Consider the following 141,572-nt stretch of genomic DNA (forward strand, 5'->3'; position numbering starts at 1 on the left):
TTTGTTCTTTAAGAGACAGAATAAGGCCAGGTATGGTGGCCCACGATCTTAATCCTAGCAATAGGGAGGCAGCGGCAGATTCTACAAACTGCATAGTGCCATCCTATATATTAAAAAAAAAGTAAAAATTAATATAATGAATGAGTGAAAAGAATTTCTTTAAAGCAGGGTCTTCCTATGCAGCCCTGGCTGGCCTGGAACTGGCTTTCTAGAGCAGGCTGGTCTCAAACTTTCAGAGATTCACCTGCCACGGCCTATGCCTCCTGAGTGCTGGGATAAAAGGTAGGGCCCACAACATTCAGTTTGAAAATATAATTTAAAGGTCCCAATTTAATTTTATTGGTTTTTAACACAATCATTTAAAAATGTCATTTGGGCAGGGTAGAGCTTTCGAATCATCGTAGCTACTGTGGTAGCCGTCGACGAGTAGGAAGGTTTGAGGCCAGGTTGAGCTTTTGTCTCAAAAAGGGGCGGGGCTTAGCTTCAGGTCTTTGTTAGAATTTCCCTAGCATGCACGAGGCCTCGCGCTTGACCTCTAGTACCGCCAAAGGAAAAAATGCAATATGACCTATTTTCAAATATATTCAATTTATATGAATGCACGTGCAGCCTGCTCCCTTTGTCGCTGACCGCAAGCATTGCGTCTTCCTTTTTACCGGATCCCTGTCCACGTCGACTAGGAACCTGTTCACCTTGGTTGAGCGTTTCTGTAGGGAACGATTTCTGGTAACACCACGTTTTCCCCACCCCCTTCTGGATATTTTGATTGGCTGTCAGTCTACTTTCTGGTCTCTGATTGGTCGAAGGCCTCCCGGGCCCAGAGCACCACTTCTGCGGGGAACAGTCCGGGGCGGGCGAGGTGCCGGGCGGGTGCAGCCATGGCGTAAGGCGGCTCGTGGGCGCGGCGCGCGGCAGGCCTTGAAGGCCTGTCATTGCCAGCGTCCACGAGAGCCACTACTTCGGACCGATGATGACCAACGGGGTAGTGCACGCCAACTTGTTTGGCATTAAGGACTGGGTGACGCCCTATAAGATCGCGGTCCTGGTGCTGCTGAACGAGATGAGCCGCACGGGAGAAGGCGCCGTCAGCCTCGTGGAGCGGCGGAAGCTCAACCAGCTGCTCCTGCCACTGCTGCAGGTGAGAGGCGTCCATCCTCTCCCGCCCGCCGTTTCCACGCGCCGACTGTCGACCCCGCCCTGGGCCTGGGGGCGGGGAAGGTGCAGTCGTGGGCCTTCCTTCGGGCGGGGGTTCACCTGCAGCTCTGCTCTAGGGGAACCTGGAAACGTTACGTGGATGCTTCTAGCTAACGCTAATTGAGCACCTGCTATGGGCAGGCGCTTCCATGCATTCTTTTTGCAGGCCTCATTGGCCCCTGTGTTACCCGAGTGACTAGGGGGAGGCCTTCTGGAAAGCGGGGTACACATAATCTTGAGCTCTGGAGAACAAGGATAGGAATTGCATATGCTCTTCCCTCTAAAGGACTGTAATAAATAGAATCATGACATATCAGTGTTGCTCAAACTTATATGTGGTGGGTACTGGAGATGGTTTTATTTTATTTTGCAGACTTAGATTGTAGCTCCACTGACTGGAGCGAGTTCATTAAACCCTTTTGAGGCTCGACTTTCTCTCTGTAATGTGAAAAAGATGGTAGACACAATTGGCATTCATTTTTTTAAAGACTTACTTATTTTATATGTATGAATGTTTTGCCTGCCTGTATGTATAGTGTGCTGCATGCCCATATAGAAATCAGAAGGTGTGGTTTTTCTTGGAATTGAAGTTGCAGATGGTTGTGAGCCACCATGTGGGTGCTGGGAATTGAACTAAGGTCCTCTGTAAGATCAGTCAGTACTCCTAACCACTGAGCCATCTCTTCAGACCTAATTGGCATTTATAAGGGTTTCCATAATTTGTAACTCTCAGCTGTATTCATATTTCTAGTATTATAAATGCGTATTATCTCAAAAGCCATAATACTAAAATATAGTAACCAAAAAAGAAATAGTGGTTTTAATAGCTTAACTCTCACCTGCCTGCCAGTTTAAAAAAAAAAAAAGGGTGTTTTTTGTTTTTGTTTTTGTTTTTTGCCATTTGAAATTCTTTTTGATTCTTTGCCCAGATACCTACTAGTTTTAAAGTTTATACAGAATTAATCTAATAACATTCCAGTAGACTTTAACGCCTTTACTTACCACTTGACTTTCCCAATTCGTGTTTAATCTTTCCACTAATCCACACAGTTTGTTGTAAAAACATCCAAATAAAAATTAATGGAGTTGCCAGGCGTGATGGTGCAGGTCATTAATCCCAGCACTCAGGAGGCAGAGGCAGGCTGATCTCTGTGAGTTCAAGGCTGGCCTGGTCTACAAAGTAAATTCTAGGGATGTTAAACAGAGAAACTCTTGTCTTCAAAACAAAACAAAAACAAAACAAAATGGAAAAACCCAAAGGCAACTAATGGAGTGAAAGGCAGCCCCCATGCTGTCCAGTTCTCTTTCTTTCTTTCTTTCTTTCTTTCTTTCTTTCTTTTTTTTTTTCCCCAGAGTTTCAGTATTAATCCATGTTATTGTTGAGTAGCAGTTTGAAAAGGGCCTAAACACTGCTAACTTTCTAACACGGCTGCAGTGTGTCATGGTTCGAGCTCGTCTGGGTTATAATCATGATAGCTGAGGTTGCTGTTTAACTAATGAAGGAAACGGGCTCAGAGGAGCCACGGTGTTGCGTGTTTCCAGAGTGCTGAAGGAAGGAGAGCCATGTCCTGTAAATCCTGTTCATTACAAAAACAGTCCACAAATGTGAAGTAGTTCTTGGTGTTGTAGGTCGTCAGGAAAACCCTGATTCTGTATTTCTTGTTTGGAATGATCCATGAATGACTGTTTGCAGTTCTTTGGACATTATCTCTAACCTTCTTGTTTCTCCTTTATGCAGGGCCCAGATATTACACTGTCAAAGTTGTACAAGCTGATTGAAGAATCGTGTCCTCAGCTGGCAAATTCCGTGCAGATCAGGTAAACTGTCTTTCTGCAAGGGGGTGGTGAACATTGTAAAGGAGTGGGTGGAAGTTAGGACTTTTAACAAGTTAGAGTTAGGGGCTGGGGGTGTGGCTTCGTCAGTAAAGTGCTTCCCTCCCATGCACAAAACCTGGTTCTAGCCCCAGCAGTAAACTAGGCGAGCGGCATGAGGCTGTGCCCAGCAATGGGAGGTAGAGGCAGGAAGAACAGAAGTTCAAAGTTTTCCTTGGCTGTAAAGCAAATTGGAAGCCAGCGGGATCCATGGCGAACTAAAGTTATACTTATTTGAGGGATTGTTTTCCTTAGTACCTTTATTTAAATTTTTTTTAAATGGATAGCATTAGACATAAAGTTTATATATTCTTTCCCTCCAGATGTATTATTTTCTATGGAATTTCCTCCTTTTGTTTTAGATAATTTCATTTTTACTTTGACAAATGTTATGACCAGGAAGGGAGCAATGTATGATACTCCTGAGAAATATGGGAGTGACATTTTAAGTGGAATATAAAGTTTGTTTTACAAGCCACAGCTTTATACAAACCTTGAAATAACTTTGAAATCAGAACTGTTATTGGTAATTCAGGAATATGAAACATGGAAGATGTTCAACGGGCCTTCCTAAAACATGCATCCCAATTTTCTCATTCAGAATCAAACTGATGGCTGAAGGCGAATTGAAGGATATGGAACAATTTTTTGATGACCTTTCAGATTCTTTTTCTGGAACTGAACCAGAGGTTCACAAAACAAGTGTAGTAGGTATGAAACTTCTCAGAGGAGCAGAGAGCGCTGTCGTTGAAGTGAGCAGCTTTCTGAGGGGCTTCTGTCATTCCTTTGGTGTACATGAACAAGCAGAATAGGGTATTGCTATGTTGTCGTTTGTATTTGCTGCCTTACTGTTTTGATCCATATTTAACCATAATTTATGGAGAAGCTCCTCTGTTTTATCTGTAATAGTTAGTCTGGTTCTGGGGTCTTTAGGGTTTCCCAGCTCTTTCCACAGTCCTGCGGACCACTTGCCTGTGTGGTGCAACCGTAAGTGAGGGTCACCAGCCAAACTTAGGAAGCGAGGTAAGTAAAAATACACTCTTACTTTAGTATCTGCAGTACGTGCATACATGGCATTTCTTTGATGCTTTTTCTACTAACTGTACCCGTGTCCCTCCCCTCTGGCTCCGTTGCATGGTTGTTTTTATGTTACTCGAATCAGTTGTTTATTGATCTCCTGTTTCCCAGGTCCTGGATGTACGAGGTAGATATAGATTTTTGTCTCACCAAGACTACGTTATGCTGGGAGGAGGGGTGGCAGATGGTAAAAAGTTAATCAGTAAATAAGCTAATTTAAACACTTCTTGGCTTTCGATTAGAATCAAATATAGTAAATATCATGGCTTTAGAGAGTTCGAATAGCTGTGAAGAAAATAGAGGCCTGAAAGGATGGAGATGGGAGAGGCCTGAGCTCTGAACGTAAAGCATGAGGGAGGAATACTCCAGGAGGAGGGGCAGCATCTGCAGGCGCCTGCGATTCTTCCGAGGAAGAATTGGGCCCATAGTCGTTGCCTTGTCCTAGGATGTCAGCTAACGCCGTTATCTTGTCTGTGGTCTTCTTTTGTAGGTCTGTTTCTGCGTCACATGATCTTGGCCTACAGTAAGCTTTCTTTCAGTCAAGTGTTTAAGCTGTACACTGCCCTTCAACAATACTTCCAGAATGGAGAGAAGAAGACAGTGGAAGATGCTGAGATGGACAGGGAGGATGCGGAGCGACAGATGGAAAAGGAGGAGCTCGATGTGTCTGTAAGGTAGGTCGGGTTTTCCTGTTGTGGCACAGCTTCACTGAAAGGGCTCCGTCTGCTTTGCTTCAGGCTGTGTGAGCTGGCTGCCCTTTCCGTCCCTGGGGATCCAGGTTGACTCACAGACTGCATCCAAGGCTTCATACCCTATGGCTTGGAGTTGGCTGGTGGGAGACCCAAGTGGGCAGTCCACGGGTAGAAAGAGTGAGGTCAAGGTGTGGTTTCAGAGGCTCCCTTCCTTTGGGCTTATGGCAGTGACTATAGGGGCACAGTTTCTGTCCGGTGATCCTCTTTACTTTTAGAATGTGGTGACTAGGAGGAGGTATTAGCAGGCATGGTGTAAAGGTGGCCCATTGTGATCTGCCCTGGGAATTGTCTTTCTTTTCCAGCTTCTCTGAGCCCTGGTTCTCAGATTTCTAAGTTTGAGCATGCAGTTCTTTCCTGTGGGGACAGCTACACTAATAAGCAATAGCATCAATCTTCAGAATGAGGGAACTTTTGACTGTTCATGAGAATCTCCTGAGGGCTGCCGAAAACACAGGCATTCTCCACACATACACATCTCTGTATAAAATGTTTTAAAATTAGCTTACAGTCCAGTGGCTTTCCATAAGTTTGCCTATTCTTTGGACATCTGCTCTACCCTGGGCTTAGATTCATCCCTGTCTGTCCTCAAACAGGAACACATATATACATATCACATATACACACTCACACATACAGTTTCAGGTCGGGTATGATGGTGTAAGACTTTTTATCCCAAAGCTCAGGAGGCAGAGGCAGGAAGATCTCTATTAGAGGCCAGCCTGATCTACAGAGTAAGTTTTAAGACAGACAGGACTACATAGAGAGACTCTCTCAAAGGAAAAAGAAGGAAATTTAAAAAAAAAAAATACATTTATACATACATACACACACACGCGTGTGTGTGTGGTTTTGTGTATTTCTTGACTCATTTGATTATTTGAAGCTTTTTGTTCTGTTTTTGTTGGGGATTGGGTCCAGGGCCTGTACGTGCTCTTTGGGTGCTCCATCATTGAGCTTTTTCTTCAGTTACTGTTTTAGAATGGTTAATTGAAGCCCTTTCTTGACTTTTAAAAAGGAAAATTTTAATTTTGTGTGTGTGTTGTGTGTGCAGTTTCTTTTTTCTTTCAGGGGGTGGCTAGAATCCACAATCTCATGCATGCTAGACCAGTAGCTACCCGACCCTTTTTTTAAAAAAAAATAATAATTTATTTAGCTTTTATTTTATGTGCATTGGTGTGAAGGTGTCAGGTCTCCTGGAACTGGAGTTACAGACTGTTAGGAGCTGCCATTTGGGTGCTGGGAATTGAACCTGGGTCCCCTGGAAGAGTAGACAGTGCTTTTAGCTGCTGAGTCATATCTCCAACCCCTGCCCCTGCCCCTTTTATGATTTTATTTTATTACATTTCAAGAAAAACTCCCCTTTCTTGTAGTTATTGGGGTGCTTTTAGCTTTCTACAGGGAAATTATTTTTCTTGTAAATTAGTATTAAAGCTAAAAAGGGGGAAACGAGCACATGAGGTCATTGTGTGCTTTGTAAGTCCCCACCTGACAGCCGGGTTTAACCCCACTGATAGTCCAGACTGTCTGTCCTTAAACTCCAGACAATCCTGCGTCAGCCTTCAGCTGTGGGTAACCCCACTGATAGTCCAGACTGTCCTTAAACTCCAGACAATCCTGCGTCAGCCTTCAGCTGTGGGTAACCCCACTGATAGTCCAGACTGTCTGTCCTTAAACTCCAGACAATCCTGCGTCAGCCTTCAGCTGTGGGTAACCCCACTGATAGTCCAGACTGTCCTTAAACTCCAGACAATCCTGCGTCAGCCTTCAGGTGTGGGTAACCCCACTGATAGTCCAGACTGTCTGTCCTTAAACTCCAGACAATCCTGCGTCAGCCTTCAGCTGTGGGTAACCCCACTGATAGTCCAGACTGTCTGTCCTTAAACTCCAGACAATCCTGCGTCAGCCTTCAGCTGTGGGTAACCCCACTGATAGTTCAGACTGTCTGTCCTTAAACTCCAGACAATCCTGCGTCAGCCTTCAGCTGTGGGTAACCCCATTGATAGTCCAGACTGTCTGTCCTTAAACTCCAGACAATCCTGCGTCAGCCTTCAGCTGTGGGTAACCCCACTGATAGTCCAGACTGTCCTTAAAATCCAGACAGTCCTGCATCAGCCTTCAGGTGTGGAGATTGCAAGTGTGGGCCAGTGCTGCCCGCTCCAGTTAACTTAGGAAAGAGATGGCTGAGGATGTAACCCGGTGGAACAGAACTTGCCTTCTGAGACTTCAGGTTTAACCTTCTGTGCCTAAGAAACAAACACATTTGGAAGTTGAACTGTTCAGTTATTAAATGTTTCTCAAATGTTTTAAGACTCCAGTTGCAGAACAGGCAGCTGAAATTTAGCTTGGCGTTTGGTTCATCTTTTGTCTCAGCAGCAGCATTCATGCTGTGCAGAAGGAATGCTGACCTGGAGAATTATACCATGTGAGCTTCCTCTGGAGAGCCTTGGGCCGCAAGATACTTGTATTGTTTCTTTCCTGGGTTTGTGGGAGGCCCTAACATCTGAGGAAATTCTCATGTTTCTTTTCTTGGTGGTAACTTAATACCAATTTCCCAAATGCACTTATTCCATAAGAGTTTACTGAGTGTTTCCTGCATGCCAGGCACTATGCTTGGTGCTGTTCATTTTCAAAGAGAAGAAAATCCCCATGTTCCTGTCATTAGGTAGGGATGGACAGATGATGGAGAGGTGACTAAAGTTAAACTAACTTTGATAAATTTTCAAGAGAGTCACTGTGGTAAAAAATGAAACAGACACCATGTTTGGTGGTGTGTATAATGCTTACTGGGGAGAGAATAGGAATGGATCAAGGAGGCAGGATTATGAGTTCCAGATCTGCCTACACTGAGTTCCAGGATAGCTTAGGCTATTTAGTATGACCCTGTGTGCTTTTGGTTGTGTTTATTTTTCTTTTTTGAGACAGTGTTTCTCTGTGTGGTCCTGGCTGCCCTGGAGCTCACTGTGTAGACTAGGCTAGCCTTGATATCAGAGATCCACCTGTTTCTGCCTCACGAGTGCTGGGATTAAAGGCATGTGCCACCATCGCCTGGCAAGGCTCTGTTTTAAAGAAAGAAAGACTGGGACATAAAATAGAGAGTCCTAGGAGTAGGGGAGCTGTGGTATTCCGAAGGCTCACTCATGTTGTGTATATATGCCGGCAGAGTCTGGAAGAGAGCCCCTGAAACTGAGGCTTCAGATAGTTGTGAGCTGCCATGTAGGTGCTGGAAATCAAACTTGGATCTTCTGCAGAACAATACTTGCTCCAAACACTAATCAATCGCTGCAGCCTGAGAATCTCCTGTTTTTAAAAGGCTGAATAATAATTGTATGCGTACACCCCATGTTGCTCATCTAACGTTTGTCAGTGGATAATTGAGTCGCTTTTATGTTTCAGCTGTTGTAATGCAATATGAACATGGGTCTGTAGGTGTGTGTGAGTCCCTGCTTTTCATTACGTTCTGATGTTTGATTTTTTTTTTTAATATATATTCCACTGAACTTGAACTTGCCACTTCCTGTCTCAGCCTCATAAGTAGTTGAATTATAGGAGTGCATTGCCATAACTGACTTTGTACTTTTAAAGAATTTATATGATTTGTAAATGTTATCTCTTTTACTCGTATGTGATTCTTTGCTATTATTTTATTTATTTATTTCATTTATTTATTTCATTTATTTATTTCATTTATTTATTTATTTATTTATTTGCTTTCATTTTCCAGAGAAGAGGAAGTATCTTGCAGTGGTCCTCTGTCCCAAAAACAAGCAGAATTTTTTCTTTCTCAGCAGGTATGTTAATTATGTAACTTAGGAGCTTTGTTCCTTTTAGTCCTATGGTGTCCTGTCCATGTGAAGTTAGGAGTTTATTTGCAGGAGTTTAGTGCCTGCTCCTCTTGTCTGTCTTACTGGTGACGTCCGTGTGCTATGTCACTCTGTTTTTTTTTTTTTCAGATTTATTTATTTCTTGAACACTGGTGTTTTGCCTGTATATACTCTGTGTGAGGGTGTCGGATCCTCTAGAACTAGAATTACAGACAGTTGTGAGCTGCCATGTGGGTGATAGGAATTGAACCCAGGTCCCCTGGAAGAACAGCCAATGCTCTTAAACCCCTGAGCCATCTCTCCAGCTCCACTCTGTTCTTCTTTTAATGTTATAATGCAGGCTCATTTGATGACGGTGTGTGACCAACAACCCATACCCTAGCAATTTAGTTTGGCTTTTTTCTTTTTGCAGTTATGTATTTACTTGTAGTATTGAGGGGATGGAACCCAGTGTCCTGTGCTCACTAGGCAAGCACTAAAGCAATCTGTTATATCCCCACTTAACATGTTTTCCCCATGTACACGTCTGCTGTGTTGGTACATGTATGGGTCCGCATGTGCACGTGCATCTCCCTCAGTTGTTCTCTGCCCTATTCATTGAGGCAGGAGTTCCCAGTTGAATCCACACTTGCCAGCTCACTCTGAGAATCCCTCACTGCCCGTCTCGCACTGGGATTATAGAGAGCTGCGCACAACCCCCCACCTTGTCTTTTTGACATTTTCAAACGTAAATGTAAAGAGAAGTGCAGGGACAGACAAAGTAGCTCAGTGTGTAAAGGTGCCTGTCACCAAGGTCTGGAACTTAGCATGGCAGAGAGAAGCAGCCTCCCACACGTTGTCACCTGACCTCCACACACACCCCACCGTTTGCTTTTTGTTAGTTTGAGATGGGATTTCATGTTGTAGCACAGGCTGACCTCAAACTGTTGACAGTCTTCCTGCTTTGGCCTTCAAGTAGTCGGATTGTAAGCTTGAGCCACCCCGCCCAGCAAAAGTGTTGTATATAGTAAATGCCCATACAACTACTCTCTGGATTCTACAATTACATGGTGCTCTGTAAAATGTTTAATACATGCTCTATCCAGATAAAATGGGATTTATGTTTTGGAGCAGGACTAGGCTTTAACTATGTAGCCTAGACTATTTTCTGTCTTAAGCTCCTAAATGCTGGGATTAAGGCGTGCACCACCACTACCCAGCCATCATCTTTTTAAAATTAAAAACATAATCAAGTGTATACTTGTGTCTATGTGTGGGTATGTGCACATGGATGTAGTGCCCTCAGAGGCCAGAAGGAAGCAGGTGGATGGGAGCTGCCTGATGTGGGTGTTGGTCTTCTGGAAGAGCAGCTAGCGCTCTTAACAACTTAACCATCTCTTCAGGCAATTGTTTTATTTCTTAATGTATTTCAAGTTCCAGATCTTGGTATATGTTGTCCAGATATGCCTTACTGCAGCTTTGAGCCACAGATTTTCATTACTGTGCTAACATAAACTAAATATTTTCTCCTGTGTTATTTTTAATGCAAAATAGAATTTTAATTTTCTTTGTCCTGTTTTTCTTTGTTTTGTTCATAATTTCTTGCCTGCAAAAAAGATGTAGTCTTTGAATTTTGGCCAAATGTGGTGGTATATGCCTTCAGTCCCACCACTGTAGAGACAGAGGCAGGCAGATCTCTGTCAATTCCAGGATAGCCTGGTCTGAAATAATTGAGTTAGCCCTGCAGGTGACTTTCACGTAGAATTCCTTAGCTACGGAGCGTGGGTTTCATAAGTACCAGTATTTGTCTCCTCGCACCCGGTGCCCTACAGATGAATTAAAGGGTTAAATGTAAATGGGTAGCGCTATAATTGGACTAGAGGGAGCTACATGTTAAGTTTTAACTGTCTCTGGGTGGGGAAGCCTTTATGAACATAAAAGCTCTGGAAGAAACCATGTAGGAGATACTTGGTTTTTCAGCATAGAACTTAAGGTCTGTATGTCATCATCACATTCTCTACCTTAATTAGAAGGCAAACAACAAGACGGGCAGTATTTGTAATAAATGTGAGTGAAAGAGTTAACAATGTTACAGTAGAAATTCTTTTCAAAGACCTTTTGATGATGAGACAAAGTTTATGATATATTATTATGTGGAAAGAAGAAATGGACGGGGCTGGAGAGACGGTGGTGAAGAGCACTGGCTGCTCCTCCAGAGTCTAGACCCAGGTTGGGTTCCTAACACACCCACAGGGAGGCTCAAAACTGGCTTTAACTCCCGTTCCAGGGGATCTGTTGCCCTCTTCTGGCCTGCGTGGGCACTGCGTATATGTAGTATACAAACATACCTCTAGGCAAAATACCCAAACACATAGAATAAAAATAAATAAAAACCTCTTTTTTAAGAAAAAAAAATTATTATTTTATCTTCTTAAATTTTTTGTTTTATTATTGTGTGGATGTTTTGCTTGCATGCATGTATGTAAACTGCATGCATGCAGTGCCTGTGAAGGCCAGAAGAGGATGGCAGATTTCCCTGGAACTCTAATTTATGGGTGATTGTGAGCTGACTGATGGGTGCTGAAAATTAAACCTGGCTCCTGGAAAAGCAGTCAGTGCTCTTAACCACTGAGCAACATTCCTCCTGTCCCTGCCCTTTTATTTATTTTTCCCTCTGAGATAAGGTCTCAGTGTGTAGGTCTGACTGGCCTCAAACTAGCAAGGATTCTCCTGCGTCTTGAATATTGTGATTATAGGTGTGAACCACTGTGATTTTCTTACCTCAGTGTGTGACCCAGAAACTCTTGATCCTTCTGTAACTGCCGCCCAGGCGCTAAGAGTGCATGGCTAGGCCATTATACCCAACTTCATACACATATGTGGAGAGAAAAAATAGGAGGGTAAAATACCTTGCTATAGCCAGGTATGGTGATACTCCAGTAATCTCAGCAGTTCTGAGGCAAGAGGATTGAAAGGTTAAGGCCAAATCCGGTCAAGAAAAAAAATAAGCTAAACTATTCATAGTCTTCTAGCTGATAGTATTACTAGCTTCTTATTTCTTTCGTAGCCATTTCATATTCTATGGCAGTTTTTGTAATGATTAAAAAGAATTAAAAATGGAATGTCCATGAGTTTGAGGCCAGCCTGATCTACATAGTTAAGTCAACCAGGGGACACAGAGGCCATCTCAAGAAAAGGGAGTTTAATTGGAAATTATTGTTGCTTTCCTATGGCCACAGAAGGATCGCTGGTTAGAGGTCAGCATGGACAACACAGCATGTTCCCAAAAAAAGAACCAAAATAACTACTACGAGAAAAAGTTGCCTATATAAAATTTGAATGTACTGCCTGTATAAACTGTTGAGTATAAACATTTAATAGGGCTTTATTATTTAATATAAATAGTTAAGTATAAAACATTTAATAGTGCATTGATGCTCTCCTCTAATCCCAGCACTTAACAGGCAAATGAGGTAGATCTCTTGAGTTGAAACCAGTATGGTCTACATATTAGTCTGGCCAGAGATGGGTACATAGCAAAATTGTCTTTAAAAAATTAAATTGTAGCCGGGTGGTGGTGGCACATACCTTTAATCCCAGCACTCGGGAGGCAGAGGCAGGTGGATCTCTGGGAGTTCGAGGCCAGCCTGGTCTACAAGAGCTAGTTCCAGGACAGGAACCAAAACCACAGAGAAACCCTGTCTCGAAAAACAAAACAAAACAAAAAACAAAAAAAAATTGTAGCTGTTTTTTGACATTATATACTAGTCAGTTTTGTGCTACTCCAAAGAAATATGCAGCATAGTCTACTATCAGCTAAAGAGGGGTTTGTTTTAGCTCATAGATCAAGATATATTTAAGTCCAAGATTGATTGGCCCTGTTGTGTGTGGGGGCTGTTTTGTTTTGTTTTGAATATTTATTTATTTATTTATTATGTATACAATATTCTGTCTGTGTGTATGCCTGAAGGCCAGAAGAGGGCACCAGACCTCATTATAGATGGTTGTGAGCCACCATGTGGTTGCTGGGAATTGAACTCAGGACCTTTGGAAGAGCAGGCAGTGCTCTTACCCTCTGAGCCACCTCTCCAGCCCTTGTTTTGTTTTTTTGTTTTCCACTATAGGCTTTCTCTGTAGCTTTGGTTTTTGGGCCTGTCTTGGAACTCACTATGTAGACCAAGCTGGGCTCGAACTCACAGAGATCTGCCTAATTCTCCCTCCCAAGTGCTGGGATTAAAGGTGTGCTCCACCTCTGCCTGGCTTGGTTTGGGCTTCTGAGAGTCATACATCATAGTGGGAATGCTTGTCAAAACAAATGGACCCATCTCTAGCTGTGCCGCAGTGAGACTGAGGGATGTGCGTCCTAGGGGTACCTTTGAGGCCATAGCCCTACTGGCCTAATTCCTACCACTAGGTGCTGTTTTTGTTGTTGATGTTTTGTTTTGTTTTGTTTTAGGAATCCTTAAATAACTCTTTGAGAATCCCTTTAATGATTTTCCAGTGATTTTGGAAGAACGCTCAAATTCCCGTAGGGCGCTTCATGATCTGAGTGGTTATTATAATCTGTTTTGATTGTTTTGGGATGCGTGTGTGTTTAAGACTCTACCTCTTAAAGGTCCCCAGCACTTCTCAGTACTGCCAAATTAGGGGCCAGTATGGGTTCTTGAGGGGCATCCATGCCGCAGTGTAATTGCTGAGTCTACCCATGTGAAATAGCTAGGTGCAGGGCGGTGCAGCGGACACTGTAAGGTGCTTTCCATGCCCTAGAGAGAAGGGTAAACACACAGTCTGTCTGGAAAGAGTTCACGGCCTTGGGAGGGCTCAAGGGACATTTACACATAGTCTGGCAGCTGCCACGGGAAGGGGGAGTGCGAAGGACTCATGGGAGCATGTGCAGCTATCGAGCTCTTGCCTAGCCTAGGTGATAGAAAGTGGTTAGTTTGCTGGGTCTGGAAGGAGCACGTGGGTGAGGAGTGCTGGCCAGAGGCTTGTGTCCACGGGAGGGAATAGTGGTGTGTGCTGGGGCGGTCAGTGCGTTTAGAGAGAGGCCGTGCTGAGGCTGAGGGAGCGAACTTACTCTGTGATTTCCAGTGTGCCGTTCTTCTCTTTCTAACCTGTTGTCGTTTTGATTTTCAGGCTGCTTTGTTGAAGAATGATGAGACTAAAGCCCTCACCCCAGCTTCCCTGCAGAAAGAATTGAACAACTTGTTAAAATTTAATCCTGACTTTGCTGAAGCAGTGAGTTTTTTTCCAGAATTTGTTGTTGGGTTGCAAAGAAAGGCCACTGCTGTTCAATATATCAGATAGGCACACAAATTCTAGGCTCTAAAAGAAATCATATTGTTGGTTGGCATGGTTAACAACAGCAGGCCAGGCTGCTGGGCTCCTCGCCGTCTCTGGGTCATCTTGGGTGTGGCTTTGGACGGGAGATTGTAGACTGATTATTAAAAACATTTTGGGACTGAAAAAAATCTTTTTCTTTCTCCCTTTCGTGAGTATCTTTAAAAATTAAATATCCAGTAATTTAATTCTCTATCAGATCTGTTACTCTGACCTTTTTTTTTTTTTTTGGTTTTTCGAGACAGGGTTTCTCTGTGGTTTTGGAGCCTGTCCTGGAACTAGCTCTTGTAGACCAGGCTGGTCTCGAACTCACAGAGATCCGCCTGCCTCTGCCTCCCAAGTGCTGGGATTAAAGGCGTGCGCCACCACTCTGACCTTCTTAATGATATTCGATTTGATATCAGATTTTATTCTCATGTCAGAACAGCTACGTTTTGTTTTTCAGTAACTGAGAAAGTGATTTAATTCTGTGATTCAAAGCAAAAGGACAAGAAAACTCGGTAGCTAATTTTTACTAGTTTTACTCTGTCTTAAGTTAGAAGAATTAGCTTATAATTTGTACATGAATTAGGTTTTCATTACTTCAGTAATTCTTAATACCTTAGCTTGGGGAGGTGTGCTACCCTTGTGTATTACTCGTGGGTCTAACATAGCCAGTGACATTGTAGGCCATATATTTATGATAAACCTGAGCAAACACCTGATGGGACTGCTGTTTGTCATCTGTGGTCTGTTACAACCCCATCATCTTGAATCCCTCGTTTTTCCTATGAAGAAAAGGTTAAACTGAACTCTGGCTTCCATGAGACTGTTAATTCTTTCTTCTTTTAGCATTATCTCAGCTACTTAAACAACCTCCGTGTTCAAGATGTTTTCAGTTCAACACACAGCCTCCTTCATTATTTTGACCGCCTGATTCTCACTGGAGCCGAGGGCAAAAGTAATGGGGACGAGGGCTATGGCCGGAGCCTGAGATACGCTGCTCTGAACCTGGCTGCCCTGCACTGCCGCTTTGGTCACTAGTAAGTTCATAGACTTCTGTCCATGCGGACGTGGAAGACAAGCTCCTCAGTGTTAACTGAAATGTGTTTTAAAAAACAATCCACCTTTCGCCAGGTTTGGTGGTGATGCACCCCTTTAATCCCGGCACCCCAGAGCAGAGGCACTTACATTTCTGAGTTTGAGACTAGCCTGGTCTACATAGTGAGTTCCATGCCAGCTAGAGCTATGTAGTGAGACCCTATCTCAAAAATGAACAAAACCACTCTTAAGGCATGGTGGCACATGCCTGTAATCCCAGCATTCAGGAGTTTGAGGTAAGAAGACAGCTGCAAGATCAAGGACAGCCTGGACTGCATAGAAGACCCTGTCACAAAACAAGCAATTTTATTTTTCAAATGTAGAAAGAACCTAATTTGAGATTTTTCTAGATTTGTTTCTAGCTTCCAGAGTGAACAAGTTAATGAAAATTTTCCTTAGTGCGCCCCCTGGCGTCACTTTCTAGTGCTGCATGTTTTAATGCCTGGGCCTAGTTTGTCTTTTTACTTCGAAGAACAACACAGCCATTTAGGGATGAGGAAATTGGGTTATTAGGCCAAAGGTTCCCAAAAGGATTTTTGGATGCAATGACAGTGCTGCAGAAGCTATTTTCAGTACTTAAAAAGCTAAAGGAAAGTTGTGTCTTCTGGTAGAAGCCTGCATAGCTTGCTGAAGTTCTATGTGCTTTTGCATGAGTTCAGATAGCCATGAGGTAAAACTGGTTGATTTTGTTATGGTATATACCTGGCTTTATTGTTTATTTTGTTTTGTGGAAAATACATGAGAACTTGTAGTCAGGGCAAGTGTGTGGCATTTTCCTGTTAGAAAAGGTCATGTAAGAGGGGCTTACGTTGATGGCACGTGTGGCTGCTGAGACAGTGGAAGCCGGTGGGTGCAAGTTACCAGACAGTCTGAGAAGAACACACTCTGAACACTCTCAGAAACATTGTGGTGCGCAGGTCCAGAGCAGGATGTCCTCAAGGAGATTCAGTGGTTATGTGAGACTCCATAATATCTTATGGTAATTAACTCCTTTTTCTGCTTTAATAACTTCTGCATCGAGCGTGTTTTTTGTTTGTGTGATGGGTTGATTTTTTTTTTTTTTTACTCCTCTTGGGGTGCTGGATATGGGACCCGACTCTGTAACTGTTTACCACTGAGCAACAGCTTCAGCCCCAAAGACCTTTCTTTTTTTTAATAGGGTTTCATGTTTTTCAGCTGCCCTCCAACTTGCTACATAGCTAAGAGTGCCATTGAACTTTAATCCTCCTGCCTCTCCTCTGCCGGGATTTATAGCAGCGCACCTGCTTATGTGATGGTAGAGACTGAACCCTGAATTAGGCACACACTTTGATCATACACTTCATACTAGGCACCATGTGTGTGTCAGGAATAGAGAAGTGAAAATAGGAAACACTAATGTGAATCTTCCCGTGGAGAGGGAGATGGGGGTATGGAATGTAACAGTAGTGTTTTTGGCTAGCACTAGACCAGGATGGGAGCTGTGGTGATGGAGTTGCCATTGCTGGAAGAAGGAACATTCTTACTCCAGGTGTGTGCATTTGCACACATGCCAAGGTCACAGGTTAGTCCTGCGTGCAGCCTGCTGACCTGAGATTGGAGCACAGATTTAGGGCAGCCAAGCGGCCAGTGCCTGTGTTTGGAGGAAACGGTCCACGACTTATGGTCTGTCTGAGCGATATGATCTGTGCATTAGGAGAAATAGAAGGTGACAGAGATCAGCACTGGGTCGTGGAAACTCAAGCATTCACTGAGTAGTGGAGGAGGCCATTGCTTCTGTCTTAGAAAACTAAGGTGTGGAACCCGCTTGCCTCTTGCTAGATTTTAGACTTTTTGAAACAATCTCATGTAGCCTAGCCTGGTCACAGGCCTGGGCCACTGTCAGGTTCTTTTACTGAAAATGTTTCTGTGTTGGAAGTTGCTAGTCCTGCTGTATAGTTCTTTCAAGCTTGTGTTTCCTAAGCTTAGCATTGTGTGACCAATCTGCTGTTGTTTAATGGAATGATATTAACTGAGAACCCATGTGTGAGTGTGTGTTTCCTGTTCTCAAGTAACTCACGATCTACATTCTGCTCAGCGTGGAAAGTAGTTTGAAAGAAATGCAAAACGGGTTAAAAAAAACCCGTCTGGCTTCTCTTTTTGGATAGGCATTCAAGAAAAAAACCCAGGACCACTTAGTTAAATCTCACCCATGCAGCTGTTACTAGTGTTGGAAGAAAATTCACCGTGTACCTTTTCCTTAAACAAGTGGCTTCCAAGAATTTTTGGTTCTCACATTGAGGTGCCAGTGGCTGCATTAGTGAGTTTTTCATCCTGTCCTTTGCTGTTGGGAAATTCAGAGTGGAAGGCGTGGCCTGTGCCATTAGGAGGTTTGTGTAGTGGTTAATAAAATTAACACAGATTAAGAAAGCAACACGCAGTAGTATTTAATGGAGCAACGCAAAATGTGATGTTTTTTAGAGGGTGTTTGTTTTATTTTTTTAAACAGTGCAGAAAAGAACTTTTCATTAAGTAAAATATTGGTCTTTTCCTTGCTGTTCTTTGGCAGTGAACAACTGGAACAAACATTTTAGAAGCAGCAAGGAAAGCCATCCCCTTTACTAGCCATTCTCTCAGGAAGGACCTGCCTGCCTCCACAGTGGATGTTTCCTGCTGCTGGGGCTGGGGCAGCCACTGAGAAAACAGGCCATAAATAGCTAGAGCCTGCTCACGGACAGACTGCGTGCAGATGACTTCCTGCTACCGACGCTTGCATGTTTGTGATTGCTAATGGGATATTAATGTTTAGTCTGTCGTTAGTCAACAGGCAGAGCTCGCCCTGCAGGAGGCAATTAGGATTGCCCAGGAGTCCAACGATCACGTGTGTCTGCAGCACTGTTTGGTGAGGCCGTCCTCTGGTCTTGGGATTTTGCTCACGGGTTGAGTTGGCCTCCTGAAGGCCCAGTTTTAATCGGGTTGTTTTACAGTGGAGCAAAGGTCCTTAGCACTGAGGGGAAACTACATAGGTGGACACAGACTTCACAAAGGGCCCCCATAGTCATTTGCCTTTCTTAATTCATGGCATTCGTTCTGCTTTGAGTGCTTTTTATCTGTAAACTCACCATGAAAAAACGAGTTAAGTATTGCATAGATATTGGCATTAGTGAAACAAGATACTATACCTAATAACTTGGTGAAATATTGCTGTATTAAAGCATAATTGCCAAGTATATAGAGTCCTGAGACACTTAACGATCACCTGTGACTCTCATCTCAATTAAATGCCAAATGGGAGCTTTGTGCTTCTTTCTGAAATGCCTACCTCTTGCTGGAGAGATACAGTGGGTCACTGGCTTGTTTATCTCAGTCTGGCTTTGGTAAAGGTTTTAATGTTCCTGACAGGTTTCTTTAACACTCAGACAAATTCACAAGAGGCAGTATTTTAGGGGGTTCATTTTGTCCCTTTTAAATGCCTTATGTCCACATTGATGTTCACTGGAACATCCACCATTGCCATTGTTATGACACATTTTGATGGTTATCTCTTGCCAGAGCTGGCTTTATGTGCTGGGGCAGAAGAGAGCCGATAGCTATGTTCTGCTGGAACATTCTGTGAAGAAAGCAGTACATTTTGGGTTACCGGTAAGGCTCATCTTTCTGTGAGATTGTTAGAATAATGGTGTGGAGTCTCCTCTTGCGCCCACCTTTGTCGTGGCCCAGCGTAGACTTAGAGTGGGTATCTCAACGTGTGGTCTCGTTCTTGGTCGCTTCCTATGACTTTAATTATTAATCACACCACTAAATTCTTTTGGGCAGGTTTCTCTCTATTCCCTTTGTCCTAACAACATCTGTGAGAGCTCCACTTACTGATTTGATAAGAGATCTTTGTTTAGTTTTAGTTTATTGAGCAACAGAAAAATTATAGGAAAGTCTTCTTTCTTAGTGCTGGGAATAGAACCCATGACCTCACGCATGCTAGGCTAGGCAAGCGCTTTACCACTGAGCTACATCCCCAGCTCTGGGAAGGCTTAATTTTAAGCCAGGGACTGGCAAACTACAGCCTGTGTTTCAAATCTGGTGCTCTGTCTGCCTGTGCATGAACTTCGAGCAAAGAAAGGTTTACATGTTTAGATGGATGGGTCAGGAGAACAGCCACAGTAAGCAGAGACCAAATGTGGCCTGGAAACTGGAATCTGCTCTGACCCTTGTCAGAACGTTTGCTGGTCCTTGTTTTAAACAATAAGCAAAGCCTGCTGGGAAGATATTTTCATTGTAGCCTTGGTGACACAGACTAGGCAGAGGGCGGGGTCTATGTGCAGAGAATAGGAATGACGTTGGGGTCCAGACCGCCGGATGGAGGAGCGTTGTTCTGTCTGGGCATCTGCTGGATCCGTGACCATAGACCATGAGATTGGGAGCAGTTTAATGTACACCTGTTCCGTCTGTGCGCTACCTGTGTGATCTCTCTGGGGAAAGGAAACATGCATGGGCAGAATTGAAGTGGCTCTTTAGAGACGACTTAATATATTCTTGTTACAGATTTAGCCTTTTTTAGTTAAACTTTGCCCTTGAAGATTATTCCAGAAGAAGATAACTTGTTGCTCATGACAGGCATCCTTTTTATTTTTGATCTCCTGTTATCTAATGTGCCTGGCACTGTTTGATCTATTATCTCATTGTAATCCTTACCACAATTCTTTATGATAGGTTTGATGCCCATTTTACAGATGAGGAAGCTGAGGCTTAGCTAAGAAGCTAAGTGACTGGCCCTAAGTCAACAGTAAGTAGCAGAGGCAGTGTCTAAGTCCAGGTTACCTAATGCCGAAGCCCTGGCTCTTTGCCACGTACCCTCTGCTTCTCTTTCAGCCCTAGAGTTTCAGGAACACATCTCACGGGTCAGGGTTCAGGTCAGGCCGCAGGAGCTTTCCTTTAAGTAGATCTGTCACTGTGCATGTGCTGAAATGTGAAATCCACCGCATTTCTGAAGAGCAAAACAAATTCTGCCATGTAATCTCTATCTTGGGTCGTGGGTATATCTGTCCCCTTAGTACCTCGCCTCCCTGGGAATACAGTCCCTTGTTCAACAGAGAGCTTTTGCTGGGAAGACGGCCAACAAACTGATGGATGCCCTAAAGGACTCCGACCTCCTGCACTGGAAACACAGCCTGTCGGAGCTTATCGATATCAGCATTGCCCAGAAAACGGCCATCTGGAGGCTGTACGGCCGCAGGTAGGTCTCCAGGCAGACTGCCAGAGCCGCGGAGGTGTGGAACCTGTAGAGATAAGCAGGGGCTGTCAGACTGGGCCTGTGCAAGGTTGTCCCCGTCGGAAGTTGTTCGCGGAGGGGATTAGAGAAAATGCTTCGTCATCTGGAGACATTTTGTAGTCTGCACGAACTTGGCAAAGTCTTCCCCATGTACACGGTTTACTCTTCCCGGCTGCTCTGTGTATAACCGGTGGGTGATCTCTCATCTGGTTTGCACATTTGATCTCAAAATCCTGAGTGTAATTGACCAGTGACCAGCTGGGGCTCAAACCTAGATCACCTGACCTGGAGCTGAGCCTCCCCCTCCCCCTGTTCGCATGCTGCATGGCCTCCTTGTGCAAGTTCAGCATCCCTTCCCATAACTGCTTGTGTAGACAAGATTGCTTCTCTGTTGAGGTGTTTTCTCTGGGATATCTCCAGCCTCTCTGTTTTCCACGTAGCCACCTGTAGTTTGGAAGTAAACTTCTGAACCAGAGTTTCTCTGGAGCCCTGTCTCAATCTCGTGCATCCCCTAGACATTCTGTTGTTTCTAGGAATTCAGTAATGAAAGGAAGCGCCTCTTTACCAGTCTTGTTTTTGTATTTCAGATAATTTTTTGGCACGGTGTGCTCTGAAACAGCTGCCGACACTGGCCACTGCCTGCATTGCCAGAGCAGCCGGTGCCAGGATGGCATCGGGTCTGAATTTACCCGTGAAACCTAATTAACATCCTGTGACCTCAGGGAACATCGTGGATGGGGAGGTGGGGGCGGGGATCTGGGTGCTGAGTGCTCCCAGGTGTGCTGACCTACTCTGCGTCTCCTTGGGGACTGCATACCCAGGATACTTCTGCTCTCCTCGGTCTGAAGGCTGGAGAGCTGGCATGGGGAAGAATTGCTTCCACACATCCAGAGCCGCAAGAGTTAACTTTCTTGTGTCTCCACTGAGGATAACTGTAGAGTATGGCTCAGGGGCAGCCTGGGTCTGCTGCCTAAAGGGAAACTTGTCCCCTCTCCTCACCCAGCACCATGGCACTACAGCAAGCCCAGATGTTGCTGAGCATGAATAGTCTGGAGTCGGTGAATGCGGGCGTGCAGCAGAACAACACTGAGTCCTTTGCCGTCGCTCTCTGCCACCTTGCAGAGCTACATGCAGAACAGGTGGGTCTGCTGTGTTAGTTTGTGCTTTGTTGCTATGGCAAAATTCCTGAGAAAACCAACTTGAAAGGAGGCACAGTCCATTATATCAGGTGCATGTGGTAATAAAGATCTGTTTACCTCTTCGTCCCAACATTGCCTCCAAGGATGTGGCCCAAATGTTAATTGCAAGGGTGGCACCATCTCCTAGTGGGCTTTTGAAGAACATTTCAAATCCAGCTGCAGCACAGGTGGACTGACTGGTTTTGCTCTAGGGCACTTCTTTCCTTTAGTGCTTGAGAAAAGCACTGGCTGTGTGTTGGATGAGTCTGTTTGGTGCAGTTGTTGAAGAGTGAAGTTCCCTGCGGAGATGGTCTGAATGTGGAATGTGCAAAAATTTGTCAAAGGTTTTGACATCAGTGAAGGGAATATGAGGTTGGCTACTTGTATTTAAGAATAGGCTGGGTGTGGTGGCCCATGCCTTTATTCTTATCACTGGACAGGCAGAGGCAGGCGGATCTCTGTGAATTTGAGGCCTACCTGGTCTGCATAGTAAGTTCCAGGGCAACCAGGGCTATGTAGAGACCCTGTCTCTAAAACAAGAACAACAACAAAAACAAAAAAGAAACAATAAAAGAAGAGATGGAAGCTGAATGCAGCAGAGGGGTGTGTGTGTGTGTGTGTGTGTGTGTGTGTGTGTGTGTGTGTGTAGGGGAGAGAAAGAGGAGTATGGTAATGCAGCTAGAACAGTAATCAATGTCACTCTCTTATTCTGTGCCAACAAGCCTGTGTTCAGTGTTGTCTGTGTGTTATCTTGCAAAATCCTTTGAGAGCCTCAAGAATATGAGGTCCAGGCAATTTAACTATCTACCCACCAGTACATGTCAGTTCTGTTTCCAACCCATGTTTGGCTGACCCAAAGTACAGCAGGAGTTGCTTGTGACCTTGGCTTGTGTGGTGCATAATTGTACATAATTCTCTTTGTAGGAGGTTAAATCAAGTCCTAATGCTTCAGGAGGAGATTGCAGCCCCGGGCCTTACAAAGCAAGCTGCAGTTTGAGTAGGCCTCCTTTATGTCATTATTCCTCTTCAGCCTTTGTGGTCTCCATCGCTGTGATGTAGTCCCAACGTATACAGTAGAGATCTCTCCAACTTTAGTTTAGCATCTTCTAGCCCTTCCTTAAACACAAGTTTGAGGTTATGCTGTGATGGGTTGTCTGTCCCCGTTGGTTTTTTTCTTCCTGTGCTGCCTGGGAAGTTCCAGTCACCGTTTCCCAGGCCAAAGGGTAAACCATCTGTGTTTACTCTCTGCTTTCTTCCAGGAATTTGATATGTTTAATCTTCCTACGTTTCTTCTTCCCTTTTACTGGTGCCAGAGCTTCGTCTCATTCCTCGGGTGCTGTCTCTACATTGTCTTTTGAGACAGGGTTTCTCACTGGCCTGGGCCAGCAAGGCCTGAGAATCTGCCTGATTTGTTTCTCTAGTGCTGGGACTACAAATTTATACCACCACACCCAGTTTTCTAATTTTCTTAATTTTGGGGGACTAAACTCAGGTACTTATGCTTTAGTGTAAGCATTCAATCCCTGGCCTATCTCCCAGCCCTGCTTATGTAGTTCAGAGCTAACTTTAAATTGTTCTCTCGCCTTTGCCTCCTGGGCTTGCATCCAAGACTGCAGGAACTGCCTAGCATCTTTCTTTCCTCCTGACCCCATGGTTAAGTGGCGAGTAAAGAATGAGCTCGAGGAACCTGTGCGACTTTTTTGTCGTTGGTTTTGCTGGTTTTCTGTTTTTTGAGACAGGTTACTCTGTGTAGCCCTGGCTGTCCTGGAACTCACTCTGTAGACCAGGCTGGTCTCGAATTCAGAGATCCACCTGCTTCTGCCTCCCAAGTGCTGGGATCAGAGGTGTGCGCTACCACTGCCCAGCTCTGTGGGACTTTTTGAAGTGACAGTGTTGCCACTGAGCTTAACCTTAGATGGTTTACTTTCTCCCTCTCTCTCCCTTCCTCTCATGCTGCTCCAGAACTTGAGGTTCTCCTGTCTCATCTTGAGTTGCTGGAGTCACAGGTGTCCACCACCATGCTCAGCTGCTGTGGATGTGTAGACTAGTTCTTTCTCATTCTACTGAATTTGGATGCTGCTTTACAGAAAGTGTAGTCCTGGTTTGATTCTTCTCACCATTGGACTTTCTGCATGGCCTTTGTTGGAGTTTTGTGACTCCCCCTCCCCATAAAGCTTTGAAAAGTCTTGATAATCCTGCCCCTTGGATTTGTATAATAGTTTTACCTTCCTTCCGTTTTCCTTTTTAGTCTTTTGTGACCCCACCATTATTTGCCAAGATGTGTTGGAAGCTTTTAATGACTGCTAGAACGATAGCAGCTTACTGGTTCTGTAACTGCTTTAGCAAGACCTTTGATTTTAGAGTATCTGCCTCATGTGTTTTCTGTGCTGAGAACTGCCGGGTGTTTAATGGCACCGGTTGGGCTGGCCACCTGTGGAAAGGCAGGCTTGTCTCAGCCTTGGTTGATTCTTTTACTCCCTTTGTCTCTGCTTCTGGAACTGGTTTCCAAACAAACTGGCTGTTTGTTGCACTGTGCTTGCTGGGTGGCAGGACTGGGTGAGCATGGGGAGGCCTTTGTGACCTCCTGCAATCCAGAGGGACAGACTAAACTCCTTCTCAAGGCATCTGCACCTTTCTCTTCCCGAGTGACCTGGGTCATCATGTACTGTTCCTTTCTGAGCCTCAGAAATGGTACATGCATCTGAGCTATTTCTTTTTTCTTTCTTTTTTTTTTTTAAATATTTATTTATTTATTATGTATACAATATTCTGTCTGTGTGTATGCCTGCAGGCCAGAAGAGGGCACCAGACCTCATTAGAGATGGTTGTGAGCCACCATGTGGTTGCTGGGAATTGAACTCAGGACCTTTGGAAGAGCAGGCAATGCTCTTAACCACTGAGCCATCTCTCCAGCCCCCTGAGCTATTTCTTAGAGGGAGAATGACCGCAGTGTGTACAAAGTTCTCTTTACTTGAAGGTTGGACAGCCCATCTCAATACCAGCCCAGCTCTCTGCGGCATTCATGAAAACAGTAGGCAGGATTGGCCTGTAAAAATCTTGAAAGAAAAATGATTGTTGTTATAGTTCATTGTGGGTTTCACTTCAAATTAAAGCTCAGTTGTGTGATAGCTCTACCCAGTGCACCCTTTGGTGGAAAGATAAGAGCAACTTGAAAATTCATGACTATAAAAGACAGCACCCTACAGTATACATGTCTGTAAGAACGGTGTGAGTGGGTTCATAGAAGAACATGGATGTCAAAATAAGAGAAAACTCAGTTTTGTTGAAATTAAATTTAAGACCACTGTAGCTCATTGAAGTAGCTCAGTGGGTAAAGGCCTTGCTGCCACGCCTGCCAACCTGAGCTTGATCCTTGGAGCTCACGTGGTGGAAAAAGAGGACCAACTTCTCCTGGTTTTCCTCTGACCTGCACACTAAATAAATAATGTCAAATAGCTGGGCAGTGGTGGCGCACACCTTTAATCACAGTACTCAGGAGGCAAAAGCAGGCGGATCTCTGTGAATTTGAGACCACTATGGTCTACAGAGCAAGTTCCAGGACATGCTCCAAAAACTACAGAGAAACTCTGTCTTGAAAAACCATTAAAAGAAGGAGAAGGAGAAAGAAAGAAAAATGCTAATATAGATTTAATATGTATTATCACTGGAAAGATCTGGAACTCAAAAAATATTTGTTTTGCCAGATGTGGAGGAAGGAGCACACCTTTAATTCCAGCACTTGGGAGGTGAAGCAGTAGGCAGACGTAGACAGATCTCTGTTCTTCTAAGGCCAGCCTACATACTGTGTTCCAGGCTAACCAGGGCTATATAGTGAGATCCCATTAAAAAAAAAAACAAAAACAAAAAAAACCTAAACCCCACAACATAGGGATTTCTAACCATGCAGTTAGTATTGTACATATTTGACAAATTTATTATGCATAGTTATTTTGGGTTCTTGTATTTTTTTTTATATTTAGGTATAAAAGAGACTTGGAAGGAAATATGCCAAGCAGGTCTGTGATTGTCTTTGAGATGGATTATAAGTAACTGGGTTTTGGGGCTGGAGGAAGTGACTCAGCTGTTAAGAGCACTGACTGCTCTTCCAGAGGGCCCAGGTTCAATTCCCAGCACTCACATGGCAGCTCACAACGATCTGTAAATCCAGGATCCAACACCCTTGCAACGACATACATGCAGGAAAAGCACTAATGTGTACAAAATAAAAATAAATTATTAAAAAAGAACTCTAAAAAAAATAAGTAACTGGGTTTTTTGAGATGAATACTACTTCTTGTGACCCTGGCTGCCCTGGAGCTCACCAGGTAGGAAAACCTGGCCTGGAACTCAAAACTGTTGTTTTGACTCTGCCTCCTAAGTTCTGGCATTGCAGCCATGAGCCTCCAGGCCCACTGTGATTTATCTCACTTTAAGTTTTTGTTTTTCCTCCTAGAAAGAGCTTTCCTTGCCTGTCTTCAAAATAGCTTTTAAGTTTAAACCATAGCTCCTATAGTTTCGGCGCTTGGGAGGTGGAGGCAGGAAGAACAGTTATGGCTTAACAGCATATCGCCTTTAGGCCAGTCTAAATCACAGTGAGACCATGTCTTTTTTTGTTTTTGTTTTGTTAAGACAGAATTTCTCTGTATAACAGCTCTGACTGCCCTAGAACTCAATTTGTATCTGAACCCAGTTGAGTGCAGAGTTTGATAATAATTATATTTACAGAAAGCAGTTTTTACAATTAAAGTTCACATTTTAACAAGGAAAAAAAGATTTAAGAGAAAGTGTGAAATTCATTAGAATGTATAGAAAAGAGATAACGTACTGTGACACTCAGCCCTCTGAGTATTCTAGCGCTGCTGAAGATCAGGTAGGTCACGTGAACCTGGTGTGTGAGCAGGTATAACTTCGGTTCTGGTATGTCAGTCAATCACGCTTTTCTATTGTAGGGTTGTTTCGCTGCTGCTGCTGAAGTATTAAAGCACTTGAGGGAGCGATTTCCACCCAACAGTCAGCATGCCCAGGTAATCTGCCTTTTGTGCCAATGGGTTTACTTCTGAAAAGAATGCTTTTCCATTCAGTGGTGGCGCACGCCTTCAATTCCAACACTCAGGAGGCAGAGGCAGGTGGATCTCTATGAGTTGGAGGGCAGCCTGGTCTAAAGCAATTCTGGGGACAGGCTCCAAAGCTACAACCCTGTCTTGAAAAAAACAAACAAACAAACAAACAAAAGCGGGGAGGGGGCATTTTAGAGTCTTCCCTCAGAAAAACATTAAGCTACAAAGGAAGTTGTTGATCTAGATACGTGCTTTAACGGTAGAGCACCTGCCAGGCATCCACAAGGTCCTAGTTCTCTTCTTAGCACTGCAGAGAAGTAGGTAGAAAGCATGCGTACAGGTGATGTTACTCATCTGTACTAAGCTTACGCAGCTCATTGGGCTGGAAAGGTTCCTCTGGCTACTGTACTGTTCTTGCACAGGACCTGAGTTTAGTTTCCAGCTCCCAAGTCAGGCAGCTCACAATCACTTATAACTACAGCTCTAGGGGATCTGATAGCCTCTTCAATACTCTGCAGGCACTATCTACACACAGACACATAAATGAGTTAAAAAAGAAAACAAAACAAGTGGGGAGTGGATGTTATCATTGGTTGTTATTTACTCTTTATTCTTTGGGGGACCCGCCACCCAACTCCCAAGTAAATCACACTCGGAGGCTTATTCTTCCTTATAAATGCCCATCCTTAGCTTTTCTTAACTTCAATTATCCCTTCTATCTTTTTCCTCTGGGATTTTGCCTTTTTCTTTTTCTGTATACTCTTCTTTATTTCTCTGTGTCTTGCTGGGTGGCTGGCCCCTAAAGTCTTCTTCCTTTTGCTTCTCCATCCTCTTTTCTCTCTTCTACTTCTGTTTATTCTCTGTGCCTGCCAACTGCCCCCTCCCATTCCTTCTCCTGCCTTGCTGTTGACTGTTGAGCTCTTTATTAGCCCTATCAGGTGTTTTAGACAGGTGAAGTAAATGCAGTTCACGGAGCTAAACAAATGTAACATAAAGAATGCAGCACATCTTTGCATCACTAAACACTTAAACACTTACAGCATAAACAAATGAAACCCATCTTCAAATAATATTCCACAACAGGATGTATTTTCTCACACTTAATGGGAGGCAGAGACAGGCAGATCTCTGATAATGAAGCCAGCCTGGTCCATGTAATGAGTTCCGTGTCATCCAGGGATACATAGTGAGCCCTGCCTCAAAAAACAAAGCAAACCAAGCTCAGGCCAGGGATGTGGCTCAGTTGGTAGCGTGCTTGCCTAGCTCACACAAAGCTTGAGTTCTATCCCTGGCACCACATAAATTGGATGGGATGGTAGATGCCTATAAGTCCAATATTCAGGAACTGGAGGCAGGATGGACAATCAGAAGTTTAAAATCATGGGCTGGGGACGTAAGCTCAGTGACAGAACCCTTGCTTGGCATCCTCAGTGCCCTGGTTCAATCACCAGTACCAAACAGACACACACAGAGACTCACATGTTCACAACCAGGTTCTAGCAAGATATCTCAGTGGTTATAAGAACACTTACTTGTGTTGTAAAAGACCTGGGTTTAGTTCCCATCATCTATATGGCAGCTCACAACTTCTAAGACTATAGCTCCAGAGGATTCAGCACCCTCTTCTGGCCTCCAAGGGTGCTAGCTATGCAAGTGGGGCACTTACATATGTAAAGGCAAAACTCTCATACACAAACTAAAAATAAATATTTTAAAAGTTCAAAGTCATCCAGGACTGTATGTACATTTTGAGGCTAGCCTGCAATACATGAGACTCTGTCTCAAAATTAGAAACCAAACAACCCTATTCTGTATATTGTTTAAGGGTATTATAAAAGTATAGGAAACATGAATGGGAATGGCAGACAACAGATCAAGTGCCTAGTATGGAAAACAGGAGGGAAATAGAATTTGCTGAGAACTTCAGTAGAATTTAAGACCATTAAGACCATTGTGCCTTTATAAAGCACAATATGAGCTGATAAAATGGACATGTATCTGTTTTGTGTGTGTTTGTTCTTCACAGCAACATCTGCACAGTTCAGGCTGCCTTGGACTCTTGATCCCCTGCCTGCTTCCACAAGTGCTGGAATTGCCAGTGTTTCCCACCACTGAATGTGGGCTTCTCTTTGCTTTTTTTTACTTGCTTGTAACATTAGATAGATAGATAGATAGATAGATAGATAGATAGATAGATAGATAGATAACCTCAAATGAAAATGCATGTATGTGAATTGTTAGGATGTTTGCTAAACAAACCAATATACTTTGATATTGCCATTGAACAATAATGTGAATACTTTTCTTTTTGTCTTTCTTTTTTTCTTATTAGTTATGGATGCTGTGTGATCAAAAAATACAGTTTGACAGGGCAATGAATGATGGCAAATTCCACTTGGCTGATTCACTCGTTACAGGAATCACAGCGCTTAATGGCATAGAAGGTGTATACAGGTAAGAAAGCTGTCACCACAAAACCCGGAGCGGATTCCAGGTCTTCTGCAAGAGAAACAAGTGCTTTTCAATGCCGAGCCTCTCCAGAATGTTTTAATAGCTTTATATTCACTGTGCACATTAATTTGCTTTCAGCTTAAACTGAAAAAGTCAAGGCTTTTTTTTCTGTTTCATTTAGGAAATAAGAAAATAGATAATCAGTAGCTAGGTCTGTTAGCACATGCCTTTAATCCCAGTGCTAAGGAGGCAGAGGCAGATGGATCCCTGTGAGTTCTAGGTCAATCTGGTTTATATAATGAGTTTCAGGATAGCCAGAGTGCACACATGAAGATCATAGAACACATTTTAGGAGTTAGTTCTTTTCTTCCACTATGTGGGTCCCAGGGATTGAACTCAGATCACCGGGCTTGAAGAGAAGTGCCTTTGCCTCTTCAACTTCCTTGCTGGTCCAGTTAGACTTCTCTTCTGTGCATGTGTATATCCATGCATCAACTGGTTTTCTGAGGCAGGGTCTCTTGCTGGCCTCGGATTTGCTGAATAGCTGAGGATGTCTTTGAGTTCATCCTCTTGTCTCTGATCTGTTAAGATCGCAGTCGGTGGTAGCAGCTACTGTTGCTCCTTTTCAGTTTCTCCCTCCTCCTCTTCCTTTTCTTTTAACAAAAATTAAATCAGGCAGTTTTCCCCTTTAGAGGTTAGCAGTCTTGCTGAGGAAATAGAGCCTTGATCCCAAAGTGGGCATACTTGAAGCGCTTACAGACATCTGCATAACCACCCTGTTCGTTTGGTTGTTTCAGAAAAGCTGTTGTAATGCAGGCTCAGAACCAGATGACAGAGGCACACAAACTTCTACAGAAGCTGCTGACATACTGTCAGAAACTAAAGAACACAGAGATGGTGATCAGGTAAGTAGTCTCTCAGGTGTCTTACTGGTGGGGTGTGTGGCGGTGGATCTTCTCATCCCGTCCTTTCTGTGGTCAGCGTCCTCCTGTCAGTGGCAGAGCTGTATTGGCGATCTTCCTCTCCGACCATCGCCATGCCTGTGCTCCTGGAGGCTCTAGCCCTCTCCAAAGAGTACCGGTTGCAGTACTTGGCCTCTGAGACTGTGCTCAACTTGGCTTATGCCCAGGTAAGCCAGTTTGGTTTTTCCTGTGGGGGACTGTGGGATGAGGGTGTGTTATGTTTATGTGTATTTATATATGTTTATGTATATGGGGTGTGTGTGTGTGTACATGTGAGTGCCAAAGTCAGTCTTAAATGTCATTTATTAAGAGCTGTCCACCTGTGGGGGGAGGGGTGACAATGTTTAGCTTTATATTAGTAGTGCAACATTATATTACTTTTTTTTTTTTGGTTTTTCGAGACAGGGTTTTTCTGCATAGCTCTGCCTGTCCTCAAACTCACTCTGTAGACCAGGCTGGCCTGGAACTCACAGAGATCTGCCTGCCTCTGCCTTCCAAATGTTAGGATTAAAGGCATGTGCCGCTGCTGCCCAGTTTATATGTATGTTATTTTTTAAGATCCGGTCTCTGTAACCCAGGCAAGCCTCAAACATATGGCACTCCTGCCTTGGTCTCGCTAGTATGGGGACTAGGTATCCATCGCCAAGTCCTTCTCTATGATGTTTAGATTATTCTGAATGTACAGTTCCTTCCCTCTCTGGTGCTGGGGATCAAATTAGGAAGTAACAGTCCTCACAGGCTTCTCCCAACATATCTGTCATTACTAAGTCTTTTTGTAAAGACAAAACTTTAAACCCGAGCTAGGTGGTACCTGCCTATAATCTCATCACTTAGAGACAGGTTGGAGAACTACTGCGTTTATGAAGCCTGCCCAGGCTACACAGGAAGTTGCAGTCCAGCCTTGTCTACAATAGTGAGATTCTTATCATAAACAAAAGAAACCCAAATAAAGCAGTACAAAAAAGAAGGAATAGGACAAAGCTTTCTATAATATGAATGACCACTGCCTGCTGGATTTCTTGTAGAAATATGTTGTTGTGTGCCTATATTCTCTAGTAATGTGTTGTTTAGGATGAGATAGCCTGTGTCGTGGAGAAGATAAGCCAGAGATAACCATCCGGGAGAACACACCCAGAACCTAGCCCTTCTTGGTAGTGGACACAGCACATTTCTCTTCCAGCTCATCCTTGGAATCCCAGAACAAGCTTTAACCCTTCTCCACATGGCCATTGAGCCCATCCTGGCCGATGGGGCTATCCTGGATAAAGGCCGTGCCATGTTCTTAGTGTCCAAGTGCCAAGTGGCTTCAGCAGCTTCCTATGATCCAGTGAAGAGAGCAGAAGGTAGGAGCTGTATGAAGGTTGTTGGGTTGGCCAGCAGTTGCACCTGCCTGCTGCCATTTCACCAGCCCTGGCATTTTAATTATTGTAAAATTTGTTTATTCTATGTGTACATATATTTATGTGTATGTACCACATGTATTCCTGGTACCTGCCATGAATCCCCTGGAACTGGAGTTACAAACAGGTGTGAGCTGCCATGTGGGTTCTAGGGATTGAACCTGGGTCCTTTGAACCATCTCTCCAGTCCCAGTATGCTAATTTTTAATTTTAAAAGAAATGAAACAAAACTTTCCATAGTATGGTGTTTTTCCATATTTTAATGAGTGGAACTTTTAAGAATACCTACTATATGGTGACTCTAAATAGCAAATTTTGAAAATTGAAGTGTTAAATGTTGCTTTCCCTCCCATTCTCTTCCCCCACCCCCACCCCACCCCAATTATCAGCTCTGGAGGCTGCAATCGAGAACCTCAATGAAGCCAAGAACTACTTCGCAAAGGTCGACTGTAGAGAGCGAATCAGGGATGTTGCTTACTTCCAGGCCAGACTGTACCATGCCCTGGGCAAGACCCAGGAGAGGAACCGGTGTGCCATGATCTTCCGGCAGCTGCATCAGGAGTTGCCCTCCCATGGGGTGCCCTTGATTAACCATCTCTAGAAATGACTCCCTGCTGGCTGTTGTGTGGCTATCGTCACACTCTGGGCTTATTCATGTCCTTCCCTGTCTTTAAGCGGTGATCGTCACATGTTATCTTGCCAATAAACTGTTTTTGTCCGTTTGTCTGAAGTGTTTTTCTGGGTTGAATTGCCAGTATCTTTGTAAGAACTGTGTGTATCCTCTCAAGAAATCTGCTTATATGGGGCTTGGTGGCACAGGCTTTGATCCCAGCACTTGGGAGGTAGAGGCAGGCTGATCTACATGGTCTGCATAGGGTGGTCAAGGCTAGCCAGTGCTACAGAGAAAGATGGCAAGTGTGAGGACCTAAGTTTGGAGTCCAGACGCACATAAAAGTGGGGGAGGCAGCCGGGGGAGGCTTGGCTGCTGTCTGCTGTCCCAGCACTCGGGAGATGGGATTGCCCAAGCAGGCTGGTTAGTGAGAATAGCAGAGTCAGGGAGAGAACCTAGGCTCAGTCAAATGGAGACTGATGGAGAGGAAACCTAGCCTCAGTCGCCTCCCCTTCCCTCAGATATGCACACAGGCACATGAGTCCTCGTGTGGCCACAAGGTTGCTTTAAAAAGAATGTTTAGGCCGGGCGGTGGTGGCGCATGCCTTTAATCCCAGCACTCGGGAGGCAGAGGCAGGCGGATCTCTGTGAGTTCGAGACCAGCCTGGTCTACAAGAGCTAGTTCCAGGACAGGCTCCAAAACCACAGAGAAACCCTGTCTCGAAAAACCAAAAAAAAAAAAAAATGTTTAGGCTGGCAAAAATGTGTCATTGGGTATAGGAGCTTGCCACACAGATCGGACACCCGAACTGTATCCCCTCAACCCTTATAAAAGACGGAAGGAGAAAACCAACTCTACAGAGGTGCCCTTTGGCTACCATGCATGTGCCTGCATGTTCTGACGCACGTCACACCCATCCCTGATAAAAAGGTCTTCTGATTTGTGGGTTTTTTGTTAGTTTTTCCCAGTGTAGAGAATCCAACCTAGGACCTAGCACATGCTGGGCAAATGCTCTGCCACCCAGCTATATCCCAGCCCTCAGCAGGCTTTCAGAGTCTTGGGTTTGCTTCTGCAGCTTCCCTTTCTGCCACCTCAGGCAAGTTCTTGTGATTGGTGTTCAAAACAGGGCTTCTCTGTGGAGCCTTGGCTGTCATGAAACTCTGTAGACCAGGCCGACCTCAAACTCAGAGATCCTCCTGCCACTGCCTCCTGAGTGCTGGGATTAAAGGTGTGCGCCACCACCACTGCCTGGCCAGGAGAAGGTATCTTTATTTATTTTATGATATTAAAACCAATAGCATATTTCACAACCAATTATTTTCTGTTTTTTGTTCTACATGCATGTGCTTTTCTGTATGGAAATGAGAAGTTATGATAATTCTTAGAAATTCAGAAGAAAATAATTATAGAGGAGAGGGTCTGAGGCTTGGAAGGACCTAGAAGCTGTCAAACACTGACGTCGCCAAGCCTACAGTTAAGGAGACAGTGTTCGTGAATTTCCTCTTATTGACACAGGGAAAGGCCTGCATTTCAAGGCCAGAGCAGCCCACACCCAAACAGCTCTCAAAGCCACAAGGAACCAACCAAATTTTGCAGCTTCTGTCATTGGCTCTTTCTCTGTTAGATTTAAACTTCCTAATGAGAAACAGTTTCTCTCTGAGGCAGTGAAAAACAACTCCATCCGCCAGAGAGTGTTTGCTGGCCAAAGACAGCTGCTTTGGAAACGGGCTCCGGGTAGACTCAGAGATACTAATTGGAGTGTTGATGTTTGAAAATCTTCCTTTAGTTTCTGTGGAAGTTGTATTTATAGAAATGAAATCACAATAATGGCTGTGTAGTAAAAAAAAAAAAACAGAAACTATAGTGAGTTGTTTATTTTCTTTTATGGTTTTCTTTCTTCCTTCCTTCCTTCCTTCCTTCCTTCCTTCCTTCCTTCCTTCCTTCCTTCCTTCCTTCCTTTCTTTTTTTGGTTTTTTGAAACAGGGTTTCACTGTAGTTTTAGAGCCTGTCCTGTCCTGGAACCACCTCTTGTAGACCAGGCTGGCCTCAAACTCACAGAGATCTGCCTGCCTCTGCCTCTGCCTCCTGAGTGCTAGGATTAAAGGCGTGCACCACCACTGCTCTGCTCTTGGTTTGTTTTTCTTAGACATGGCTCAGGCTGACCTCAGACTTGGATCTTGCTACCTCAGTCTCCCTGGAGTGCTAGGTAAATGGGTGTATGCCACTGTATCTGGCTGATTCCTGTTTGTGGGGTGGGAAGACAGTGCTGGGCTGACGCAGCACCCCGCATGTGCTGAGCATGTATTTTACCAGGTGCGGCACCACCAGCCCTTGTTACTGGTCATTGTGTAGCCGGACTCCATGTCCATCAACATATAAACTCAGGGCTGTGGACTGGAGAGATGGCTCAACGGTTGAGAGCACTCCCTGTTCTTCCAGAGGACCTGAGTTCAATTCCCAGCAATCATATGGTGGCTCACAACCATCTGTAATGAGATCTGATGCCCTCTTCTGGCGTGTTGGCATATATGCAGGCAGAATGTTGTATACATAATAAATAAATAAATAAATCTAAAAAAAAAAACCCAACAACTCAGGGCCGTCAAGATGAACCAGGACTCACTGGAATTTGTAGGGCTGTGTGAAAAGTAAAAATGAGAGGTTTCTTGTATAAAAATTCCTGATGTTAGGCTGTAGCTCAGTAGTGCGTGACGATCTGGGATTTATCTCCAGTGCCCTTTCTCCTAAAAAAAAAAAATCCTGTAAAAGATAAAAATGGGGGCTGGAGAGATGGCTCAGGAGTTAAGAGCATTGCCTGCTCTCCCAAAGGTCCTGAGTTCAATTCCTGGCAACCACATGGTGGCTCACAACCGTTTGTAATGAGGTCTGGTGCCCCTTCTGGCCTGCAGGCGTACATACAGACAGAATATTGTGTACATAATAAATAAATAAATAAAAGAATTTTTTTAAAAGCTCTTAAAAAAAAAGAAAGAAAAATGGCAACAGTAGTCCTTGGTTTTTTGAGACAAGGTCTCACTATACAGCCCTTGCCAGCCTAGAACTGGCCTCAGAGGCTGGCCTCAAACAACAGAGATCCGCCTGCCTCTGTCTTCCAAATGCTGGGGAAAAGGCGTATGCCGCCACCACCACCCATTGCACCACTACATCCTAGATCTGAGGCCTTTCTGAGCACAGCCAGGTCTGCCTTCACCCACAAAGTCACCTGTCTGGCCCTGCGCTCAATTGGCTGACTTCATCTTGGCAAGGAAGAAGTCCCCAAATCCAAAGCAACCTGTTGTTCCCAGCTGTCTGTCTGTGACTCAGCCTCCTAAGCTGGTCTTCAGGAGGAGATAGTAAGTCGAATGGAAGAGTGACCCTAAAACACAGAACTCTCTGGGTGATAGTTAACCAGTGGAGTGTGTGGTGAAAGGAAGTTGGTACTTATGTTCTATATAATGGCATGATTCGCTGGGCGGTGGTGGCGCACACCTTTAATCCCAGCACTCGGGAGGCAGAGGCAGGCGGATCTCTGGGAGTTCGAGGCCAGCCTGGTCTACAAGAGCTAGTTCTGGGACAGGCACCAAAGCTACAGAGAAACCCTGCCTCGAAAAACCAAATAAATAAAAATGGCATGATTCCAGGGGTTTCACATCAAAGGTATCAGAATGGGTTGTCTGGTTAAATGGAAAAGGGGGTCTGGTAAGAAAGGAATTAAAGTTTTATAGTCATTATCATTTGGGTCTCTTCCAGAGGCCTTCAGAAACTGTCCTCAAAGGAAAGGGAAACCCGAGTGGGCACTCTGCTTAGCAGATTTGGTGGTGTGCTTCTTGACCTGAACGAGAATGGGTAACATTTACAGAGTGGTTAAGAGCACTTGCTCTTCCAGAGGACCCAAGTTCAGTTCCTAGCACCCCCAATATTAGGCAGCTCACAACTGCATTTAACTATAGCTCCAGGCGGTGGTGGCGCACACCTTTAATCCCAGCACTCGGGAGGCAGAGGCAGGCGGATCTCTGTGAGTTCGAGACCAGCCTGGTCTACAGAACTAGTTCTAGGACAGGCTCCAAAGCCACAGAGAAACCCTGTCTCGAAAAACCAAAAAAAAAAAAAAAAACAAAACTGTAGCTCCAGGGAATATAAGGTTGCCTTTTAGGCGTCTGCACACATGTGACACAGATATATAAATAAAATTTTTTTTTCTTTTTCGAGACAGGGTTTCTCTGTGGCTTTGGAGCCTGTCCTGGAACTAGCTCTTGTAGACCAGGCTGGTCTCGAACTCACAGAGATCCGCCTGCCTCTGCCTCCCAAGTGCTGGGATTAAAGGTGTGTGCCAGGGGCTGGAGAGATGGCTCAGAGGTTAAGAGAACTGACTGCTGTTCCGGAGGTCCTGAGTTCAATTCCCAGCAACCACATGGTGGCTCACAGCCATCTGTAATGAGATCTGGTGCCTAGAACACTATATACATAATAAATAAAATAAAAAAAAAACTTAAAAAAAAATAAAAAAAAAATAAAGGTGTGTGCCATCACTGCCTGGCACAACAGTCTTAAAAACTGGACAATAGCATTAATTCAGTTTAACAGATAAAATTAGGATGTAGGGAGATGAAATCAGTTGCCCAAGGTCACACAACTAGCAAGTTGTAGAACTGGGATCCTAACCTCTCTACATTACCCAGATCTGACTATTCTGGAAGGTCCTGTGTTTTTGTGAGCACGTTTCCTGTTTGTTGACTAATAGTGTCATTTACCTAGTAGCCAGCATGTACTAGACACCACTAAAAACTTTAAACACCATCTCCAACACTTTAAGCACAGTAACCTCTTCCCTTTAACCAACGAGAAAACCAGATTCCTGACACTGTGGCCTATGTCATCCCTGGTGAGGACCTGGTAAGCCTGGCAAGGTAAGGACCAGACAGAAGACTTAGTCCTTGGTGTGGCAGCCTCTACTGCCTGATGCTTTTCCTCTGTCCCCAGGCAGTCTTTGCCTTCATCCGTATGCCTGGATTATTTCTACTTGTTTTGAGTATTCAATCGTGTACTGGCATTTTGCTTCTTGCAAATATGTGCGTGGATAGATGAAGAGCTCTCTCATAAACCCTGACATCTTTTATGATGCCATTTGTATTGCCGTCTTAAAAACCTATCATTTCACTGCCTGTGGAAGGTAGCTTTTCAGGCTCTCTTTAGCTGTTCTGTTGAAGATAACCCAATGAATCAACTTCATTGGTGATATGAATCCCGCTCTCTTGTTCTAGATATTCTAGGCTACGTAGCAGAACATTCCCATGAACAACGTGAGTAGAACACAGGCTACCTCAGGAAGGAGAGGTAAAACCTTGAAGGACGTTATGAAGCCATCCTCATGGGAGAGAAAATGATAAAGTTTGAGATTTCTGTGCCTCCCCCCTCTACAGGATTTGAGTTTTCTTTAAAAAATAAGACTCAGATGCTGTGTTTACTTATTTTCCTGGCAGTCTGTGTTGTCAGGACAACAAGATCTGTTTGCCTAGAATAGGATTTTCTGATGTACTTGGAGGGGGAGATGAAAACGCAAAGCTAACTCTTGTTTTTGTATCTGTAGGAAGAAAATGGTTTCCTTGTGTGGGATGGCTCCTCGCACAAGAAGAGCTGAATGGCAACGACAGGCAATTACAGTGTTCTGCACTTTGTTCTAATTTGTTTTAATAAGAAAGGCACATAAATTGATGGGATTTTTAGCACCGCGCTAAGCATATCGGTAGTTAGCTTCAGTGAGCACTTGCGTGCTAGGCACTGAGCTAGTATCTTCACACACATTATATTGTATTGAAACCTCAGACCAAGTCTGTGAGCTCCGTACTATTATTGTCCCTATCTGACAGCTGATGAAACCAAACTGAGAGATCAGATCAATGGCCCAAGCTTACAGACCTGGTCATTAGTGGATGCGAGGCTTTACTGAAGTCCGTCTTATTCCAGAGCCATTGCCTTTCAACCTCTGTGCTGAGTTATGCAAATGTTCTGCATATCTGCCTGGGCTGCAGGAATTTACAGTTCAAGGGTCAAACATATGAGTGAAGCTGGGCAGTGGTGGCGCACATCTTTAATCCCAGCACTTGGGAGGCAGAGACAGGAGGATCTCTGTGAGTTCTAGGCCAACCTGGTCTAGAGAGTGAGTTCCAGGACAGCCAGGTCTACATAGAGAAACCCTGTCTTGAAAAACCAAACCAGGGGCTGGAGAGATGGCTCAGAGGGTAAGAGCAGTGGCTGCTCTTCCAGAGGTCCCAAGTTCAATTCCCAGCAACCACATGGTGGCTCACAACCATCTGTAATGAGACCTGGTGCCTTCCTTGCCAGCAGTACATTGGATGCTTAATAAATAAATAAACAAATAAATCTTTAAAAAAAAAACCAAACCAAACCAATGATAAAAACACAAGTGGGGCTCAGATCATGTAGTTAGTGGTAAAGTGTTTATGTGGCAGGTGCAAGACCCTTGGTTTGATTCCTCAGCACCACAAAGCAAAACCATAAATAAAGAAGAAAAGAATAAAGACAAGGAGGTTGGCTGAGCATCAAACGATCTAACTGCCCTTAGACATCAGAAGAGGGAGTCAGATGTCAGATCTTCTGGAACTGGAGTTACAGGCAGTTGTGAGCCATTATGTGGGTGCTGGGAACCAAACTCAGGGATTTTGCCAGAGCAGAGTGCTCTTTTTTTTGTTTTGTTTTGTTTTTTCGAGACAGGGTTTCTCTGTGGTTTTGGAGCCTGTCCTGGAACTAGCTCTTGTAGACCAGGCTGGTCTCGAACTCACAGAGATCCGCCTCCCGAGTGCTGGGATTAAAGGCGTGCGCCACCACCGCCCGGCTGCACCACCACCGCCTGGCTAGCAGAGCGCTCTTAACTGCTTGGATGTATCTCCAGCCCTTGTACGGACATTTTAAACCTTTCTTTAGCGCTTAAGTTTTCTTTTGGGAGGTGAGTTTTGAGACAGGGTTTCTTTGTAGCTTTGGAGCCTGTCCTGGAACTCACTCTGTAGACCAGCCTGGTCTCGAACACACAGAGATCTTCCTGCCTCTGCCTCCCAAGTACTGAGATTAAAGATGTGTGCCACCACTGCCTGGAAAGCATTTAAATTTATACTGAATTTCTGCCTGTGTTATCTACATTGTTATAATAAAACATGGGCAATTTAGTAAAACATGACATAGTCATACAGAATTGTTCATTTAAACAAATAACAGGAAAGAACACCAGGGTCTATTTTTAATTACTCTAGGAAAACAGGTTGCCTGAGAATTTTTTTTTTTTTAATAGACTGAATCAGTGAGTTTCCTGGACTTATTTAGAAGAGCACGGGTGACCTCGAAACAGCTGCATCACTTCAACACGCCCCCTCGTTATGGGGAATGCCTCATGGAGTGCCCCCTAAATGGCAATACAGAAGAAAATTATATGAAAATCACTCTTGGTGTTTATAAATAAAGCTTTAATAGGAACACGGCTACACGTCCATTGATTTGTTGTTGTCTGTGGCTGCTGATAGCAGAGCTGAATCATCACTGTGGTGAGCACAGGGCAGATCCCAAAATGTTGACCTCATGGTCTTTCACAGAAAATGCCTGCCGACTCCTGCCTTAGCATTAATGACTCCAAATCTCTCCCCACCCGATTAGCCCTGATAGCTGTTTGAGAGGGGCGTACAGTACAGAAAGTACAGAACTGTGTACCCCACCTCAGCACTGACTGTCGTCAGCATTTTGCAATTTGCTTCACAAATATTTATAGAGGAAATAAAACAAGTATTATAACATCTTCCTATGCTCATTGTGTCCTTTCTCCCTCCCTCCTTTCCTTCATTTGTTTATTTATTAGTTTTAGTTTTTCGAGACAGGGTTTATCTGTGTAGTCCTGGCTGACTTGGAACTTGCTCTGTAGACCAGGTTGGCATCGAACTCAGAGATCCATTTGCCTCTGCCTCCTAAGAGCTGGGATTAAAGACATTTGCCACCGCTGCCCATCTTATTTTGTTTTATCTTTTTTGAAACAGGATCTATGTAGTCTTGGTTGCCCTATAACTCCCTATGTAGGCCAGATTGGTCTTTAACTTATAGAGATCCTCCTGTCCCTGCTTCCCAAGTGCTAGGTGCAGGAATCTAAGTCTGTGCACCACATGCATGCATTGCCTGAGAAGACCAGAAGAGGGCATCGTATTCCCTGGAACTGAAGTTCCAAAGGCTCGTGACTTGTCACGTGGGTGCTTGAAATTGAACCTAGGTCCACTGCAAGAGCAGCTGGTGCTCTTAACTACTGAGCCATCTCTCCAGCCCCCTCCCTTAATTTTTAGACCACGCTAGTACCTCCTACACGCTAGGCAAGTACTCAGCCTCTGAGCTACACGTCTAGCTGCCTACTTCCTTCTTGGTGTCAGACTGTCATGGATCTAACATGAACCAATTCTCTTTTATATCTTCTGCATAAGCGTGTGTCCTTAAGCATACACCATGTGGGCATCGCAGAACATGCTGCTAGCCTCCTGAAATCAGAGCGGCTGTGCTTGCCTCTGCAAGAGCCCCTCACAAGCCGGAGGAGGCTTATCAATGCTTCAGGGAAGGAGTAGGGAGAAAGCCATTAGATCTTCACCGGAGATTTTCCATTCGCTCCCTCCTTCCCTCTGGTGCCCACCCCAAGCTGCACATGGCCCTGGGAGACGCTAGAGTATATAGGAGAAGGAGACAAGCGAAGGAGAACTCCACCTATGTCGCTTTTGGCAGGTCAACATCCATGCTGGAAATGAGTAAGACCAATAAACTCATTGGTTCACCAAGCTGGGCTTGGAGGAAACTGTGCCTTTGATCTGTTGTTGGCGCCCTATTTTGGGTGAATAGACGTTTGTTCATGTCTCCCCAGGCAGTCACTCCAGAGTGGGGCTTAAAAATACACACTGTGCGTAATGCTGTATTTTGCAGCTTGCTCTTTTACTCCACGTGTTTTTGTGCTTTTCATTGTGGGTACAGTAGAGATAACCGTCCTTTTAACCATTGTGTACTATTCCACCAATAAATGTGAGAATGGTGAGCAATATCAGAGGTGACCATCTCATAAGAACGCTCACTGAGTTTATTTGTCCGGTCCTTGGATATGTTTGTGAATGCCTCTGCAGCCTAGAAACACTGGAATAATCTACTAACTAACGAGGGCTGGAAGTCGACCCAGTTGACAAAGAGCTTTGAATCCTCAGTGAGTTTGATGTCTCAACTCGATTCCCTTTTGGCTGCCGGCAGGGACTTGCGGACAGCCACTGGTGAACATCCAAGTCTGAGTTCACTGACCCCCACCCCAAGGCCACGGGGTCAGCGAGCCCTTGAAATACCCTTTTACTTCAACGTTGTTATCCAACTGGGAGACTAAAGGAGCTCAAGGCTCCTGCAAAGTCAAACGCCAAAAAGGGTAAAGAGTGTTTAGCCAGAATAGGATGTGTTTCATCACAGGCATCTAAGAACCTTATGGGGAGACCCAGAACTTCACTGGGCCATACGGAGTACAGATGCATTTTAGGGCGAGCCTACAGCAGTGGTCAGTGGGAAGGCGGCTGCGGAAAGGGCTTCCCCATAATGGGCGTTGCCCCGAAATCCAGGGAGGGAACTGCCAGACAGGCTCCTGGGTTTCCCCGCCGCCTTTGGGGAACTTCTTGACGTTCGAAAACAAAGCGGCGTGGAGCAGCTGGCAGCAACCGAGACCCACTCACAAACTTGCGGCCTCTGCGCCCCTGCGCGGGCCGGGCCTCGCTTCCTGCCGCCGGACGCCTCCTTCCCCCACCAACCTCGCCTCCGCCCTGGTGCTACTTAAGTCCCCGCGGGACCCGGCGCGCGGCCGAGGCTGCGGCGGGCACGCGCTCTTCCACGCCGGCTCCTTGGCCAATCAGCGCGGAGCCCGAGGCGCTGCCGCGCGCGAGCCGAAGCCCGGGCGGCTCCTCCCGCGGAGAGCCGAACCGGACCGAGCCGAGCCGAGCCAAGCCGAGCCGGGGGCGCAGAGCGCGGGAGGCGGCGGCGCGGAGCCCAGGTGAGCTGGCCCGGGGCGGTCCGGGCTGAGTGTGTGTGTGTGGGGGGGGACCCTCAGCCGCCCTGTGGGTCTCTGGGTCCGGGACGCGCGCGGTGCCGGTAGACACAGCCCAGAGGCGGGCCCCGAGGGGACCCCACGTGCGCCGCCCCGCGCCCCGCCACGTGGAGGGCTGCGCCCCCTTCCCCCGGGCCTCCGGAGCGGGGCGGCGCTTGGGCCCGGGCGGTAGGGGCCGGCCTGGAGTTCCGCACCAAGGCCGGCCGGCAGGGGCGGTCCCGGGTCCCGGCGACGGCCTAGGCCACCCTTGCGCTTGACAGGTGCGGAACCTGAGCGCGCGGGAGCGTCCCACCCCCGCAGCCTGCGGGGCACTGGGCGACCCCGGCCCTAGGGGTTCGGACACAGGTGCCAGGACCCCGAGTCTGCCCTCTTACCACCCCGATCTCACAGGCCGGCTCGATCCTTTTGACCTAAATTTACCTCAGGGCTGCAGCTCGCGGAGCATGAAGAGTGCATGCTCGGCCCCCCTGGCTCAGCCCTGGGGCTGGTGCCCCGGTGTCACCCAGATTTTGCCAAGGTTCTCCCACCCCCTGGCTGCCCAGTTTGGGGAACGGGGTGTTTTCACAGCTCTACCAGCCTCCTCCCGGACTGCTCTCACTTGGAGACGAAGAGGTGGCACTTTGCAGAGGGATGGAGCTGGGGGTGGAGAACATTTGAGGTGCCTTGGGCAAAGAAGCAGCCTTCTGATCTGGGGGTGGGTCATGCCGCGCATTCATTACCCTAGATGCAACTTTTACCTTCCTCAGCCTACTCTCTGATTTCCCCCAGTCGTGGAGCAGAAACTTCAGGTGCCCTGGGGCATTAACGGTGTCTTTTACTCCTCCTCCCAACTCTGCCCCCACAGGGCTGAAGGGAGGATTGCTGTCTGTCCCCACAGCTCCTTTGTTCTTTGGAAGTGGCAGGGGATGCCACTGTTCCCAAGCCTCCCCACAGAAACTGTGCAGTTTCAGAATAGATTAGGATCAGTGTGCAAAAGCAGCTTCAGTTTGCCAGGTTCTCCTTCTGCACCTTCGGCCGCTCTTAACCAGCTCATCAAGGCAATCATTTGAGGAGCCCCTACCTTGGATAATGGTAGTGACTTTTTTCATCCTTTCTGGGGGCAAGAACCCAGTGCCAGGAGCATGCTAAGAGCACCCTCTACCACAGAACCACATTCCCGCCCCCTAATTAGGACTTATTGAGTTCTTGCTATGTGGCAGGTACTGTTTTGTTGCCTGCATTATCTTATTTAATATTTACCCCAAATCTTGTTTGTCAGGGAGTTTTGCCACTTTGGTCGAGAATAGGAGGTTGAGGTTCCTAACACTCCTTTAGTATTAAAAGGCTCAGAGAGGTTAGTTAACTTATCTGGGATCACACAGACAAGCAAGGCTTCCCTCACCTGCTTGGGGGAGCCCAGGCCTTTTTACTAAGCAATGTATAAGGCCACAGATCTAAGGAGGTCCTGCGGTCCTGCCAGAACTCCAGCTTGTCTTTCCCTCCAGTTGCTAGTGGGCTAATAACTAGGCTGTAGTTCTCAGGGGGGCAGTTCCACCCTCCTGGCGAGCATTTGAAAACATGTGGGAGTAACTTTTGGTTTGTCAAAGTGAGACTAAGCACTCTTGGTGTTTAGTGGGCAGGAGCTAGGGAATGCCAAATGTCCTGTAAGAATGTTGCTATCCTAAATGCCAGTAGGAAGATGCTGAGAAATGCCTTAAGTCTCAAGTGCTGGGTCAATGGAGGGATAGCCACAAGGTGCGTTCTGGAGAAGTCTGCTTTTGAAAGTGGGCTGAAAAGTGGAGGGAGGAGGTAGAGGGGATAAGATGGGGCCCAGCTCAGCAGAGGGAGTTTGTGCATTGGGTGTAGACAGTGGCATGCTCTGTTAGCTGGGAGGGGACCGCTGGGTGGGGCAGGCCAAACTGCTCAGAATCTAACATGGCCCACTAGTCACCCTTGCCTTCGTGAACTCATCTTAGGAAAGGACTCAGATTGGGAGCCGCTTAGTCACTTGAGACCTCTCTTCCTTGACCTGCCTCCTTCCGGTGGCTCTAGGGCCTCATGGATCTCATTTCTTCTCGCTGTCCTGGGGGTTTGGGCCTGTGCTGCAGCACGTTTGTCCTTTAGTTAGAGACTTGGACTAGTAGGCCAGAGAGCCCCAAGGTGGCTTCACACAGGTGGCTCTTGGGCCGCCATTACCTCTCAGATCACACCTGTAGCTCTTCCTTGGCAAACTGACTTCTTAGATGGGATGTGACCCGGCAGAGTGCCTAGCACACGTGAAACCCTCGGTTTGGTCCTTAGCACTCTGTAAGCTGGGTGCTGTGTAATCCCAGCACTCGTGAAGTGGAAGCTAGATCAAGGTTGTGCTCATCCTTAGGAGGTCGGAGGGCAGCCGGGGCTGTGTGAGACCCTGTCTCCAGATAAGTAAATAAACAAGAGAGTTTAGAGTTCAGGTTGTTTGTTGATAGAAATTTGTAAGGGTTTTGGTTTTTAACTTGCTATCAAGTGCTCCACAAGCTACATCCCTAACCCTGAAAAAAAGGGAAAAGGTGAAGTTCCCTCCAGCAGCGCTGTGTTTTTCCCTTGCTCCAGTGTCGGAGCAGGAACATTTGCGTTGCCTCCCTCCCACTAGGCTCTCGCACCCACACATCTGCTGTCATAAGACTAGTGTGTTGTGTGCGTGTCCTGCGAGTTACATCTATGTTCATGGCCTCACTCCGTATCACGTCTTCTTTGTGTCAGGCCTTTTTATGGCTGAGTAATATTTCATAGTCTGAGTGGACTACATTTGGTTTATTCGTCCAGTGATGGACATGTGTGCTGTTTCTAGTTTAAGGCTTCTCTTTCTTTCCTTCTCTGAGAGACAGGGTCTCATTATGTAGCCCAGTCTGGCCTTCACCCCTTGATCTTCCTGTCTCTGCCTCCTGCATGTGTGCATACCACCATGCCTCGCTGAGTTTCTTTTTTCAATTATAGAACATTTCAAACACGGAGAAATGCCAAGGTTTTGTTTTGTTTTGTTCGTTTGGACTGACTTCAGAAGGCAGGAAGGAGGCCCTGGGCGTGACAGGAACTGGACAGGGCACTGCCCTGTGCGCAGCCTGGCTGTGTAACCTCCATCCCCTGTTTGGGGGTCTGGGGACAGATGTACTCTAGGGAGCTGAGAGGTGCTGGGGTTCAGTCCCTGCCAGAGTCTCTTAGCTGCTGGGGAGTCCTGTGGAACAGATGAAGTATTTTCTAGCGTACATCTCCCTTTCGGAAAGGAGGAAAGAAAACTAGAAGATTCTGTCGTGCCCCCACGCCCACCCCATCCCGAAAGCTGCCGAGGGACTATTTTTGTGTTGCCTCTTTTTATCCTGGTGGCTGTAAATAGTTGAGAGATGGCAGTTACAGAGATAAAAATGCTAATTCCAACCTGGAAAGGAGAGATGGATGACCCTACAGGAAGTGGGGGAAGGGAGAGGCCAGGATCTTGCCCTCTGCCCTGAGAGGTTGCCCAGGAGGCAGAGCTGAGGGAAGGCTAAAGGTGTTGCCCAAGTGTTTCTGTTAGGGAACACTTAAAGGAGGCAGTGGTTAGATGGGGGGCAAGGCGGGGAGCACATTCCTGACCCTGTTTAGGGTTTTGGTTTTTTTTCCCCGAGACAGGCTTTCTCTGTATATATAGCCTTCGCTGTCCTGGAACTCACTGTGTAGACCAGGTTGGCCTTGAACTCAGATATCTGCCAGCTCTGCCTTCCTAGTGCTGGGATTCATCTGCCTCCATGCCTAGCTCTGTTACGCTTTTAAATGTACTTCGAGGGCCAGGCGGTGGTGACCCACGCCTTTAATCCCAACACTCGGGAGGCAGAGGCAGGCAGATCTCTGAGTTCAGGCCAGCTTAGTCTATAAAAGTGAGTTCTGAGACAGCCAGGACTACACAGAAAAAAACTTTTTCTCTAGCGGGGAGTGGGAGAACGTACATTGGGAATATTGCATTCAAAGCATCTGGCAAAGAGAGATTGCCTTTAGGTTCATCTCAGACCTGGACACCCATCTGGGTCCAGGTGTGGGGGCAGGTGGCCCTGTCCCTGTTTCCTGACTTGTCCCTGTTTGGGAGGGCATTATACTTGAGGTTGAAGAGGGAAAGCGGTGATTTAAACAGTCTGTAGACAAGGAGGAATAAGGAATGGATGAATAGAGTGTGGGTGGGGGAGACAGGATGCCCATGATGCCATCTGGGCCCCGGGTCTCTGACTGGCCAGGCTGTGTGTCACTGGAGTGGATCTCTTCCCCTTACAGATTGGAATCTCATTTATTTCTCTGCCTCTTCCTTTGGTTTCGTGGAAGACGGGCAGGGAGTCAGTCTGCGTGTCTCAAGTTTTGCGTCCATGAAACACCGTACTCATTCAGGGGCAGTGCAGCATGCCAGTTTGGATGTGAAATTATGTTCACTTTTGATTTGGTAACAAATGAGGCCTTGGACTACAGTTAGCAGGGAAGGTAGAAAAGGTTTAGTTACCGTGGTGAGATTAGAAATTCTGATTTGAAGCCTGAGTGTTGGTGGTGCACACCTTTAATCCTAGCACTCGGGAGGCAGAGGCAGGCGGATTTCTGAAGGATTTCTGACTTAAAGGACAGCCTGGTCTACAGATCTAGTTCCAGGGTAGCCAGGACTCTGTAGAGAGACTCTGTCTCCAAAGGCCCCCCCCCCAAAAAAAAGAGAAAAATTCAGAATTCTTTTTAGTATAAGTTAAAGCCAGTTAAGGGGCTTTTATTTTCCTTTCTTTTGGGGGGAAGGATGGTGTTTTGAAACAGGATTCCTCTGTGGCCCTGGCTGTCCTAGGTCTCTTTCTGTAGACCAGGCTAGCCTCAGACTCAGAGATTAACCTGCCTCTGCCTCCCATGCTGGGCTTAAAGGCATATGTCACCACTGCCTGGCTTTTATTTTCTTATTTTACGTTTATGTTTGTGTGAATATATGCTATCTGTATGCCAGTGCCCACAGAGGCCAGAAGAGAATGTTGACTGCCCTGAAGCTGGAGTTATAGGCAACTGTGGGCTGTCATGTGGGTGCTGGGATCTGAACTCAGGTCTCCTGTTAGAGCAGCCAGTGCTCTTCACTGCTGAGCCATCCGTCTCTCCAGACTGCATACCTGTGGAAGCCTTTGCTTTGCTTTTGTTTAATGCATTCACAGCTGTGCCCTCCCTAAAACTCCTCAACTGTGTGATCATGGGCACATCACGCAGACTGTGCCTCTGTCTCCTCACTGAAGGAGGAAGTAGTGAGGTCATCATTACATGGCAGCTCATGAGCTGATACAGGCTTAGTATGATGCCGAGCAGCCGAGACCACTAGTCTCACGTATTGCCATGACAGCAGCGATTACAGCTGTTGCTATGGGGTGAGTGTCTTCAGCAGGCTTCTTCCAAGTCAGCCCGTGGGTCTTCTCCATCTCTGATTTACTTTTCTAAGATAAACAAGCAAAACATTGACCTTGTAGGTTTTGTCTTCTGCCTAGCCATCTACGTGAAGGCTGCCTGGGTTACTAGGGAATAGGCAGCTGCCTGAGCACCTGTGGGTGTAAGGAACTGAACTTAGTAGAGAAGCTTTTGTCAATCTGTTTGTCACTTGTAGGTCTAAGTCTCTGGTAAGTAATGAGCTCTTTTGGCTCAGGTAGTTGAAAACACTGGGATCTGTGGGCTCCAGGCATGGATGAGCCTGGGTACCAAATCCGTTTCCTATTCATTGTTCTTTCTTGATTCACTTCATGCTAAAGCAGTGTTCTCCCCCACCCTTACAACACTGTTTGACAGAAAGAACCTTTCCACGCTTAAAAAAAATCGCAGAGTAAGACCCAGAATAGTAGACGGCACTGGGTTACGTATGTTCTCCTGAATCCATCACTTGGCCAGAGTAGTTGATGCCCAGTTGGCCAGTTTTGAGTCATGGATGAGACCCTGAAACTGGTGATGGGGTTGACTCCACGGGGCTGCCTTGGGTAGAAGGATGTGTTCCCAGAATAAAGGGCTGCAGTTCTCAAGACTAAAGGAATGTAGACTCTGGGCCAGCTAAAGACAGCGTCTGACCAGCCGGGCGATGGTGGCGCACGCCTTTAATCCCAGCACTCGGGAGGCAGAGGCAGGCGGATCTCTGTGAGTTCGAGACCAGCCTGATCTACAGAGCTAGTTCCAGGACAGGCTCCAAAACCACAGAGAAACCCTGTCTCGAAAAACCAAAAAAAAAAAAAAAAAAAAAAGACAGCGTCTGACCTTCTGACTGGCCTTGGGATGTTTGAAATACACACCCTCCAGCTTACATTTGCTGAATGCCAGCTGTGTTCTAGAAAGTTCTAGGCTTGAGAATTCAGCGGTGAATTAAAAACCTCACTCTCCAGTTAGTCAAGCCATGTCTCTGGGCCAAGTCCGGGCATTTGTTCTTGGTACAGTTGGAGGCTGCTGCCTTTGGTGTCCCCTCATATTGATTGAGTTCCCAGGAAGGCAGCAACATGGCCTATGCCAGCCTCTTTGTTAAGATTTTGACCCAGCCTGTACTTACTCAGGACACAGTTTGTGAACTTTGCAAGGCTGTGTCTGTCACTTTTTCTGTCCTTGGAAAATACAGATGAGGACTGTTGGCTGTGGCACCATGGTCAAGTACTTGCTCTTCATGTGCAGGAACCCTGAGTTACACCTCAGGCGCCTCGGTGAAACAAAAAACAAAAAACAAAACTGGCTCATTTTAGCTCTACTTGAACCTACTGTGATTCTAGGTAAATCAGCAACTTTTTAAAAAATTTTACATTTGGTGTGTGTGCATATATGTGTGTGTGCATGTGTGAGTGCTCATATTATAGTATGAATGCGAAGGTTAAAGGACACCTTGGGAGTTGGTTCTCTCCTTCCTGTACAGGTTTCTGTTCCACCCAGTTCCACAGCCATTCAGTCCCAAAGAAACACACGGAGGCTTATACTAATTATAAAATGTTTGGCCTATTAGCTCAGGCTTATTACTAACTAGTTCTTACAACTTAAATTAACCCATAATTCTTATCTATTTTTAGCCTTGTGGCTTGGTACCTTTTCTTAGTAAGGCATTCTCATCTTGCTTCCTCTGCATCTGGCTGGTGACTGACTCTGCTTTTCCTCTTCCCAGAATTCTCCTAGTATGGTTGCCCCCCTATACTTCCTGCCTGACTGCTGGCCAATCCGTGTTTTACTAAACCAATATGAGTGACAGATCTTTACAGTGTACAAGAGCATTAGCCCACAGCACCTTCCACCATCAGGGTTCCAGGAATCAAACTCAGGTCATCAGACTTGGCCACAGTCCTTACCCACTAAACCATCTTGCCGGCTCTAGTGAATCTTTTGAGCCTTTGTTTTCTATTGGTAAAGTGGAGAATTTAGGACAGATGACCATGGAGGTGTGTGCCTAGACTGCTAACATTGCCTGACTCTTAAAGCTGGGGTTGTAGGCTCAGCCACTTGTGATGGTGAAGTAGGTTATGAGATGTGGGGAAAGGGAGGCCATGGAATATGGCCTTCAGCCTGACTTTGGCCGTACACTGGCAGTTGGCAGTCACACCCAGCTTTTTCTGAGGGTGCTGTGGGGCTAAGAACTCTAGGTCTCCATGCTTGTACAACAGGCATTTTCCTGGGGAGCCATCTCCCTAGTCTCCTTGTTTTTGTTTGCCTGGCAGGGTGGTTGGCTGACTAGCTGTGGTTGCACATACCTATACTCCTAACAGGCAGGAGGGTCACAAAGCTAGCCCTGCCACACAGTGCCACATGCTCTATCTCAATTCTTTTTAAATTTTAATTAAAAGGAAAAGGAAAGTATTTCCCAGGACAGACTTCCTTGACCCCCGGCTTCCTCTTTCTTCATCGTCAGCTGCCTCTCTTCTGTTGTGTACCGGTCTGGCTGTCTGCTGTGCACTGTGGCACTGGGGCGCCTCCTTTTAAATCTTTCATGAGGTTGTTGGTCCCTTGTGACAGAAACCACACAGTAGCTTCTCCATAATCACTTGGAGTTTTTCTTTGACCATTTGGTTCTGTGTTTGTTTTTTTGAGCCGTGTTCTCGCTGCCTCAGATTTGCTATGTAGAGTGATGGTGGCACACACTTTTAATCCAATCCCAGCACTCGGAAGGCAGAGGCAGGTGGGTTTCTGAGTTCAAGGCCTATCTGATCTACAAAATGAGTTCCAAGGACAGCCAGGGCTACACAGAGAAACCCTTGTAAAAACCGTGTCCTCCACCCCGTATTTGCTGTGTAGCTGAGGATAAACCTTGAGACCTTGAACAGCTTCTAATGTTCCTGCCTCTACTTCCATAGTATTACAGCATGCACTCCTATGCCTGGTTTATGCATGCTGGGGATTGAAGACAGGGCTCTTACATGCCTGGAAAGAACTCTACCAACTGAGCTTCAAGCTTAATTGCTTGTTAAAAGAACAAATGAATGAATGAATTTTCTTTAGGGCCTCAGGTTTCCCCAGGTGAGAGAGGATGTGGCTATGTAGGTCCTTTCCTGACTCCCCCGGACTGACATCGTTCTTAGTCTCTTAGTCCTGGTAGGCCCTTGATCCTTTTTTTTTTTTTTTTTTTTTTCTCTGTCTGGAGTGCTAGGGAAGAGGGGTCTGAGAACCCTAAGGGACTCCGAGGAAGATGTATCTCTGATTTTGAGGCCCACCCACTGAGTTGTCTTCCAGTCCCAGCCCCACAGTGGCTCAGCTCAGCTCCACTCAGAGTTTGGCAGGTGGCAGTTGCTGGTTGGAAATGGCCCCCAGGAAATGGAAATGACCAGGCATTTCCTGTGGGCCTGTGCCACTTGGCTTTCTGGCACAGGAAGGAACATTTCTCTCATCCTGGCCGGGGACTGGCTCCATCTGCTCCAGGAAGGGTCTGGTGGCTCCACTGGGTGCCCTGGAGTGAGGGGGGGGCCTTCTGGGCGGGGCAGTGCTTGTGATTCATGGGGAACTGCCGGGCCAGACTGCTGGCGCTTTGCCAAACTCGGGCAGCTTTGTGGGAAGGTCCTCTTCAATCCTGTGTTCCGATCACTGCCCCTCCTTGCAGAGGGCTTGTCCTGTGGGAATTACACAACCAAGCAGAGTTATTCTGTGCCTGGTGCCTGCTGGGCTTAGTGTGCCTTCAGTAGTCTTTTATGCTAAGCTACTGTCTTTATGTGCAGTTTTCTACTAGAGGCATCTTGGTGGCTTCATTAGATTCCCATAGGGTCTCTGGCCCAACAATTCAGAACACTGGCTTAGTCTGTGGGAACGGGGCGGGATCCTTCTACACAGCCCTCCTGGTCTTTGTTCATCTCTTCCCTAGATCTGGGTCTTCACAGGCAGCCCTAGCTTGGGTCTGAATGCTTCTGTTCTCCTCCTTCAGACCTTGAAGGCCAAGCCTGCGTCAGAGGTGGTGGCGAGGGAGGCCCAGGCCAGACACTGGCTGGCCAAAGAGACTTGATTAAAAGCAACTTTGTTGGGGGTGGACGGCTCGGTGTCCTTGGTCTGGAGTAGAGATCGATAAGCAATTGTTTTTCTGTTGGCAAGAAAAAAAAATCCCCATTGACTCCCGCAGGCACTGCCAAGTCTGGTTTTCTTTCCAGGAACACTTGTAGCCCCAACAGAGCTCTTGGAGGAAGGACAGACCTCCTGTCCTGAGGGTGGCTGGACCAGAGGGGCGGAATCCACATGAGAGCAGGGGGGCTCCCCAGGGCAGCCGTCACTCCGGAACATTCTGGAATGCAGCCCCATTGTGTTTAGGCATTGCGTTGAAAGGATAGCTTTTCAGCACATTAGTCGTGTATTCTGAGTACATGGCTCATCTGCTCCTCATGACCATCTTAAAGATGGGGAAACTGAGGCAGAGAGTGGCTAAAGCAAGCTAGGAAAAGCATAGACCCAAGCTATGGAGTCCAGGGTCCTGCCTTCCTCTTCTTAGAAGATGAGGATCACAAAAGAATATGTAGAGTAACAGCAGCCAGACTGCAGCGAATGTGGAACTTGGGTAAACACATCCATTGGCAAGGAGGCCAGGGCAGGGGCAGAGCTAACGATGTCGTCCTTGGTGCTCTGAAGTGTGGCTTCTCCGTTCCTATCATGGCTGCTTACTTTCTTCTGGAAATTCATTTTGGGGCCGGAGAGATGACTCCGCACTTAAGAGCTCACTGTACTCTTGCACGGGATTTGAGATCAGTTCCCACCTCCCAAGTCTGGTGGCTCACAACTGCCTGTTACTCCAGCTATAGGGATGCCATGCCCTTTCTGGTCCCTAGGACACTTGCGCTTCCATAACACAGACACACATAACATCATAAAATATATGCTTAATACTCACCCAGTGAAAATGAGCCATACTCACCATGTACAGCCCTGTGGCATTACGTATGTCTACTGTGTTGGGCTCCTCCCATTCGGGACCTCCTTGTTCCCCTCTCCTCTCATTATGCTGCTTTCTTTCCTTCCTGTTCGGCATGCAGGCTCTCATGTCATCCGGGCTAGCTTCATCCTGCCTGTTTGCCTAGTGATAGAACCAGCGAACACCACCACCTGCAGTTTCTGCAGTGCTGGGGGTGGAGCCCAGGCCTCTGTGCATGCAGTTTGGGCTCCACCCCCTCAGCCCCACACCAGCCCTGTTCTGTTTTTTTTTTTTTTTGGTTTTTTAAGACAGGGTTTCTCTGTAGTTTTGGAGCCTGTCCTGGAACTAGTCTTGTAGACCAGGCTGGTCTCGAACTCACAGAGATCCGCCTGCCTCTGCCTCCCGAGTGCTGGGATTAAAAGCGTGCGCCACCACCGCCCGACCTTGTTCTGTTTCTTGCTGTGTGAATTTGACCATCTTGGCTGCTGCTCACTGGTTACCAGTTAGTGTTGGCTCATTTCACTTAGCATGTCTTCAGGGTGCTTCTCCACCACCTTGTAAGTCAGAACTTGCCTCCTCATGACCCTTACGTGACCTTACCCCATTCTCTGTGTCCACGCATCCTTTGATGGACATAGGGTTGTTTCCGTCTTTCGGCAGTTGTGACTGGTGATGCTCTCACTCTTGTCATGCAAGGGTCTGACTGAATCCCTCCTTTCTGGTTTTTGAGTGCATACCATTGAGAGGAATTACTGGCCACGCAGGAACTCCATGGTTCACTGTCTGAGGAATTGCCAGCGTTTGCTTGAAGTTTGAGTGTGTACTTCCCTTGCTATTCACTAGGCTGAGTATCTTGTCACATGGTTGAGTTTGTTGTGGTTCTTTTGGGTGTGTGGTGTGTGCACATGTGTGTGTGTGTGTGCATGAAGAGGACGTTGGGTGTTCTGCTCTGTCACTCTACCGTATCCCCTTTGGACAAGACTGACCCTGGAGCTCGGTTGGCAGTCAGCAAGCCTTAGCCAGCCTCCTGCCTCTGCCCTCACAGTGCACGTAGGTGACACCTAGCTTTTAATGTTCACTCCAGGATTGGAATTCAGGCCTCGTGCTGTGTAACAAGTAGTACTCTGACCCGCGGAGCATCTCCCCAGCCCCTTGTTTTTCTTTCTTAATTAAAAATAAAAATCATGGGCTGGAGAAATGGCTTAGTGGTTAAAAGCATTGCCTGCTCTTCCAGAGGTCCTGAGTTCAATTCCCGGCAACCACACGGTGGCTCACAACCATCTGTAATGAGGTCTGGTGCCCCCTTCTGGCCTGCAGACATACACACAGACAGAATATTGTGTACATAATAAATAAATATTTTTAAAAAATCATACAATATATTTTTAACATTTTTTTCCTCCTTCAGTTCCTCCCATGTCCTCCATACCCACCCACCTTTATGTTCTTTTTCTCTCTCTTAAATAAGCAGCTGGGCAGTGATGGCGCACACCTTTAGTCACAGCGCTTGGGAGGCAGAAGCAGGTGGATCTCTGAATTTTGAGGTCAGTCTGGTCTGCAGATCAAGTTCTAGGACAGCCAGGGCTACACAGAGGAACCTTGTCTTAAAAAACAAACAAACAAAAAACAAAAAGAAACCAATAAATAAGTAAAAATAAAAAGAAACCACCACTTTGTTTTTCTTCTAAATCATGAGAACACAGGAACACGAATGGGAATGCCAAGGCTTTTCTGATTGGAGGATTCCCAGCCACCTTGCCTGACACAGTAGATGTTTTGTAAGCAATTCTGAAGGGACAGTTCCAGGAGGGCCCAGCAACATTATTGCCTCTGCTGGGTCCTTTAGGGAGTCCTGACTGTCTGACACTTTTACACCTTCCTCTCAAGGTTCTCTTCTACCAGAGTGGCCCTCAAATCTCTGCCAGTACCCACTGTTCTTCAAGCACCTCGAGAGATCCTCCTTGATTAGCACACAGCTGCCATCACCTTTGTGGACACACTGACTTAGCTCCAGCTGTGCCTGGGACATTTGTCAAGACACATGAGCCAAAGCTCTGTCCCAGCCATGGCGAAGGTGTTTTCTCTCTCCTCATTGATATAAAAGTTCATGTGACATAAAAATGATTTTTTTGGGGGGAGGCACAGTGCTGGGGGTAGAACCCAAGGCTTCTCAAACCCTAGTTAGGAGGTTTGCTGTCAAGCTTCATGCTGTACCCCAGCCTCTAATTTACCTTTTTTTTTTCTTTTAAATTTGAGACAGTTCTCACTCTGACTTGCTTGAAGCTCATTATAAAGACCAGAATGGCCTGGAACTCACAGAGATCCTCCTGCCTCTGTCTCTGGGGTACTGGAAATAAAGGCGTGCGCTACCACGCCGGGCAGATTAACCCTCTTAAAATCAATAGTTCATTGCATTTAGTATAAGCACGGGGTTGTGAAATTACTTCTGTGAGTTTGACGGCATCTTCACCAAGATGAAGCCCTGCACCCATTAAGCAGTCCCTGCATTGGCCCTAGAGTGCTCCATAACCTCTGTGGATTTGCCTAGTATGGAAATTTTATTTCCATGGAATTATGCAATACATACGGGCTCTTGGGACTGGCCTTGCACTTGGCATGCTGTTTTCATCTTTCATCTGTGTTGTAACCATTGCCAGTGCTTCTGGCCCTTTTATGGCTTTGTAGTTTTCCACTGTTTGTGTGAACCACACTTTGCTCATCTGTTCATTTGCTGCTTCCCTCTCAGCTGCAGTGACTGGTACTGGTTGGGTGTGCTCTTAGGAATGGACCACATGGAAAGTCTCTAACTCTTGAGAAACCACCTGCAGGCAGTTACCTTGGTGGTTTCTTAGGTGGTGCTGGGGCTTTGAACTCAGGTTCTCGTGCTTGTAGGGCAGTCACTCTTACCCGAGTCATCTCCTCAGCCTATTGGCCCGGGCTGACCTGGAGCTCCGCCCCCTTACAACACAGAGGTATGACAGCACATCCATGATGCTGCCTGCCTCAGTCATGGCACAGTGCAGCGTGGAAGATACAGGCAGAAGGGTTTCATTTAGCCTAGCTAGCATCTACAAGCTATTCCAGTAATTACTAACCCTTAAAAACAAACAAACAAACAAACAAAAAAAAACTGTGTGTGTATGTGTTGGGGGTACCTGTGGCACCCAGAGGCAGCAAATCCCTTGGAACTGGAGTTAGAGGTAATTGTGAGGAACCCAACATGGGTTCTGGGGAACCAAACTCGGGTCCTTTGCAAGACCAGTAGGTCTCTTAACTGCTGAGCCGTCTCTTCAGCACCTGATAATTTTACTAGTTAAAAAAAAGTCTACCGGGCGCTTCAGAGATTTCTCAGCCAGCGATCTGAATTTGACCCTAGTGCTCACAGCAGCACATGCTCACAAGCCCAGAGCCGGGGAGGTGGACATAGGTGGGTTTTGAGGGCTTGCTCACCAGCCAGCCTGCATGGAGACTCCAGTTTCTACTGAGAAACCCTGTTTCCAAAAATAAGGTTGGAGGGCTGGAGAGATGGCTTATTGGTTAAGAAGACCTGGGTTCAGTTTCCAGCACTCACATGGCACCTCACAGCCACCCATAATTCCAGTTCTGTGACTTCAGTGTCCTCTTTTGGTCTCTTGGGCGCACACACACACACACACACACACACACACACACACACAAGCAAAACAGGCATAAACATAAGATAAAATAATTTTAAAGCTGGTTAGTGGTGATGCACACCTTTAATTCCAGCACTTGGGAGGCAGAGGCAAGCAAATCTCTGAATTCGAGGCCAGACTGGTCTACAGAGCAAGTTCCAGGACAACCAGGGCTACACAGAGAGACCCTGTCTCAAAACAAAAAGAACCCCCCAAATCAATAATAACATTCACAATTGCTATTATTTAAAAAATTAAAAACCACTACTACTACCACCAACAAAAACTGTGGTGGAGAGGGTCTTTGTTTGTGTGTTTGTGTGTTTGTGTGTTTTGTTTTCTGCTGTTCAGCACCTATAGATTCTTGCTTGAGAGAAGGAAAAGTTGGGATTGGGGAACTAGGCAGTGGTAGATTCAGATCCCTGCTGAGCAGCACAGCAAGTAGCTGCCAGTCCATAAGGGCCTGTGTGGGATCTCTTGGGGTTCCTTATACTTGCTTTTATAGGAATTGAGTTTGGATTCCTTGTCACGTTACGTGAGAAGGAATACAAAGAAAACATTGCTTTTTTTTTAACTTAAAAAATTATTTTATGTGTGTGAATGTTTTTACCTACATATATCTGTGCACCATGTGTGTGCCTGATGTTCTTGGAGACCAGAAGCGGGTATCAATTCCCCATGGAATTTGAGTTACTGATGGCTGTAAGGCACCATACGAGTGCTGGGAATCAAACCCAAATCCTCTGGAAGAGTAGCAAGTGTTCTTTACCACAGAACATTCTCTCCAGCCTTCAAAGGATGCATTTATTATTATTATTATTATTACGTAGACTGGGAGATCACATCACATCCTGTTTTGCAATATTTTCTCTTTTCAAATATAGCCCTTGTTGTGTAGTCCAGGCAGGTCTTGAACTCCTGTTCCTACCTTCTGATGCTGGGATTATAGGTGTGGACTACCACAACTGGCTGCACATTTAGTTTTTGCTTGTTTTGAGACAGAGTCTTGCTCTGTAGCTCAGGCTAGCCTGGAGCATGCTGGTCTTTAATTCCTGGTGATACTCTTGCCTCAACTTTCCCAGTCTTACACCACCATGCTGAGCTGCAGGTGTTAAGGGTGCTGGACGTGTGCACAAATCAGATGCTAGCCTGGTCCAGAGGAGCAACCTGTTTTCCTCTCCCTGCCTGGCTGACCCCTTTTCTCTTTCTGCAGGCAGCAGTGCTGCCGATGGAAGTGCTCCGGTCTGGCGGATGAAGTTGGTACACACACCATGTCATCATGTGTCTCTAGCCAGCCCACCAGCGACCGGGCGGCCCCCCAGGATGAGCTGGGAAGCGGGGGTGGCAGCCGGGAAAGCCAGAAGCCCTGCGAGGCCCTGCGGGGACTCTCCTCCTTAAGCATCCACTTGGGCATGGAATCCTTCATTGTGGTCACGGAGTGTGAGCCAGGCCAGGGTGTGGACCTCAGCCTGGCCCGGGATCAGCCTCTGGAGGCTGATGACCAGGAACTGCCCCTTGATGCATCAGAATCTGAGGCACGGCCCCTCCTTTCTGGTCGTAAGATGTCCCTGCAGGAGCGATCCCAGGCTGGGCCCACGTCCGGCAACAGCCTGGACATGAACGGACGCTGTATCTGCCCATCCCTGTCCTACTCACCATCCAGCTCCCCGCAGACCTCCCCGCGAATGCCCCGGCGGCCCACGGTAGAGTCACACCACGTCTCCATCACAGGTTTGCAGGTTCGTGAGCTGTGATGGGCTGGGTGGGGCTGGGAGGGTGAGGTGAAGGGCAGTGGAGCTTATGTACTGGCATGAAGTCTTAAATCAATCCCTTCGCGTTTCAGCTGCACAAACACTAACTCTCCTCTTTGACTACTCCTGGTTGACTGAGTGTAGCCATCCCTCCATCGGCTGCTGAACCATGTTTGTTTGGTTTCTTTGAGACAGGATCGCACTATGTAGCCTAGGCTGGCTAAGCATGGCCCTCTCTCCTCAGCCTCCTGAATGCGGAATGACAGGTGTATGCGGCTGCGCCGGCATTCTGAACTGCCTTTTCTAACATTTCAGATGAGTTTGCACGTTGTAGGATTTTATGTAAACAGGTCCACTGCCTGCGCGCTCTCTTTTAGCTCAGTGTCTTCTCCAGCATAGTGATTCTGAGATTCATCTGTGCCGTTGGATACGCTCTTGGCCCCGATCGCTACAGATCCAGCCAACCTTGAAAATATTCCGAAGAAAAAGATTTGCAATTGTATGAGCCTGTGTAGGCTATTTTTTTCTTGTCATTAAATGATAATTTAAATAGTTACTGCCTCCGAGCCCTAGAGTAGAATGACTTACATAACACTGACATTGTATTAAATATATAAGGAACTTGGAAATGAGTTAAAGTATGTGTTTGGGAGCAACGGGAGAGGGATGGCTGCTTTTACAGAGGCCCTGAGTTCTATTCCCAGCACCCACATGGAGGCTCACAACCACCTTTAACTCCAACTCCAGAGAAATCTGTGCCCTTTTCTGACCTGTGGGGACATCTTACACACACACATACACACACACACACGAACTGAAGAGTTAAGATGTGAGGGAAGAGGGCTAGGTGTGAAGGACTGCACCTGTCATCCCGGAACTCCGGCGGCAGAGACAGGAGGATCATCACAAGATCAAGACCAGCTTAAGCTGTATAGTGAGCTTCAGACCAGACAGGTTGTCTCAAATTCCTAGTGCCAAAATGTAAATGAGAAAGACTGTATAAAGATTATATTCTTTACTGAAACAGCGCCGTGCCATCTTCTTCAAGGGACTTGAGCTCTCGCGTGCCTGGTATTTTCAGAGTTCTGCAACCAATCCCTACAGACACTGAGGGACGTGTGTATTAGCAATTTATTTATTTATTTGTTTGTTTGTTTATTTTTGGAACATGATCTCATTGTATCCTGACTGGCCTCACACTCACCTGCCTCTGCCTCCTGAGGGCATGATGCCACCATGCCTTGCTGTTGTTGGTTCTTTTTATACTGAATCATTTTCATTTCTCTTGGGTAATCCTAGAAACAGAATGCTGGGTCCTGTGAAAGGTCTGTGTTAAGAAACAACTGGGGGGCTGTAGAGATGGCTCAGCAGTTAAGAGCACTGGCTAAGGCTGGGCAGTGGTGGCGCACGCCTTTAATCCCAGCACTTGGGAGGCAGAGGCAGGTGGATCTCTGTGAGTTTGAGATCAGCCTGGTCTACAAGAGCTAGTTCCAGGACAGGCTCCAAAGCTACAGAGAAACCCTGTCTCGAAACCCCCCCACCCCCCCAAAAAGGATTATTGGCTACTTTCCAGAGGTCCTGAGTTCAATTCCCAGTAACCACATGGAGCTCACAACCATCTATAGTGAGATCTGGTGCCCTCTTTTGACCTGCAGACATATATGCAGGCAGAACACTTTATGAATAAATATTACATAAATGACAAGAAAACAACTGGTAGGCTGTTGCTCACCTGTGCCAAGCCCAGTGTTCTACCCTAGCTCCTCTTGGTAATGTAGGCAGGTGCAGGCAGGGGCGCTCTTCAAGGGCATTCTAGCCAAGTATCTATCAGGCTCTCTCGCTCTCTCTCTTTTCTTCTTAAATTTACTTTTATGTGCATTGGTTTTTGGATGCATGTGTGTCTGTGTGAGGGTGTTGGATCCCCTGGAACTGGAGTTTCAGACAGCTGTGAGCTGCCTTGTGGGTGCTAGAAATTGAGCCCGAGTTCTCTGGAAGAACAGTCAGTGTTCTTAACCACTGAACCACCTCTCCAGCCCTGTACCAGGTTTTTCTAACAGGATATCTTTTGTTTATTTTTTGACAATTTCATGCATTTCAACGTATCTTTTTGTTTTGTTTTGTTTTTGTTTTTTCGAGACAGGGTTTCTCTGTGTGACTTTGGCGCCTATTCTGACACTTGGTTCTATAGACCAGGCTGGCCTCGAACTCACAGAGATCCATCAGCCTCTGCCTCCCAAGGAATGCTGGGATTAAAGGTGTGTGCTACCACCGACTGGTTCAACATTATATCTTAATCATATCCTGCCGTGGCATTTCATTTGTATTTGAATAAATAAAGTCTGAGGATCAGAAAAGTAAAACAGCCCTACTGGTCAGCCTTACAGATCGGGCAGTGTGACACACACCTTTAATCCCAGTAACCACACTAGTTGCCATAGAAACTGGCATGCCTAATATCACTGGTGCACGCTTTTAATCTGAGCCCTAGAGAGGATTATAAAACGGGAGGAGACAGCTCTCACGCTGTCTCATTTTGAGATTCCTGGAGGCAGGATCGCCATTTTCAGACTGGTCGAGATAAGAGCCAGTGACTGGCTGCTTTGCTTTTCGGGTCCTCAGGTTGAACCCCAATATCAGTGTCTGAGCTTTTATTAATTGTGCATCAATATCCACCCAACATCTATCCCCTTCCTCTCTTTCCGTACACTCTCAACACATCCCCCTGTCTCCTTCATGTCCTCTCTCTCTCTCTCTCTCTCTCTCTCTCTCTCTCTCTCTCTCTCTCTTTTTCTTTTTTGGTAACCCATTAAGTCCAGTTAGTGCTGTCTTCTAGAATATTGACTGATCTTGTTGGATTGATCTTGTGTGGTAACCATGGCTACAGTCAGTTCATGAACAGTGGCCATGTCATATCCTAATGACAGTATTTCCCAGCAGTCCTCCCTGTTCTCCGGCTGTTACATTGTCTTCTGTCCCCTCCTGAGATACATTCAGAGCCTTGTGGAGAGAGGCGGTGCAGGTTTCCCATTCAGGGCTAGCGCCCACTCTCAGCAGTCACTCATTCTCAGCACTTGGACCAGTTATGCGTCTGTCTGCGTCAGCTGCTCCTCGCTATAGAGAGAAGCAGCCCGTCTCTATATAGACCAGGCTGGCCTTGAGCTCAGAGACCGCCTGCCTGCCTGTCACCAGAGTGCTGGGATTAAAGGTGTGCATCATCACACTATGGCTCTAAGCCATCCACTATTCATCTAAATATCAGGTTTGAGACCAGCCTGGAGTATACAAGACGCTGCCTCCTGACCCCCTTTTGGTTTGGCAGCCATGTGGGAAGTTCAGCACCTGTCTTTATTAGCTGGCCTGATGTGGCTTTCATGTACAGTTCCCCAGTGACTCTTCATGTTTATTAACCATTTATCTACCTTTAGAAAAACTGTTGTTCGGATCTTTTGTTCAATTTTTTTTTCAAGACAGGAATTCTCTGTGTCACAGCCCTAGCTGTCCTGGAACTAGCTCTTGTAGACCAGGCTAGTCTCGAATTCACAGAGATCCTCCTGCCTCTGCCTCCCGAGTTCTAGGATTAAAAGTGTGTGCCACCACCACCTGGCCTTTTGCTCAATTTTTAATAATAATCCTCTATGTTTTAAAATGATATCACTTCCCTCTTCCCTTTCCTCTCTTCAACTTCTCCCTTGTACCCCCAACCTTGCTCTCGCTCTAATTCATGGCCTCTTTTTCTTCAATTGTTGTTACATATATACATATTCCTAAATATATAAATACAACCTGCTCAGTCTTTAATATATAATTTTTGGATCCCCTTCCTTGTCCCTCTCCTCCCTCCCCTCTCCCTTTCTCTCCGACACAGAACCTTAGCTATGTAGCCAAGAGTGCAACTTAGTGGTGAAGTCTTTGTCTAGCATGCGCAATGTGCCGAGTTTGATAATATATATACTCTTTGTATGTTGATTTGTGTATGTGTGGTCATGTGTGCACAGGTCTACATGTGTGTGAATGCATGTGGAGACCAGATATTAACCTCCTCTGAAGTTACAGATGAGGGCCATCTTGTTTTTATAGAACAGTCTCTCACTGGGACCTAGAGTTTGTTGGTTAGGTTGGCTGGCCAGTGAGCCCCAGGTATCCTCCTGTCTCCTCCTTCCCACTGCTGGGACTTCAGATGTGCAGCCCCATACCTTCCTGCTTTATGTAGTTTCTCAGATCAAATTCAGGTCTCCATCCTCGTCTGGCAAGCCCTTCACCACCCAAACATCTCCCCATTCCATGAACTCTTTGTTTTGGGTGGGAGAGCAGGGTTGTTTCTTGATTTTTGTAGTCATAGCTTAGGTTACCTTCAGACTTGCTAAGCAGCCAATGTGGCCTTGAAGTCTGGATTCTCTGCCTCAGCCTCCCAACTCCTGCAACTCTCTGTGAACTTGATCCTGATTGCATATATGCATTTACTTGTGACTACGTGTCTTTGGCTCCTTTGAGAGTCATCTCATTTGTGCCCTTCCTTGCTTTCCAGGACTGCGTGCAGCTGAATCAGTATACACTGAAGGATGAAATTGGAAAGGTAAAGTCCTAGGAGCTGGGCCACCTTTGGAACTTGACCAGGGATGTCCCTGACACTCCAGAGGGAACCAGTAGAGCTGGTGGGAAGAGGAGAGGGAAATTTGGAAGCAAGACTGGTGGGGTGAAAGGGTAATAATAATTGTGTGTGTGTGTGTGTAGTATGTATGCATGTATGTAGGTTAAAGGTTGATGTCAGCTGTCTTTCCTCAGTACCTCTTCACCTTATTTTTTGAGACATGATCTCTCACTGAACCCGAAGCTCATAGACTGCAAGACTAGCTGGCCATCAAGCCCCAGGTATCCTTCTGTTGTTGCCCACCCCCACCCAACACTGGGATTATAGGTGTGTGCTACCACACCTGGCTTTTTATGTCAGTGCTAGGGATTTGAATTCATGTTTTACCTAGTGAGCCATCTCACCAGCCTTATTTAAAAAAAAATGCCTTTTTGAGATATGGTCTCACTAAGGAGTCCTGGCTAGTCTAGGACTTATTATGTAGATCAAGATGGCCTCAGACTCACAGAGAGCCACCTGCCTTTGCCTCCCAGGAACTGGGATTAAAAGTGTACATCACCACACCTAACCTCATTTATTTCCTTATTTTAAATATGATGTTAAAATTAGATGTGTTTCTGTAAAAGTTCAGAAAACTTGCAAAGAAATCCTAAATTGTCATGGTGCTCCCCATCAAGAGACCTTGACATCTGTTTTTTGTTTTGTTTTGTTCTTTAATGTGCGTTGGTGTTTTGTCATGGGTGTTGGGTCCCCTAGAACTGGAGTTACAGAGAGTTGTGAGCTGCCATGTGGGTGCTGGGAATTGACCTGCATCTCCTGGAAGAGCAGCAAGTGCTCTTAATTGCTGAGCCATCCCTTCAGCCCCTTTTATTTGTTTTTGTTAGTATCATTGTAGGGGCTAAAAAGTCAAATGCTAACAGAAGATACCTCACTGGCCAAGGTATGCTAACTGTAAGACCGTAGGGAGTGGTGCAGACCGAAGCTGACTGTATGGAGCGTGGCTCCGTGAGGGAAGCAGGCAGGCATGGAAGCGGGGTGGCGTGGTAAATTCTTTTTGTGTGGATGTAAGTTCTATGTTTGGACAGGTTATTCAAACTTGGGTTTTTATGTTAGTTTTTTCCATTTAAATGTTAGTAGCTAATTTAGACTGCAAAAATGGTAAGTCCGACAGAGTGCAATCTCGGGGTACATTTGCCCAGTGAACTGCAGTCTAGCCGTCTAGCCCTCATCTCACAGAGCACCACGCTGGCTACTAGGTCACAGGCATCTCTCTTCACCTAGGGCTCCTATGGCGTGGTCAAGCTGGCCTACAATGAAAATGACAGTACGTACTATGTGAGTACCCCATCCCCCCCATCCCATCCACAGGAAATTCTCTTTCCTAGCACTCCGATTCCAGCAGTTTGGGTACTTGTTCTCCCTTTCTGCTCTTAGACCGTTTAGAAGAAAGCTATGCCCCCATTTTACAGATGGAGAAATGGGGCAGGGAAGGGATTGACCCAGCAAGTGTCTTTCATACCCTTGCTTTGCGCTGCCCTGACTGCCCCTTCCATAGCCGTAGATGTACACAGTGCCCTGTAGTTGAGGCTTTGGAGTCAGTCCAGTGTAGGTTCAAACCCTGGTTCCAACACGCATTAACAACATGACTTTGGGCAAGCAGCCATCAGAGCCCTTCTTCGCCCATCCATCACTCTGGCTCACTTGTCTGACTCAGGGTTCCCAGCTGGGTCTGCTGACCAGGAACCTCCAGGGTCGGCACTGTCTCGGCTCCGGTACCAGCTTGCTCTGCTGGTGACTATGTTCTCACTGCCTTGTCCCAAGGCACCAAGGCCTGGGAGTTCAGTGAGAGGCTTGGAGAGGAGAGAGCCTAGTCTTCCTGCTCTCTTTAATTGTATTTGGGGGTCTTTTCTTCCGCAGGCGATGAAAGTGCTGTCCAAAAAGAAGCTGATCCGGCAGGCCGGCTTTCCACGTGAGTGTGGTGGGCTTTGTTCTCAGGTGTGGGTACTGAGATGAAATCAGTCAGAGCCAGTGAACGTAACATCCAGCAGAGCCACTCGGGGAAGACCCCCTCCCACACAGAGCTCCCCTGAGAGCAGAACTGAACTTCTTATTGTGGGTCCTAATTCATTTTCATTTAAGAGTTTTACAGCTGAATTTGAGGACGGAGAGATGGCTCAACTGTAAACGCTCTTGCCACCAACCCAGTGATCTGAGTTTGATCGCCAGGGCCCATAGGGTAGGAGAGAAGTGATTCCTGCAAGTTGCCCTCTGTCCTCCACATTCATTCTGTGGCATATTTATGCCAAAATAAATAATAAATAACTGAACATGGATATGAACAAAATAACAAATGAAAAGCTGACCATATGTCTTAGTTTCTTTACCTGGTGTTCTGAGAAAAGGCTGACAAAACCACCTTTAGGCTGAAATACTTCACTGTGACTGGTATTTGGGATGTCAGAGAGGCAGATGCCTTAGGCAGCTGGCTACATTGTATCCATAATCAGGAAGCAGAGACAAATGAGCTCCAGTATTCAAGCATTTAGTGCCTTTTCTCCGCTGACATAGTGCAGGATTCCAGCCAGGGACTGGTGCCACCCGCAGTGGGTCCTTTCTCAGTTAATGCAATCAAGATGACCCTGACCCTCCAGAGGAATCTCAGGTGATTCTAGATTTCCTAGTTAACAACAGTAACACCTCAGGACCCAGCAGCTTCTCTAGTATCCAGGAAAAAGAAAAAGAGACAAGAGACAAGGCTCATGCATGCATGTGGCTAGCAGCACTGTTCATGTTATCCATTGAGTGGAAACATCCCTAGGGGCCCCCAACCAATGAGTAAGTAAAATGTACATGCATCCAGTAAATTAGTATTCAGTCACCATAGGGTCCTAATTTTTGATATTACTTGATTGAAAGCATTTTAAGTGAAAAAGACCAGACAAAAGAAGTCACTTACTACATAATACTGTTTATATAAAAATACCAAGAATAGGCAAATCCACGAGGAAAAAAAGTAGATCAGCAGAAGAAAGAATCAGATTTTTGGAAAGAGCAATGAAAATGTTCTGCAGTTACCTAGTGGTGATAATACTAAAATAATCAGAGTGCATGGTAAACATGCCGGTAACACCACTCAGGAAGTGGAGGGAGGAGGGTCAGAATACAAGGCCAGCCACAGCTCGTGGGACCCTGTTTTGTAAAAGCACAAACATGAAAAAGAAGAATAAGTAAAAAAAAAAAAGAAAGAAAGAAAGAAACTGACTGCACTTAGGAGGCAGAAACAAACAGATCTCTATGAGTTCTAGGCCAGCCTGGTCTACAGAGCAGGTTCTAGGACAACCAGGGCTACACAGAGAAACCCTTTCTCCAAAAGACCAACTAACCAATCAAAGAAAACTCCACACATTTAAAATATTGAATGTTTTTAACAGTTAAATATTGGACCTGACATGGTAGTGCACTTCTTTAAACCCAGCACCTGGCAGGCAGAAGTAGGTGGGTCTGTGAATTCAGGACTAACCTGGTCTACATTGCAAGCTTCAGGAGAGCAAGACTTGCCTCACAAATAATATAATATGGGATTTGAGAAGATGACTCAGTGGATAAGGCGCTTGCCATGTAAGTGTTAAGATGGAGTTTGGACCCAGAACCCACAGAAAAGCCAGGCTCAGGTGGGTGTGGCAGTCACCTGTAATCCCAGCTGCCACTGCGTCTGGCCCTTGCTTTTGGTTTGAGACAAGGTCTCACTGTACAGGGGCTGGTCTCAAGCTGTGGATCCTCCTGCTCAGCCTCCTGGGTGATGGCTGGCAGATGCCCCACTATTCCTGCCTCCTGTGGCCACTTTACAGGCGGAGGCTTCCCTCGGCCTTCCTTGCACACCCTTCCAGCAGCGAGCCTGTGCACTCCCTTGCCCAGGCGTGCTCACAGCTGCAGGTTCTGCTCCTCATCCTCCCAGGCTTCCCCACACAGGATGTGTGAGACAGCGGTTTCGACAGTTGGGCTTCACATTCGACAGCTTTTTGACTGAGAAACCCCCATCCTGGCAGAGTTGTCCCATTTTTCTCTCATTGACTCAGTTTTTTGTTTCTTCTCCCGGCTTTCTGGTACAACTGTACCATGTCCTGCATTGAGGAGAGGAATAATGTTTATGTCTGTTTTATCCAGTGGGCACTGAGCCCCATAGAGAAGTGATTGATTTACATGAAGGTTTGTTGGTTTTGTTTGAGACAGTATCTCTTGTAACCCAGACTGGCCTTTCCTTTCTGTGTAGTCAAGGGTTACCTTGAACTTCTGGGCTTCCTGCCTCTGCCTCCCAAGGGCTAAGATTTCAGGGTACCCCACCACATCCTGTTTTATGCAGCACTGGGGATCCATGCCAGGACTTGGTGTGTGCTAGGCAAGTACTCTACTGGCTGAGCTACCCCAACCACTTCCCCGATGTTGAGAGCGTTGAGGTAGCTGAACCAGACCAGTGTCCTCAGTGAGCCTCGCTCACTGTGGGTTGAGCATGTGACAGGGAAAAGGGATCGACGGTGAACAGGAGGGGTGCCTCTCGCCTCCCTGATTTCCAGTAGTGGGGGAAGCGTGAAGGAAGGCTGCTCCCAGCTCCCACAAGTCCTTTACCCTTTGTCCCCTCCGCAGAAGGCCTCCGCCCTAACCCTGTGCTTCCTGCAGGTCGCCCCCCACCCCGAGGAACTCGCCCAGCTCCAGGGGGCTGCGTCCAGCCCAGGGGCCCCATCGAGCAGGTGTACCAGGAGATAGCCATCCTCAAGAAGCTGGACCACCCCAACGTAGTGAAGCTGGTGGAGGTGAGGAGGGAGGGTGAGGCTGATGGTCTAGCCCCGGCTTTGTTAATATCCAAATACCTGTCTGCTAAGATCTCAAGGCTGAGGACCTTGCGGCCTCACATACCTTCACACTATTGCTTCATGGTACTGTCACTTCCCAAGACTACCTATCACTACCATTTTACAGATGCGAAAGTTGAGGCCGAGAGTTCCAACACTTGCCCTTTACCTGCTTCTTTGTCTTTGAGGCTGTCAGTTTTTCTCCTACACACAGGTAGTTGGAACACGGAAGTAGCTGTGCTCACAAACAGGTGAAGTCCCCCGTGAGACGGCTCAGTCGGCCTAGGCCCTCGATGAAAGTCTCATGGTCTGAGTTCGATCCCCGGACCCCACGTGAAGGTAGCAGGGGAGAGACTGACTCCAGAGTAGTCCTCTGCCTTCCACGCGCGATAGCAGCAGCAACAATGACACTTTAAACAAAGCAAAGCGATAGTTTTGAGTGTCGTGGTGCACACTTTTAATCCCAAGCACTCGAGAAGGCAGAGGAGTCAGATCTCTGTGAGTTCAAGGTCAATCTAGTAGATACAATGAATTCCAGGCTAGCCAGGGCTACATAGCAAGACCCTGTCTCAAAAACAAACAAAACGGTAAGGAATCATGATTGTGCTCCAGGAAAACCTTATCTGTAAACACTGGAGGAGCTGGACTCGCACTGTGCTAGACAACCTTTGCTTCAGCCTAGTAGGTCTCATGGTTTGGTTTTTGGTTTTGTTTTGTATTTTTTTGCTCAGTATGGCTTGATGCGCTTTAAATCCGAGGAAACTTTGTGTTAGCTACAGTCATTGTAACAGATACCTAGAGAAAATAACTTCATAGGAGGAAAGGTTGATTTTTGGCTGAAGGCTGTTTTCTGTTCACGTTTGCTGGTTCCATTGTGTTGAGCCTGTGAGGGGCAATACTGCATTTGCCTTCAGCAGACCTCAGAGTGCTGCTGTTCACGTTGTTCACATTCATCCATACACATCCCATTAAAATATAAACCAGAGCTGGACATGGTGGTGCACACCTGGATTCGCAATGCTTGAAGTGGAGGCAAGAAAATCCGACATTCAAGGTCAGCCCGGGTTACAATCGATCGTGTCTCAAAACAAACAAGAAAAACCCCAAAACAAAAATGTAAATTGACAAAATTTTATTCATGGAAAAACAATATTATATGTGATAAATAGTAATTTTTTATTTGTTTATTTTTGTTTTTCAAGACATGTTTTTTTTGTGTAGTCCTGGCTGTCCTAGAACTCATTCTGTAGACCAGACTGGACTCAAACTCAGAGATCCCCCTGCCTCTACCTCACAGGTGTGTGCCACCACTGCCCAACAAGAGTAATGTATTTTTTATGAATAGTAATTACTTGTTTGTATGTTTGCATGTGTGTGTTATGTAGGTGAGGGTACATGTGTGTACATGCTTGTGGAGAACAGAAGTCAGTCTGGGATGTCTATCCTTAGGAAGTGCTATCCCCCTTGTTTATTTGAGGCAGGGTCTCTCTCTGGCCTAGAGTTCACCTACTAGGCTAGGCTGTTGGGCCAGCAAGCCCCAGACATCTGCCTGTTTCTGTCTCCTCAGCACTGGAATTATAAGCATGTGCCACTGGGCTTCACTTTTTAAAAAAGATTTACTATTTTATTTTTAATTAATTCTGTGTATGTGATAGGGTATGTGCGTGTACTTGCTGATGCCAGAGGTGTCAGATCCTCTGAACTGGGATTAGAGGTGGTTGTGAGCTGTATGATATAGTGCTGGGAGCAGAACTCTGTCTTCTACAAGAGCAGTATGTGCTCTTAACCCCTAAAGAGTCATCTCTTTGTCCTGGGACTTTCTTACATAGGCTCTGGGACTGGACTGAAGTCCGTGTGTTTGTAAAGCAGTGGCTTTACTGAATGAATTGTCTGTTCTCTGTCAAAACAAATGGTAAAGGGTGGATTTTATACTCAGTTGCTGCTGCTGTTATTGTTTGTCTTTTTTGTTAATGTTTGGCTTACTAAAGGTATCTGGATTCTCTGTCTGCTTTGGCCTTCGTCCACTGTGATACTATTTTGTACTGAATGCAGGTAAAGAAAGAGCGGGAAAGGCCAGTGTTGTCTTAGTAAGAATAGTTTTCTTCTGATAGCCCCCTGGAGGTGATTGGGGGATCCCCAGGAGATCCAGACCTGAGTTCCTTCTCACTGACCTGGTAAAGGTCAGTGTTGGCTGTCTGAATGGGGCATGAAAGACTTTGTGGAGACAGTGATCTTTGAAGTGGCCCTAGCTATTTCCTGCTCAGCAAAGACAACAGAAAAGGACATTACAGGGAAAGGACCATCAGAGCCTCAGTATTTGGGGAACATAGCCTTGCCTTCGGGATATGGGGGATACTATTGCCAATCCTTGCCTGGAGTCCATGGCTACAGAACTCTAGGTGAACCCTAACTCACTTGAGATGGATTGCTCAGCTGTGCCTGCAGTCTTGTGTCTTGAGAGGCTGGGGAAGGTGAGTGATGTGAAGAGATAGGAGTCCTGCTCTAGGCAGGGGTCTTGCGCATACTTCTCTCCAAGAGAGAGAGAGAGTAGCTGCCAGCTGTAGCCCTCTTTCCTGATACCATGCTGTGATCCTGATCTCAGTTCTCCAGTGCTGGAGTTGGCCATCTTAGCAGAGCCCCGGGGTGCATGGTCTGCAGGTACCCCTGAGTCCTAATGGGATCTCTTTTTTCCCTACACCGTGTATCTAATCTTTTCACCCAGTTCAGCAAGACCGTGTAGCCATTCTGTTTGTTTATCTATCAGGTGTTTCTTGGGTACCTACTTTGTGCCTAGCACATATGAGACATCACCAAGACAATCAAGGTGGACAAGCTTGGGACCTGCCCATCGGACAGAGACAGGAGCAGGCATGGAGACGTGTCCTGCTAAGGTGGGAGGTGTGGGTTCACTTCATGGAGGGGCTGCTTGAGTTCAAGTCGGGTTTAACTTTTCCACCAAAGCCAGGACATGTTTCCTAGGAGATGAACTGGACTGCCATCCAGGTGTGGGACATTTCTGGGGAGGATTTACTTCTCCTTGCTGTTCTTTAGGATGTTCCAGACCTTGAGGACTGGCCTGGGCTTGAGGACAGGGGGACTTGACTATCATACTCTGGGAATTTCTGTCTTCTCCCTTGACTAGGAAGAAGGATGGGAAGTGCACCCTCCCGTGGACATACACCATCACACACTTTACTTCCTCTTGCTCATATCTGTTCTTTTTCTCCTTGCTCCTGACATTGGGCGGCTGTGCCATCAGGTCCTGGATGACCCCAACGAGGACCATCTGTACATGGGTAAGGGCTTTCCTCCATCCACTCTGGGGTAGCTGCATTTGTCAAGGCCCTGGTGTTCCCTCCTCATAGCTGTAGCCCTGGAGTCAAGGACAGGTTTCTCTTTCCTGGTCCAGCTAGGCCCCAGGAGCGTGCACACCTGATTTAAAGCAGGGTGTGGGAGGTAATTCTTGCTGGGACTTTAACGTCTAGATCTCCTAGGTCTTCATTTGCAGCTCTTTCTTGAGCACCTACTGCATATTCAGAACTGTTCCAGGCCTGAGGATAGTGTGATAAAGAAGAGATCTTTTTGACTGATATCCCAGACAGGAAAGAGTGTTGATAAATAAACCAGAACTTCATATATTTTAAGAGTAATTAGGGTGATTCAGAGAAAGTGGAAACCACTTCCTACAGGATAACCTGAATGTCAAGGATTTGGCTATGTTACACTGGGGCAGGGCATAGAGGAAGAGGGAAGAGCAGGTAGGAACTCCCCAAGGCATTAAGAATTTAAAAATGGGGGTGCTGATAAGTAGGGAGAAGAGTCGGGTAAGAATGATGAGTTTGGGAAGCCATGGTGGAGCAATCAAAGATCTGGGTCCTACTCACAGACTAAAACTCAGGTGTGTCTTCAGAGATGTCATTTATAAATGGTGAGGACATCAGGAATGATGGTACATCTGGGAGGCAGAGACAGGAGGACCTACTTGTGGTTTCCAGGCCAGCTGTCAGAGGCTGTGTAGTGAGACCTTGTCTCAAAAACCAAGGAAAAAAATTATAAACTTGAGTCAATTAAGCTGGGTGGTGGTGGCTTACGCCTTTAATGCCAGCACTTGGGAGGCTTTAATCCCAGCACTTGGGAGGCAGAGGCAAGTGGATCTCAGTGAGTTTGAGGCCAACTCGGTCTACAGAGCAAGTTTCAGGACAGCCAGGACTGTTACACAGAGAAACCGTGTCTTGAAAAACAAAAGAGAAACCTGAGTCAACAACTTAAAGAAAAACACGAGTGAGTATATCTCATGGTAGTATGTTTACCTCAAGTGTGCAAGGTCTGGATTCTGGATTCAGTTTCTGACCCCCCCCCCATTTCCCGCGCATGCATGCACGTACGTGTGTGTGTGTGTGTGTGTGTTAGGGTATGGAAATATGAGAAATAAAACATTAGACTGGCAGTGGTGGTGCACACCTTTAATCCCAGCACTCGGGAAGCAGAGGCAGGCGGATCTCTGTGAGTTGAGGTCAGCCTGATTTATAGAACTAGTTCCAAAGCTACAGAGAAACCCTGTCTTGAAAAAACAAAAACAAAAAAATCTCAAAAAAAAAAAAATCAGATAAACACTAATTTACATGGTCTATAGAGAAGCCAAATTGAATACATGGCAAGCAAGCAAGTGAAATCTGAATTTAATCAGAAAACTTGAACAATTATTTGAGCCTAGGATGGCACTCCTACAGTAATTTTCTCGCCCTGAAGTCCAAAAGGCTGGGCCGGAGCAGGTTTAACAAATGCTACAGTATCCACGTCCTTTTAGGTTTCTCAGGAAACATCTCAAAACATTCTCAGAGCAGCCACCTAAGTGCAGTGCAAAGGCGGTGACGGTAACAACACCACACAGGAGGAAAATGAGAATAATAGACCGTTCACGGAGAAAGAAACCGGAGTTCTGGGTTGGTAAAATAGGATGGGAGTCCATACACTTCCCAGCCACAGCCATGTTTGCTGAGAACAGAGGGTGAGCAGGCCGGGGGCTCAAAGGGTAGAAAACATCTATATTTCTAGAAGTTAAAAGAAAACAGGTGCTAGAGACATGATTCAGTCAGAGGACTCAAGTTTGGTTCTCAGCACCCACATCTGGTGGCTCACAAGTGCCTGTAAACTCCAGTCTCAGGTGATCTGATACCTTATGGCCTCCACGGGCTCCTACAGTGCACATAAATTCAGGCAGGCACACTTATAGACATGTCTTAGTGTTCTGTTGCTGTGAAGAGACACCATGACCGTGGCAACAGTTAATTGGGAAATGTTTAATTGGGGCTGGTTTACAGTTCAGAGGTGAAGTCCATTGTCACCATGGTGGGAAGCATGGCAGTGTACAGGCAGACATGGTGCTGGAGAGGTAGCTGAGAGTTCTACATCTGGATCAGCAGGCAGCAGGAAGATAGTGAGACACTGGGCCTGGCTTGAGCATCTGACACCTCAAAACCCACCCCTGGTGACACACTTCCTCCAACAAAGCTACCTCCTAATCGTGCTACTCCCCGTGGACTTGTGGGGACCATTTTCCTTAGAAATACAACAGACAACACTTGTGAGGCAGAGGCAGCCACATTTCTGAGTGTGAGGCCATCCTGGTCAATATAGTGAGTTCTAAGCCAGCTAGGGCTATATAGTAAGACCCTATCAAAACAAATCGAGAAACCCAGAAAAAAGCTTGAACTGTTATTATCTGAGTTTGGTTCTTAGCACCCATGATGGGGGGTTCACAGTGCCTATAACTCTAGAGCCAGGGAACTATGATGCCTCTGGCCTTCAAGGGCACCTACACACATGTACACAGAACCCACACACATACCCGTAATTAAAAAATAATAAAAATTAGCAGAAGCTACAGCTCAGAGCACTTGTGTGGTGTGTATATAGCTAGAGTTCAGTTCCTAATCACAAAAAACAACAAGTTTCTGCTCACCACTCAACCCCAAGAGTGGCTGAACTGTCAGTGTCCGAAATAGAGACCTGTTTCAATAAGCCAGCTTCCTCCATGGCTGGTGGCTTGTGCTCGGGTGGGAGGAAACAAGGTAGAGAAGTTTGTGAAGTTGTAAGGTAAGACATAAATAGCCAAAGCAAAAAAGGCCAGCACTTATAACCACAGCCCAAGGCAAGAGCAGATCTGCCAGGGTCCTGGGGGAATCTGGAGGCTGTATTAGTCAGGTTTCTCTAAGAAACAGAGCGCATAGAGTAGAGATATATATCAACAGTAGATTTATCAATATTGTCAGTGGCTTTTATACTGGAGAGAGCCGTGTAGTTGCTCGGCCCGTGAGGTTGGGTTCCTCAGCAGTACCAGTCTGGCACTGACAGTCTGGAGGATTGTAGTAGGAGCTGCTGGCTATGTTCCTGCTGCCCCAGCTCCTGGTCGCCTAGCTAGCTTATGCCCCGAAATAACAACACACAAACTGTATTCTTTTAAACACTGCTTGGCCCATTATATCTAGCCTCTTCTTGGCTAACTCTCGCACCTGGACTAGCCCATTTCTAATAATGTGTGTAGCACCCCAAGGTGCGCTTACCGGGAAGATTCTAGCCTACATCCATCCTGGGTCTGAGCTTCATCGCATCTGCCCCAGAGAGGAGAGCTATCGACTCTGAGCTCACTTCCTCTTCCTCCCAGCATTCTGTTCTGTTTACTCTACCCACCTATGTTCTAACCTATGAGGGCCAAGCAGTTTCTTTATTTTTTAACCAATGACCTTCCTCCATCAGAGGATTCCTGTAGGTCAGCTGGTCTTCAGTCTGTGTTGGAACCTGAACAAGCTGGTTCTAATATCAGCATAGGAATCAGCAGTGGCAGCTGCAGGTGGATGAACTCACCATCGAGACTACAAGCCACGCGAGCAAACAAGTGAAGCTCTCCTTCCTCTGTGTCCTGGTACCAAAAAGTGCTGCGTACGTTTAGGTTAAGTCTTCCGAATTAAAGCAGTCAACACAGTGTTCCCCAAGTCATGCCCACAAGCCTGCTGGCTATTGACAGCCCCTCATTGATGTTCTCTCCAAGTGAGTCTAGGCTGTGTCAAGTTGATGAAGCTAACCCACCACAAGAGCATAGCATCAGTCCTCTCCTGGGTACAAGTGGAAAGATGAGAAGACAGCCTAGGATCCAGGAACTAATTCCTTTCCCCCTGGTTTTATTTTCTTTCCTGCATCTTTGGCTCTGTGTGTGTGTGTGTATGCGTGCACATGGGTGCATGCATGTGTGGTCATTGCACCCTTGGCTCTGTGTGTGTGTGTGTATGTGCGCACATGGGTGCATGCATGTGCCGTCATTGCACCCTTGGCTCTGTGTTTATGTGTGTGTATGAATACATGCATGTATGGTCTTTCCTGGTGCTCAAACCCAGGGCCTAGTGTATGTTAGGCAAGTGCTGTGTCGTTGAGCTATATCCCTGGCTCCCTCCTACCTACCCACCCACCCACCCACCTCCATTTTACTTTTTGAAACAGGAGCTCACTGAGTTGGCTAGGCTAGTTTTGAACTTGCTCTGTAGTCCAGACTGGCTTTGAATTTGTTATTCCTCCTGCCTTAGCCTCCTGTATAGTTAGGATTACAGGCCTGTACCACCAGGTACAGCTTTCCAAGTTCAGGTGTGGGGTCCTATGGCTCTCAGGCGGTCCTTTGTCTCCCGGCAGTCCTAGTAACACGGAGCAGCTTTGGTTCAGTGGACTGTGTATGTGTCTCCTCGGCCCTCCCAGGATTCACTTCTGTGCTTGGAGTGTCTAGAGGTGGCTGGAGGTGGGGTGGATGAGGAGGAGGGAGGCGGATTTTCAGTGTCCCAGTGTGACAGTTTTATCTCCTTCTCTTCCCACAGTGTTTGAATTGGTCAACCAAGGGTGAGTATCCATCTCCCAGGTGAAATGCCTGGCTTCCCCTGCAGGCTGAGTGAGGGGAGCCGGGCTCTGAGGGAGAGCGTGGGCCAGGGCTAGCTGGATCTGGTGCACACTGTTTACACATGTGTCAACCTTGCAGGCCTGTGATGGAAGTGCCCACTCTCAAGCCACTGTCTGAAGACCAGGCCCGATTCTACTTCCAGGATCTGATCAAAGGCATTGAGTACTGTAAGCCATGCCTGTGGGGAACCACTCATCTCTGGGTAGTTAGCGTCCCAGTTAGCGGGTGGAAAATTGAAAGTACTTCGTTTCCCTGCTGGGAACACAGGACTGTGAGCTGCAGAGATCCCCCACGCGGTCCTGGGAAATTGTGTGAGCTGCAGAGATCCCCCACACGGTCCTGGGAAATTGTGTGAGCTGCAGAGGTCCCCCACACGGTCCTGGGAAATTGTGTGAGCTGCAGAGGTCCCCCACATGGTCCTGGGAAATTGTGTGAGCTGCAGAGGTCCCCCACACGGTCCTGGGAATGGCGGATTGTGCCTTGGGAATGGAAGCCCTTCTCCCTGCTGCAGAGAAGATGAAGACCAGTGGCATAGAGAGATTTTGTAGACATGGACATATATGTACTCATGCATGTGGAGGCCAGAAGGCCTCAGTGTCTTCCCTCTGGAGCTCTCCACCTTGTCTTAACTTTTTTATTTGTTTTTATGATGAGAACAGCCCTTTTTTATTTTATTAATTTATTTTATTAATATATTGTGATAGACTACAGAGACAGAAAGACAAAAATGTGTGTATATATACACATTAATATATATATATATATATATATATTAACTTTTTATTTTATTATTTTGGAGACAGAGTCTTTCGTTGGCTTGGACCTCACCAGATAGGTCAGGCTGGCTGGCCATAGACCTGGGGATCCACTCATCTCTGCTTCCCTACACCACCATGCTCAACTCTTTTTTTTTTTTTTTCTTCCTAATTGGTACTGGGGACCAAACTCAGACCCTCTCGCCTGTGGCACTTTACTGCCCAAGCCTTCCCCCCAGCTCATCAGTGAGCTTTAAAACTCCAGCGTGTTCTATGCAGACTGGGCACAGTGAGGGCTCTGTTTGCATCATCTTCTTCCTAGTCCAGCAGCCTGGGGTGGGGATCCTCTTTCCTCCCGGCACCCTGATTTCCTCATCCATGAAATCAAGTGTCTCACCAGGGTTGGGATCAGCCTGTAGCCATCAGTAGTTCTGATGGGCTTCTGTTGGCTATTGTGACTTTTACCCCTGCCTGCCATGGGCAATGGTTGTGACAGTTAATCGGGATAAATGAGAAGTATTTAACACAGAATGAAGCCCTGAGCTATTACTCTTTTTACACCACCAAGTTCATCATTAGCCCAGAATTGGCACTTGCGACTTCCAGACCATAGGATTGTGTGATGCTTATATCCTCTGAGGAGCCAGGTCCCCAGTTCTGCTTTGTGATTCATACTTCAGATGAGCCTGCTCTGGCATAGTTGACTTGCTGACCATGATGAGCGTTAGCCATTGGTAAATGAAACTGTTTGACTGTCATAAGTCTCAGTGTGCCTGTCTGGAAGTCAGACTCAACAAAAACTGTTTATAGACCATGACAGGTGGTTAAAAATTGCCGTAGACAGTTGGTGTTTTGAGAATGCTGTAAATGTCCTTAAATTTGCTTTCCCCTTATGTCTCAGAGCATGCATGGGCAGGGGATCTGGGGCTTGGGAGATGAGGCATCAGAGTGGCCAAGTAGAGATTCTCATGGAGATGAGGCATCAGAGTGGCCAAGTAGATATTCTCATGGGGGTTTCCTGCTCCCTCTCTTCCAGTACACTACCAGAAAATCATCCACCGGGACATCAAACCTTCCAACCTCCTGGTGGGAGAGGACGGGCACATCAAGATAGCCGACTTCGGTGTGAGCAATGAGTTCAAGGGCAGCGACGCCTTGCTGTCCAACACCGTGGGCACACCTGCCTTTATGGCACCTGAGTCGCTCTCAGAGACCCGCAAGATCTTCTCTGGGAAGGTAGGGCTGGCTCTGCTGAGTTCTGCCTGTCTCAGGGTTCTTTGGTTCTAAGTAGCAAAAATCTACAGAAAGCAAGCCCACTGGGCATGTAGCTGATGAGTATCGTCAGCCAGTTAGAGGACTCAATCAAGGATCGGTATCTCCCCATCTTTGTCTCTGTTCTGCTGCAGGTTTCCCTGTGGGTGAGTCAGGCACCAGTACCTGCAGGCTACTTTCCATAAGGTAGTCAACTTAAGTAGCTAGACTGTCCTCTCGGAATAGCCACTGCAAAGAACCTGTGACCAACCGCTTTGGCTGGGGCGTTGTGATTTCATTGGCCATGCCAGTGTGTCGTGTCCCAACCAAAAAGGCTAGGATTCAGAGTTTGCTCCACCCCAAGAGTGTGGATTAAGAAAAGGTAGTTTAGCCTTTATTCCCAGCCCTCTAGAGGCAAAGGTGGGTAGATCTCTGTGTGTTTGAGGCCAGCCTGGTCTACAAAGCAAGTTCTAGGTCAGCCAGGGCTACACAGAGAAACCCTGTCTTGAAAAACAAAAACAGACAAACAAACCAAAAGGAGAAAAGGTGGTTCCCAAGGAGGTTGGAGACTTGGTTATTGGACCTGAGAAAGCAGATGTTGAGTATCACACTGACCTCTCGTTTCCTTTCAGGCCCTGGATGTTTGGGCCATGGGTGTGACTCTGTACTGCTTTGTCTTTGGCCAGGTAAGAGGGTGGCGTGTTCTGTCGTAGGACTGCTATGGGTGACTGGTTCTTATATGCAGATGGTATCTCCACAGCTGAACAAATAACTAAAATAGATTCTTTGTAACATGCGTATCTCTGATGATAGTCTCATCTATACAGAAATGTTTGAATGGAATAGATCAGCAGAGACTGTGTGGAGATTCTAGATAGTTGATGAGTTTAGGGCACAGACAACAAATATTCCACCTCTCTTCATTCCCGAGCCTGAGACAAACATCACTAGTCAATCATTGTGTACCTTGAAGCTCCTTAGTACTGTGTTCTTTTCATCAGAGTGTTCCTAGCCACTGTTGCTGGGAGTAGAATAGGAATGGGAATCATAGTTCAAAGGTAATTATTGACTTAGGGAATGGTATTTTGTCTTCTTGTTATGGTTATTTTTTCTACTGTCTCAACATTATTCATGTTCAGAGGCACCTCTTTTCTTGTGTGTCCGCCACCCACCCAGACAGACTTTCTCTGTGTAGCTCCTCTGACTGTCATGGAACTCGCTCTGTAGACCAGACTGGCCTTGAACTCACAGACATCTACCTGCCTCTGCTTCCAAGTGCTGGGATTAAAGGAGTGCACCACTATACCTGGCAAGGCACCTCTTTCAACTGTAAAGTCTGTGAGCAATAAAAACCTGGCTCCTTCCCTTTTTGAACTTGTGTTCCTGTGGAGGAAGGTTTAGGAATCTTGTTTCAAAACCAACCATAGACAGAGGCAGGTAGATCCCTGAATTCAAGGCCAGCCTGGTCTACATAGTGAGTTCCAGGACAGCTAGGGCTACACAGAACAACCCTGTCTCAAAGGGAAAAAAAAAATCTTGTTCTATGTAGAAACAAAGGAGTTTTTGTTGTTGTTGTTTGTTTTGTTTTTTATCTATTTTCCTGGAGTATTTATTTAAAAAAAAATTTTTTTTTTGGAGCTAGTGAGATGGCCTAGAAGTTAAGTGCACTCTCTGCTTTTGCAGAGAGAACCCAGGATCGGTTCCCAGGGCCCCACTTGACTGCTCACAAAGGGCTGAAATTCCAGCTCCAGGAAATCTCACTCCCTCTACTGGTCTTCATACTGTACTTACATGCACACACACGCACACACATTTATATATATGTATTTAGAATAAAAAGTCTTTTGACTTCTTCAGTCTTTCAAACAATTTTCAGTTGAGTATAAAGTTGAGAGAATTCTACAGTGAAAAGTCAAACCCTGCCACCTGGAATCTACCATTGTATTACAGAGTCCTATCAATTTATCAACATGCCTGCCCCCAGCTAGCAATCAAACCCAGAGCCTTGTGTAGAATACTAAGCACTGTTTGTACCATTGAGCTGCACCTCCAGTTCAATACTTAATGTTTTACAACCCCTGAGAAGATAGAACCAGTTTCAATTTTCATTAGTTCAGCAGTTCTTTACTGTGCCAAGGACTTTCTGAGAAAGAGCTTGCCAGGAAGCCCTGAGCTGGTGTTGAGGCCCCAGTGGAAAGGAGTTACCAGCAAATGACTGTAATGTCAGGGTTAGGTGCCCCGCTGGGGCATGGTGGTTGGCAAGAATGAGGTAGGTCTGCTGTAGGAAGCCTGGTGAGGCCGCACATGGGTAGCTTTGGTCAGGTGTGACTGGGGAGAGCAGGCCATGCTGTTGTTGATGGGAGGTCATGGATGCGTGACTGCGGGTCCTGAGCCAGACTAAACTCTCACAGTCTCTCTCTCTCTCCCTTTCTCTCTCCCTTTCTCTCTCCCTTTCTCTCTCTCTCTCTCTCTCTCTCTCTCTCTCTCTCTCTCTCTCTCTCTCTCTCACACACACACACACACACACAGACACACACAGACACACGTGCACTCACGCACACCCAGACGCCCGTACACCCATACTAGCCTTAGCTTCCTTACTGGTCTCTGGGTAGGAGGGTGGGGAAGAGTGTTTGCTTTTGTGTCAGTAGGAAACAAAGCAGGTCAGCGGTGCAGTTGGGAAGGGCTGGAGACAAGCTTGGTGTTCCCATTCCTTCGTAGATTTGGGGGTAGAGTGAAGGGCAGTGGTTCCTGCTTCCTCTCTAGCCTGGGCCACTGCTCTTCATTTCTCTGTCGTGGTCCCTGAGGAGTGGCACAGCGCAGATGGCCTCTGAAGGGTGCAGGTGGCAGCCGCTGACCGCCATCCTCCCTGGCCTCTCCACAGTGCCCGTTCATGGATGAGCGGATCATGTGTTTGCACAGTAAGATCAAGAGCCAGGCCCTGGAGTTTCCAGACCAGTGAGTAGAGCCTGTCTGTCCATCACCTGCTTCTAATTCCTTAGCGGTCAGGTTCCCGAGTTTTCTGTGACCTATCCATGATGTGTGTCCACTCCCAGGCCTGATATAGCTGAAGACTTGAAAGATCTGATCACCCGAATGCTGGACAAGAACCCAGAGTCCAGGATTGTGGTTCCCGAGATCAAGGTACGTGACTGCTGCTTGGCTAAGAAGGCTTGAACTTGAGGCCTGTGGCCTGTGCTTGGAAATGTTTGGCTCAGCCCTATCCACAGCACCACACACTCCTGTCATCTCTGCCTTCCCATGTCCTGGAGCCTCTGGGCTACTGGGTGCTGCTGGGAGCAGGGGTGAGTGTTGATGGTTGTGGGCACTGTGGGAGCTGTGACCATCAGCGGGGCTGCCTGCGCTTGCTCCCATTGGCTTGCGCTGATGGTGTCCACCCTCGAAGAGTGATCCAAGGCCTCTGTGTGCTCCACGTTCTGGCTGCTGAACCTCAAGTCCTTTCTTTGGCCCCATCAAAGGTGTGGGCCGGTCCTTTCGAGACACTGCAGAGAGGGTGGGAGAAGTGGGCAGTTCAACCTCTGCCTGCTGAGTCCTGCCCTAGTAGAAAGTGCTTTCAGCAGAGGCCTTGTCCACCACTTCGCATTCCCATGTCAGTGCCCAGTACACACTTCTGGCCCTTAAAACAATAAATCCCAACATGGGCTGGCGGTATCACTCAGTGGATAGAATGCTTGACTGGCGTGCATGAAGCCCCGGGTTCTGTTTCCGGTACTATATAAATTGGATGTGGTGGTGCATGCCTGTAATCACAGCATGTGTGTGTGTGGGTGGGCCAGGATCAGAGGTTTAAGGTCATCCTGTGGAGGTCAACTTGAGATGTGGCCATGTTGAAAGAAGGAAAGAAGGAAAAACAGACAGACATTTCGAGATACATTCCAGGGTTTTTGAGGCGCCTGGCTCACTTGAACTGGAAGGGTGACTTTAAGAGGGTCCAAAAGTCACAGATAAGGACTTGGACCCCAGAGAGGGGACTTGGGTGCTCTTCGGAGTGTGCCATTCCATCAGGCCCCTCCATAACTCCCTGTTTCCTCTTCTGTGGATGGGAAAATGCACGGAATACAGCCTCTTTGTTCAGGAAGAGTTGGTGGGGACCAGTGGCTGCCCTGGGGCAGCGGGGCAAGGCTATGGCCAGGTTCTGGTTGCTCCTGCCATGACCAGGAACCAGGTGGAGACCCGCCCCTGCACATACACAGCTCTGCTGCACTCCCACTGTCTCCACCTTTTCTCCTTTCCTCGCTTCTCACTCGCCTGCCCTCTGCCAGGATCACTGGCTCTGCTGCATGCCTGACCCCGGCCCTAGCCTCTCCTTCCTGCATGCCCTACCTTGGCACTGCTCGCTGGCAGGGCCTTGTGGGAACCAGCGGCGCCTGTCCCTCACCCCTCCTGTCATTCGTTGAAGCTGCACCCTTGGGTCACGAGGCACGGGGCCGAACCATTGCCATCGGAGGACGAGAACTGCACACTGGTCGAGGTGACCGAAGAGGAGGTCGAGAATTCAGTCAAACACATTCCCAGCCTGGCGACTGTGGTAAGGCGGGAAGGTCCACTGACCAAGAGCAGGAACTGAGAGCGCCTGAGGCAGGGCTAGAGAAGACAGGGCTGAACACACGCAAGATGCCTGAGAAGCAAGCAGATGTGGGATCTGAGGATCAGGATCCTGTTGGAGTTACTCCTGACTCATAGCCACTCACTGGGCCAGGTAGCCCTGGGGCTCCCAGATTTCTGTAGAGGTGGGCAGCCCCCCCCCCCCCCCCCCCCCCCGGCATCGTATCGCTCTTCTGGAACTGGTGCTTTCAGAGCATGTTAGGGGAGAGGAGCCAGGAAGGTGCAGTGGGCCTGGAGCCTCGGAGTTCAAGGCAGGGTTCTCAGCTGGTGAGGGACACATCTGCCCTGTGGGTAGTTTTCACACTGCAGAAAGTTTTTCCCGATTTTGTGACATAGGGTTTCACAAGGGAAATACTGGGCTCCTTTTTGTGACCTTGAATCTGGGTCCTAGCTCTGGGAGAAGGAAGTAGTCTTCAGGCCTCAGTTTGGAGACTGTAGGAGCCACCCCATTGCCAGCCCCCCAAGAGGGTGTCTGACTCCAGGAGGGAGATGGGAGGCCCAGGGGTTCAGGCTCCAAGCATCCACAGCCTTCTCGGGAGCCCAGGTTATGTTTGGCCAGGTCCAGCCCCAGCAGACAAGCAGCCCCGGTCTCAAGGGTCCTTTTGGGAGTCTGGGAGTTGGCCCTGCTCTCTTTGCTTGCCTGCTCTCTCTCTTGCTTACTCCACGCTGTCTCTTGCCTCCTTTAGAACTTGAGCTCCAGGGCCGGGCACCCATCCATGTCTCCTCTTTTCCCACCTGGGGCTCTGCATGACCTCCACTCACAGAGTCACCCACCCACTCCCCTCTCCTAGTCTACCCTTCACCCACGCACCCTGTCCTGTGCCTGAGGTGGGAACGGAAGCTGGGTCCGACTCTGTCACTGTGTGTGGTTGTGTCCCCCTGATCACTTGGAGGGAGAGCACCTGACCTGGGGATCTGGAGTAGGTTACTGTCACTGGCTCCTTAGGGAGAGGAACAGCTATGAGCACAACACACATGTTCTCTGTCTTCAGTGGGAGGCAGACGGTCATGCCAAGGAGTACATGTCTGTTGTAATAGAGGGACTGAACAAGGGACAGATCCTGTGATGGGTCAAAGGGGGCTGGAGAGAGAGCTCGGTGATTAGAGTACCTGCTCTTCTTCCAGAGGACCCAGGTTTGCGTCTCAGTACTCAGAGCTTACAGCTGTCTGCAGCTCCAGTTCCAAGGGATCTGAAACCTCTTGGCCTCTGTGGGCACCAGACATGCAAGTGGTGCACAGATATACATGTAGGCAAAACACTCAATCATGTAATATAAAAAATGGAAAAAAGAATGGCAGGGTATAACCTGCTGAGAGGGCGCACAGCGCGTGAGAGGCAATATCAAACAAGAGACTTCCAGAAAGCCCACACTGCTGAAGGATGAAGGGAGAGGTTTAAATCTCCACCCCAGCAGCACAGGAAGAGAGGTAGCAGGTGCTGGGAAGTGTCCGTGTTGGGAGATAATGCAGTCTGTCCCTGTCATTACTGAGTGCCTGTCACATGCCAGTCTTGAGATGACAAAGATGAGCTGGTACCAGTTCTCAGGGCTCCAACCTTCTGAGAAAGATGGACCCAGAGAGCAACCTTCTCATGCGATCAGAGGCCAGTGCAGGGTGCAGAAGGGGAGGCTGACAGAAAGCGCAGCCAAGGCACAACACCTACCAAAGCCCAGAGGAAGGGGCCTGTCAGTCACTGTAAGCCTCTCTGGTTGTGACTTCTATTCTCCATTGGCTTTCCTTGCCTTTAACCATTCCAGAGTGAGCCCGTCATCGGCATTTGGGGCATTGACAGTACTGTACAATCGTCAGCACCCTGCTGAGAGAAGTTCTCATCACATCAGAAGAAACCCCTGCTTCCTCGTGTCGTTCCCCCTCCCCCGAAGATGGTCTGCTTTTTGCCTCTGTTGGTCTGTGCTGGACATTTGGTGTCTGGAACCCTGCACTGTGTGGCCTTTGTGTCTGGCTTCCTTTACTAGTGTCAGGCGTCCAAGGCTCCATTCCTGAGTATTCAGCAACACTGATGTGCTGCAGGGTTTACATTTTCTAACTGACGGACATTTGAATATTTCTACCTTTTTATTTTCCCCTTACCTTTGAAGATTTTTTTAAATTCTGTGTAATTGTGTGTGCATGGGTGACTGAATATGGATGCACATTCATGCAGACATGGAGGCCAGAAGAGGGCATCAGATCCCTCGGAGCTGGAGTTAGAGGCAAGCCCAGCAACCCGAGTGCAGATCCCCAGAACCCATGTAAAATGTCAGACTAATCTCAGAACATCCTGACAAGAAGACGTGAGGCAGACAGGAGAATCTTCTGGAAGCTCCCTTGCCAGCTAGCCCGGCACACACAGCCGTGAACAGCTAGAGAGACCCCCCCACACACACACACAAGGTGGAAGGCGAGGCCCAACAGCAGGGATTGCCCTCGACCTCCACACCTGTGCACCTACGTCTACACACCACACCTGCGCACCCCACATGTACACACCACACCTGCGCACCTACACCTACACACCACACCTGCGCACCTACATCTACACACCACACCTGCGCACCCTACACCTACACACCACACCTGAGCACCTACATCTACACACCACACCTGCGCACCTACACCTACACACCACACCTGCGCACCTACATCTACACACCACACCTGCGCACCCTACACCTACACACCACACGTGTACCCTACATCTACACACCACACGTGTACCCTACATCTACACACCACACCTGCGCACCCTACACCTACACACCACACCTGCACACCTACATCTACACACCACACGTGTACCCTACATCTACACACCACACCTGCGCACCCTACACCTACACACCACACCTGCGCACCTACATCTACACACCACACGTGTACCCTACATCTACACACCACACACGCGCACCTACATCTACACACACCACACACGCGCACCTACATCTACACACCACACCTGCGCACCCCACATCTACACACCACACATGCGCACCTACATCTACACACCACACATGTGCACCTACATCTACACACCACACCTGCACACCCTACATCGACACACCACACCTGCGCACCCTACATCGACACACCACACCTGCGCACCCTACATCTACACACCACACCTGCGCACCTACATCTACACACCACACCTGCGCACCTACACACCACACCTGCGCACCTACACCTACACACCACACCTGCGCACCCTACATCTACACACACCACACATGCGCACCCTACATCTACACACCACACCTGCGCACCCCACATCTACACACATGACAAATAAAAAGTCTGAAAATCTTAGGGGCTGCAAAGATGGCTCAGCCATCTACACCCACATAGCGGCTCACAACTGTCAATAACTCTTGTTCCAGGGGATCCACCACCTTCTTCTGGTCTCTACACATAGGAAATATTTAAAAACCAAACAAACCTGGCTGTGGTGGCGCTTGCCTTTAATCCCAGCACTCTAGAGGCAGAAACAGGCGGATCTTTGTGAGCTCAAGGCCAGCCTGGTTTATAAGATCTAGTTCCAGGACAGCTAGGGCTGTTACACAGAGAAACCCTATCTCGAAAAACAAAACAAAACAACAAAAAAAGAAACTCTTTTAGGGTCTGGAGAGATGGCTAGGAATACTCCCTGCTCTAGCAGAGGGCCAGCACACATGTGCAGTTTATATCCATAACTTCTCACCTTCAGGCATGTAGACAGTGCACATACATACATACAGGAAATCATTCATATACATAAAATAAGAAATTTAATTTAAAAACAATTAGACACAAAAGGCTAGTAACAGTTGGTTCTGTATATAGGAAATGCTCAGAATAGGTGTGTATGTATGTGTATATATATGTGTGTGTGTGTATGTGTGTGTATATATACACACACACAGACAAGAAGATTTGTAGTTGCTAAGGGCTGTGTGGGGAAGGATTCGGGGAATGACGATTGAAACTGGATTAAGGTGATGTGAATATACTAAAAACCACTCAATGTATGCAGTTGGTTTCCACATCTATAAATTCAGCTAACTGCCAATCAAAAATATATGAAAAAAGACACCAGACACGTAAACCTGACTTCTTGTCATGCTCTAAGTGATTAGTTCTAACGATCAAAAAAGTGTTTATATTATGTTTTGTGTTCTAAATTAGCTCAAGGTAGTTTAAAGTACACTGGAGAATATGCAGACATTACTTACAAATACTGAACTCCTTTCTATAAGAGGCTTGAGCATCCATAGCTTTGGTAGCTCTGGACTCTAAAAATGGTGAGTTTATCTTGTGTGAATTCACTCTCAATTTTGAAAACACATCATCTCTTCCCTGAAAATTGTGATATAAAGTAGCTTGTTTCTTGTGAGATGGAGTAGGATGACCTCATGTGACTTTCAGCGATGGCTAAGGGACACGTAGCCAGCCCTTAGGGAACACAGGGTCTTGGGCCTGGGTAGGCTGGAACTGGATCACAACAAGCCACTGTCTGAGCCTGGACCTTAGGGCAGCCAGGGAGTGGGCTCCAGTAAGTTAGCTGCCCCTAGGCTCAGGGTGGCTCTGGCTGGTGGCTCCTATGTAGGAAGGGCCTGCAAGAGTCATGAGCCCTGGGAGCTGGCAGGGGCCAAAGAGAAGAGGGTGCATGGAACCTCCTGTGGCCCAGCCATCACCGCCCCCCTTCCTTTTCCCTCCTCAGATCCTAGTGAAGACCATGATTCGGAAACGCTCTTTCGGGAACCCATTTGAGGGCAGCCGGCGGGAGGAACGTTCCTTGTCAGCACCTGGAAACCTGCTCACGTGAGTGACCCCCACTTTCCTTCCAGTCCTGGGGAGGGAGACTAGAAGCTAGGTCTGGGCCATCCCAGGAGAGACACACTGGGGACGTCAGTAGGCCCTGGCTTTGCTCCTACAGCCTTCTTAGCTCAGCCAGCGTCCACCTGTTGGCAGTGTACATACCTGAAGCTTCCGCCCCCTCCGAGAACTTGCTCTTTCACTGGGGCATTCTGGGTTGCAGCAGTCTGTGACCCCGGAAACATGAGTATTATGATTGACGAGTCACGTGGTCTCACTCTGGGACTTTCTGTGTGAACATGTGTCCATCACCTGCTCACACAGACTACCCTGGTATAGGTTCTGTGTGTCAGATGCTGAGGTCTACTGACTCTGGGGTGTGGGGGCATCCCCAGGGTCCCGTCTCACTTCCCTTTTCCCTTCCTCCGGCAATTCCAGCAAAAAACCAACCAGGGAATGGGAGCCCTTGTCTGAGCCCAAGGTAATGCCTGTCTGCCTGCCTGTGCCATCGCCTCCCCTTCGCTGGGGCCTGGGGGCGGGCATCTGCAGAGCACGTGGGCATCTCCACCAGGCAGATGTGCCTTCAGCCTGAGCTGCTGTGCCTGGTTCACCCAGGGCCTCTAGGCTTACAATAAGGGGCATCTAGGGGCTTGGGTCCCATGGCGTGCCATGCATGTGGGCTGGGCTGCGGTGCATGGCGCTCCACCTGGAATGCCTGTAAACTTACCCAGGTCTTCAGGCCCAACTGGATAGCTGCATAGCTGTGCACATCGATGGCATTGAAGGTCTACTGTGGCCCGGGGCTGTGCTCTAAGTGTGCACACAGCAGGCCTGCTGCACTCTGCTCTTCACTAGGGCTCTCTCTGCAGCTCTGGTGGGTTAAATCCTAGAACTAAATCCATCTGTCTGTGACCTTAGCTGGATCAGAGCTTTCTCCTACCTGCCTGCATATCTGTCAGGCAGCATTAACCTGCAACTTCCAGGGCAGATGAACATTTTTGCTGGGTGTACCCGTTTGGTAACTCTATTCCAAGTGCCTCCTTCAGGACACTGACCCTGATGAGGCTGCCTGACTCTATTGGATGCCCCTGTCAGCCACTTCTCTTGTTAAAAGTAACTTTATTGGAGACAGGGAGATCGTTAAGTTAGAGTGTTTTCCACACAAGCATGAAGATTGAGTTCAATCCCCCAGAACCCATGTAAAATCCAGGTGAGGTGGCATGAGTTTTCTGGGAAGGTGGAGACAGGCAGATCCCTAGAGCTGATGGTTTAGTCAGCCTAGCTCCAAAAGCAAAGTGGATGGTACCTGAGGAAATGCCTGAAGTTGACCTCTGGCTTCCATCCATTCGTGAACACGCACATACACACGCAATAGCTTTATCAAAGGTGGGGCTGGAGCTCTTCAGTAGAGTACTCACCTAGCATGCACAACGCCGTGCGTCCCATCATCCCCAGCACTGCAAACAAATGAAAAGCTCAATTTTACTATAAGATAATTAACACCCCATAGCTCATCATTGTAAACTGCAATACAGTCGCTTATGTAGCCATCAGGACGGTTCCAGCCCAAGAAGGAACCTTCCTCCTCTGAACTATCTCCACCCACACCTCTCGGTTTCCAGTGTCCACTGATGCACGTTCAGTTTTCTACAGATTTGTCCATGCTGGAGGGTTTTGTAAGTGGGATAATAATACAGTATGTGGCTTTCATGTCTGCCTTCTTTCTGTCAGCAGCATGTTTCCAAGGCCATCCACAGTGCAGCAAGTGTCAGTACTCCCTTCCTTTTCACAACCGAGTAGTATTTATATGGATAGTAATGTTTGGTCCATTGGTGGAAGGTGTTTCTCTCTTGGCTGTCACAAATGAATGAGCGTGCTGTGAACGTTGTATGCAAGAACTGTTTTCTCCTCATTGGGTGTTGGTTTATAGGAGGATGTTCATTGGCCACCTGTATCCTAGGAGCCAGGGGCTCGTGTGATGTAGAACACCTGCTGTTTGGGAATAGTGTTTTTGAGATGAGAGCCAGGGAGGTGTGTCCAGATCAGCATTAGAACAGGTGGCTGCCTTGTCCCCACCATGTTCCCAGATGACCTGTAGCCTCACCCTTGTGTTATGAAAAATGGAGCCTTTCATGGGCCTTGTCTTTTTTTCTTTGGTAAGGCCAAAACCAAGGCTGCCTCCCGACTCTGAGCAGTTTGTTCTATGTTTCTTTTTTTGTTAGTTCGTTTTCTGTTGAGATCAGAATGGCGTGGTACCAGCAGACTAAGACTGCTCAGTGCTGTATTGCTCCTTCATTCCCCAGTCAGCAGACACAGCATCACCCTGGGCTACCTGCCAGGGCTGGGCATTTGTAGAACTTACTTGTGGAAGATCCTGAGCCGAGGTCTGGCTGCAGCGAGACCTGGCCTGCAGCAGTTGGCAGCTTTGAGGGCAGGCATCCTTCCCAGGACCCTCACCTCTGGAATATAAAAATAAAAGGGCAGATAATATAATTCTCAGACATAAGTGTTTCTTTCTTAGGGACACAGGGACACCACAGTTTACCTTCCCTATGCAGGAACAGAGGCCTCTGTTTGGGTAGAGCACAGAGATCGTTGTTGAGAGTTGGACCAGCCCTGAGTGGCAAGGCCAGGGACTTTTCCTACAAGGGGGCTCTGCTAGAAAGAAGCCTGGGGCCGGGTCCCCTCTTCAGAACCCCCTTCCATCTGCTGAAACTCCGCCCCTGCTGGCCTCCAGGCAGGTCTAGTGGGCTGTGAGGGGTTCTTCTGAGAAGGGAGTGGGTGGTGAGGATGGACTGGGTGTTGTAGGCTTTTCCTAAAGGCTCCATGTGACAGACCAGTTCATATAGGCCCTGGCACTGCCCCAGCAGCTCACTGTGGAGTGACTGAGAAAAAGGGTCAGAGTGTCTGCCCTACAGGCATTTCTAGCCTAGAGTGTAAAGATGAGATGTCAGGGAGCACGCCCCGCTGTAGGACCCTGCCATGAATGGGGTGTTCATAAGTAGTTTGGTACCAGTTTTATAGTTCTTTGCTCTTTGGGATAAATCTTGCTCCTCCATTTACAGGGGAGGTAAAGTTGGCTTTGAGATATTTAAGTGAGCCAGTAGAAATGGGGAGCACATCTAAAAGAGCGGATGTGACCCCCCAAGGGCAGAGACCTGCAAAGGTGGGAGACTGGCCAGGGCTCCGCCATCATTTCTCCAAGTCTTAATGCTGATTTTGTGTTCGGCGAGCAGGAAACAAGGCAGCGAAGACAGCCTACGGGGCCCCGAGCCAGCCCCTGTGGGGGACGAGGAAGTACTCTTGTGAAAGGTGGTCCCTGCGTGGAAAGTTGGGGAGCTCCGGTCCCCGGCTCCCCACCACGCATGCCTCCGCTGCAGCCTGAGGAGGCGGCGATGGAGCTGGAGTAACTGCCTGGATCACCCGACCTCGCATGCCTGGCTGTGTGGCCCTGCACGGGTCTGCTGCACCCTGTGTTTCCATAGCAGCATGTCCTACGGAAACCAAGCACGTGTGTAGAGCCTTGACTGTCATCTCTGGTTATCCGGGTTGTTTGTTTGTTTGTTTGGGGATTTTTGGGGGGTGTGTGTGTGTGTGCGTGTGTGTTTGTGTGTGTATGTGGTTTTTCTTTTTTTTTTTTCCTTTGTTGTCTAAGGGGACAAAGAAAAAAAAAAGGACATGACTCCATGACGTCGACTTTGGCTGCTGGCTGGCCGGACCGGCGGGTGAGGAGTTGCAAACCCAGACCAACATGCATTTGGGGACATTTGCTTTTTAAAACATTTTATGCCAAAACAAAAACGCTTCATTGTTAATTCAGAACCATGTCGGATGTACCAAGTGAATGTGTGTGGGGTTTGAGCTGCGTGGAGAGTCAGGTGGGGGACTCCTGCTGGCTGGGGCGGCGCTTGAGGGAGTGGAAGGCTCAGCGTGACCCTTCCGGGACTATGGAAGAACAGGGCTAGCCCTCAGGAGCTGCGGGGAACTTCAGTGTAATTTATTTGTAATGAAGACTTTTTAAGTTTGTTTTTTTTTTTTTAATGGGTAAAATTCTAGTCAGGAAAGCTAAAAGGGCTTGCATTTGAAGTGCTCGAGGGGACTCTGCGACCCTGAAAGAGCACTCGGCAGCTGTGGTGGCAAAGGCTTCACGTTAGCTGCTCACGGCGGGTTTCTGAGGTCATCAGCTCATTTTCTCTGTAAACTGGCAAAGACCTCGGTGAAAGCCTGCGCTTTCGTGTACGTTACATGGCTTAGACTCGGCAGATGTTCCCACGTCTCTAACTAGCCTGGATTCTGGAGACATCCACAAGGTACATATTGGAGCTTCCAGGGTCTGTCACCTTCCGCCATGCCATTGTGTGATGGGGACTGAGCGCCAACGAAACCTGTGCCTGTATATTAACGCTTTGCTTGTTTGTTACCTGTGTGTTCTAGAGACTGTAAGGTTTCTTCCCTCTTAAATACTGTCTGGTTGATACAGTCAAGGAAACAACACTTTCCTGTGGACAGTGCTGTCACTCAGCTTAGGCACAAATGACTGTCCTTAGGATCAGAGCTTTAGTGTGACCCACACAGTGACATCAGGGTGCCATTGTACAGAAAAGCATCAAAACCCAGAACGTTCCTCAGGGCAAAGGACCTTCTTTTTTTCCTTTGGTAGCCGGAGGCCTAGAGAGTAAACTTGGACCTTTTTGACTTCCAGTCAATATGGAAGTTTGATAGAGGTTTGGGCAAGTACCCAGGGCTGCAGAGGAAGACATGAAGTTTAAGGGGCCTTCCAGACTCTGCTTTTCATCTTTTGGAATGATCTGGTAATGATTGTCTCGTCAGTAACCGGGCTCAGAAGATCGCTTTCTGGGAGTCTCTGCCTGGGAGCCTCCGTGCAGGTCTCCCTGCAGAGGCCGGAGTGAGCCCAGGCGTGGCTGACGTCAGAGGGTTTCTTAAGCTCTTGGCTGTGGTTTTGCCAGGCCTTTCTTGCTGTCACATAAGCAATTAGAATTGGAGCAAAGACTCCAATGCGTATGTGTGTGCGTGTGTGGCTGACCCTCTCACCTGCTTGCACTGTCTCTGTGACCAAGGACTTCCTCTCAGTTTCCCTCTTTTAAATTTAAGGAGAACTAACCCAGTAGCTTTAACCCTTCTGGCCACAGATGGGGTTCGGCTAGTTTGCAATAAGCACCTTGTGGTAGTTAAAGCTAACAGGCCCTGAGGCTCAGTCCCAGCCTGTCTGCCTGGACTCTGGCTCAGCCTAGTGGCCCGCCTGGGAGGACAGGCATTGTGTGGAGCTCTGCAGAACTCTTCTTGTGTTTACACAGCCCTGCTGGGCAGTGCCCTTCCTCCCCACCAGGGAACTTTCCATCTGAGATGTCGGAAGTGGGTTGCCAGCCTTCAGGCAGCACTGGGGTTGAGAAGTCCACATTGGGTAACTTTTTTCTTAAACAATGAAACACCAAAGAAAGCTGTGGAAAGGAGCACCCCTCGCTCCCATCCTGCCTCGCTGCCTGCCATGGAAAGTGTAAGAGAGAGGTCTGGCCGTGACCGAGCATTAGAGCACAAACATTGTTTTCAAAAGCATTGTCAGGCTGCCTCGGCAACTTTTGTGTGGGCAGTTCCTTCTGTGCTGGTTCATCCATGATTAATATATAGGCAACCCTGGCCCGCACCTACGCCTTGAAGGAAGCACAAGTCTCTCCCCCCACCCTTTTCTCTGTCTTTTCTGCCTCCCTGATACATACCAGTGGCCCCCAGACACCTTACAGAGCCCCTCATCACTTAGGGCTACAGAGGCCAGCTCCCTACTGGTCTGGCCTTTCCAGGGACAGAGCTCTTGTCCCTGAACCTTCCTAGAATGAGAACATCTGTACCAGTTGACACCAGGTTAGGCCCGCGCCCTCGCCCATCTTCTCGAGGGCTCATTGCCAGTGCAGAGCCAGAGCCTCCATTGCTCCCAAGGTGCTAGGGAAGATTGCTGGTCCCTTCTTCTCCAGCTTTGTAAGCTGAGTGTCGTGGGACTTTGAACTTTTCCGTTAGGTGACTGATGGCCTCTGCTTCTGTTTGATTGCCCCGGACCCTCTCTACTATGCATTTTCCTTTTATCGGGTGTACAGAGTTAAATACTGTGTATTTATCACTTACAAGTACATGATCTGAAGAGAAAAGATAAGTTGTTTGCCCACAGGTGATTAAGCTTCTCTGTAAACTTGAAATAAACAGACAGCAAAATGGTGCAAAGCCTGGGCCTCCTGGGGTTCTTCTGTCAGTAACTGTCCTTTTGTGATGTTTCTGCTTATGTTGGTATTCCTTCCCTTAGGCGGACAGTGAGTCAGATGCCCAAGTCACAGTTCACGCAGCTGGCAGATTCCCCTGATGTAGGCATGGCCTAAGGTGTCACTAATCAGCGTGATTTGTAGACCAACTGTACGCATAGTTCTTGGAAGCAGGGCAGAATGCGTATTCCTGGGTCCCCTGTAAACTGCTCTGCAGGTCTGAGTATGGAGGTAAGGGTAGCATTCTGGGAGGTTGGACAGGTGAGCACATCGCATGAGACATTGTTTTCCTGGCTTCGAACTTCACTTTCAAAAAAGTCCTATACCAAACTACAGAAATGGGCTGCTGTCAGGCATGGTGCACATGCCTCTACTCCCCATACTCGGGAGGCTGAGGCAGGAGGATACCAAGTTCAAGGCTAGGCTAGGCTGCATAGTGAGATTCTATCTAAAAGTAAGACATAGAGGCTCTTCAGACTCAAGAGAAGGTTCCTGTTCAAAAAATGCCACTGAGAATGTGAGGCTGTGGAAAAGCCATTCCTTGGGGTTCATCACTGTGCAGGCTTCATGGAGTCCTGGAAGCCCACTCGTGCATGTAAGGGTGAAGGATCCTGTCACCAGCTCCCACTGAAGAGGTAGCACCAGGGTGTGCCAGTGAGTAGAGACACAGATGAATGCAAGGTGACCCAGGTGAGTGACATGAACGGTGTCCCAGACATCCACTCGCTCTTCCCTACCTCGAGGAGGCATCATCACTCGTAGCCTTTACAACAGTGAACAAAGCATCTGTCTTCCTCTGACGGTGTTACTGGAGCAGAGTGCCCAAAACTGGGCATTTGCAAATAGAAATCTCTCAAATTTCTGGTGGCGGGGAAGTCCACGATCACCATTCCAGCAGATTCTGGGTCTGGTGAGGGCTGCCGACTTCCTCCAAGACGATGTTGAGAACAGGAAGGAAGGTCCATGAAGATGTGATCCCCTCGGTCAAGCCTTCTGGTAGGCACTTGAAAAATCTCGTTTGTGAAGGAAGAGTGCTCCGAAGAGGTCTCCACATCCTGTCTCGTCAGAGATCCAGTTTCCAAAGTGTGAATCTGGGGGACGTATTCTACTTGTGGCAGCAGTCCTGAACCTTCCAGGTCCGTGCGATCCATGTTTAAGTAGCCCTAAGAACTCACTCTTTCCTTTTTTTTTTTTTTTTTTTTTTTTTTTTTGAGACAGGGTTTCTCTGTGGTTTTGGAGCCTGTCCTGGAACTAGCTCTTGTAGACCAGGCCGGCCTCAAACTCACAAAGATCCGCCTTAAAGGCACGCGCCACCGCCCACAAGAACTCATTCTAACGTGTGGCTGTGTGTGTGTGTGTGTGTATGTACACACGTCATGTGGTTGCCTCTAAAGGTAAGAGGCTGATGTCAGATCCCCTAGATCTTCAGTTAGAATCCTTCATGACCCTCCTGATGTGGGTGCTGGAAACTGAACTCAGGTCCTCTACAAGAGCAGCAAACTACCCTTCAGCCTTGATGTGAACACTTGGTGGGGAAAGCCACACACACCAGAGTTTTGTGAATACCATTTCATAAATCTTGTTTCTCCCTCCTCTCCATACACCTGCTCAAAGCAAAAACCCAGGCTGGCGATTAACCGAGAAGAAACAACATTCCTGATCTATTGTACTCCTGAAATGAACTGACTAATGGCAGAGAGGAGGGACGAGCCGCTTTTCACGGTTCAGAATTGAGCCAGTGCGATGATGTGAAACTGCAGGCTGGCAATGGCACCAGTTTGTACCCATAGCAGCAGGCGCAGGTGGTCCTGCTTCGAGCTGGAGAAACTACTGAGGGGGAAGGGATAAGCCACGCCCTGAAACTGTTACCTGTAGACCAGTAGCCCCTTTTATAACGATAGTAGCTGTTTCACATGAAAATAGCAGCTATGGAAAACATCACGATGTTCTAATAAGGATCACAGTTGGTAGGCTTGTAGGTATATTAGGAGGAAAATGCTGAAGTCCCAGAGCAAGTCTGATAAAGCATGTGCAAGACCCAGAGTCTAGTTCCTAGCACCACGAAACCAAAACCTCCCGCCAGAACAAGCTGAGCCCTCTCCTGAGCACGGCAGCTGGCCCACAGAATTTACTGTGAAGGTTGTCACAGATATGACTGGAAAGTGGGGTTCCCAAAGAAAGCTGTTTATTCAGAGATGGTGGAAGGGTGCAGGGTGTGTCAGTGCTCTGTGGGCCAGGGCAGGATAGAGGTGGCAAATGTGGGGATGGCTAAGAGTTCTGTGGCTATGGCTGTTACAAACCACAAGTGGGCAGTGACCAGAAGGTGACCTTCGCAGCAAGGTTGTGCGTAGGCATGATCTTATCAGTACCATGTGCCCCTTCTTGTTTGGGGACTGCATTTGGATGTTGACGACTTTCATGGTGGAAGGAGTGTTCCAGCTCCCAAGCCAAGAGACCACACAGACAAGGATTGGAATGTCATTTAATGTTTGGTCCTCAGTCATTTCAACAGAGCCCTTCTGAAAAGGAAAGCTAACTCTGCCTTTGTCACAAGGGACAGAGTCTAGTTATAGGGAAGAGGAGCCGTGCCCCAGGCCTGCCAGCGACACCTGGAGAACCCCCTCCCTTATAAAGTGCTTGGACAAAGCTGCTCTGCCTCAGAGGACCGGGACTTCCAAGGGAGCCAGTCCTGGAGACGCCGGAGACGGCAGCCCCACAAGTCACAGCTTTGTGTCTGCTCTCCGACGGCTGTATTTCCTCAGTATGCTCATACTGTAGAAACAACGGGTGACCCAGCCAACACCATACCAGGAGTCGGCTATGTGCAGTGAGCAAATGACCCCCACCCCTACAAAAGGCTGTAGAGGGTGGAGGTATGTACGGTGAAACCGTAAAAGATTTTAAAAAATGCCAAAACCCACAAGGAGAAGGGTACTGTGAATGTGAAGTACCTCTGTAATCCCAGCACTCTTGGTGGCTGGATCAGAAAGATCCTGAATCTGAAACTCAGCTGAGCCACAAAGCAAGACCCAGGCTCAAAAATGATAAAACCAAAATGATACAAGACCCACTAGGCAGCCCTGAGTGTGGAGTGGAGGAGCATAGTTAAACTCTGGAACTTTCTCTCGGGTGATGCGACAGCTGTTTCTCCCTTCTCACTGCTTTGATGAGGGCTGTGCGGGGCTGAAGTGAAGGGTCAGCCGTCACTGGTCCATCTCACCCGCGAGACCCTGCAGGGAGGGGGTAAACACGTAACTCCCCAGCATGTGCTGCCACCAGGATTTACCCAACCACCAGGGGCGGGAGGAGCTGGTGCTTTCCCTTGAGGGGTTCTGGAAGGATTTTAACAATGGAGAGGCCTCAAGTTGGTTCTGGAAGGTCTCACAAGATGAATGTACCATGTTGATACAGATGCCTGTAAACCCAGCACTCGGGAGGCAGAGGCAGGAGGAACTCTGTGAGTTCAAGGCCAGCCTGGTCTATGGAGTGAGTTCCAGGACAGCCAGGGCTACACAGAGAAACCCTGTCTTGAAAACCAAAAACAGCTGGGTTTTAAAGAAGGCGTCCATCTGAAAAGCTGGAGGTAAATGCTATCACAGGTGGTCAGTGGACAGGTCAGTGCCAACCTTGCCTGGTGTTCTCCACTGGGACAAGAGACAAGGTGCTCGGACCTATGGCCTGCCCGGCCCGGCTGCCTACCTGCTCGTAGTCTTCCACGTACTTATATTTCTTGTCCCGGTAGTAGTATCTTTTCTTCATGCAGTAGAGGACTATGACGTCACATAGCACAGTCGCCTGGTTTAGCACAGAATGAACCAGGATGCGTTTAGCTGTTGCTCTGTGTAGACCCCTTCCTTTGAAACCCAGCCTGCTAAGGAGGAAGGGCATCTCCATTCCTCGGAATCGGGCTGGACCCCAGCCAAGGGACTTGGTCCCAGAGGTGGGATGTCTAGGGCTTCTTTCCTCTCACCCCTGGAAGTGTCCAGTCTAGAGACAAGTCTGAGGGTGTAGGGAAGGAGAGTGTTCGCTGTGCTCCTTGCTAGTACAAAGGGTCCAGTTCCCGAAAGGAACAATTTGCCACTCACCACCCCCAGCAGTGCCAAGCCAGAGCCAACATTGATCATGGTAGGGATGATGTCAAACTTCCCAGCCTGCATAAGACAGGAAGAGAACCAGAGTGGGATGACGGTAGAAAATAGGGTGGTGGGAGGCTCCCTCTCCCGGCGGGGTTCAAGGGAGGGCCGACCTTTCCAAATACGATGATGTCAAAGCGGATGCCATATGCCTTGATGAGTGTGCGCTGCTCGTTGCCGGTGAGGTCCCTGTAGTACTTGGCAAACCTGAAGGAGAAGAGGGTGGGTTGGGGAGAAAGCTGTTAGGGGGACCCGAGGCCCTGGGCACAGCTGGTCGCGGCCAGTGAGTTGCTCTGCAGACTTAGCACACACTAAGCACCCCAGGTCAGCCTCAGCTAACGTGAGGCTGGTGGCAGAGGGACAGAGTGACTCCTGTCATCGGCATCTCCCACAGGATGGCAGAAGCCTCTTGCTCTGAATGGCCTTCCTGATACAGCCAAGACACCTGCCTCTCTCCAGGGGACCCTGGCTACCAACAGAGAGCAGGGATCTGCAGGACCGCAGGATGAGGGCCAAGCCAGCCACAGCACTCGCTTCGGCCCACGATCTTGGCTCCAGGTGGACGTGCCACGCCTCAGTGGTTCTTCCTGCCCACCATCTGTTTTTTTGTTGTTTACATGGCTGGGTTGGCATATACCTTTGAGCTGAAATACAGTTACACCACTCACCCACCAAACTGCAGAATTCAAGTCAGGGGAGTCTGTAATCCCAGAACTCCGGAAACTTACAAGATCAATTAGTTGTTCTGAAATATGCAGGCAACTTTAGAATTTCAGCACCTCCAAAAGAAACCTTGCCTTGATTACTGTTCTACCAGACCCCAGCCTTAGCATTCTACCAGGATCTTAAGCCTCGGATTTATCTATGCTGTGGTCCAGGCTTGGGACTCTCAGGTGAGGTTAGTGCTGGCAGAAGCCAGGAGCTGGGTGTCCTGTGGGATCCATCAATTTCTCAGCTCGAGGATTCCAACTCAAGCTTGAGGTCTCCACAACCGTCTCTATTAGAACCGTGAAGTAATAGAAATGGAACAAGCATTCAAATACCTGCCCTAGTCTGGGTAAGCCTTCTTACAACCCACACAAATCTGATACCACAAATTACCACTAGAGGGAGTCAAAGGGCAACCTTTTTAAAGACCCATTCAGCAAAAGCACATTAAATGTACATAGGATTTTGCTGCTTTAAGAAAATGGCAAAGTTGTCCCCAGGCCTCTCATCAGATTCCCAAGTGTCCTGGATTTTATAGTGCCCCCCTTCCCAAGTTCATGTCCACCTAGGGCCTGCAAGTGTGACCTTATTTGGAAAGAAGGCTTTGCAGACGTAATTAGTTAAAATGAGGTCATGCTAGATTTCAGTCTACCCTAAATCCAGTGTTCAAGAAGAGGAGGAAGACTGGGCCAGGCGTGGCGGTGCACGCCTTTAACCCAGAACTCAGGAGGCTAAGGCAGTTCTGTTTCTGGAGTTTGAAACCAGCCTAGTCTACACAGCAAGTTCCTGGTCTGTCTAAAAAAGGTGGGTGTGGTGGTGCACACCTCTGATCCCAGCACTTGGAGTGATGGCAGGGGGATCAGGAGTTCAAGGTCATCCTCAACTACATAGAGAAAAGATGTGCAGAGGTAGGAAGATCATGTGACGGCGGAGGTGGTGACACACATACAAGCTAAGGATTGCTGGTAGCCAACAATGCTTGAAGAGGCCAAGAAGAATCCAGTAACAGAGCTTGTGGCAGCACAGCACTGCAGACACCTTGATCTAGACTTCTGGTTTCAAACTACCAAAAAATAAAATTCTGTTGTTTTGAACCATTCAGTTTTGTTACTAGAGTCCAGGGGAGCTGATATTTTCAGCAGGCAAATTTGAGTGCAGCCCTTTGTTTCCTTTTACTGAGACAGGGCCTCGTGAGGCAGCCCAGGCTCGCCTCAAATGTGCGCCTCTGCTTCAGTCCCCTGGGTCCTGGAGTTAAAGATGTGCCACCGTGCCTGCCTTGAGCAAAGACCTGTAGCCCCTGCATGCTGGGGCAGCGTCAGTTACTAAAACACCATTTCTGGACCACTGGCCTTGAACAGAGTTCACAAGCTCATCTTGTTCCTCACAGTAGTGAGCAGGGATGTGGCAAAAGATGGCTCTCGGAGGGCTAAGATGCTGGCTTCTCTCCTCTACCTTGCAAATCTTTTTTTTTTAAATTTATTTATTATGTATACAATATTCTGTCTGTGTGCATACCTGCCAGCCAGAAGAGGGCACAAGACCCTATTACAGATGGTTGTGAGCCACCATGTGGTTGCTGGGAATTGAACTCAGGACCTTTGGAAGAGCAGGCAATGCTCTTAACCTCTGAGCCATCTCTCCAGCCCTACCTTGCAAATCTTAACACATTAAAAACAAAAAAGATTTTTATCTGATGTGTATGAGTGTTTTACCTACATATAAATACATTATGTATATGCTGTGCCCAAGGAAGCCAGAAGAGGGTGTTGATGCCCTGGATCAGGAGTTGTGACAATTGTAAGCTGCCATGTAGGTGCTGGGAACCAAACCCTGGTCCTCTGGAAGAACTGCAAGTGCTCTTAACTGCTGAGCGCTTGTAGCATGAAAGAGCAAGAACTCTCATGGGCCTGGACATCCCCTGAGCAAGGCCCTTCTGGGAGTATCCTGCCAGGTACCTGGCCTTCCTGCCTTGAACCGGTGATTCACAGCCTGTCCTGTGGGAACTGTCTTTTGTGGGGGGCAGTATGAATAACCCCATAGGTATCTACTATCACCTCTTCACCCCAACGTGTGTGGCAAGGCCCAGGCTCATGTACCTGAAATTGTAGCCAGGGGATACATTGTGCTCCAGGTCCCGGGTGTCGAGGCGCCGGAAGGAGTATCTGGGCAGGCAGAGGGAGGCAGCTCTGTCCAGGTTGCAATCCCACTTGACCTGAATGCCCATGATGCCTCCCTGTGGGGGAAGCAAGAAAGACATGGCCAGGCTTTCAGAACTCAGGTCCACGCTGGGGCCAAGGAGGTGTGTGAAAAGCCATGCTAGCACCTACCTCAACTGCCATATCCTGGAAGCTGTGCCCTGCATCCTCCACGATTTTGCCAAGACGGAATATGGGGCAGAAGGGATCCGTTTGAGCGTCATAAATGCACGACTTGAGGTAGGAAGAGGTGACGTTGGGGAGAATGTTCCTCCTGAAGCCAGGGAGGAAGCAGAAAGTCTGAGCGAGAGGGACCTCAGGGAGAGGCAGAAGCTCTTTAAGAGGCTTATGAACACACACACCTGGCCCCCACTTACTTGCTGAAATTAAACTTGGGGTACCAGATGTTGTTCTTTACCAAAAGGGTGAAGTTTTCCGCGGCATTTAAAAAAGCTGGCCTGGAAAAGAATTATGGTGGTTACTAAATACATGCACACGGCTGCTGCGTCCCCTCTCTGAAGGAGAAACGGGAGCGCCTAGCATTTTCTACTCTTCTGTGTAACACTAGGTCACCGGTCCTGAGCCTTCCTCTGAAAAGGTGGAACTCCTGGTCCAAGGCATTGGGCAGTGAAGAACCTGAGCATTTGCTGAGGAGGATGTTGCCATGGCCACCATGACTCCTTAGCCATCTGCTGGCTTCACGTTGGCCTTTTCAGGTGTTCGTGGGGAACGGATGCTCCACAGATGGTTTATGAGTCAGAGCACAGGGGGTTCACCTCTGGGTACATCCTGGCCTTGCTGAAAAGGGAACCATACCACCAGCAGGCTCTGAAGGGTGCCACGCCAGCTTTTGGCTGACACACGAGGTGAGTCTGTTTTAAGGGGACTCATTTCAGGAGTGGATTTTTCTCAGTGAGAATTCAGAAATGCAGGACCGACCCTTCAATGGAGGCCTCTCCTGAGGCAGACAAGAACTTTGAAGTTATAAACGGGGTCACTCATATCAGCTCTGCCTTAGCAGCAAAGCCACTAAGACCATGATGAGGGGAGCTGAGCCCACACCTCTGCTGCTAAGTGAGTATCTGGAGCTCTTTCCGGCTCCAAGTCCACCTTCCTTATCAAAAGGAAAGGATTATAACGAGGGTCTCTGTTTCTGCCATTTTCTGTATCATACACCAATAACCTGCACAGCCCATAGGCAGTACTTTCTAGTAAGATTAGCCATTTTAAAACTGAGTCCATTTGTCAGGTTAAGTGCTGGCTTTCGGAGTTGGCTCACACCTGTTATCCCAGCTCTGCAGAGACTGAGGCAGAAAGGTCTGAACGAGGGGCTTTGTTCTTTAAGGTGGGACAATATTCCATTGTATGGACATATCACAGTTTGTATGCATTCATAAGAATTGTGTTGCTCCCAATTCATTCCCAAAACAGCGCTATTAAAACTTGTTGTTGAGCTTGGTGGTGCTTTAGTCCCAGCACTCAGGCGGCATAGGCAGGTGGATCTCTGAGTTCAAGGCCAGACTGTCTACAGAGCAAATTACAGGACAGTCAGGGCTCAGCAGAGAAACCCTGTCTTGAAAAACCAAAACAGGGCTGGAGAGATGGCTCAGGTTAAGAACATTGGCTGCTCTTCCAAAGGTCCTAAGTTCAATTTCCAGCAACCACATGGCTCATAACCATCTACAATGAGATCTGATGCCTTCTTCTGGCATGCAGGCATGAACCCTGTAGACATAATAAATAAATAAAATCTAAAAAAAAAAAAAAGTCGGGCGATGGTGGCGCACGCCTTTAATCCCAGCACTTGGGGGGCAGAGGCAGGCGGATCTCTGTGAGTTCGAGACCAGCCTGGTCTACAGAGCTAGTTCCAGGACAGGCTCCAATGCCACAGAGAAACCCTGTCTCGAAAAACCAAAAAAAAAAAAAAAAAAAAACAACAAAAAAAAATCTAAAAAAAAGGAAAAAATCAAAACAAAAACTTGTAGTCTGCCCAAGGTGTGTGGTCTGGGGCTTGTTCTATGTAAGAAATACAAATCAGCAAGTGATAAAGACACCCCAAGTCAGGGCTTCCTCCTCGATGTAAAGGAAGGGACCAAATAGAATGGAAACATCTGTTTTCAGTGCCTGAGTGTGATGCAGTAGTTATGCCTGTATGCACACCTGTGTGTGATGCAGAGGTTATACCTGTGTGCACACCTGTGTGTGGTGCAGAGGTTATGCCTGTGTGCACACCTGTGTGATGCAGAGGTTATGCCTGTGTGCACACCTGTGTGATGCAGAGGCTATGCCTGTGTGCACACCTGTGTGATGCAGAGGTTATGCCTGTGTGTGATGCAGATATTATGCCTGTGTGCACACCTGTGTGTGATGCAGATGTTATGCCTGGATGCACACCTGGAGGGTGGAGTACAGCCTTAGGTGGCTTCCTCCTGAGCACAGCCCACCTCCTCTGAGACAAGGTCTCCTACTGGCCCAGAGTTGAGTCCCAGAGCTCCCAGAGATCCAATCTGAGTTGCCCTACAAGCTTAGACCTGCAAAGTGCTGCCCAATATAAATACAGTGTCAAACACACCATTAGCCATGCTGTGATTTGTTTTCTCGTTTCTTCAGATACAGTCTCCATATATAACCCAGACTGGCCTGGTTGCCACCCTCCTCCCGCCCAAGCTTCCTGAGCACTAGGATCACAGGCTTGCAGTAGTACCATCGCTGCTCCACACTGTACCTTTAAGTTTTTACATTAAAAACTTCATTGGTATACACGCATAGAGGCCAGACAGCCATGGGCAAGCACTGGTATACACGCATGGAGGCCAGACAGCCATGGACAAGCACTGGTATACACGCATGGAGGCCAGACAACCGTGGGCAAGCACTGGTATACATGCATAGAGGTCAGACAGCCATGGGCAAGCACTGGTATACATGCATAGAGGCCAGACAGCCGTGGGCAAGCACTGGTATACACGCACAGAGGCCAGACAGCCGTGGGCAAGCACTGGTATACACGCACAGAGGCCAGACAGCCGTGGGCAAGCACTGGTATACACGCATAGAGGCCAGACAGCCGTGGGCAAGCACTGGTATACACGCACAGAGGCCAGGCAGCTGTGGGCAAGCACTGGTATACATGCATGGAGGCCAGACAGCCGTGGGGAAGCACTGGTATACATGCATAGAGGCCAGACAGCCGTGGGCAAGCTGCTTCTCTCCTCCCACCATGTGGGTTCTAGGGACAGAACTACAAGTACCCCTTTCTGCTGAACCATCTTCCTGGCCCAGCAACCACTTTTGTTTTGTTCTGTTTGTTTTTTGAGACAGGGTTTCTCTGTGACCAGGCTAGGCCTCGAACTCACCTGTCTCTGCCTCCCGAGTCCTGGGATTAAAGGCAGGCGTGAGACACTACCGCCAGCCTGGCAACTACATTTAAAAGTCAAAGAAGGTTAACACTAAAATGACTGAGCAGGTTGTATTGGTATGTTTGTGCCTGTGTGCATGTGTGCAGGTATGTGTAGCAGGAACACGAAGCCATGAATTTGGGAGGGAGCAGGTATGGGGGTTATATAGACGGAGTTGGATGGAGGAAAGGAGAGAAACACTGTAAATTTTAATTTGAAAAACTTTTTTTAAATAAGTAATGGGAGAGGGTGAGAGATGGCTCAGCAGTTAAGGAATCTCTCACCCTATGTCATGAGTCACAACCGCCTGTAACTCTGGCTCCAGAGGATCCAGTGCCCTCTGCTGGCCTCGTGGGCACCACAGGCACTTGACAGAACTGGGTGGACATAAACATGTAGTTTTTTAATCTTTAAGAAATTTAATTAATTACTTAGGCTTTAATTTTTTATTTTATATACATGAGTTTTTGTGTCTACATCTATGTCTGAGTGAGGGTGTTGAATCCCCTGGAGCTGGAGTTACGGACAGCTGTGAGCTGCCAATGTGGGTGCTGGGAATTGAACCCGAGTTCTCTGGTAGAGCAGTCAGGGTTTTTAACTGCTGAGCCATCTCTCCAGCCTCTTACTTGGGTTTTTTGTGGCAAGGCTTCTCTGCATAGCTCTGGCTGGCCTCGAACTCACAGAGATCCACTTGCCTCTGCCTCCCGAGGGCTGGGATCAAAGTGTGTGTGTGTGTGCCACCACACCTGGCTGCTTAGTCTTTTTTGTTAGTTGAAAGATGAAATGTGCTAGAGGTGTGTGTGTGTGTTGGGGGTGGATGTGTGTGTGTCTGGTGATCTAGCCATCAAAAGCCAGTATGATGGCCATGCTAGTAGTATTTCCAGTACTTGGAAAACCAAAGCAGGAGGCCAAGCATTCAGGGCTGGGCTGGGCTGGTGACATGGCCTAGTAGGTAAAGGCACTTGCTGCAATGACTGAGGATTTGAGTTCCATTCCTGGTCCCAAACGGCAGAAGGAGAGAGCTGATCCGCAAGTTGTTTTCCAACCTTCACCTGTGCTGTGGCACACTTTACACACACACACATACACACACGCACACATTAAAAATTACTTAACAATAACAAAAGAGTTCAAAGCTATCTCTGGCCACTTAGTGAGGCTCTTTCAAAAAAACCAAGACGAAAAACCAAAAACTGTTTCCTGTTGGTTATTTGCACCCGACAATGCTCAGGCACACGTAGGTCACCTGCACCCTTATCACAAGTGACAACCCTTGTGCTCGCCTTGCTCTGTGGTTGACAACCATGACAACACCCTCCCAGGTGGAATGGCCCCACTCCCGGCACCCAGGCTCACTGCACCTTCTCTGTCACCTCCCTCCAGGCTGAGAACCAGGGTTAGGGAGCCTTGGGGAGGACTCACGTTGGCACGCCAGCGTCGTTCTCCACTGGGCACCATGCTGCCACCTCACAGGTCTTCACAGACTCGTTGAATGGGACACATCTTCCAGTCCCAACTCCTGCGAAGACAGAACACGTCCATAGGGGTCTTGTCGCCAATCTTTTACCTTTGCGTCGTACAATATGAGACCCCTGAGGATCCTGGGCAGCCAATCTTTAGTAAACTGTGGGATTTAGTTAGTGTCTGGAAGATGAAGATAGAACAAGAGAGCTGCCTCAGGGGCTGGAGAGATGGCTCAGAGGTTAAGAGCATCGCCTGCTCTACCAAAGGTCCTGAGTTCAATTCCCAGCAACCACATGGCTCACAACCATCTGTAATGGGGTCTGGTGCCCTCTTCTGGCCTGCAGGCATAGACACAGACAGAATATTGTATACATAATAAATAAATATTTTTTTTCTTTTTTTTTTATAGTAAATAAATATTTTTTAAAAAAAAGAAAAAAAGAAAGCTGCCTCAGGACTGGCCACGTATCTGCCAAAGTGATACCAAGTCACAGAGAGGGGCAGTACCTGAGGTGTCTGCCACAGCACGGGCAAGTGAATGCTAAGAGGGCCCCAGTTCTGCTCTGATACCAGACTCCCCCAGGATCATGCAGCAGTGGGAGCTAGAACTGACCCCAGGCTCATCCAAGCCAAGCCCCAGGTGGGGCGGCGGGTGCAGGGAGGGGCAGCAGATGGGCCACAGCAAGTGTGATGTCATCGGAAGCCACTTTCCCCTGGTCCCAGCTGCTCAGTCACCCACTCCTACCATTGCTGTGGGTGCCTGTGGAGCCAAGAGTGCAGTTCAAGTCTGAGTTACAGATGGTGGTCCTATCAGGAACCTGCAAAAAGGAAGAATAAAAACCGGTTCCATGAGGTCCAGCCCCACACAGTTTGGCAGGAGCAGATGTGGGCGTGAAGCCGGAGGGCTTCCCCAAAGAGCCACCTACTTCTGGACAGGTGCTCTGCGTCTGGTTCACAGTGATGATCATGTTGGTCATGATGAAGAGTGAGTTTTCCTCCTGCGGAGACGAGAGAACTCTGTTGAGTCCCTTCAGAAGCGAGTGCGGCAGGGCTGGAGAGCCCGATGGGGCTGGAGAGGTGGCCCAGCGGTTAAGAGCACTGGCTGCTTTTCAGGAGGAGCTGAATTTGATTCCCAGCACCCACATGGTAGCTTATAACTATCAGTAACTCCAGTTCTGGCGGACCTGACCCCCTTTTCTGGATTTCACAGGCACCAGGTGTGAAGTGGCGTGCAGACATACATGTAAGGGGAAACACCTATACAATAAAGTTAAATAAAATATACCTAAGAAAGCATTTGAGTATTTAAAAGCCAAAAACTACAGGTCAAGAAAACATTAAAAAAGAAGAGCTGGGCAGTGGTGGCGCACGCCTTTAATCCCAGCACTCAGAAGGTAGAGGCAGGTGGATCTCTATGAGTTCCAGGCCAGCCTGAGCTACAGAGTGAAACTCTGTTTTGAAACAAAACAAAAAAAGGAAGGAAGGAAGGAAGGAAGGAAGGAAGGAAGGAAGGAAGGAAGGAAAGAAAGAAAGAAAGAAAGAAAGAAAGAAAGAAAGAAAGAAAGGGAAAAAAGAGCAAGCCAGAAGTTCCCCCCTTCTTATGTGTGGGAGTTCATGTAGCCCAGGCTGGCCTCGAAATGTATACACCAAAGCTGCCCTTGAACTCCTGATCCTCCTGCCTCCACCTTCTAAGAGCTGGGGTTACAGGTGTGTACTATTAAATCTGTCCAAAAATTTTCTTAAGAATACAATTTCGGGCCCAGCGGTGGTGGCGCACGCCTTTAATCCCAGCACTTGGGAGGCAGAGGCAGACGGATCTCTGTGAGTTCGAGACCAGCCTGGTCTATAAGAGCTAGTTCCAGGACAGGCTCCAAAACCACAGAGAAACCCTGTCTCGAAAAACCAAAAAAAAAAAAAAAAAAAAAAAAAAAACAATTTCTGGGGCTGGCTCACAATCTGCAGCTCCAGTTCCAGGGGATCTAGTGCCCCTTTCTGGCCTATCCAGGCAAAACACTCTAACACATAAGATTAATTATTTTTAAGAGCACAACTTATAAAACTCATCTGTGCCAAAACCACAGAGAAACCCTGTCTCAAAAAACCAAAAAAAAAAAAAAAAAAATCTGTGGTTCCCTGTTTGTCTCCACGGAGCTAAAATAGCAACTGAAACAGATCACTGCACATAAATATTCCTGACGGGCAAAAGGTGGGAACAAGGCAAAGGCCTGCAGCGAATGGAAAATCCGCTGTGACCAATCCCTGCAGTGGATGCTGATACGTGCTTGTCACACACACCAACCTCAGAAACATGCTACAGAGGGTGGGATGTAGCTTTGTTGTAGAATATTAGCCTAGCAGTCACAAGGCCCTGCATTCAATTTCCAATTCCATACACACATACACACACACACACACACACACATACACACACACACACACACACACAAATACGGGCTAGAGAGATGTCTCAGTGGTTAAGAGCACTTACTGCTCTTCCAGAGAACCTGGGTTCAATTCCCAGCACCTGCAATGGTGGTTCACAACCATCTGCAACACTAGTTCAAGGGTTGATGCCCTCTTCTGACTGCTGCTGGTACTGCATGTACATGGTGCACATACAGATGCATTCAGGTGCACACACAGACACATAAAATATATATTTTTAAAAGCATGCTAAAGGCTGGATATGATGGCAGACACCTTTCATTCCAGTATACGGGAAGCAGAAACAGAAGGATCTTTGTGAGTTCAAGGCCAATCAGCACAGTGAGATTGTCTCAAAAAAAGAAAAAAAGCAAACAGATAAATAAATGAATAAATATTCTAGGGAAGAGCCTGACAGCCAGTAACAGACATTTCTCTCTTTGAAGTGTTTTTGCTTTTTCCTTGTAGATATGAAGGTGCTAAGCCAGAACCTCTAGAAATGATTCTCTGCAGGTAACAGAGAGGAATTGCTAATTATGACCTCACACAAGAATGACAGACAGTGACCCCAGGAGATTCTAGTTAGATGTCCCCCCAACCTCCACTGGGTGCTTGGAATTTTAAAGAGCTACTAGAAACTTCAGCACTTCAAACTCCTAAAAAAGCAGAGTCGGCTCTGGGAGCCATTTCGGGGAACAGGTCTCTTAGGCAACCCATGTACAGCTCATTATCGCCTTTCTGTTCCCCATTGCTTATCTCTTTCATTTAGGGAAACTTCAATCTAGAGACTCATCGCATCGCAGAGATGTGGTGGTTCTTTTCTGCCTTGGAAACAGCTTAGGAGGAGAGCCCAGGGAAGCCCTCGCCCCCCCCCCCCCCCCGATTCATTCAGCTGCTTGACAGAGCACAGTTGCTGGCTGCCCCTTCCCATTCAGTCCCAGGAGTAGGGCCTATTCCTTCCTTAGCTGCAGCAGGGACGCTGGGCGTGACAGTCCCAGCGCTTGTTAGGATGGGGTTGGAAGCCGCTACCATTTTGCAGAGACTGGACAACCCAATTGCAACCACTTGCTCCAACTGGTCTTTAAAAAGTTGTTTCCAGACACTTGGGACTCACTAATTCACTGTGTAGACTAGGTTGCCCTTGAAAATGGCAGAGATCTGCTTACCCCTGGTTTTTGAGTGCTGGGATTAAAGGTATGCCCCACCATGCCTGACAGTCCATTTTATTTTTCTGTCTCTTTAGCTCTGGCTTTTCTCCCCTCAGATTCTTCTGAGAAGGCCAGGGAAATGAACACTCTTAGAAGGAAGATCCGAAGTCCTTGTTTTCTCTCTCTTAGCTCTAAGAGCTCACAGCTTAACTAGTCTGGCCACCATACACACCAAGTCAGCTCATCAGCCATCTGGAGGAGACGCCCGGCCAGGGTTTGGCCAAGAGGCACTTAGCTAAAGAGTCAATGTTTAACTTGCAGCGTTGGAGCTGGGGATTTGGCTCCATAGCAGAGCGCTAGCCTAGCATGTGTGAACCCTAGGCTCCATCTCCACATCTAGAAAAAGAGACAAAATGTCAGCTTGCGTCTGTGCTGTAGGTTAGGATGCCAGTGCAGTATTTCTTCCTCTTTGTTCCTGATGGATCTGATCGCTTCCTTTTAGTTTGGGTGTGTGGTCTTTAACTGCTGGTTTGGTTTGGTTTTTAATATACCCTCTGACAAGCTTTACCTTGTGGGTGTTAAGACAGGAAAGCAAACACAGAATGCGGAAGGTGCTTTTTCCAGCCTCACTCTGCCCAAGACTAAAAAGACCTTTGCTTTCTCATCCTCGAGAGCTCAGGTGGGGAAGATAGTGCTGGGTGGGCCAGCCACACTCCAGAAGGAGAGCTCTCCAGGGTTCTCTGTTAGAAATGGCATCCCAGAGATCTGACCGCACTGCTGTCTCATGCTAAAATACCCTGGGCACAGAGGTGCCAACTCCGGCCACCCAGGAAGAGCCTCTAGTCACAGCGAGACATACCTGGGCTGGAATCACATAGTCCGCCACATCCCAGATCCGGAATCCGAGTTCAGAAGTGTTGGTCACAGCCACGCCTTTGGCCTTGGTCGTCACCGAGCTGACCACAGAGTCAGTTTCCTGGTAGCCCTTTTCCCACACAAACACCCACCTAAAAAATACAGCACATCACAGGCATCGGTAAACTCGAACTGACGCCAGGGAGTCTCTCATAGCCACCCAGTGCAAGTGTGGCATTCACTAATCATGTGACCAGCAAAAGGTGCTGAACTCCTACTGTGTGAAATGGGCACAGTTGCACCACTGGTTATTTCCAGCACGGTCGGACATCGGCACTCAGGAAAGGCTCAGCAAATGTCATCTTTATCACTGGATGTCTGAGCGGGCTCAAGACACTGTGGTCTATGGGAATCACTAATAATAGGGCATTCTAACAATGGTTTCCATTTGATGTCCATATAGCAAGCCGTTTTCATAACCACTTCACGAGGCACATATTATTATTAGCTACAATTTACAGACATAGGGATAGAGAAAAAAAATGGTTAAGTCACTTACCCAAGGTCATACAGCTAGAAAGTGGCAGAGTAGGGATTTGAACTCAAGCCAGAAACCTCTGAAGCCTCTATTGTCTTTAGATAGGAGAATCCCATCTTTTAGGCTGGATTTTGCTATGTGGGCCTGGCTAGTCTGGTACAGGCTGTGTAGCTCAAATTTGAGCTGGACTCAAATTCTGAGGTGGTAATCCTTCCACCTCAGACTCCCAAATGCTGGGATTTTAGTTGTGAGACACTACACCCACCTGGTGCATGTGTGTGTGTGTGTGTATGAGCTGGTGTGTGTGTGTGTGTCTGTGTGTGAGCTGGTGTGTGTGTGTGAGCTGGTGTGTGTGTGTGTATGAGCTGGTGTGTGTGTGTGTATGAGCTGGTGTGTGTGTGTATGAGCTGGTGTGTGTGTGTGTGTGTGTGTGTAAGTGTGGGCTCACATGTAAAAGCCAGAGGACAACTTTTAGAAGTTGATTTTCTCCATTGTAGATTCTGGGGATCAGATTCAAGTTGTTAGTCTTACATAGCAAGTACTTTTTTTGTTTTTAAACTTGTGTGGTTAGTTTCTTTGAGACAGTGTTTCTCTTTGTAGCCTTAGCTGTCCTAGAACCCATTCTGCAGACCAGACTAACCTTGAACTCAGGTATCTGCCTGCCTCTGCCTCCCGAGTGTTGGAATAAAGGTGTGTGCCATTACACCCGGCTAGCAAGCACTTTTTGAAACATGGAATTGCTATACAGCTCTGGCTGGTATTCAATAGAGCCCAGGCTGGCCTTGAACTTAAGATGATGGCCTGCCTCGTTCTCTCAAGCATCAGGATCCCAGGACTGTGCCATGTTCTGCTCAGGAAATATGTTTGTGTTCTTGTGTGTCAGTTTGCATGCGTAGGCCAGAGGGCAGCCTCGGGACCCTCCCTCAGAACACATCTATTTTGGTTTTCATACATGGTCTCACCTGTCTTGAAACTTGCTATGCAGATCAGACTGGCTTTGAACTCCAAGAGATCTACCTGTCTCTGTCTTCTTAGTGCTGGGATTAAGGACGTGTGTCACCCCCACAGCTGGCTCCCACCTTGTTTTTCTGAGACAGGATCTCACTGACCTGGGGTTGGATGATAGGCTGACCAATGAGCTCCAGGGACCTACCTGATTCTGCCTTCCAGTGCTGGGATTACAGTTAAGTGATACTGCACTAGTTTTGGATCTCGAACTCTGGTCCTTATGAGTTGAGGACTTCACCATCCTAGCTGTCCCCTCGACCCCTCGGGGAAACTTTTACAGTACTGTCCTACTTCTTCCTAGGAATTCTGGTCATCACATTGCTACTCTCCTTTGGAAGTAAGAGTGCTAACTGCTGGGCTAGATAATTACAAATCTAAAGTGTGCCGGATACTGGACACGAACTGGAGTCACTGGGTCTCAGTTTCCATGCAGTCGCTGTTCCTACCATTACGTGAAGGCCAGCAGAACACCATAGGATTGCGTGAGATAAACTGATAGGCGAGAGCTATGTCCTGAGCGCCAGGCAGCAGTCAGAATGCTGCCCTCCAACAGCGGCTATTAAACCTCCACGGGACACCAGTCTGCTGTGGTTTTAGAACCAAGAAATGCTAAGATCCACCTCTTTGGGAGACACTCCTTCCCGGCCAGACTTCCGAAATTGGTGTTTTCTGTTACCTTTACATGGGTTTGTTTGACAGGAGCCATCCCCAAATCCTCTGTCCATCCTAAACTTGGGTTTCTCTCCCACCAAGTCCTCTTCTACAGGGCCTCTTGGTACCCGTTGGCACTAGAGCCCACATAACCCACTTTGACACAGACCTTAGGGCACAGGCTGAGTTTTAAGACCAAGAACACTGAGTTGCCAACTGGAAAGAGAGATGGTGGCACCATCGTGTGGTTAGGTATTTCTTCATCACAGAAATAAGATCACGGGGACTCTGAGGTCAGTGTCTTTTTGAGGAAGGATTTACTTTATGCAGAAAGAGATTATACTTTCACCAAGATTAACGAAATCAGGAAGCTAACAAAGAAGTTTAAAAGCCAGGAGGTGATGGATCGTCCTTATAATCCCAGCACTCAGGAGCATAAGGCATGAAAATCACTTCAAATCCCTCTGCCAGCCTGGACTATGCCGCGCGAGTGCAGGTGACCATGGGATGCATAGTAAGGACCTGCCTCAAAAGACAACAAAAGTTTAAAATAAGTCCTGAATCGATTTTGATCACGGTAAGATGAGCGAAAACAAAGCATCGCTTGTTTTTGTTTTATAAATGATGGGATAGATATTACTGTATAAGGAGACACCATAACTCTGCTGCCCAATAGAAATAGAACACCATAGGAGTGGGGAGTGTAGCTCAGTGGTAAGAGCCATGATTAGAAATACATTGTAAGTCAGGTGTGGTACATGCTTTTAATCTTTATGAGTTCAAGACCAGCCTGGGTTACATATCAAGTTACAGACCAGATAGTTAGAGATCTCGTCTCAAAGAAAAGACACAGGAAAAATTGATGACATATTTTTATGTGGTCCAATATAGATAAAATATTTTAACATCGTGTCTACAGTATCGGATTGGGAACTGGACATGGTAGTGTACCCCTGTCATCCTAGCACTTGGGAGGTAGAGGACCGTTTGGGAGTCCAAAGTCACCATCCTTGATGAGAGTGAGTAGGACAGCCTGGGCTAACACAGACCCTGTCTAATCTGAGCCCTCCAACCTCCTCCCCAAATAAAGGCTGGAGATGCTCTCCCAGGTAAAGGAGCCTACTGTGTGAAGGACCTGTGTGTCTTCCCCAGACCCCACCCCACCATGGAAGGAGAGAACTGACTTCCAAAAGCTGCCCTCTGACTTACTCATGGGCTATGGCATGTGTACCCCCACTCATACAGAGATACCCACACACTAAAAAATAAGATCAGCATTTAAACAAACAAAGGCTACAGCCCACTAGCACAAAGCTTGCCTAGAGTGCACAGGCCTTTGGTTTGATCTCTGGGACCTCAGGGGAAAGGTACTTTTTTTGAGTCTGATATCCAAACTATCTTCCAAATCTAATGTGTGTTTTTCAGTCTGAGTGCATTTTAATTTCGAGACAGCTCGAGCAGTCAGTGTCTGCATGTGGCCCTCTTAAGATAATGACAGCCACAGACCCTTTCACAGTCCAGAACATTATCACTGAATACATCATCCCAGGAAAGCAAACCGAGAGCGCAAAGCCCCATCGGCGCTCCGGATTCCAGGTAATCCTAATCCAATAATCTAATCTAATGGCTAGTTACACTGTCAGCTAGCCGCCCGTCTCAGTATGAGGAGTCCACCGTGAACACTGGGCTCCTCACTCCAGCACCTTAACAAGTCCCAACCTGGATACGGGCCAGGTGTTCTTCAGGAACCGGGGCGGGACCCAAGGCCTTGTGCATGCTAAACAGACTTTGATCTGTATAAAGACTTTCGGAGACAGGGTCTTCTGTAGCCCAGACTGGATTTAAACTCAGCATCCTCCTGAGTCAGGCTCCTGAATATAGGGATTGTAGGCACAGTCACGACTCCCGCACCAGACTCCGGCAAGTTACCTCTCGTGCCTGCTGCTTCTGCGCTGACATATGTTGGAAAGGAACCGGGCCATCTTGTGAATTCCCTTAGGCAGTCTGAATAGATTCCAAACTTCACACCAAAGCAAGGGACCTGTTACTTTATTATTTATTTCTGAGACAGGATCTCACTATATATAGTTCTGGCTGTCCTGAAACTCACTTTATACACCAGGCTAACCTGGAACTCACAAAGATTCTCCTGCCTCTGCCTCCCCAGTGCTAGGATTAAAAGTGTGCCTCAGGCATTCTTAACTACTGGGCCAGCTCTCCCACCGCCTGTGTACCTGTTTTGTATACCCGGGAGGGGAGGTTCACAAAGGTTTCTCAGGCGCGCACGGACAGGAACAGAACCTTAGGCAAGCCCTGCTTTACAGCTATCTATGTAACTGAATAAAGGGTCAGCCTGTGAACTGGCAATCAGTATTTTTCTAAGGATTCCTAAAAGGTTCCAAGGTTTAGATAGGGATCCTTGCTTTAGGCCCTTTAGAAAGAAGAGAAAGCAGATCCACCTGTCAGACCAGCTGCTGCTGACACTAGAATATGCGAAAGCGCGGGTCCAAGAGGCAAGATAAGGCCCGCCTTCTCTCCTGGGTGTATTAATTCTTACAGTGCATTCAATTAAAATTAAATATTTAATAATACCTAGTGATGGTAGGGTATATACAGACAATAAATGGGGAGCAGAGGTTAGAATCAGAATAAGGCAGGTACCCATATTCTAAACAATCCAACAAAACAAAGTTAGTGACCTCAGGACATTTTTGGGAAGCGTGACATTTCCAGGGTATTGAGTTATGAGGAGGTTCTTAAAAGGCCGGAAACCACAGACCCAGAAAGTACCGAATGAAAATCACAAGGCTTGCTTTTTGTCAGCAGATTTAAAAATGGAACGAAGAGAGAAGATTGGGACTGGGTAGGGAGTAAAGCCCCTCCACCAAGTCAAAGGGTGTCTCGGAGCAAGTTGGAAGATAAAGATGGAAGAAAAGTCGGGTGACAATCTAGCCAAGTTTAATTCATAGGACATCCAAGTATCCCCCAGGGTCCTGAAGAAGCCGGTTCCAGGTGGTTAGAGCCCGGGGAGGTCGTGTCGCCCCTTGGACTTGGGGTGGAGGTCATGGACAGCCCAGCGGGTGCCCCAGGCCCGGAGTGGGGGGGAGTGAGCAAGGGGCACTGCCAAGTCCCCCGGCCGTCTGGGTCCCCCCAGCCGCGGCCCCTCCCCAGGCCCGCTCACCCGATGACGTAAGCCAGGATGAGCAGCTGCACCAGGCGGTTCATGAGCCCCACTTTACGGCTGCGAATGAGCACGATGCGCGGCGTGTCGTACTCGAACAGGAAGGCTCGGAGCACCGAGCAGCAGCCGGCCATGGTTCTGCCGCCCGCTCCGCGGGGTGAGCACCGCGGGGTCGCCTCGTCGCAGCTGGGGCCCGGCCGCAGCCCCGCCCAGCAGCTCGGGCAGGCCCGCCGCGGCGCCCGGAAATAGGCGGCGCGTGGCCTGAGGTGCTCGTCTCCTCCTCCTTGGCCACCCGAGGGCGACACCCCAACTGATGACCCCTCAAGGGGCTGGAGTTTGAAGAGCAAGAGTGGCTTTGCCCTCAGGGATGAATTACCTCTGGAGCGGGACAGGGGAGCACTGTCAACTCGAAAGCGACAGGGCAATGACCCCCACCCCCAGGCCTAGGAGAAGCGAGGAGCAGATAGGTTCCTCCCTGTTGCCAAGGACAGCTCAACGAGTTCCACGCAGGATAATGAGCCGCTCCCCTGGGGGAACTTAGTGTCACATTCCTAGAGGACCTGCGTGCTGCGGAGAACAGCTACCCCTGAGGGAGCCAAACTTGCTCTGGCTGTAATGCAGAAAGCTGCGCCATGTGCTTTCTGAACCTCTAGGGTGCGTGGTAATTTTTAGTAGAGTGGGTGCAAATATCTGGTGTCCTGGGTTGTCAGCCACAAGTGCCATCATATACCCTTTCTAGAACTGAAGTCAGGCCATGTCCCTGCCCCATAACTGTCTCAGTGGCGTCTGAGGAGGAAGCAGCCAGGACCAGGAAGGTGTTCTGTAGCCATTGAGAATGTGTTATCACAAGCTTAGGGAGAACGCCCTTGTTTGATGCCACGTACAGCATTCCCTGCCATGTTTTCACAGGTGTTTCATATTTAGCGGAACACATGCACCCGAGAAGTACCTTCCGCCAGGTAGCAGAGACAGGACAGCCTCTTGCCTTGTGTGGTATAAATGCAGTAGGGAATTTATACGAGGTTTTAGGGTCTCCTTGCACCTGCTGGCTCTTCTCATTTCCTCTTCATGTTTCTTTGATTCCTTGTATGTTAGTGTTTGGTCACTGAGAGGAAACCAAAGGAAGGAAGATGTATCTGGGCCCATGGTTTCAGAGGTTTCCATTCTAGCCATTTGATTTGTCCTGAGTTGATGGAACAGACCTTCTCCACCCTTAGCAGCTGGGAACCAGACATGGGAACAAGATGTGTCTCCCAGGACTAGCTCCCTATGACTTATTCTAATGAAGCTTCACCTTCGACTTTCTACAGCCTCCCAATATTGTGATTGGCTATTGATAAGACAGGTCCTTCAGGAGCCAGTCACCTCTCAGAGATCATGTCACAGATTTATCATGGTCACTAAGTCTTTGTTTGTTTGTTCTGAGATGGGAACCTGTAGCTTTGGAGCCTGTCCTGGAACTAGCTCTGTAGACCAGGCTGGTCTCGAACTCACAGAGATCCGCCTGCCTCTGCCTCCCAAGTGCTGGGATTAAAGGTGTGCACCACCACTGCCCGGCTGGTCACTGGTCTTAACCTATGAACTGTTCTAAAAATATGGTAGCCTGGTGTGGTGGCACATGCCCTGCAATCCCAGTCTCAGAAAGCAGAGCTGGAAGGATTGGCACAAGTTTAAAACCAGCCTGGTCTTCATACCTGGTTCTAGTTCCACCTGGGCTATAGAGTGAGACCCTGCTTCCCTCTCTGGTCAGTGAGCAAGGATACTTGCTGCCAGACTTGATAGCCGGCGTCCAGTCCCTGGGACCTGCGTGGTGGAAGAAAACAGAGTCCCACAATTATCTTCTGACCTCTGCATGCACCATGGTGAATGCATGCACTCCTTCCCATAAGTTGTTAAAGAAAAATTCTAAAACACAAGAATAAATATAAGCAGCGTGACGTGTCCTTAACTCCTCTTGTCTCTTGCCTGTGTCTTCCTGGGGTTTAGATCATGAGGGACAGATGCTCTGCTGCTGAGTTACATTCTGGGCAGTTGTGAGCTACCTGATGTGGGTGCTAGAAACCAAACTTGGAAGAGCAGTGTACACTCTTAACCACTAAGCCACCTTCTCCAGCCCATTATTATTGTTGTTGTTGTTCATGGTGGGGGTGGGGGAGCTTTGTGTATGTGCATACAGAGGCTGGACAGATGGACGAGGCCTCAGATCCCGTGGAGCTGAGATGTTGGGAGTCACTGCGGTCCTCTGCAAGAGCAGTATTTGATCAAGCCCCGAACCATCTCTTCAGCCCTACAAACAGTCTTCCTTAACAGAACATCTTAGTTTGTTTCCTGGCTGTGAGATTGCTAAAATACATGGCCTGGATTTTTCAAATAGCAAAAAAAAAAAAAAAAAAAAAAAAAAAAAAAAAAAAAAAAGTTAGCCAAGTGTGATTGGTCCACACCTTTAATCCCAGCAGAGGCAGAGACTGGTCAGCCCAGTCTAAATAGCAAGTTCCAGGTCAGCCAAGGTCTCATTAGACACTGTTAGTTAGAAAATCTGCATCTGCCTCTAGAGACAGGATTAAGTTAGAAGGACCACCCCAGGAAAAGGTGGTGGCAGGTGGGGTGGTCTCCCTCATGTGAGGGATATTTACTGAGGTCCTGCTTGCAGTGTTGCTGATGCTGGGGCTATAGGGCGAGAGGCTGGCGAGAGGGGGGCGAGAGGCAGGCTAGCTCTCTGCTGCAATGCAGGCATGCAATTGGGAGGAAAGGAAGGAAAGGCATAGACCTTTTCTGGAGGTAACTTACAAATGCTTTTCCTTGAGAATTAAAGTACATTTCCAGCCCTAGGTAATCCTAGCCCATAGTAAGGAGTCGGCCCAGCCTTAGGAAGTCCTGAATGTCCCGTTGGGGCTGCTCGTGCTTTCTTGTTTGATTTTGTTTGTTCTGAGACAGGGTTTCTCTGGGTAGCCCTGGCTGTGGTGGAACTTGCTCTATAAACCAGACTGGCCTTGAATTCAAGGACGACCGCCTGCCTCTGCCTCCTGAGTGCTTGGATTAAAGGCGTGCACCATCACTTGGTTTTAGTTGATCTTTCTAAAACCAGCTTTAGGAGCTAGGGATGAATGAACCCTTTGGAAGAGAGTTTCCTTTGGATGCACAAAACCCTGAGTGTGACCCCCAGTGTCATAAGAACAGATTTTACTAAGGGTGTGTGTGTGTGTGTGTGTGTGTGTTTGAGACAGTCTCTATGAGGTTGGCCTCAAATTTATCGTCCAACTGCCTCAGCAGCTCAAGTGCTCACACAGACAGCACAGACTGCACCGGCTCATAGTGCAGATCTTAATCGAGTTTGGTTGCTTTTGTTGTTATGTGGTTGGTATTGGGTAACCCTGGGACTTTAGTAAGAGTGTTTTTCAATGAGGGTGCCAGCCAATCTCATGAGGAAAGAGTAGGCTTCAACAAACGGCACTGGCCCCTCAGTATAACCACATGCAAAAGAATGAAGCTGAACTCCAGTCGCTGCCGCACATAAGTTTGTCTAACAGCTATAAAAGGCATAAGTATCTGAGCTCAAATTATAAACCTCTTCAATAAAGACCAAGGTACACAACTTTGAACCTTGAATTAGGCAGCCTTTTTTTATTTTTATTTTTTAGATTTAATAGAGAAACACATAAAACAAAAGGAGAAAGTAGTTTACTTTGTCACGACTTAAGTTTTGTCCTTTAAAGAAGCCAGTCACTAAAGACCCCACAACATGGGGGAAGTCCTGGTCATAAGAACCCAGAGTCTGGACTGTCTCAAGTACTGTTTCTTACAATGACAACACGCTATAGAAATAGACAGAAGAAAAACTGAAAAAAGCTTTACCCAGGTAATCTGTGCACTCGGAAGGCAGAGGCACAGTGGGTCAGGAGTTCAAGATCGTCTTTGGCTACATAACAAGCTCGAATCCAGCCAGGGTTACATGAGGCCTCGTCTCAAACCAAAATGGCGAGAAGTACATTTTTTGTTTGTTTTTTTGTTTTTGTTTTTCGAGACAGGGTTTCGCTGTAGTTTTAAAGTCTGTCCTGGAACTAGCTCTTGTAGACCAGGCTGGCCTCGAACTCAGAGATCCGCCTGCCTCTGCCTCCCGAGTGCTGGGATTAAAGGTGTGCGCCACCACCGCCCGGTGAGAAGTACATTGTTTTTGAAACTATGTAAATGGTTAGTAAGGAGCTGAAAAGATATACAATGTGATTAATTATTAGACAAAAACTTAAACTCAGTGTCACAATGAGATACCATTTCATCCACACTAGCAAGGTTTATGAAAAAGATATTCAGGCCGGGTGTTGGTGGCGCACGCCTTTAATCCCAGCACTTGGGAGGCAGAGGCAGGCGAATCTCTGTGAGTTCAAGTCCAGCCTGGTCTACAAGAGCTAGTTCCAGGACAGGCTCCAAAACCACAGAGAAACCCTGTCTCGAAAAACCAAAAAAAAAAAAAAAAGAAAAAAAAAAAAAGAAAAAAAGAAAAAGATATTCAGGCTGGACAGTTGTCTCAGCAGATAAAAGCACTGACCAGTTTGATTTCCAAGACCATGTGGCAGCTCATAACCAGCTGTAACTCCAGTCCCTCGGCATCTGACTTCCTCTTCGGCCTCAATGGGCAACAGGCATGCACATGGTGCACACATGTGAAGGCAAAACATACATGCACATAATAAAATTCAGTTAAAAATGAACAATAAAGGGGCTGGAGAGATGGCTCAGAGGTTAAGAACACTGACTGCTCTTCCAGAGGTCCTGAGTTCAATTCCCAGCAACCACATGGTGGCTCACAGCCATCTGTAATGAGATCAGGTGCCCTCTTCTGGTCAGCAAGCATACAGACAGACAGAACACTGTATACATAATAAATAATCTTAAAAAAATGAATAATAAAGTGGAGGCTGTAACTCCAGTCCCAGGTGCTCTGATGCCCTCTTCTGGCCTCCCGGGCATCAGGTAGGTAACTTGGTTTATGCACATGTGTGCAAACACAATGCCTATACACATTAAATAAATAATTTTTAAAGCATGGATGACTGAGCCAGGCAGTGGTGGCGCACACCTTTAATGCCAGTACTCGGGAGGCAGAGGCAGGAGGATCTCTGAGTTGGAGGCCAGCATGCTCTACAGAGTGAGTTCCAGGACAGCCAGGATTACAAAGAGAAACCTTGTCTTGAAAAAAAAAAACCTACACACACACACACACACACACACACACTCACAGATGACTGGAAGTGGGACTCAATGAAGTGGTAAACATAGAATTACCATGTGGCCCAACAAGTTCAGTTCTAAGTATGTATTTCAGAGCTACTTTGTTGCGTTGAAATGGGGTCTCATATTGTAGCTCTGACTGGCCCAGGGTTTGCAGGGACCTCACACTGTAGTCCCGACTGGCCCAGGGTTTGCAGGGACCTCACATTCTAGCCCTGACTGGCCCAGGGTTTGCAATCATCTTCCTCCTGCGTCCTCTTGAGCACTGGGATTGCAGATGCCACACCCTTCACTTCAGAGATTTTAAAGATCGTTTCTACAAAACCTTGTATGAATGCTCATAGCAGCACTTGTAAAGGCCAGGAAGAAGATAACCTAAATGTCTCCCAAGAAGCGAAGAGAGAGTGGCTCCTACAGGAACCCACCTCACCTGCCCCCACTGAGATCTGCTGTCTGCATCCAGCCTCTCCACCGAGCCAGCCCTCTCCCCTCCCTCTCCAGGGTCTAACCCAGTGACTGTGCGGGACTATGAAAGATCACACTGAGTGAGGTAGCCCGGTCCCAGAAAGATTCAAGCTCCAGATCTTCAGATGTAAGTGCGGTTCATGTCTCTCATTAAGGAAACGTCTCTTTGTAGTGGATGGAGACCATTACAGAAAGCCACAGCCAATCAAAATGCAGAGTTAAAAAAAAAAAGCCCAGTCCTAATAGATACATCTACAAAACAACTTCTGCACCCAAGACTGGGGGAACTTTGCAGGAGAGGGGGCAGAAGGATTGTAAGAGCCAGAGGATCGGGGAGGTTGCTGTGAGATTGTGTCTCTTGGGACTATCAGAAGCTACGCCCATAGTCTCACCAACATGGCTGCCCAAACATGAGCTGAAAACTAAAACAAAAACAGGCATGTCAAAGTGGACGGCGAAGACCAGGCCTCACCCTACACAGAGAGCTACAGGCAGCTGAGGAAGGCTGAGAGTGGGAGACATGCTCCTGGATGTCTGTCAACAACAGACGGTCAGCCCTGAAAACATACATGTAACACTGTACAGACTGATTAGGTTGTATGTAAGAACACAAATAACGATTTATTACATATGTATATATCATATACATTCCTAATATGTATGATAATATATTAAGAATATAATATATATGTAATACAGGATACACATTAGGAATATAATAATATACAATATATTAGGAATGTATATGCTATATTTCTCATTGTTTTTTATTTTATTTTTTTTATTTTATTTTATTTTTTTTTTTGTTTTTCGAGACAGGGTTTCTCTGTGGTTTTGGAGCCTGTCCTGGAACTAGCTCTTGTAGACCAGGCTGGTCTCGAACTCACAGAGATCCGCCTGCCTCTGCCTCCCAAGTGCTGGGATTAAAGGCGTGCGCCACCACCGCCCGGCTATATTTCTCATTGTTATGTGCATATATATGTGTATACACATGTGTATGTATATACGTTCATGTAACAATAAGAGGCCATGAATTTGAAAGAGATCAAGGAGGAGTATATGGGAAAGTTTAAAGGGAAGAAAGAAAAAGGGGCTATGATATAATTATATTACAGTATCAAATAATAAAAAAGAACAGATAAATGTAGCATATCTAGGCAAGCATGGAGGTTCATGCCTTTAATTCCAGTACTTAGGAGACAGGCAGGTGATCTCTGTGAGTTCAAGGCTAGCCTGGTCTACAGTGTGAGTTCCAGGTCAGCCAGGCCTACATAGTTAGGCTGTGTCTGGGGAAAGAAGCAAACCCTCTCTGTTAGAATCGTACTCAGATACAAAAGGGGATGATGCGCAGCTAGCTACATGGTGCGCCGTATGTGGAACTCGCGGATTTTATACTGAAATAATCTACACGCAAACTCCAAGTCATATGGTTCTGTTTATTAGTCATCCCAGGCTGGGCTAAAGTATAGAAACAGAAAGTAGATTGCTAGTTGCCAGAGGTCAGGGGAAGGAAGCAGGGGCAAGGACTACGGCTGAGTGGAAAGTTTCCCTTTGGAGGGGTGAGAGCCAGTGACGATACTGAGTTATTCACTGCTGGCTGTGGCAGGGTGGTGCAGGCCTATAATCCCAGCTCTTGGGAGGCTGGGGCCGGAGGGCTGCAAGTTACAGGCCAGTGTGTGTGTGTTTAGTACATGTTTGTACATGCTATGTTTGTGTTTATGCCTGTATGTGTACGTGGAAACCAGAAGTCGACCTCAGGAGCTGTGCACTCTGTTTATTTTCTCAAGTCAGGGTTTCACTATGAAGTCCTGGCTGTCCTGGAATTCACTATGTAGACCAGGCTAGCCTCAAACTTTCACAGACATGCCTGCCTTTGCCTCTCAAGTACTGGGATTAAAAACATACACCACTACTCCTGGCTACTCCACTTTGGTGGTTTTGGTTTGTTTTTGTTTTTTTCTGAGACAAAGTCTCTCACTAGAACTTGAGGATTGCCAGTTTGGCTAAGCTAACTAACTGGTCAGTGAGCCTCAAGAGTTCTGTCTTCACCTCCCAGAGCTAGAATTACAGGTGCATCAAGTTTGTTATGTGTGTTCTGGATCATATTCAGGGCCTTATTTTTAGCGTTCAGACATTTACACTGGCCTGCTCTCAGGGACCTAGCAGGTCAAGTCTGCTGCAGTGACTAAATAGAGCACTCCCTATGCGCACACGCTATACCCCCCTCTAAAAGGCAAGCCCTTCCCGCCCCTCCCAGGAACCTCTTCTCCCATCACATGAACCCCTTCTCACTCCCATTACTAAGCTGGTCCAGAAGCCCCATCAGGCCCTCGCCTCCAGACCCGAGCACTACATCTCCCAGACTTAACTAAGCCATTCTCCCTCTTTGTAACAGAAAAAGAGGGATATGCCCTTGGGGTCCCAGGCCCCCAACTGGGACCTTCCTTTTCATACCTGTCAAAAAATAGGCCTTACCACCCAGGGATGGGCGCCCTGCATACACGATTTAGCAGCTGCTAACCTCCTTGTTCGTGAATCAAAAAAACTAAATTTTGGGTCACCCACCACTATTTTCTCCTCTCACAAACTCTCCCGTCTCTTAATTTAAAAAGACTTAGAAACTCTGCCTCTTCCCAGGCTCTCTCTCTCCAGGTGGCACGAGTAGAAGATGCCACACTCACTTTCCAATCTTGCCCACCCCTCAAATATCCAAATATCTCAGATCTTCTTCCCTGGCCAAGCACGGATTATTCCCCATCTCACTCTTCCACGGACACCTTAGAGGAGTTACTGCCCCACCCCTCACACACACACACACACACACACACACACACACACACACACACACACGAGGGCGCATCGCCTCAGGCCACCTATACCTGCACAGATGGTAGCTCCTTTCCACAAGGACGGGGTCTGAAAAGCAGGTTATGCCGTAGTGTCAGATACTGAGGTGGCCCAGCACAGGCCCTCCCTGCCCACACCACTAATCACCAGGCTGAACTAGGAACTCTCACCCATGCCTTCCACAATCACTAAACATTTACACAGACTCCAAATAGGCTTTTCATATCCTCCTGTCCCACGCTGCCACCTGGAAAGAGTGTGGATTGTTTACCGCAGAAGGAAGGGTCCATAACCAACTCAGATCAAATCATGGCCATGATGAAAGTCTCCCCACAGCTATGAGGACTGTCCTCTGCCAGTCTCAGCAGATGGCAACTCCATCATTTCTGGAGGAGATAATGGAGCTGATGAGGCAGCCAGAGCAGCTGCCTTCCAAGGCCCAGACTCACCTCCCCCACCTCAGGGCACCCTTGCGCTAAAACCCACGCCCCCAGTGTCACCCCTGACAGTTGACAATTCTGCCCTATCTAAACCAGCTCTTTCACCTAAGAGCCAAGCTTGTCACTTTGTAGAGGCTCAGCTGCAGCCCACCCCTGAGGACTTACATTCTTACTTTTTTTTTTCTTTTTTTCGAGACAGGGTTTCTCTGTGGTTTTGGAGCCTGTCCTGGAACTAGCTCTTGTAGACCAGGCAGGACTCAAACTCACAGAGATCCGCCTGCCTCTAGGCCTTATATTTCTTAGGGACTATTACTGCCTCTTATAAAATCTGTCAAATGTCAGACCCCAGCTCCAGATACCACGGCCTTCCTTTTCCTACCCACCAGGTTAGAGGCTCTTTCCCGGGAACTGACTTTATCCACACGCCCACAGTCAGTCGAGTTAGGTACCTCCTGGTCTTGGTGGACATGTTCTCAGGGTAGGTAGAGGTTTTCCCCAATTGGGAATCCCCACCTCCCTCCAGCCAAATAAGTCCTGAATTCAGATCCTGTAATTTCCCAAACCCTATCCAAAGCCCTCAGCATTCCTGGGCATTTCCGTATTCCATAACATCCCCAGTCATCAGGAAAGATAGAACAAACTAACCACTCCAGTCAAGCGGGGGCAGTGGCACATGCCTTTAATCCCAGCACTTGGGAGGCAGAAGCAGGAGGACCTCGGTGAGTTCGAGGCCAGCCCGGTCTACATGAGCAGAACAGGCTCCAAAGCTACAGAGAAACCCTGTCTCAAAAAACAAAAAACAAAACGAGACAAAAAAAAAAATCCCACTCTTGTCAAACTATCACAGGAACTTCACCTCAATTGGGTAAAGCTCCTGCCTCTGGTTCTTCTCAGGCTACGGGCTCCCCACACTGGGCTCTCCCCACGCGATCTCTATCTTGCCTTTTGAGCTCAAACCCTCATCTCTCCCTGATCACATACCTCCTTACTCTGTCATCTCTGCTCCCTCTATGGAACTTTACTGACCACGGGCCGACTCCTGTCCATCAGTGATCAGGTCCTTCTCTTCCAATGTCTGTCCCTGCAGCTGCTAAGCTTGAGGGCCTCCGTTGCTGGGTTCACCTATCCCACCTCAAGCCCTGTACTCCCCCACAGGACAGTTTTCCTTTGTACACATCAACCCTTAAGTTTCAGAGGACACGGAGATCAACCGCCTTGTCCCCACATCATCAACAGCAGCCAAGATGAGACACTGGAGCTGCCCCAGTCACCAAGTAGAGGACTCCCTATGTGCGCATGCACTATATCCCCTTCTAAAAGGCAAACCCTTCCCGGCTCCCCTTCCTTCTTCTCTTGCTCAGAGGCCCCCTCTGCACCCCTCCCTCCCCCGTAAACCTCCCACATGAGCTCTGTTACATGGTGTGACTTTGTGCTACCCCTTAACTCCAACCCGGCAAGGTCACCTTCCTCTATTAAACTATGACGCTTACGGTTTCGGTGCAGCTGCTTTACAAACTGAGCTGTCTCTTTACCCTCCAAAGTAACCTTTTTAAAGGTTGATATTTTGTTTGAGACAGGAGCTCATGTAGCCCAGGCTGGCCTTAAACTCGCTATATAGCTGAGGATGAATTTGAATTTCTGATCTTTCTGTCTCCACCTTGCAGGTGCCAGGATTACAGGTGTACGGCACCACACCTGATCCAGCAGTACATTTTAAAAGATCAAATGTCATGGCATCGTGTCACATCTGCCTAAAATAATAAAGACCTAGGGAAAACAAAAGTAGGTAACATAGAACACTGGCCCCAGAATTGTGTTTGCTCACAGGGAGCACCCCCAAGGCCTCACAAAGACTGTATTTATTTTAGATAAAGCAGTCGAATAGTATGATTATCTGGAGTCTATGTCAGTGGTTTAGCCATTTCTTCGCTCCCTTTTCTAGTCTGTCTCTTTCCTAAGGGTAGTCCAGCAGCCATTTCCTTGTTATTTGACCTCATTCCCCAAGGCGTAGCTGATTGGACCACAGCTGGCAGCCTGTCTCAAGCCCAAGGAGGCAGAATCTCTCCGCTTGGGTATAGGCGGCTCTTTGTTCTCTGCAGACAATTGGAACCGAGTTGACATAAGCACCACCCACGTAAGGACCTAGACAGGCTGCCTGCAGAGGCCAAAGTGAAACAGAATAGCCTAGAAGCAGAAGGCTGAGAATAGGGCTCCCTGGGCTTCTGCTGAGGTCCTGCTTCCTGGCCCTGCTCTTTTGGTTCACTTTTGTCCTGGAAAGAATATTTTTTTCTAAACTTAAACAAGAAACTCTTCTAAAATTTGGAATTACCAAAACATGGTGCTGGCCATTGTGGCACACCTGTCTGCACCCCGACACTTAGGTAGAGGCAGGGGGATCAGGAGTTCAGGGTCAGCCTCAGCTACAGATAAAGTCTGAGGCTATCTCGGGCTAAGGGAAACCTTGTCTCAAAAACAACAAAAGAAAAAGCATGGCTGTGGTGCTAGGATTCCACAGACTGAAAATGTCACCAGTGATGTTGGCGCCAGAACAAATGCCGGCTTGGCTGCAGAAAGTTAGAGAGAAGTGGGAGGCACAGCCCGAGGCAGCTAATACTGAGCGGTGGTAAATACATTAGCAGTCCATAAAAAGAAATGAGTGTCTATAAAAAGCGGAGCCAAGAACTCCAAAGAGCTCATCAGTCTGGGACCATTTAGTAAAGAGGCCAGCAGTGGCACACCCAAGTGCGCCTTAGGGTGTCATTTGGTTATAGAACATAAGACCAGCAATCACCACAGTGGCATTCCTTCTCAAGGGCCTGTCAAACGAGACAGTAGCCTTTGTTCAGAAGCAGCTCTCGCAACATAGTATCTATATGTCTAGGCATTTGAAGATGTAAGTTCACATAAAGCAAACACAAACCACAATCCCAGAGAACCTAGACAACAATGAGGACTCTAAGAGAGACATACATGGATCTAATCTACATGGGAAGTAGTAAATTGGGAGCATGGGGACCTTGGGAGAGGGTTGGAGGGGAGGGGAGAGGCAGGGAGGGGGAGCAGAAAAAACTGTAGAGCTCAAAAAAAAAAAAGCCGAATAAAACCTCAAATAATAACAACAACAACAACAACAAAATGATGTAATGTTCACTCACTCGGCACAAGATGTTGAACATGTCACCACTGTGTGACACACTACCGGTGTGTGATACAGATGTGTATCTGTATACACACTCAGGACATCCAAGCAAAGGGTAAGTGACTAGCAAGGAGGGAGACTCTGTAGTTTCACTGTCTCTTCCCCCATGCACAAAACCATGGCTCTTCTGTGACCCTAGTCTTGGCGTGAGTTGGAGGATACCCTGGGCTACTTAACAAGACCCCCATTTCAAGACCACAAACAAGACAACTCAGATGTCTGTCTCTGGCTATAGATAACTGTGTGTCACTGCCCCTCAAACACTAATATCCCCTTAGTTGCTTTGAAGTAAATGAACATGACATAATCTACCAATACTCAGATAGGTATGTGTGCATATGTTTGATCTGCATTTCCTACTGATGACATCATAGGACAGACACAAGGAGCTTACTTGTCATGTGTACATTGTTGCAATGTCTTTTCCGATCCTTTGTTTATTTTAAACTGGGTTGTCTTTTTGTGATGAGAGGGTTCCCTGTCTACTGTAGCCAGGAGTCTGTCATCAGATTTCTCATCTGCTGGTGTCCTTGCTGTCTGCTGAATGGGGAATTACAGATGAACGGAGAAGACGAAGCTCCCAGAGGGAATAGCCTAGGAACAAAGGCTTTAGACTCACCTTGAAAACTTAGTGGAATATTTGAATAATAAAAAAAAAGCAAAACAAGACTGTCAGAGGTGTGCCTCTGTCGTAGTTCATCTCCTTATAAAAACCCATTTAAAATATAGACTGTTATTCTTTCCAGCCTGTCCGTCATTGTTACCTGAATAAACAGCCTCCAGCCGCCCTGAACTCAACACACTGGGATCCCAGGCCTCGTTGGCTCTGAGCAGCAGTTTCTGTTTGCAAAGCACCATGGCAGTGATACCCAGTGTAGATGGAATTTTCTGTTCCACCAGCCCACTCCCAAATAACCATACAGAGACTTATATTAATTATGAATGTCCGGCTGCTAGCTTGAGCTTCTCATTAACTAGCTCTTATAACTTGAGTTAACCCATCTTTCTTATCTATGTTCTGCCATGTGATGGTAGTGGTACCTTTTCTCAACACGGCAAGTTCACCTTACTTCTCTCTGCATTGCCTCCCAACTCCCGAGACTCCACCCTCTTCTTCCCAGAGTCCTCTTTGTCTGGTTCAATCACCTAACCTTATCCTACCTAGCTATTGGTCCGTCAGCTTCTTTATTAAACCAGTCACAGTGGCATATATTCACACAGTGTAAAGGAATATTCCACACCCCGGAATCCTTCTTCACAGCTGAGTAAAAGCCCCTTTGCACTTGAGTTCTTAGACTCCAAATTCAGGTCGTCTGCTCATGGCAAATACTTTACCAAATGAGATGCCCCTGAGCTCCTGTTTGTTTTATTGGAGATAAAAATCTCACTCAGTAGCCTACACTGTCTTAAAAATCACTGTGTAAGCCAGGGTTGATGCATGCCTGTAATTGCAGTACTCTGGAGACAGAGGCAGGCTGGTCTCTGTGAGTTTGAGGATAGCCTGGTCTACCTACATACAGAGTTCCAGGCCAGCCAGAGCTACATAGTGAGACCCTGTTTCAAAGAATTTTTAAATAAAACAAGACCATTAGGTAGGTCATGTTAACCTTGAATTCCAAACAGCCTCCCCTCTAGTCTTCTGGCTGCTGGGATTTAGGCAAAAGTCAAGATTTTTCAAATTCTTTTCTCCCTATAAAGGTAATCACTGAAAACGCTGAGTCACTCTGGTTTGTGTGTTTGTTTTTTTGTTGTTGTTTTTCCGAGACAGGATTTCTCTTTGTAACAGTCCTAGCTGTCCTGGAACTTGCTCTGTAGACCAAGCTGGGCTCAAACTCACAGAGATCCACCTGCCTCTGCCTCCTGAGTGCTGGGATTAAAGGTGTGCGCCACCACTACCCATGTTAGAGGTCACTCTACATCTGAGTATTTGCAGACCTCTCAAGTGTGTGGTGTGTGTACGGTGTGAACTGAGATACACGAAGAGCATGATGCTTAGTTCTGATGGCAGCGACACCTTCACATTCTCATTCGTTGCTTCCCCTTTTCTGGTTTTTCCATCCGCTGAGTTCCATTCGATGGGAAAGGGGAAGTGGGTGACAGTGGTGTGTAGTGATTCTCTCTGGGTCAGTAGAGGGTGAAAGTGCCTCTTTTCCTTTTTTTTTTTAAATTGACATTTATTGAGCTCTACATTTTTTTCTCTGCTCCCCTCCCTTGCTCTCCCTTCCCCCCTTCCATCTTCCCCTAAGGTCCCCATGCTCCCAATTTACTCAGGAGATCTTGTCTTTTTCTACTTTCTACTTCCCATGTAGATTAGATCTATGTAAATCTCTCTTAGTGTCCGTATTGTTGTCTAAGTTCTCTGGAATTATGGTTTATAGGCTGGTTTCCTTTGCTTTATGTTTAAAAACCACCTATGAGTGAGTACATGTGATAATTGTCCTTCTGTGTCTGGGTTACATCACTCAAAATAATGTTTTCTAGTTCCATCCATTTTCCTGCAAAATTCAAGCTGTCGTTATTTTTTTCTGCTGTGTAGTACTCCATTGTGTAAATGTACCACATTTTTCTTAACCATTCTTCAGTCGAGGGGCATTTAGGTTGTTTCTAGGTTCTGGTTATGACAAAAAATGCTGTTATGAACATAGTTGAGCACACGTCCTTGTGGCACGATTGAGCATCCTTTAGATATATATCCAAAGATGGTATTGCTGGATCTTGAGGAAGGTTGTTTCATAATTTTCTGAGAAATCGCTACACTGACATCCAAAGGGGTTGTACCAGCTTGCATTCCCACCAGCAATGCAGAAGTGTTCCCTTTTCCCCACAACCTCTCCAGCATAAGTTGTCATCGGTGTTTTTGATCTTGGCCATTCTTACAGGTGTAAGATAGAATCTCAGAGTTGTTTTGATTTGCATTTCTCTGATGGCTAAGGATGTTGAACATTTCCTTAAGTGTCTTCAGCCATTTTAGAATTCTCTGTTAAGAGTTCTCTGTTTAGGTTTGTACTCCATTTTTTAAATTGGATTTTGTTATCTTTTGGTATTCAATTTCTTGAGTTCTTTGTATATTTTGGAGATCAGACCTCTGTCTGATGTGGGGTTAGTGAAGATTTTTTTCCCATTCTGTAGGCTGTTGTTTTGTCTTGTTGACCGTGTCCTTTGCTTTACAGAATCTTTTCAGTTTCAGGAGGTCCCGTTTATTAATTGTTTCTCTCAGTGACTGTGCTGCTGGGGTTATATTTAGGAAGTGGTTCCCTGTGCCAATGCATTCAAATGTACTTCCCACTTTCTCTTCTATAAGGCTTTATGTTGAGGTCTTTGATCCATTTGGACTTGAGTTGTGCATGGGAAAGAGCCTCTTTTCTGTCAAGAGGATTATTAGTTAGACTTGCTTGTCTCCCCATGGCCCCTCCCGAGATCTATCTGTCTCTTGTCTCTGAGAGCAGAATACAGTCAGCCTCAGCTTCCTTTTGACCCAGATTGCCAGTTGATTTTAAAGATCTTGTCCTCAGTTTCTGGAGGCCAAGTGGTCCCAGGTCTCTTTAGCATGAGCTCTGGCGTCTAACCTGACAGGGTCGGTGGTGGCACCACCATGTAAACAGCCAGAGCCCGAGTGTCGGTGACATGAAAGAGGCTTGCTGTTAGCATCTCGCTGCTCACTTTGGCATTCTGACTGTGACCGGGACAGAACAAAACAGCTCCAATACTTTATATGTGAAAATTCTGTTAGTAGTTGTGGCCTTTAGATTTTCTATTGGTGAAATGGGATAAAGTGGTCCTTAATTGGGAACTTTTTTTCAAAACAACTAGGATCTTTCAAATACTTGAATCAACAATCCAATGAACGGACTTAGAACTTAGGTTCTAGATCCTGGCTTCTTAAACTGTGGGTCATCATTCTACAGGGATTGCAAAACTCAGTGGGGGGGGGTTGAAAAAAATGTCAACAGTAAAAGGTTTCTGAACACACACCGACTCAAATTCAAAAGAAACCCATGGTGGATCCATGGTGTCTCTAGCAGCTCTCAAGCGTGCTGTGTGGCACAGCGTCACGGAAGCCCTTGCACCACATGGTACCCACGAACAGCTGCCTGAAACACCGCAGATGCCAGGTTCTTTTATGTCATAAATTGTAGTGTTTATATTGTATATTCAATTTTCTGTTCTTATAGGAACAAACTGTCTGATAATGGAAAGCAAAGACAAGTGTTTTCCTACCGTCCAGTCCTCAGAGTGTTAGTTTGAATTAGTCTATCTACCCATTCCTACAGTCCAGTCCTCAGAGTGTAAGTATTAAATTAGTCTATCTACCCATTCCTACCTAAGAGTGTGAGTATTAAATTAGTCTATCTACCCATTTTTTATTTTATTTTTAGATTTTTCGAGACAGGGTTTCTCTGTAGCTTTTTGGTTCCTGTCCTGGAACTAGCTCTTGTAGACCAGGCTGGCCTCGAACTCACAGAGATCCGCCTGCCTCTGCCTCCCGAGTGCTGGGATTAAAGGCGTGCGCCACCACCGCTTTAACCTCTTCCTGGGTCCTGAGATGACAAGTGTGTACCAGCATGCTAAGCCTCATTATCCTACGAGAATCTTCATTCCTGTGAAGCAGCCCCCATTTTCCTGTCCCCTGGGTTCTGGCAGCCCCCAATCTGCTTTCTCTTTGTTTCTGTGGATTCGCCTATTTTGTATTTTTCCTACACACAGACCCATGGTATGTGACACAGTATGTGACATTTCGTGTTTGTGGTTTCTTTCAACACTGTGTTCTGAGATTCATCCACAGTTCAACATTAATCAATCCTCTGCCCTTTCCCTGGCTGTAGCTGCGTTGGGTGGGGCTACATCACATGTTCGTCTGTGGATTCGCTGATAGACACTGGCCTCTTTTCCCTGTGGGTCATGCCACTGTGAACACGTCGGGCAGGGTCCCCTCAGTCAGCTTTCCGTTCATTTCAGTATCTGCCTAGGCACACATTTACTGGATTATACAGTAATTCAATGTTTAAAATGTTCAGAAACCTCCTATTTCTCTTCTTTGCTTTTCTGACGTGATATGTGCAGTTGTGGCTCTCCTAACCAGGCATTCAGAGTTCTTTGAGTGACTCCAAACAATAACCAAGGTTTGGTGACAAAGAGCCATTGACAGGCCCTGATCCCTTGACCTTTGACCTTTCCCAGGATTCACCGTCTTTTCCAGCTGGGTGGAGCTGCCAGAAACAAACGGAAACATCTCCTCTAGGAAGAGCTCGCTGTCTCTGGGACCAAGGAAATAAAAGTCCTTGCCTTAGTGGGCTTTTACTCCAGTGCCAAGATGCAGAGAGCAGACAATGCAGATAAGTCAGACGCAGCTGGGGGGGACGCGCTCCGGTTCATAGCCGTGTTTGGAACAGTCTTGGTACTTTAAAAACATTCTGTGATGTTGTTGTTTTTCCTTAGACACATCTCTATATTAATAATCTTTTTATATGACCCAGCTTTTAGTTTTGTTTTCTCAAATTTTCGTTTCACTGATTTCTACCCTAGTATTTCCCTTTTATTTCTCATAGTTGATTCTATTATTCTCCAGTGTGTTAAGTTGAACGTTTAACTTATCTTTTCCCCATCTTTCTAGTTCCCTGATGAATTATTTAGAGCTGCGGGCTTCTTTCTGTTTGAAGTACCTCTTTAGTTGTGTCTGCCTGTTTTGACTTGTACTGTTTTCATTATCTTTGATTCTATTTTTTCCAGGAATCATTTAACAATAACTTATAGGGGCTCCAAGTATTTTTTGAAATTTGTCTTTTGAAAATTTATTTTTAGTTTCATTGAAATGTACTTGAAGAATCTGTCCTGTGCTATATTGAACACTGTGATGTACACGGCCTGATGCGTGACAGCCTATTTTTATAAATGCTCCATGTACGTCCTAGAAGAGAAAGTACATTCCTGGCAGCGTGCTGCATTCTCTGTGTATCTGTTATCTCGGAAGAAGCATGTTTGAGTCATTTATTCTGATAATCTTGTGTGTGTTTGTGTGTGTGTGTGGGGGTGAAGGTCGTGAGCAGGGATGAGCTTGCTGTGTTCCAGGAACAGAGAGAGAATGAACTGAGCACAGTGGGCTAGGAAGGAAGTGTGGCGCTCAGGCTTTGAGGGGTCATCAGTGGCCAGAGCGGGTGGGGCCTTGGAAGCCATGGTGTGGACTTTCGCCAGCACAGCAGATTCTTGACCGTTTACCAGGTGGCGCACTAAGCACTTTGTGTATGCTTAATGTCAAGCATAAATCAAATCCATTTTATACAATGGAGAGAACATTTTGAGATTAAAATCCAATCTCAGCCCAAGAGGTTCTGTTTGGTCCAGTCTCTTCCTTTTGCAAATAAGAAAGCTAAGATGAATTCTAGCCAGGTTTCTGTAGTCCAGAGCAGAGCTCTGGATGGATAGCCCCCAGTCTTTGGAGTTTTATGAGCTCCAGACCAGTCTGGGCCACATAGCAGGTTCTAGTCCAGCCTGGGTTAGATGGCAAGACCTTGTCTCTAAGGACAAAGAATGGGTGTTCACAGCTTTCTCCAGATGCTACTGAAAGGAATCCGTCTCGTGAACGCCGTTGTAAAACAGAACTCACTTACCCGCAGATCTGAGTTACTTCAAGTCAATTTCCCAAAAAGGATTCCCCCTTCTTCTAAAATGCCCTGCTTGCTCTAATTTCACCCTTTCCTGCTTCATTTCTGCGTGTGGCTCTGTTTCTGTGAGGGAGCCATTTCTGCTTCCTGCATTCGCCAAGGGGCCACGTTCATTTCCAGGACAGCCTATCCCAGACCTTTTCTGATGACAGCATTCAGAAGTTGTCACCTGGCAACACATGGTACTAACCCGCTGCGACGTTGTCACCTGGCAACACATGGTACTAACCCACTGCGACGTTGTCACCTGGCAACACACGGTACTAACCCACTGCGACCTCCTGTGCAGCAGTTTTCCCAACCTGCCAAGCAAGCAAGCCAGGCCAGCGCCTTCACGGGCAGCCTCTGGTGTTAATGCACCTTCAAATGGCCTTTCCTTGGTTCCGCCTAAGACTTTCTGGCAGAGCCAGAGCGATGGATCAACGGATACAGGCACTTGTCACCAGGCCTGGGGACCGAGTTCTGCTTCCAGAACCAACATGGTGGAAAGAGAGAGCTGACTCAGAGTGTTGTCCTCTGACCTTCACACGTGTGTACACCATGGTACATGTGCACCCAGTCACACACACACACAAAGTAAAATAAAAATGTTAGGAAACAAGCAAATCACCAAGGGGTGGAGAGAGCTGGCTGTTCTTGAGAGAACCCAGGTTTGGTTCCTAGCACCCCATGGGAGCTGTCAAGTGGCTGGAACTCCAGTTCCAGGAAATCCAGCCCTGCTCATTTCTGGATGCACGCTCTGCTTCCACAGTCACCAGGCACAAACATGGAGCACAAAATATACATGCAAGGCAAATACCCGCATATGTTTTAAAAATGTAAAGGAAAACAAAAGCAACAAAAACAAGGCTGGAGAGATGGCTAAATGGTTGGGAACACTTGCTATTTTTGCAGAGGACCTGGGTTCGGTTCCCAACACCCACATGGCGGTTTACAACCATCGGTAACCCTAGCTCCAGGGTATCTGACCCCTTCTGACATCTGATGGCACCATGTGCACAATACACACATGCACACGCGCACACACATGCACACACATACACACAAACACACATGCAGGCAAAACACTGATAAATATAAAATGAAACAAAGAACTCCATGCTTGTGCTCACACGTGCGCACACGCTCAGCCAGAGGCACTTCTGCCCATCACTTTGATCTTTTACACGGGTTCTCCATGACACTGAAGTAAGTGCACCCAAAAGTCCTTCTACTGTCCTTTTTTGTTTTTTAAATCATGACCTTAAACTGAGCGTCTTCAAGAATGGACTCCTTAACTCGGCATGCTCAGGAACAGACTCCTTAAGGGAGCATGCTTAGAAATAGGCCCAGCCCTGTGTGATGTGTATAGACCTTATGTTTTCTTTGTTCCACAAGGTTATTTATCACTTTGGAAATTAACCCTGGTCTCCTTGCTTGCTGCAGGCAATACACCCTTCCCATCTTTCATGCTCTGACTGTGTTATTTTGGCTTTACATTCACCAAGATGTGACTCCATTATGTTGGGTTACAGAGCCACTTTTCTCTTACAGGGTTACAGTAGCCAGTCCAGGTGAACCTGAGCGAGCAAAACTACTCCGTGTAACACGCAGGAGTCCTGGACTCTGTGGGTGGGTTCCGGGCACATCTGCTCACCTGCTTACCAGCCTGGCTCACATTCAGGAAGCTGGACTCTGGACTTGGCCCTTAGTGCCCTGTCTGAGGAACTGCTGGATGAAGACCAGATCAGTACCTCAGGCAAGGTCCAGCCCGCAGTCCCACACCAACAAAGCCAAGAGTAAGGTTGATACCTTCCCCACGACTGGACTATCCCACCTCTGTAAGTACCTGCTCTGTCATTCCTAAAATGTCTGATTCTCCCCTTTTCCTGGCTTCCTGACCAAGGGATAGTTTCCAGTAGACTATTTTCAAGTGAAATATGTTAATATGCAATATGCATAGCGTACAAGTAGAGTCAAGGCCAGGATTGAGGCTCAGAAAGAAAGATAACAAGATTCTGAAAAGAAAATGAATCCTGGGGGTGTTGCGAGGAGGGGCTGCTTGTTCGTCCCAGCTGCCCAGCTAGTTTAGCTCCCGAAAAATCCACACAGAAACTGTATTAATTAAATCACCACTTAGCCCATTAGCTCTAGTTTCTTATTGGCTAATTCTTACATCTTAATTTAACCCATTTCTATTAATCTGTGAATCGCCACATGACAGTGGCTTATGGGTAAAATTCCCAGCGTCTGACTCTGGCAGCTCCATGGCATCTCTCTGACTCTGCTTTCTTCCTCCCAGCATTCAGTTCTGTTTTCCCCGCCTACCTAAGTTCTGCCCTATCAAAAGGCCAAGGCAGTTTCTTTATTCATTAAGCAATGAAAGCAACACATAAACAGAAGGAACTCCTACACCAAGAGGGAGAGGGTAGCAAGAGGAGGAGGAGGTAGTATCCTGTGAGTTGGAGGCTAGTCTGATCTACATAGTGACTTCCTGTCTCAAAACAGAAAGAAAATCCCCTCATTTCTTCAGGGTCTTTGTTTTGTTTTTCCTCCAAGACAGGTTTTATCTGTGTAGCCCTGGCTGTCTTGGAACTCACTCTGTAGACCAGGCTGGCCTCGAGCTCACAGAGATCCGCCTGCCTCTTCCTCCCAAGTGCTAAGATTAAAGGTGTGTACCACTACAGCCCTGCCAGGTTGTTTTCACTTAAAATTTTTATTTATTCTTTGAGAACTTTATACAATATATTAGATCAGATTCTTTCCTACCCCCAAACCTCCTGGATCCGGTTAGTTTTTACTAGATTCGCTGCTTCAGCCCGAGGGTGTGTGCCCAGCAGAACTGGTGACTCATAGGACAATTCTGCTTTTGTTTCTTTAGGGAACTATTAAACCCGAGTATTAGATTCCCAGAATTATTTGTCACACAACAGGTCAGGTTGGCACACATCTGCAATTTCAGCATTCAGGAGACGGAGTCCTGAGGAGCTGGAGCTCAAGGCTAGCCTGGGCTAAATAGCAACACCTTGTCTTTAAAAACTAAGGACTTGGGCTGGAGAGATGGCTCAGCAGTCAAGATCACTGGCTGCTACCCTTGCAGAGGACCTGGGTTTAATTCCCACACACACATGGCAGCTCACAACTGTCTGTAACTCCAATTCCAAAGGATGTGGCATCCTTATACAAACATGTGGGAAAAACATCAATGCACATAAAATAAAAATAAGTATTTTTTTTTTAAAAAACAAAAACCAAAAACATAAGGACTGGGGACTGGAGAGATGGCTCAGAAACTTTGGGCTTTTTCTGAGCAAGTGTGAAGACCTGAGCTCAAATCCCCAAACCTGTGCAAAAAGCCAGGCAAAAATTGCAGGTCAAGCCGGGCGATGGTGGTGCACGCCTTTAATCCCAGCACTCGGGAGGCAGAGGCAGGTGGATCTCTGTGAGTTCCAGACCAGCCTGGTCTACAGAGCTAGTTCCAGGATAGGCTCCAAAGCCACAGAGAAACCCTGTCTCGAAAAACCAAAAAAAAAAAAAAAAAATTGCAGGTCAAAAAAATATTAAAAAGAAGAGCTGGGCAATGGAGATGCACAACTCTAATCCCTGCACTCAGGAGGCAGAGAAAGGCGGGTCTCTGTGAGTTCAAGGCCAACAAGGTCTTAGGCTCCCTGAGATACCCTGCCTCAAGGGATACAGTGGAGAGTGATAACGCAGGAGGTTCAGCATCAGTCCTCTGGACTCCATGAGCACCTGCGTGTGTATATGTGCCACATATGTGCACCCATACACATGAACACACACAGAAAATCAAAAACTAAGGGCTAAGGATGCAGCTCAGGCATAGAATATTTGTTCAGCACAATTTCGTTGACCTACCCAAAACAAATCCGTATCGGAAAACTTAAAAGAAAGCCTGTGTTAGATTTCTGGATACAGGAATCTTCTAACCTCTTCTGAAATCTCTCAGTGATTGAGTTTATCCTTATCCATGATACATTCATATTCCAGTGAAGAGCTGGGCTATTCTTTATCTACCCAAATGTGTATTCAATGTTGTATTGGTGGATTCTCTACAGTAACAGAACTTACAGAATGACTCTCTTCTATCTATCTATCTATCTATCTATCTATCTATCTATCTATCTATCATCTATCTATCTATCGTACATATGGGATCTATCTGTCTATCTAATGTACATATGGGATCTATATGTCTGTCTATCTGTCTATCTATCTATCCATCTATCTGATGTACATATGGGATCTATCTATCTGATGTACATATGGAATCTATCTATCTATCTATCTATCTATCTATCTATCTATCTATCTATCTATCTGATGTACATATGGGATCTATCTGTCTGTCTGTCTGTCTGTCTGTCTGTCTATCTATCTACCCATCTATCTATCTGTACATATAGGATTGATTAGAATGACTTACAAGCTAGCTGAGAAAGGAACGTCCCTGGGGAGGAGACATCACTGAGAACTCTGGGATCACATGGGCTGACTCATAAACCACCTGGTGCCACTGATGAAAGAAAGAGAAAAATCTAAAAATACTTTCAGAATATTTCTTGCTGGGCATGGCAGTGTGCACCTTTAATCCCAGCACTTAGGAGGCAGAAAAGCAGAAGCAAGCGGATCTCTTTGAGGTCAGAGTTCCAGGGCAGCCAGAGCTACACAGTAAGATCCTTTCTCAAACAAACAAACACCAAAAAAATCAATCAAATCTCATCTTTTCTAAAGATTATTTAGTATGTACAGTGTTCTGCCTGCACGCCAGAAGAGGGCACCAGATCTCACTGTAGATGGTTGTGAGCTACCATGTGGTTGCTGGGAATTCAATTTTATGTAGTATTTTTTTTTCTTTCAGTACTAAGTCTTGAACCTGGGACCCCAAACACATAAGACAAGTTTACCAGTGAGGTCTAGCCTCAGCTTCAGAATGGCTTTTCATTTTTATTTGTGTGTGTGTGTTGAGATAGGGTCTCATTATATTCCCCTGGCTGCTTTGGAGTTTTCTATGCAGACCAGGCTGGCCTCAGACTCAGAGATCTGCCTGTCTCTGTCTCTAAGTACTGGAAGATGTGTGCCACCATGCTCAGAGTGAGCTTTTAAATAGTAAATGTGATCCTATCAGGCTTTTGCTTACAACCCTTCATGGCTGATTTTTTTTTTTTTTTTTTTTTTTTTTGGTTTTTCGAGACAGGGTTTCTCTGTGGCTGTGGAGCCTGTCCTGGAACTAGCTCTGTAGACCAGGCTGGTCTCGAACTCACAGAGATCCGCCTGCCTCTGCCCCCCAAGTGCTGGGATTAAAGGCGTGCGCCACCACCGCCCGGCCTTCATGGCTGATTTTAACAGAACGGCGTGCTGTCTGTGGAGAGCGTCATGGTCCCTGTCCCAGAGCATCATGGTCCCCGCTCCCCCGTCCCTCCCCCTCCCCCCCCCCCCCCCCCCGTTCCCGTGCAGGTCACATGCTGTTCAGCACAACTTGGAATGCTCTACCCTGCTCCACTTAGAGTTCCTCTGCATAGTTTAGCTAAACTGTTCCTTTCTCAGGTAGAACTCCCGATGTCCCCACATAGGTCAGAGTCTCCCATTTATGACCTCAGAGCATCACTTGCCTTCTGCAACCACAGGTTGCAAGTTCCCAGTGCTCAAATCATTGACCACTATTATATTTATATCGATATCTATCTATATCTCTATCTGTCTGTCTGTCTGTCCGTCTATCTTTGGGAGGAGCAGCCTTATCTACTAGGAAAAAATAAATGAAATCATTGAGACTCTGGACTCTTCTGGAAAAAAGAAAAAAAAATCAAAGAGAAGACTTAAATAAGTGAATTTAAATAAATTTTTATTATTAAAACAGTTAAGAAAACTTACTTTGCCAACCTGAAATTAGGACAGGCTTAGAAGATGGTTCCCTTGAAAGAGAGAAACAGATCCACCTCAAGTTTTGCATGAAGTCGGCTGTGTCAAGAAGCATCTCTCCCTTCTGCTGGAGGAAGGCATGAGTACTGGGTAGTGGACAGAACAGAATGCATCTAACAGCAAGGAACTGGATCCTGCAAAATGGGCCCCAGACCATGGCATTACCTATGCAGTAAGATACACACATGGGCACAGCTTCAGAAAGTGTCATTTTATACACAAAGTAGAGAGTCCCCCTCACCAGAGCACCAGCGACCAAAGCAGAAGAAAACACTGTGAAGGCCCAGAGATTAGTGACATCTGAGGCCTCCACAAGGTGAGGACACTAGGAAGGAGGCATCGAGACAAAGGCTGAGGCCACAGAACCGAATGCCTGTAGTATCCTTAGACTAAAAAGCTCAACCCTGAAGTCAAATGCAGCCCACTTCTTAAACATATCTCCAAAAAGGTAGGAGAGATGAAAATCAAAGCTAGCGCAGCTGGTACGATCCCTGAGTTTAAAGCCAGATAAAACTCTGGGGTTAAAAAAATAGGTTTCCTCAGTGCTGTTTTATAGCACTATAGGAGAAGTCTCTGTTTTCAAAAGTTACATCATGTTTTAGGGGATGGTCACGTGCCAGTGTTCGCATGTGGAAGTCAGAGGCAGCTGTGGGAGTCTGTTCTCTCTGTCCACAGTGTGGCTCAGGCCGGCCCTGCGGCTGTCAGCAAGCACCTTCATTATTAAGCCGTCTCAGCCCCACCCCTTCAGCTTACATTTATTGCGTCTAGCTTTAAAAAGTCTCAAACTGGTTAGTCTTGGAGTAGCCGTAAAGGTCTCAGACCATCCTCACAGTCCCTGTCCTGCAGAAGGCAGGACCCCAAATCTGTGACTGTCCTCGCATATGCTCAGCAAGGGTAGAAGACAGTGAAGGGGACCGACTTCCTTCAAAAATTAAATTTATTTTATTATTAGTACGTGCGTGTGCAGCACATGTGGAGGTCAGAGAACAACCTTTAGGAGCTGGTTTTCCACTGCCCCCACAGGTTCCAGGGGTTGGACTCAGGCCATCAGATCGGGTGGCAAGTTTTTCCCCCTCTGAGCCAGCATGTTTGCACAGAAAATAATACTAGCCCCTCTCCCCCCTCTTTTTAATGATTCCGATTATTTTATGTTTTTAAAGACATAGTTTTGAAGCTGGAGAGTTGGCTCAGAGGTTAGGAGCCCTCGCCGCTATTGCAGAGGACTCGAGTTGCCAGCATCCACTTGGTGGCTCACAATCACCTGCCATTGTAGTTCCAGGGGATCTGACACCCTCTACTCACCCCAGACATCAGGCATGCACACGGTGCAGGAAAACACGCGAACATAAAAATAAATCTTAAAAAAAAAAAAAAAAGGCATGGTCTTGCCTTGAGACCCAGGCTGGCCTAGAACACCCAGCCTTTCTGCCTCGGGCTTCTGAGCACTGGAATCACTCTGCCCCTGGCCGTCAGGGCTGCCTTTGAAAGGAGCGCTCAGACAGCCTTCATACTCAAGTCCAGGACATCAAAGACACAGAGGTGGCTTCTACCAGTCTCTGACAATAGTCACTTGGAACCCTCGGATAGCAATGAGGACCAGACTATACCTTGTATAAGTTAGATTTGATGGCTTCTAAGTTTAATTGATGAATCTTCTTACAACTGCCCAAGAGAGCATTGCATTTTGCAGTGACTCCAGGCCTCAATGTCCTCCTCTTGTCCCAGTCACCCATTGCTGTGTGCCAAGCCCCTTCCCCTCAAACGTAATGACTTAAGACGGGAAGGTGCTCCTCTGGGTTGACTGGGCAGTTAGTTGGCGCTTAGCTTGTCCCCTGCAGTTTCAGTCACACGTTAGTAGGGTCTGGAATCACCCGAAGGGAGCTTCTCTCGCCGTGTGGTGGCCGGGCTTAGAGGGGATGTGCTGCAGAGGGTCAGTACCTTTCCGCGGGGCAGCTCGGGTTTCCCTACGGCAGAGGCGCCATGTACAGCCCAGCCCGACTCTCTACTTGGGCTGACTTCCCCTCAGCAAGAGGTCCAAGGACAAGAAGTGGAAGATGTTAGCCTCTTAAAACAAGGTCCTAGAATAGATGTAAGGACACACCCACTACTGGGTGGAGCCCAGAGCTGCCTGTAATGGGGAGGGGGAAACAATGTCTTTGGGTCTTGAGGGTTGGGTTCGTTTGGGGGAGGGAATGTCAGAGAATTGGTAGCCATTTTTTACCT

General features: G+C 47.2%; 4 protein-coding genes across 8 annotated transcripts in view; 2 read left to right on the forward strand and 2 right to left on the reverse strand.

Moving 5' to 3' along the window:
• Positions 1 to 831: 831 nt before the first annotated feature.
• On the forward strand, positions 832 to 32,109 carry Anapc5 (anaphase promoting complex subunit 5). Of its 2 annotated transcripts, none has more exons than XM_057763780.1 (17): positions 832 to 1,138; positions 2,933 to 3,012; positions 3,668 to 3,777; positions 4,634 to 4,817; positions 8,617 to 8,683; positions 13,832 to 13,933; positions 14,867 to 15,057; positions 17,894 to 17,975; positions 18,626 to 18,715; positions 20,122 to 20,303; positions 21,343 to 21,478; positions 26,467 to 26,541; positions 28,907 to 29,028; positions 29,823 to 29,930; positions 30,007 to 30,154; positions 31,168 to 31,330; positions 31,777 to 32,109. In XM_057763780.1, exons 1-17 carry the CDS (start codon positions 968 to 970, stop codon positions 31,986 to 31,988), a joined length of 2,223 nt encoding a protein of 740 aa, XP_057619763.1. In that variant the 5' UTR covers positions 832 to 967; the 3' UTR covers positions 31,989 to 32,109. The 2 variants fall into 2 exon arrangements, with proteins under 2 accessions (XP_057619763.1, XP_057619764.1); XM_057763781.1 differs by having other exon boundaries at positions 20,161 to 20,303.
• Positions 32,110 to 41,887: 9,778 nt separating this feature from the next.
• On the forward strand, positions 41,888 to 92,849 carry Camkk2 (calcium/calmodulin dependent protein kinase kinase 2). 2 transcript variants are annotated; one of them, XM_057763693.1, is made up of 17 exons: positions 41,888 to 42,046; positions 57,291 to 57,816; positions 62,354 to 62,401; positions 63,698 to 63,751; positions 64,334 to 64,385; positions 67,091 to 67,224; positions 70,523 to 70,559; positions 75,123 to 75,144; positions 75,281 to 75,369; positions 76,994 to 77,193; positions 77,841 to 77,894; positions 80,093 to 80,166; positions 80,265 to 80,352; positions 81,629 to 81,757; positions 86,531 to 86,631; positions 87,064 to 87,106; positions 89,862 to 92,849. In XM_057763693.1, exons 2-17 carry the CDS (start codon positions 57,349 to 57,351, stop codon positions 90,033 to 90,035), a joined length of 1,767 nt encoding a protein of 588 aa, XP_057619676.1. In that variant the 5' UTR covers positions 41,888 to 42,046; positions 57,291 to 57,348; the 3' UTR covers positions 90,036 to 92,849. The 2 variants fall into 2 exon arrangements, with proteins under 2 accessions (XP_057619676.1, XP_057619677.1); XM_057763694.1 differs by lacking the exon at positions 87,064 to 87,106.
• Positions 92,850 to 95,359: 2,510 nt separating this feature from the next.
• On the reverse strand, positions 95,360 to 114,841 carry P2rx4 (purinergic receptor P2X 4). Its single transcript, XM_057764352.1, has 12 exons — positions 114,595 to 114,841; positions 109,221 to 109,368; positions 105,716 to 105,787; positions 105,535 to 105,607; positions 104,748 to 104,844; positions 100,305 to 100,385; positions 100,060 to 100,201; positions 99,829 to 99,965; positions 97,138 to 97,231; positions 96,977 to 97,042; positions 96,591 to 96,686; positions 95,360 to 96,121 (listed from the first exon to the last, which is right to left on the reverse strand). Exons 1-12 carry the CDS (start codon positions 114,726 to 114,728, stop codon positions 96,095 to 96,097), a joined length of 1,167 nt encoding a protein of 388 aa, XP_057620335.1. The 5' UTR covers positions 114,729 to 114,841; the 3' UTR covers positions 95,360 to 96,094.
• Positions 114,842 to 139,276: 24,435 nt separating this feature from the next.
• P2rx7 (purinergic receptor P2X 7) overlaps positions 139,277 to 141,572 on the reverse strand; it is a 40,875-nt gene continuing 38,579 nt past the window's right edge. For all 3 annotated transcript variants that reach the window (XM_057765381.1, XM_057765383.1, XM_057765384.1), the window contains one exon: positions 139,277 to 141,572. This exon is cut by the window's right edge and continues 861 nt beyond it. The gene's annotated coding sequence lies outside the window, so the exon portion shown is untranslated.

This window comes from Chionomys nivalis, chromosome 3 (assembly GCF_950005125.1).
Source record: "Chionomys nivalis chromosome 3, mChiNiv1.1, whole genome shotgun sequence".
NCBI classification, from domain to species: domain Eukaryota; kingdom Metazoa; phylum Chordata; class Mammalia; order Rodentia; family Cricetidae; genus Chionomys; species Chionomys nivalis.

What these genes read in the sequence shown, in the direction of transcription:
- Camkk2 (XM_057763693.1), top strand. Translation starts at nt 57,349, where the DNA reads ATGTCATCATGTGTCTCTAGCCAGCCCACCAGCGACCGGGCGGCCCCC. An exon ending in TCTCCATCACAGGTTTGCAG is followed by an intron (nt 57,817 to 62,353) that starts GTTCGTGAGCTG and finishes CTTGCTTTCCAG; the next exon opens with GACTGCGTGCAGCTGAATCA. An exon ending in CGAGGACCATCTGTACATGG is followed by an intron (nt 70,560 to 75,122) that starts GTAAGGGCTTTC and finishes CTCTTCCCACAG; the next exon opens with TGTTTGAATTGGTCAACCAA.
- Anapc5 (XM_057763780.1), top strand. Translation starts at nt 968, where the DNA reads ATGATGACCAACGGGGTAGTGCACGCCAACTTGTTTGGCATTAAGGAC. An exon ending in GCAAATTCCGTGCAGATCAG is followed by an intron (nt 3,013 to 3,667) that starts GTAAACTGTCTT and finishes TTTCTCATTCAG; the next exon opens with AATCAAACTGATGGCTGAAG. An exon ending in CAGTACATTTTGGGTTACCG is followed by an intron (nt 18,716 to 20,121) that starts GTAAGGCTCATC and finishes CTGTCCCCTTAG; the next exon opens with TACCTCGCCTCCCTGGGAAT.
- P2rx4 (XM_057764352.1), bottom strand. Translation starts at nt 114,728, where the DNA reads ATGGCCGGCTGCTGCTCGGTGCTCCGAGCCTTCCTGTTCGAGTACGAC. An exon ending in ATCCTGGCTTACGTCATCGG is followed by an intron (nt 109,369 to 114,594) that starts GTGAGCGGGCCT and finishes TGTATTTTTTAG; the next exon opens with GTGGGTGTTTGTGTGGGAAA. An exon ending in TCCCCTGGCTACAATTTCAG is followed by an intron (nt 97,232 to 99,828) that starts GTACATGAGCCT and finishes CTTCTCCTTCAG; the next exon opens with GTTTGCCAAGTACTACAGGG.